Genomic DNA, 138,804 nt, shown 5'->3' on the forward strand with positions numbered 1-138,804 from the left:
CAGGGTTTTTTATTTTTTTTTGTGCCAGTTGTGGGGCCTGAACTGTGGACCTGGGCACCATCCTTTAGCTTTTCAGTTCAAGGCTAGCACTCTACCACTTGAACCACAGCACCACTTCTGGCTTTTTCTGCTTATGTGGTGCTGAGGAATCAAACTCAGGGCCTCATGCATGCAAGGCAAGCACTCTACCACTGAGCCACCTTCCCAGCCCCAAACCCAGGGTTTCATGCATGCAAGGCAAGCACTCTATCACTAAGCCACATTTCCAGCCCTGCGTGAGACTCTTAAAAAAAAAAAATCAATCAAAAAAGCCAGAAGTGGTGGTGTGGCTCAAGTGGCAGAACATTAGTGTTGAGCACAAACAGGCTTAGAGGCAGCACCCAGGCAGAGTTCAAGCTCAGAACCGGGGTGGGGGGGGGAGGGGAACGGACAGGACGACAACATCAAGAAAGTACCTAGGTATCTGTCCACATGTACTTGAGAGTGAAAGGTTTTCCTTTATTACTAGAAAAGCTTTACTACTTTATATTGATTATTCCAGGCAATCTGTCACAGCAACAGGAAGATGACTGATACCAGGAGTGTAGGAAGGAGCTCATTAACAGCATGGAGTCACATGTAGTGGTATATACCATTATCTCTGAATTTAGGAGGCTGAGGCAGAGGGATTGTGAATGTGAGGCCAGCAAAACAGAACATATGGGCGGTAGGGGTGTGTGTGTCTAAGAATATAAAGCACCCTAAAGTGGTAAGTGATGACAACAAAGGGAAATTCAAGGTAAACTTTTCTTAATGAAAACATTTCAGTGCTAATTTTTACTGGTCTGAAAGAACTTTCCTATAGGTGTATACTGTTGTAGGACAATTCCATAAAAGTCCAGGCGACACTCTGAGATTTTGTCAATCAGTTTAATATATGTCCATAGGTAGTTCATATGAACGTTTATATTACAAAATTAGCTGCCATGGTCCAAATGTGTGGGACTTTAAGAAAGTTTATATTACTCAAGAGATAGATAAGCACATCATCTTTGATTTGAAGGTTTGTAAAACAAGATTAAGTCTAAAATTATATAGCATTAATTATATTTGTGTTGTCATTTTAGTAACTTTAGATCTGTGAGCTGTTAAACATTATATCCACATTTCCCAGTTTACACACTTCTGTATGAACCTAGAGGACACTCAGGTGACACATTACCATGCAGTTACAAGGGCAGCAGCTGTTTTCATAGCAACTCACTGTTAATGCCTCAGAACAGACCTGCACATAAAGCATCAACAAAAACCCCACCACCCCACTCCCATCAAAACCCAACCCTTTCTCATTCCCACAAAAATTACCTGGTACAAGCAGTAACTTAAAAAAAAAATGCTTTCTCAGTAAGAAGCATTTATAAAATGCAGAAATCTGAACAAGCCAAATGCTTGTGCAGATATATAGGTCTCTCCCCCAAGAGTTTCTTCCTCAAAAGGCAGAACTCTCAAAAGTTTAGGAAAGCTCATTTTTTTTAAAAAAAGCAGATTTATGCATATCAATGACTATTTCTTTGAAAGAAAATACCCAGCCTCAACCGCAGAAGAAATAAAAACAGAGAGAGAAGCAAAGGTACAAGGCCATAACAGATTAGAGCCCCCAAGAACATTCAGTAAGCTGTAGCAGCTAAGAAGAAAAAATACTTCTGACCTCACAGAGACCAATGACCTGATTGCTGATATGACCTAGCTGAAGTAGTTGTTAATTGTTCATGCATTTGTTACTCAAGAAAAATAAACATACAACCACTAAAAAAAATTCAGCATTCACATTGACATCAGCTCATAGTGTCTGGTAAGGAGAAAACTTTGTTCCTATATTATCTATCCTTAGAATTTTCCACATATGTGTAAGTATCCTAATAACTCAGGTTTCCTATAATACTGTCATCAGTACATCTCTCCTATAAAACATATACTGCATTATGTTTTGAATTCTTGAAATTTCATTATCACATAGTGTTCTAAATTTTACATTTTCACACGTTTAATGTAGACACAGGAGAAAACACCAAGCAATATTTATTGTGTAATTCCAATAGTTATTTGCAAAATCTTGGTTTAGAGTCAGCCTCCATAGCTTTTCAACTGCCCAGTTTAAACACAAAGTAACAACCTAATTAGCTACCTATAAATTTCATGATAGTTTTTCAAACATCAAAGTACTAAAAGCACTGATAATTCATTTATAATTTAAAAAATATGTTAAAACTACATATATATTTATATATCATTCCTTTTATAAAATAATCAAAATAATTTGATTGCCTGAAGAAAATTACTGAAACAGAGCCCTTTCAATGTGTTTACAACCTCTGAAAAACTCCAAACCAAGAGTATAATAGTTGATGAAATAAGGATTTCTCAGTCACCAAGATTATGTCAATTTTAAGATGAGAAGTGGTCTCCTGTTTTTTGTTTCCTATGAACTCAGAGCTTAGGGGTAAGCATTAAGGACTCAGATCCCTGGGATGATTTTACATCGCTTTGACTTTGATTTGTTTCATTTTCATTTGCTTCTTCTCCAATTTCTTTTGCTCTCGTCTCAAAGCAGCTTCCTGAGAGGGGGAGGAGAGAAGAGAATCCAAACTAAGCTCTAAGCACATGTTCAAAATAAGGAGGGGACAATATGTAATAGTGATACAGGGGGCTGATTCAATCAAAATACATTATATGTACGTTGCAAAATCACAATGAAACCTCTTTTTACAATTAATAAAAAGAAAAAAACTCAAAACTTAAAACAATAATTGCCAGTATTGGTGAATAACATTTTTTTTTGGGGGGTGGGGGAGGGTCCAGTCGTGGGGCCTGAACTCTGGGCCTGGACGCTATCCCTCAGCTCTTCAGCTCAAGGCTCTACCACTTGAGCCACAGCGCCACTTCCAGCTTTTTTTCTTTTTGCTTATGTGGTGCTCAGGAATTGAACCGGCAAGTGCTCTACCACTGAGCCACCTTCCCGGCCCGTGAATAACATTTTTTAAAAAACTGTAGGACACTGTTTATAAGATGATCTACATTAAGAAAAGAGATACATTTATTTGGCATATAGACAGGTATAGACAGACAAGTAAGACAGATGCAGAACTATATAAAATGTGAACAAGTGGTCACCTTTGGTGATAAAGGACTTTGTTAGAATGACTGTTATTTTTTTACATGATAATTAACTCCTGTGTACGTATTTTCTCCTTATTTCTTCAAATTAAATATATAAGAAAGCAAACAAATAATGGCAGGGAGTTCGATCTCAATTGTATAAAAGAGCCCTTCAAGTCAGAAAATAACTTGCTTTTTTAGTTGTTGTTTTTTTTTCCCCATTTAGCTCACTGGCCTTCTCATAAGATTCCCCAGTCAGATACTATAAAGTGGTAGTTCTGAAAAGAAAGTTTACATTCACAAGATGCTCAGGCTGGGTGCTAGTGGCTCTTATCTATAACCCTAACTTTAGGAGGCTGAGATCTAAGAATCAAAGTTTAAAGCTAACCTAGGTAGACAAATCTGAAACTTGTATGCACCAGTACTGGGGCTTGAACTCAGCTTTTTCCAAAATTCAAGGCTAGCACTCTACCACTTGAGCCACAGCTCCACTTTTATCTTTTTTAGTGGACAGATGGAGTAAAGAATCTCAACTTTTTTCCTGCTCAGGCTGGCTTCAAACTGTGATACTCAGATCTCAGCCTCCTGAGTAGCAAGGATTACAGGTGTGATCCAGCAGCACCCGGTTTTTTTTTTTCCTATCATTCTACTACTAAACTTTTAGGTTATATATATTCTCAAGTAGAATCACCTTGACAGCTGATACAAAGTCATAGTGGTAAGATAAACTTTAAGTTCCATCCCAGCAGTGAGGAGTTTGTCTTACCTCCAGCCTGCGCTGTTTCTCAGGATCTTCCTCATTCATGATCCGCTCCTTCTCTGCCCTTTTCTTCTCCTCACGCCGAGACTGCGCAGCTTCCTGTCTCTGCACATGTGTCAGTTTCAAGAAGTTCTCTTCCACTCTAGCACGGTTCTTATCTGCTTTTTGTTTGCCCTTTCCCAAAGAAACAAAGTCTTTCATAAGATAACCATTGCTATCCAATACAAGAAAATTTCACTTAGCATTTTCTCACAAAACTACGCCCATCTGGTACTGTCTAGTGGTAAAGATGCCATCGCTGAAATCCTTGATAGCTGCTCCCCACTGAGAAAAAAAAAACTGTAATAAAAGGTACTAGTCTGCAATAAAGGCTTTCAGTCTTACCTCTCTGTTGAGTCGGAACTTTTTGGCTTTATCAATAGAATAAATCACCATGTTCATCAGGGGTAGCAAAGCCTCCATATCCTTTGGGTAAGTGTTACCTGAGCCAGGTACTGAAAAACAAAGCCATTTTCCCACTGAGTTCATGGCAGCATTAACACTTCTGGGTAGAAAATTTTTTAAAATGCTAATAGATTTTTTTTTTTTAACAGTCCTAGAGCTTGAACTCAGGCCTGGGCACTGTCCTGAGCTTCTTTCGCTGAAGGCTAGCACTCTACCACTTGATCCACAGTGCAACTTCCAGCTTTTTTTGTGTATGTGGTACTGAGGGATAGAACCCAGGGTTTCATGGATGCTACACAAGCACTCTACCACTAAGCCATATTCCTAGCCCAATAGATTTCTTTTTCAAAGCTCTCAAGCAGTTAAAATGTGGTAGAAATAGAAATGAAAAAATAAAAGTCTATCTCCTTGAAGACAATCAGAAATCAACAAGGTTTTATTTATTTATTTAATTTTTTTTTTTTTGGGGGGGCGTCCAGTCATGGGGCCTGAACTCTGGGCCTGGGCGCTACCCCTCAGCTCTTTGGCTCAAGGCTGGCGCTCTACCACTTGAGCCACAGTGCCACTTCCAGCTTTTTTCTTTTTGCTTTATGTGGTAATGAGGAATGGAACCCAGGGCCTCAGGCATGCAAGGCAAGCGTTCTACCACTGAGGCACCTTCCCAGCCCAAGGTATAAGGTTTTATATGCAGCATTTTTTTTTTTTTTTGTCCTGAGGGCTTTAACTCTGGACCTGGGTGCTGCCCCTCAACAATTCAGCTCAAGGCTAGCGCTCTACCACTTGAGCCACAGCACCACTTCTACTTTTCTGGTGGTTTATTGGATGTAAGAGTCTCAGGGGGCCTTTCTTGCCCAGGCTGGCTTTGAACAGCGATCCTCTGATCTCAGCCTCCTGAATACTAGGATTATAGGCATGAGCCACCAGCACCCAGCCAAGAAGGGTATAATTTCCTAACTATAAAACTGCATTAAGCCAACCCAGGCAGGAAAGATCATGAGACTTTTATCCCCAATTAACCACCTGAAAACCAGAAATGGCACTGTGGCTTTAGTGACCAGAGTTCAAGCCCCCATGACTGACAGAAAAAAAAAAAAAAAGAAGAGACTTACCATTAAATGTAAACAATAGTGTCCTCTTAGTGTCAGGTAGCTTTAAAGGCTGACCTTCCCTGTCATAAAAGAAAAATCTATAAGAAGGAACATATGCCATTTCCCACACATACAAGTTACCCAATTCACTCAAATAATCAGCATCATATGTACCCTGCCACCCCCAATCAAATACAATCTCAGCACCTACAGGAGACTTAAGGACCTTTATCCTACACCTGAAGACCTCCAGTGATGTCTCCAACAGGCAGAATACATTCCATCTCACCTGCAGAGCCAGAAACGAGACTGTATTTTAAAGTATGAGTCCCACAGATAGATAGGTGTGTGTGTGTGTGTGTTTATGGTGATTATACTCACGGCTTGGTTTACCACTTCAGCTTGCTTTTAGCTCATTTTTCAGATAGAGTCTTGTGCTAACTTTGCCAGATCTACTGTTTTACCTTTTCCAAATAGCTGAGACCACAGTCATGTATTACCATACCCAACCAAGGCCTATATTTTAACAATTTTGCTTTTTTCGACTCCTATGATATCTTCCATTAATAAAACATCTCATTTTGGGGTTAGGTTCAAAATAAATTTAAGGATGATTTCAATTTAAGGATAATTGACTCTTCATATTCAGAAGTTCTGCACCTGCCAAACCAACTATAGAAAATATTAGGGGAAAAAGCCTGTATCAATTATGAACATGTACAGTACAGATAATGTTTTTGTCTTTTTCCCTAAACGATACAGAATAACAACTACTGACATAGCATTTACCTTATCAGGTATTGTAAGTAAACACAGAGGCTTAACGAATAGAAGGAACATATTCATAGATTATATATAACCCATTTTTATACACCATTTTATATTAGGGATGCAAGCATCCTGAGATTTTGGTAATCCTGGAGCCAATTCCCCTAACCCCTCAGGGATTTGGAGGAGCAATTATTAACAGATTCCTTTGTAATCTCTGTCAATCACCCATTTCGCTTCCCAACAAAAAAAGCTTAGTGAGCTAGGTGCTGGTGGCTCACATATGGAATGCTAGCTACTCCAAAGGGTGAGAGTGGAAGGACTTGGTTCGAGGCTCAACCCAAAATAAACAGCACAAACAGGGCTGGTGGTATGGTTCAAGTAGAAAAGTCCCAGCCTCGTAAGCACAAGGAACTGAGTTGAAACCCGCCAAGGAAAAAAAATGAAAAGGAAAAAAAGGTCACTACTATACTGGGATACTTTGTCCCTAGTGTTGTTACCAACTTAAGCAAGGTAAGAATGATGTAATAACATCTAGATGGTAGGGATCAGAAACAGACAACTAAAGTCTAGAATGGATTCTTATCTTGCTGTTGTTGAGGAATGAACATAGGGCTTCCAGAATTGTATACAACTACACAGCCTATTAGAGTAACCTGTAACTAATAAGTTAGGTCATAACCAGTTCTATATCAAGAGTAAATTTAGGGGCTGGGACGGTAGTTCAGTGATAGAGTGCTTGCCTCGAATGCATGAGGCCCTGGGTTTGATTCCTTAACACCAAAAAAAACCCAGAAAAAGCTAGAAGTGGCACTGTGGCTCAAGTGGTAGAGCAATAGCCTTGAGCTGAAGAGCTGAGCGCCCAGGCCCAGAGTTTAAGCCCCACCACCGACCAAAAAAAAAAGGAGTAAATTTAATAATGTTCTCCTGAGATAAACTATGAATTCAAAGAATAAATCCAAGCCTTGAATATATACTACTGAAAAAGTATTATTATGAAGCTAGAAACCACTATCTAATAATCTGCTGAAAAAATATAATCATGTAATTATTTAGAGTCAAGCCAAAAAGGCTATAAATTATAAGCTATAAATACACAGATTTCTAGCCAAATACAAGTTCAATATGAACAGATTGAATATATATATTTATGTATGTATGTGTGTGTGTGCGTGCGTGCGTGTGAGTGTGTGTGTTGGTCATGGGTCTTGAATTCTCATGGGTCTTGAATTCTGGGCCTGGGCACTGTCCCTGAGCTCTTCAGCTCCAGGTAAGTGCCAATTCAAGATTTCTGGTAGTTAATTGGAGATAACAGTCTTACATACTTTCCTGCCAGGACTGGCTTTGAACTGCAATCCTCACATCTCAGCCTCCTGAGTAGCTAGGAAAAGAGGTGAGAGCCACCAGTGCCTGGCCAAACTGAGTATTTTTAAAATGGAAAGGGAACTAGCAGTTGCACTTTTTTAGTATGAGCCATCCTGTGAGTTTCTCATACTATGTATGATAGATATGCAGCGATACATACAAGGTAGGGTAGGCTTGCTTGTCTTCTGTAGGCTTAAAATGACCATTCATGATGTATACAAAACAAAGGAAAGCTTGGAGACTACCACCAACTTCCTTTACTTATGTGGTAAGGGAAATTGCGGAAGCATCTTGTGCTATTTCAACACAGAGCTAGTAGGGAAAAGAAATTTCAATATTTTTATCTCATACGTACTCTTGCATAATTTTTGGACCAGAGAACTGGTCTGAAAAATGAACGGATTCAATCTTGTCAGCATAGTGTGTAAGAAAATGAACCATCTGGAAAAAAAGAAAGATTTTTAAGTTTGATGCATTTTCCTTTTTTCCTAACAATATTCACCTTTTTACCCTCCTTACTTTTGTAGGATGTCATTCAGATAAAAATGTTGAAAAATTACATTTAAGAAATCTAAAATCAAACTAGTATCCTTCTTAAAACTAGTATAAGTCTTAAAACAATTCTTGAAGCCAGGCACCAGTAGGTCATACCTGTAATCATAGCTACTCAGGAGGCTGAGATCTACTAATCAACAGTATGAAGCAAGCCCAGGCATAAAGTCCATGAAACTCTTTTCTTCAATTTAAAAACCCGGAAGTGGTGCTGTGGCTCAAGTGGCAGAGTACTAGCTTTGAGCAAAAAGCTCAGGGATAACACCCAGGTTCTAAATTCAAGCCCAGGACCTGCACCAAAAAACCCCCAAAAAACAAGTAACAAAAAACTTGAAACAAGAAAAAGAATGAAAATAAAATCATTGCCAGGAATGATAGCAGAAGCTATTAATCTCAACATTCCAGGTTCTCAGATAGAAGGATTTTTTTTTTTTTTGGGGGGTCCGGTTGTGGGGCCTGAACTCTGGGCCTGGGCGCTGTCCCTCAGCTCTTCAGCTCAAGGCTAGTGCTCTACCACTTGAGCCACAGCGCCACTTCTGGCTTTTTATTTTTGCTTATGTGGTGCTGAGGAATCGAACTCAGGGACTCATGCATTGAAAGGCAAGCACTCTACCACTGGGCCACCTTCCCAGACCCAGATAGAAGGATTTTGAGGACTGAAAGTTTCAGACTAGATGGAGCTACACAGCAAGCTTTTCTCTTAAAAACAAACAAACAAACAAACAAGCAGTTTTATAGATAAGAAATTATACCCTCCCTGGCTAGGTGCTGGTGGCTCACACCTGTAATCCTAGTTATTCAGAAGGCTGAGATGTGAGGATCGTGATTCAAAGCCAGCCTGGGCAAGAAAGTCTGTGAGATTCTATTTCTAATAAACCACCAGAATATCAGAAGTGGCACTGTAGCTCAAATGGTATAGTATTCGCCTTGAGCTGAAGAGCTCAGGGACAGTGCCCAGGCCCAGAGTTCAAGCCCCACAACCACTAAAAAAAAACCCACCTACCCCCAAAGAAACCCCCAAACAAACAAAGCAGAAACCAAGCAGGTGGCTTATGCCTGTTGTAATTCTAGCTACTGGGGTGACAAATGGGATAATCAAGAATGTCAGGCCAGTCAGGTAAAAAGCAAGACCTGATCTCCAAGGACAAAATGGGTGTGCTAGTTCATGCCTATAATCCCAACGAGGTGAAAGGTGAAGGTAGGAGAATTATAGTGTGAGGCTAGTTCCCAGCAGAAACATAAGATTCTATCTGAAAAATAAAAGCAAAAAATGCTGGGAGTCATAGCTCAAATACCAGAGCATGTGCCTACCAAGTTGGAAGTCCTAAATTCAAACCCTAGTTTATTTACCCTTCCCTTGAAGACAAATCAAAACAAAACAACTAAAATAATTTCAGATTTTTGTTGCTGTTGTTGCTGCTGCTAGTACTAGAGCGTGAGCTCAGGGGTGCTTTTTGGTTCACAGCACTCCACCACTTGAGCTGTAGCTCCAGTTCTAGCTTTTTGCTATTTAATTGGAGGTAAGAGTCTCAAAAACTTTTCTACCTGGACTGGCTTCTACACTTGATTCTTAGATCTAAGTCTCTTGAGGAGCTAGGCTCCTGAATAGCTAGGATTATAGGCTTGAGTCACTGGCACCTAGCTTGTTTTTTCAAATAAAGGTTCTCTGAATTTCCCATGCTGGCTTCAAACTTGTAATCTTCCAGTCTTATCTCCTGGAGTAGCAGGGATTACAAAAACGCACCAATGCACATGATTTAAATGTAAATTTTTTGTTATTATTATTATTTTATTATTGGCTATACTGGGGTTTGAACTCAGGATGTTCTTTTTCTTTTTCTTTTTTTTGCCAGTCTTGAATTCAGGGCCTGGGCACTGTTCCTGTTTTTCCTCAAGGCTAGTACACTCTACCATTTGAGCCACAACACCACTTCTGGCTTTTTCTGTTTATGTGGTACTGAGGAATCAAACCCAGGGTTTCATGCATGCTAGGCAAGCACTCTACCACTAAGCCACATTCCCAGCCCAGGGTGTTCTTTTTCTTGTTGTTCTTTTTTTGTTTTGTTTTTGCCAGTCCTGGGGCTTGAACTCAGCCTGGCCACTGTCCCTGAGCTTCTTTTTGCTCAAGGCTAGCACTGTAGCACTTGAGCCACAATGCCATTTCTGGCCTTTTCTGTTTATGTGGTACTGAGGAATCAAAACAAGGGGTTCATGCATGCTAGGCAAGCACTCTACCACTAAGCCACATTCCTAGCCCCTGCACATGGTTATTTTTTTGTGGTACTGGATGGAGATTGAATCCAGGGCTTTCTGCCCGCTAAGCAAGCACTCTACCACTGAGCTTCCTCTCTGCCCTGGGTGTAACCTTTTTTTAAAAAACTGTATTTACCTTTGTATCCATCATTCCCTCGGTGACTTCTCCCATCTCTGACAGGATGGCCAAAGAGTCTGGAAGTCCATACTTTGCTCCAGACTTAGGCTTATCACTACAAAACTCACTCTAGAGAAAGAAGAAATGAAGAATAAGATACGGCATGACATTTTATTATGCACAAATCTTTTTCCTTGAAATAATATGTACTGACCTGTATCAAAGTAATGCTAACCAACATTTGTCAGATAGGATTGTCTTTTGCTAAGAAGTTGCATTATGTAATAAAATGGCAGTTTCTACACATATTTGAACTGAAATAACTTGACATACCAGATCCTGCATCTCTTTCTGTAGTCGTACCAAAGCTTTTCGTGTGCCAACAGCAAATACATAGGTATCCATGTCTTCATCATTCATAGTTACTTTTATTTGCTTCAAAAACAAAACAAAGATGACAAAATTTACATATTGAGTTCTGTGATAGGTAGATTTCTAAATGGCCTCCAAGGGACCTCCTCGTGTATACAATATCCCCTTGAGTAGGATTCAAGAACAAGATGGTATATCATCCCCACAATAATGTTATAAGGCAGAAGGTGGGAGGGCCTCAGATGCCAAGCTGTGAAACCTGAAAGGGTTAAAGAGCTTGGAATGCCATCTTGGAGTGATAAGGGCCAAGCTCAAGTAAGGTCAAAGGGTCTGTCGAGGCTGACAGAGCAAAAAGTTACTATCCCAAGTGTGTTTAAATTAGAACTGCTTGGACACTAAAAGCTTAAGGCCTTGGAGATAAGATGGATGTCTGTTTTACAGATGGAATGTTTTCTTGCTCTCTTCTGCTCCCTAATGATAAGGTAGTCAATTCTTTCTTTCTTTTTTTTGGTCATGGGGCTTGAACTCTGGGCCTGTGCACTGTCCCTGAGGTCTTCAGCTCAGGGCGAGTGCTCTACTACTTGAGCTATAGTGCCACTTCTGGTTTTCTGGTGATTTACTGGAGATAAGAGTTTCACAGACTTTCCTGCCCGGGCTGGCTTTGAACCATGATCCTCAGATCTCAGCCTCCTGAGTAGCTAAGATTACAGGCGTGAGCCACCAGCACCCGGCAACAAATAAGTTTGTTTTTTTTTTGGTCCGGTCGTGGGGCCTGAACTCTGGGCCTGGGCGCTGTCCCTCAGCTCTTCGGCTCAAGGCTAGTGCTCTACCACTTGAGCCACAGCGCCACTTCCGGCTTTTTTCTTTTTGCTTATGTGGTGCTGAGGAATCGAACCCAGGGCCTCAGGCATGCAAGGCAAGCGCTCTACCACTGAGCCAACTTCCCAGCCCCAACAAGTAAGTTTTTAAGAGTCTAAGCCCTACTTGAAGAAGAAAATCTACAGTGACAGGGCTTAAGAAAGTAGGACAAGTCATAAGGACCTAAGGGTAGTTTCCAGAATATGAGAATAGTTTCCAGCTGGCAGATAGCAAGAAAATGGGGACTTAAAATCACAAGGAACTGAGTTCTGCCAACAGCCTAAATGACCTTGAGAAGACTGGAAGAAGAAATTCCTAGTTTGTCTGATACCTTGATTTCAACCTCCTAAGACTGTAGGAAGAGGACTTAACTAATCCAAAAAGGATTAGTAATCCACAGAAACTGTGAGACAAAAAATGGATACCGTTTCAAGAAATTATATTTGTGATAACTTGTTATATAAAAACAGAACACTAGCCATCATGATTGCTTATGCCTGCAATCCTAGCCACTTGGCAGGCTTAGATTAGGAAGATGGAATTTCAAGGCCAGCTGAGGCAAAAAGTCTGAGACTCAGCTGGGTGCCGGTGGCTCACACCTGTAATCCTAGCTACTCAGGAAGCTGAGATCTGAGGATCATGGTTCAAAGCCAGCCTGGGCAGGAAAGTCCATGAGACTTTCCACCAGAAAACCAGAATGTGGCTCAAGTGGTAGAACTCTCATCTCGAGCTGAAGAGCTGAGGGAGAGCACGTAGACCCAGAGTTCAAGTCCCACAACTGACCAAAAAAAAGGTTTGAGACTTCATTAAAACAGAAAAATCTGAGCATGGTGGGTGCTTTTTCAAGTGGTAGAGCAATTGTTTAGCAAGTTCAAGTCTCTAAATTCAAACACTAGGACTACAACAAATAAACAGCCCCAGAATACTATTCATCTAGTACTCAAAATTTTTTTGATTTCTATTGCAACTTCTTGGCACAGAATTTCTAAAAATTTATTTTTTGGTGCTGCTACTGGGGCTTGAACTGAGGGTTAGGGTGCTGTCTCTTTAATTTTTTAGCTCAATGCTTCACTGTAACATTTGACACTGGACCTATAGCTCCACTTCCAGGGTTTGGGGGGTTAAATGGAGTCATACATACTTTTCTGCTTCGACTGGCACTGTGATCCTCAGATCTCAGCCTCCTTAGTAACTAGGATAATGGGTGTGAGTCACCAGCACTTGACTCAATTTTTTTTTTTTTTTTGGTTGGTTCTGGGGCTTCAACTCTAGGCCTGGGCACTGTCTCTCAGCTCTTCAGCTCAAGGTGAGCACTACCACTTGAGTCACAGAGCTACTTTCAGTTTTCTGGAGATAAGAATCTCACAAACTCGGGGCTGGGAAGGTGGCTCAGTGGTAGAGCGCTTGCCTTGCATGCTCAAGGCCCTGGGTTCGATTCCTCAGCACCACATAAGCAAAAAAAAAAAAAAAAAGCCGGAAGTGGCGCTGTGGCTCAAGTGGTAGAGCGCTAGCCTTGAGCTGAAGACCTGAGGGACAGCGCCCAGGCCCAGAGTTCAGGCCCCACGACCGGACCCAAAAAAAAAAAAAAAGAATCTCACAAACTTTCCTGCCTGGGCTGGTTTTGAACCTTGATCCTCAGATCTTAGCCTCCTGAGTAGTTTAGGATTACAGGCAGGAGCACCCAGCTTCAAAAAGGATTTTTAATAATAAAAATACAACGAATATGACACTGTCATAAGAGTATGTTTTAGCATATGAAATGTTTTATGTTTATAACTTTTGTTTCTCCTTAATTCTCTAATATAGAATGTTACTAATAAATATAAATATTACTTTCCCCAAGATTCAATAACCAGTTCAGAAGTCTCAAAGTACTCAGGAAAACTTTACCAACTTTTATTAGCTCATTATTAAGTACATAGTAAGAAATAACCAATAAAATATGAGACAGGGAGAAGTACATGGAGCTTCCATGCCCTCTCAGCAAGACACCCAACCTTCCAGCAAGCACATCAGTTCAAATTTGAAGCTCTCTGAATCTAGTTCAAAAGGTGTTTTCTGTTGTTGTAGTTAGTTTTGGGTGGTGCTGAGATTTGATACAAGGCCTCACGCTTATTAGGGAGGCACTCCACCACTTGAACCATACTTTGAGACCTGTTCAGGACTTTTTGTAGAAATCTTCTCTCTTTGCCCCAGGGGTGCAGAAAAGGGCTAAACTTCTCAATCCTAAAAACTGGAGTTTTCTCATGAACAGCCTCTTCCCAAAGCTATTTAAGGACTACCTTAAGACATTGCATGAGCATAAACTGAAGTTGACTGAACCGGTTTTTTTTTTGTTTTTTGTTTGCCAGTCATGAGGCCTGAACTCTAGGCCTGGAAACTGTCCCTCAGCTCTTCAGCTCAAGGCTTGCACTATACCAGGAGCCACAATGCCACTTCCGGCTTTTTTTGCTTATGTGGTGCTGAGAAATTGAACCCAGGGCCTCATGCATGCGAGGCAAGCACTCTACCACTGAGCCACCTTCCCAGTCTTAAACTGGGTTTCTTAACAAAAATAAAAACACATTCCTGACACTCAGGAAATTCTGAAAGTATTAGGAGCTGAGTGCTCTCAATCTCCAATTAACTATCAAAAAGCTGGATGGCATGGCTTAAGTGATAAAGCACAAGGCTTAAATAAAAAATGTAAGGGATAGCAGATAGCCCTCAGTTCAAGCTCCATATAGGCATGCACACACACACATAAAATCATGCTAGGCACTGGTGGCTCACACCTGTAATCCTAACTACTCAGAATGCTGAGATCTGAGGATTGAGGTTCAAAGCCAGGAGGGCAGGAAAGTCCCTAAGATTTTTATTTCCAATTAGCTTCCAGAAAAACCAGAAGCTGTGCTGTGGCTCAAAGTGGTGGAGATGTAGCCTTGAGGGGAAAAAAATCCCAGGGACAGAGCCCAGGCCCTGAGTTCAAGCCCCATGACTGATTTAAAAAAAAAAATCAAAATTATTTGAACCCAAAAAGTATCAGAGAAGAAACCCAGCTTTCTGCCAAAGATAAACCATATGTAAGGAGCAAAACAGGAGACTAAGACAAACTATCTTTCCTCTACCACGGCTAAGGCAGCTGATAATATCTCCTTCCCACCAAAAAGCATACAAAGGTCTCCTGACCTTTGCACACTGAATGGATCGATGATGATCAGTTTAAATAGAAAAGTGTCAATGTTTTGGAAAGGAATACAAATAGCCAGAGAGTCCAAACAAAATTCAAGAAGATATGAAATAAGCCCTAAGGAAAGAATTCATTTTGTACACAGAAACCAACAAGAATACATACCACTTGATCACTCACTGGCCTCATCATTCGGGCCAGGACATTCAGTAAGTCTTGTCTCTTGAGGAACTGCAAAATGAAAAAATATGAGTTAATGTAGTTGCAAGTTCTACTTATTAAAAAGAAAAGGGGACTGGGAAGGTAGCTCAGCAGGCTGGGAAGGTAGCTCAGTGGTAGAGTGCTTGCTTTTCATGCATGAGGTCCTGGGTTCGATTCCTCAGCACCATATAAGCAAAAAGAAAAAAGCTGGAAGTGGCGCTGTGGCTCAAGAGGTAGAGCGCTAGCCTTGAGCTGAAGAGCTGAAGGACAGCGCCCAGGCCCAGAATTTAGGCGTCATGACCGGACCCCCCCCACAAAAAAAAAATAAATAAAAAGAAAAGGCCCTGGAGCAGATATCACATGACTCATCAAAGATCCTGAACAATAACTTGTCAGCAGTATTTTAGACTTCATTTTAAAATCAAACAGGAAGGCTGGGAAGGTGGCTCAGTGGTAGAGCGCTTGCCTTGCATGCCTGAGGCCCTGGGTTCGATTCCTCAGCAAAAAGAAAAAAGCTGCAAGTGGCGCTGTGGCTCAAGTGGTAGAGTGCTAGCCTTGAGCTGAAGAGCTGAGGGACAGCGCCCAGGCCCAGAGTTCAGGCCCCACGACCGGACCCCCCCCCCCAAAAAAAAAAAAAGAAACAGGAAGGGGTAAGCCATTGAATTTAGGTGAGGAATCACATCTGGGAAGAAATCATTGAATCAAGGAAGACTACTTACCCTCAACTGGATAAGCATGCCCTCACAGCACACTCGACCTGAACACCATAGGTTATAAATGTGCTCATTCTCTTGGTTCAACTTTCCTGTACTTGTGGCTTCTTTATTAGTTCCATCATCACCTAGAAGTGAAACCAGTTAATGTGACTTACTGAGAATTTGGGGACCTAATCATCTACTACACCTTCTTCTGTTCTGATCCCCAAATGATCCTATCTTTAGGAGACCAGTACTAAATTTACTATCTTGCAAAAATCACTTCTGGACAGGGATTATCATTGATTAACATGAGGTAATTATTACATAAATGCAATCCACTCAGTATATAAAGTCTAAAAAACAACAACAACAAGGAATCCTTGAAGGAAAAAAAAATAGTTCTCTTTAGCAGTTCATGAAAGCTGTCACATATTCACCTGCCCACCAGGCAGTTGAACACATACTGGCCTAACTTACCTACTAAGGTAAAGTTGCTCTCCAATAGCTCTCTATGAGTGTTAAACCAGGCCTGGGCAAGGCGGCTATTTTTATTCTTTCCAATGATGTAGTTCATGATATAAGCAAGCAGACCAGTCACCATCAAAATTTCTAGATAATAACTTTCCCAACTGTTCTGAAGGTGTGCTGGAACCTAAAAAAGCAACATTATCCCATTTAATGTTGGCTGAGGCTGAATGATTGAGTCTAATGAAAAAAATGAGAAAACTGAAAGTGGATACTTTATATAACTGTCAATGGATATGGTTAATATTTGGTCTTATGTATTAAACTGATATATTCTTATTCTGAGTCCCACCGCAAATATGTCCAATGTTATCTGCTTATTTTTTGATTAATTAAAACTAGAAGGGCTAGGTGTGGATGTTTTCAATGAGAATTAATGCCTAGGCTGGGAAGGTGGCTCAGTGGCAAAGTGAGTGCTTGCCTTGCATGCATGAGGCCCTAGATTCGATTCCTCAGCACCACATACACAGAAAAAGCTGGATGCTGTGGCTCAAGTGGTAGAGCACTTGCGTTGAGCTGAAGAGCTCAGGGACAGTGCCCAGGCCCAGAGTTCAAGCTCCACGACTGACTAAAAAATTTACACTATCACATCAACATCAGCCATATGGTAGCAACTGTATTTCTGAGATTAATGACTGCAAGGTATTTTGTTGGTTAGTTTGGAGTTCAGAATTCTATATACATACATCAACAATTGTTATTGGGTCTTTATTTTTGCTAGAAGTAGTATCTGGTTTATCTTCATAACCTTCAAATTCTTCATCATCATATGGCTCACTCTCCGAATCTCCCTCCTATAAAAATGAAGTATAATTTGTTTTCCTCAACAAATAACACAAGTAGTTGTCTCATCTTATGGCTACATGTAGAAGAAAACAGAACTTGCAAGCCCCAAGTACAGAACACAAAATTATTACTTATTTTTAATAAAATATCAAAGGGTCAAAACTTCCAATTCTAAGATGAATATGCTCAGGAGACCTGGTAATGTGCAGTACAAATAGTGAGGACTAATAAAATATTGTATATTAGAAATTTGCTAAGAGAATAGACCTTAAGTATTCTTGCTACACATACAAAAAAAAAAAAGAGGGGCTGGGAAGGTGGTTCAATGGTAGAGCGCTTGCCTTGCATGCGTGAGGCCCTGGATTCGATTCCTCAGCACCACATAAACAAAAAGAAAAAAGCCGGAAGTGGCTCAAGTGGTAGAGTGCTAGCCTTGAGCTGAAGAGCTGAGGGAGGGAGAGCACCCCAGTCCCAGGCCTCACGAACACACACACACACACACACACACACACACACACACACACACACACACACACACACACACACACACACACACACACACACACACACACACACACACACACACACACACACACACACACACACACACACACACACACACACACACGGGTGTTTAATATGCTAATTAGCTTGATCATAGTAGTCACTTCACAATTCATAAACATATTAAAACATTATGCTTCTGACCTTATCTAAAAAAAAAAAACCCAACAAAAAACAGAAACAGTTCTTGTTACCTTATTTATTTACTTACTTATTTGCCAGTCCTTGGGCATTGTCCCTGAACATCTTTTTTTTTTTTTTTTTTTGGGTCCGGTAGTGGGGCCTGAACTCTGGGCCTGGGCGCTGTCCCTCAGCTCTTCAGCTCAAGGCTAGCGCTCTACCACTTGAGCCATAGCACCACTTCCAGCTTTTTTCTTTTTGCTTATGTGGTGCTGAGGAATCGAACCCAGGGGCTCAGGCATGCAAGGCAAGCGCTCTACCACTGAGCAACCTTCCCAGCCCTGTCCCTGAACTTCTTTTGCTTAAAGCTAGTACTCTTGGGCCAGAGCACCACTTCCAGCTTTTTCTGTTCATGTTGTACTATGAAATTGAACTCAAGGCGCTTCATGCATGTTAGGCAAGCACTCAGTCACTAAGTCACATTTCAAGCCTGTCACTTATACTTCAATAAAGCTGAGACAAAACCTCAAAACACTAAAAGGATGACTCACCATACTTTTCAACCCAAAGTCCCAAATGACACAATTTTATACACACATATATTATCTATTCCCTCCTTCCAGGAATGCTACAGGACAAACATACAATTCTTTATTAATGCAAAAGATGGGAACATAACACTAAACAGTCATAAGAGTGCTATCTACTATACAAACATGAAGATTCTAGAGAAAGTAAAGGTCTATTAACTGAGTCATACTTCTAATATTTTGGGGAAATTGCTAATCACAAATTTTCCCATCCTTTAAATCTCGCAAGATTTATCTCTCAATAAAAAAAGAACTCTACCTGGGTATCTGCATCTTCAAAATCACCTTCTTGGTTTTCATCCTGTCCTTCCAACTCCACGGTGGTCTCATCTTCATCATCTTCAGTGTTTATCACCCTCTGAGGAGATTCTGTGACAGAATCTTCCATGACATCCTCAAATTCAGCGAAGTCATTATCATCATATTCTACTATGTCTTCCTCATCCTCAAAATCATCAAACTTGGCTTCAGAGACACTCCCAAACACCAAAAGGGCAATACAGAAAACATGGACAGCTTTCATTGCACCTTAAAAATAAGCTTTAAAAAAAAAAGCAAGAGAACCCTAAAATGAACTGCCATTCTACATGTTTTGTAAATATTTAAAACCCTCATACTTTTACTTAATGTTTATAGATTCAGATGATATCAAATAAAAACAATCAGGTGAAATCAAGAGGTTTGGGGACAAATTCAGAGCATGTATGTATTACTTAAACTAGGCTTGAATTTAGTGCTTCCAGCTCTTGGCTTTTCACTCAAGGTTGGCACTCCACCACTTGAGCCGAACTTTCACTTCTGGCTTTGTTTGAAAATTGGGAATAAGCATCTCTTATTTGTCTGTCCACGCTGGCTTTTTGTTTGTTTGTTTGCCAGCCCTGGGGCTTGAACTCAGGTCCTGGGCACTGTCCCCGAGCTGCTTTTGCTCAAGGATAGCACTCTATCACTTTGAGCCACAGTGTCACTTCCTATTTTTTTTTTGTTTATATGGTACTGTGGTACTGAGGAATTGAACCAACAGCTTCATGCAGGTTAGGCAAGTACTTTACCACTAAGCCACATTCTCAAACCCCAATGCTGCTGGTTCTGAACCACGATCCTCACATCTCAGCCTAAGTAGCTAGGGAGACAGGTGTGTGCCTCCAGTTCCTGACTCATTCATTATCTATCTATAAAATCTTGAACAAGTCATTTTTTTTTTGGGGGGGGGGTCCGATCGTGGGGCCTGAACTCTAGGCCTGGGAGCTGTCCCTCAGCTCTTCAGCTCAAGGCTAGCGCTCTACCACTTGAGCCACAGCACCACTTCTGGCTTTTTTCTTTTTTCTTATGTGGTGCTGAGGAATCGAACCCAGGGCCTCATGCATGCAAGCACTCTACCACTGAGCCATCTTCTCAGCCCCTTGAACAAGTCATTTCAATTTCTTTAGGTTGAGTTCTCTAAAATTCTCCTTCCATTTACACTGATTATTCCATAAGCATTTTTACTTCTTTTCAGCAAGTATTTGTAAGTGCCTAATGAAACTGAAAAAGTGGTATAACATGGAACAAAAGGCAACTTTTTTTTTTGTATAAGGGGTTATAAAAATAATTCATGAGGGCTGGGAAGGTGGCTCAGTGGTAGAGCGCTTGCCTTGCATGCCTGAGGCCCTGGGTTCGATTCCTCAGCACCACATAAGCAAAAAGAAAAAAAAAGCCGGAAGTGGTGCTGTGACTCAAGTGGTAGAGCGCTGGCCTTGAGCTGAAAAGCTGAGGGACAGCGCCCAGGCCCAGAGTTCAGGCCCCACTACCGGACCCAAAAAATAAAAAAATAAAAAAATAAAAAAATAAATAATTCATGAGGGGCTGGAAAGTGGCTCAGTGGTAGAGTGCTTGCCTTGCATGCTTGAGGCCTTGGGTTCGATTCCTCAGCACCACATAAGCAGAAAAAGCCAGAACTGGCACTGTGGCTCAAGTGGTAGAGTGCTACCCTTGAGCTGAAGAGCTGAGGGACAGCACCCAGGCCCAATCCACGACCAAAATAAATAAATAAATAAATAAAATTCATGAACAAAAAAGCCATTCAGAGCTAGGGATGTAACTCAGTGTCAGAACTCTCATATAGCATTTGCCTGACATGTACAGGGGTCTTGCTTTGATCCCCAGAAGAAAAAAGTCTATTCATCTTTAAACTGGGGGGGGGAGGGGGATGTGCATGTGCACATGCAAGCACAAGTATACCGAACAGGCTGGGATGTATGTATGTGTGTGTCCCTTGCATGTACACACTTTCCCATATATTATTATCAACATCAAAAGGATGAACACTTAAAACACAGATAAGGAAAATGAGGCCCAGGGATGCAATGTAATTATCAAGGGACAGAATTGCGATTTGACCCCAGGTTTTTCCTTCAGAAGCCTGCTTTCAGCCATTTCTTTGACAGCTTCTCAAATATAAGCTGGTGGCTGTGCTTTGTATTACTTAAAGTAGTAATCTTCTACTAACGAACTGTTTCTAGAACATGATGGAACTCTATCAGTATTTCACAAGTTCCCAAGAACACCAGCTATACCAACATTTGAGTAAGTTTGTGAACAAACATAATGAAACCATACCTGTGAGAAAACTATACAGCTACTTAGAATAATGTATCACTTTACATATATACACAAAAATTTTAGCCATCAAAATCATTTAGGTTACATTTTCAGTTATGTTCTCACATCCAAACTCCTCCCTTCATTATCAGTTACCTAAAAAAATAAAATAAAGGGCTGGGAAGGTGGCTCAGTGGTAGAGCATTTGCCTTGCATGCCTGAGGCCCTGGGTTTGATTCCTCAGCACCATATAAGCAAAAAGAAAAAAGCCGAAAGTGGTGTTGTGGCTCAAGTGGTAGAGCGTTAGCCTTGAGCTGAAGAGCTGAGGGGGGGACAGTGCCCAGGCCCAGAGTTCAGGCCCCACGACCGGACTAAAAAAACCCCCAAAAAACCAAAAAAATAAAATAAAATAAAAACTGTCCATTTTGATGCCCTATAATTTACCTTTTTCTTTTTGTTGGTCAAGGGGCTTGAGCTCTGGACCTGGGCGCGGTCCCTCAGCTCTTCAGCTCAAGGCGAGTACTCTACCACTAGAGCCACAGCTCTATTTCCAGAGTAGTTTATTGCAGATCAGAGTCTCATGACTTTTCTGCCAGGGCTGGCTTTGAACCACGATCCTCAGATCTCAGCCTCCAGAGTATCTAGGATTACAGGTGAGCTACCAGCACTGCAATTATCTTTTTCTTTTGTTTAGCACCAGCACTAGGATTATCTTTTTCTTTTGTTTAGCACTCTATCACTTGAGTCACAGCACCACTTAGGAGTTTTTCAGGTAGTTAATTAGAGATAAGAATCTCCCAGCTTTTCTGGTCTGAGCTGGCTTTGAACTGTTATCTTCAGATCTCAGCTTCCCAACTAGCTAGGATTACAGGGGTGAGGAACTGGTGCCCAGCAACAAAATGCAATTTCTGATACAATGTTGCACAAGAATTTAGCTTGAAAGATATGTATTACAGCTTTACTTTAGATATATACAAATAAATATACTTTGTCAATAAATTGTTACAAGTGAAGTTAGAATGCTGTTTGAGAAACAAATGGACATTTAAAAAAAAAAGGCTTTATGCCAGGAAGCTGAGATCTGAGGATCACTTTTGAAGCCAGCCCTGGCAGGAAAGTCCAGAAAACTCTTAAAAAAGCAGAAGTAGCCCTGTGGCTCAAGTAGTAGAGCACTAGCCTTGAGCAAAAGAAGCTCAGGGAGAGGCTGGGAAGGTGGCTCAGTGGCAGAGTGCTTGCCTTGCATGCATGAGGCCCTGGGTTCGATTCCTCAGCACCACATAAGCAGAAAAAGCTTGAAGTGGAGCTGTGGCTCAAGTGGTAGAACGTTAGCACGGAGCTGAAGAGCTGAGGGACAGCGCCAGGCCCAGAGTTCAGGCCCCATGACCAAAAAAAAATTGAAAAAAAAAAGAAGCTCAGGGACTGTGCCCAGGCCCCAGGACTGGGGGGAGGGGGAGTGGAAGCCTTATAAGAACATACATCTACATATAAATAGTTAACACATATATACGTATTTCTTTTCCTACGATATACTTTTGTAATTACAACAACTTTAGCTGGGTTGGCTCATGTCTGCATCCTAGCTACTCAAGAGGCTGAGATCTGAGGATGCTAGTTAGAAGCCAGCCCAGACAGAAAATTCCAAGACATTTTTAGTTAACTACAAGAAAGTAGGAAGTAGAGGCACGGCACAAGTGGTAGTGTACTAGCCTTGAGCATAAAAGCTCCCAGACTGAGCCCAGGCTTTCAAGCACTAGGACAGACAGACACACAGACACACAGACACAGACAGACACAGACACACAGACACACAGACACAGACAGACACAGACACACACACACCCTTTCAAGCACTAGGACAGACAGACACACAGACACAGACACAGACACAGACACAGACACAGACACACACCCCTTTGGTTCCTGTATCAAAGAGGTAGGTTTGAATTTTAAATAAGAGAATTATAAAAGAAGATGAACTGAAGTACAATTGAATAAAAAAAAAACAAACAGAAAGTGATAGACATGGATAAACCAGTGGTAGAAATTGATTTGACAGATATTTAGGAATTATATTTGTCAAAATAATCTGAAATAGGTAACACCAGAAGGGAAGATCTGCAGTGATTCCAAATATTGTTAAATGAATAGATGGACAAAGTTACCCCTAATTGAGATAAAAAAATAAAGCAGGGTGAGGTAGTTTAAGCCTATATAATCTTAGCTAATTGGGATGCAGATTTCCATTCAATGCAGATTTCCATTAGCCAGGGGAAAAGAAGTTTTGAAAACTCCATCTCAACCAATGTCTGGGCACAGCAGCTAATGCTGGTCATCTTTAGAGACACAGGGAAGCATAAGTAGGAGTATCTTAGCCTAGGCTGGCCTGGGCATAAATGGAGACTTTGCTTTAAAATAACCAATTGAACTGTAAACTCCCTGTTCATCACCTTTACAATAAATTTTAAAAGGGACCAGAGGCATGGCTAGAGTGGTAGAGTATTTGCCTAGCATGCTTAAGGTCCTGAGTTTAATCCTCACTACCACCAAAAAAATATTTAAAAATAAGCAAAGTGAAAAATAGAGGAGAAAACAAATTAGATTTCATATTTACTTATAAGTTTAGGGATGTGTGCTTCAAGTGCTACATTACAGAATCTTTCAATGTCCCTAAAAGGTGTTATAACATACTTTATATAGAGAGAAATAAAGTAATTAGAAATCCAAGTGAAGACTAGGCTTGGGCTGGAGAGAAATTGTATGGAAACAGACAAGACCACCCAGGAAGTATTAAAGGGGCAAAGGATTGGAGGTGTGGCTCAAGTAGAGTGCATTCCTAACGAAAACAATACCCCACATTCACACCCTAGTTACTATCACCACCGCTCCCAAAAAAACTAGAGAAAAGAAGAGAGGTCCAAAACACAATCTTGAAACAGATGGTAACAGCTATGAGGTGGGCACAAATCTCTGGCAGCACCCATCACAGACAGGACTCAGTAAACATTGGTTCCATTCCTTCTGCTGTGCCTGATGAACATCCTCTAAAGAGTTTTGTTTATTTTAATTGTTTTAGTGCAGACTTTTTCAGAACCTAGGCTTAAGCCTTCTCAAGGAGAAGTAATTTCTTGCTAACCTTAACTTCATTTAAGGAGTGCTAAAAGGTCTGGTCATTTCAAGCAGTTTCTACTTGGAATGTTCATCCAATAAGTGAATGTCTAAGACAACTCAGCACTAATCACGCTCCTTTCAAAGTTAATTAGGTTAAAATTATCCAAGCCATTTATGCATTGGCTTCCACTCATAAATCTCTGCTGCACCTGTCAACCCACTTCTCAAATGCACAAATCCCTGTCAGGTCCCAAGGCCTCGTAAGATTCCTGAAATGGGAAACGGGAACACAGAACCAAGGTGGGGCCCCAACACTAACATGTCTGATCTGAGTACCTGCTGCAAGCTCACCCAGTAATGACTTGGGACTTAAAAGGTTAAGTAGAGCAATCATTCCTTGTCGTTTGGCATTAGGCTTTTAAGACACGAAGCTGTCTAGAAATCACGCAGACATTTCTCTGCCCCTTAACAATAATTGATTAAAAGCGTTATTTTACGTTAGGAACCAGCAGGGAAGGCTAACTACAAGAAGTAGTTGGCTGTATCAAAACATCACCAGGGAGACATCCGTTCATCTGATTGTCTACGCTTCATTCTTTCCGTTCACCTTGGAAATTTCCTCCAACTCTAACCCGGTTGCCATTCACTCACAGCTCTGCAGAAATCCCGAAAACCACTAAAATCACACCAACCTCAGGAAGGCAAAAAAAAAAAAAAAAAGACCAGTAAAGAGTGAACAGGGAGTGTTTTTTTTCTGTTCCTTTTGCTTCTTTAAGTTGGGAAGAGAAGTCGTTGCAATCGAAGTATGTCACCACCCACCGGACTTAAGGGTCAGTCGGGCAAGCAATGGGACCCGGCGATAGGCCACACAACTTAAGTCATCGCCCGGCCTGGCCCGGTCCCTCTGACTAAGGAGTCAGGGTTTCCCTACTTACCTAAGCCCGAGGCTACAAGCTGGCTCGGCGCTCTCGCCGCGGCCACCTCCACCCAGCCAGGCCACCGCCTTCACGGTCGCCAAGGTTTTAAGGGCCGCGACGCTTCTGGAGACACAGCCGGAGCAGGTAGCTCAGTCACGCCGCCCCACTCTTCACGTAGCCTCCGTCGTCCGTTACGTAGAATGCGTGCGGCTCCGTCCGCGCCTGCGTACGAAGTGGGGGGGGGAACGTAGTCTCCGAGATAGCGCGAGACCTCCTTCTGCCCCGCCCAGTTGATGCAAGATGAGGCTGCCGGGAAAATGACATAATCCCCGCCCCTGGGCCCGAGTGTGATAGCCTATGTTAGTCTCCCGTAGAGATCCGTCAGGTTGTCGTCACACTGAACTGGTGCTCCGGAAGCTATAAGTGGCCATGCTCTATGGGACCATGTGGACAGAGACATAAAGGTGAAATGTTGCTAAGGTCGATTTGCACGGAGAGTCGACATTTTTATGGAAATGTAGTTCTTGGCCAACCTCTTTTCTCTTGGACGGCTAACCTGTCAGCTCACTCAGTTCTCATCCTACAGGAGCCCAGAAACAGGTTTCCTTCAGAGAGGGATTCCGGATTTTTAAAGGCGGGCATTAGCGAGGCCTTCCGGGAACCTTACCCCCGCCCCCTCTAGGCTCCGCCCCTCGGCCCGAGATTTCCTCACTGCGCATGTCAGACGTGCTTTTTCCTCCCCCCCCCCCTCCCCCAGTCAGCAACGGGCTGTGAGGCGGCGGTGGTAGCAGCGGCGGCGGCGGCGGCAGCGAAAGGGGCGGAGAAGAAGGAGCACGGCGGGATAAGGCCTGAGCCGCGCGTAGTCGGGGGCCGTGGCATTCTCACCGCGCCAGTGGTAGTGGCAGCTACCGCTGCATCTGTAGCAGCAGGTTTGTGTGAAGGTGATGTGTAGACGCTGGGCCGCTAGCCCTTGGGGGCACTAGAGGTAACTGTGGGGCCTAGCGAGGGCCGAGGAACCTCGGTCTCGCTTAACAAAGAGTCGGAGAAGCCTCCGGGCCCAGGGAATCGGGAGTGGGACGGAAGTGTAGTCTGAAGCCTCGAGGGATGCTTCAGATCGGCGTCGCCCACCCACGGTCACCCCCCCCCCCTCGCTAGCCTTAGCGAGACCCACTTGGCTGCTTTCCGGAGGCGGCGCCTTGCTGAGCTGGGGGAAAGAATTTGCGGGACGTCGGGTTTGGAGGCAGGGACGGCCACCAGGAGGATTCTGACCCAAGTGGGCAATAGTTGGTAGTACATGTTGACAAATCAGAAGACTATAAAAAGACCATGATCTTTATAAAACCGTGAGTAGATCCCTGATTATCATCACCATAGTTACAAACTTTTTTTTTTTTGCGGCCTTCTTGAGAATCTGATTCGAACAAATAATTTATATGGATTACAAGTGCACGTTCTAAAAACTTAAGGAAAGGCTGTCATTTTGGTCAGAAAGCTCTCATCATTTACCTGAGCTTTCTCTCTTTGACCTCCCTCTTTTAGGCTACCAGGTAGTAGTTTATGGCTTCCCTGTATGTTACTTTTGGTAAAGGATATTTCTGTGTCCTCCCTCATATTCAGATTCTAACAGACAGGGACTAGATCTTAACTTACTGTAAACTTATTAGAGCTCAGTCCAGTTCTGGGAGGTAAGAATTGAGCAGTAAGTATTTAGTTCAAAACATTCTTTTTAAGACTTTCAGCGGTGAAAAAAAAGGTGTTTTCCTGTAACTCGAAGCAGCACTATATAACCTAATGCATCCAAAAAGTATGTTTATTGATGTCTACTGTGTGCTTATTCCCTAGCACTGTTTTATTTAGTATATCTAGGATAGGTGTCTGGCTGTCCTGTGCCTTCATAAAACTTAACTCTGTAAAGTGAGGTAGAGAGACAGATATATTGTTTGTTAGGTGCCTAAAGGGAGAAAAAAAATAAATTGGAAAGGAGGATCAGATGATGTTGCAATTTGCAATAGAGTGGTAAAGGAAGTCATTTTAGACAAGCTGATACTTAGACTGGAAGGAGGTGAAAAGGGACTGAGCCCTGGAAGCATGGAAGAGAGGAATGTTTCAAGCAAGCAAAAAGACCTTGAAGAGAACAAAAATGTTACAATAGGGGACCAATGTGCTTGGAGCAGAAGCAAAGGAGGACATACATAGTAGCAGATAAGATGAGGAAAGAAGAGAGATAAAGTGGTCAGCATTTAGGACACCTTTTATGCTATTATGAAGGTTTCAACTTCCAGATGTAAAAGATGAGAACCATTTGAACAGAGGGATGATAAATTTTGACTTACATTGTAATAATGTAGTGTAATTCATGGAGGAATATGGTTCTTCAGATTTGTGTCCTGTTACATTCATAGTTACCAGCCCTTAGTTCCAGTCAACTAACAGGAAATGATACTTCTACCATTACCAGCAATTATTTATATTGTTTTTGGTTTTAAAGATACTGTTTATTTATTTTTGTTCTGGTCCTGGGGCTTGAACTCAGGGCCTGGGCACTGTCTTGGCATTTTCTGCTTAAGGCTAGTGCTCCTAACACTTTAGCCACAGCTCACTTCCAGCTTTATAGTGGTTAATTGAAGATAAGAGTCTCACAGACTTTCCTGCCCAGGCTGACTGAACCAGATTACAGGCATGAGCCATCAGTGCCTGGTTCTTTTTGCCGCATTACTTTTCTTCTTTCTTTCTTTTTATTTGTACTAGTAGTGGAGCTTGAACTCAGGGCCTCACACTCTTAGTTGACTTTTTCTTTTTCTTTCTTTTTTGGTGGGGGAGGGGCTCCGGTCGTGGGGCCTGAACTCTGGGCCTGGGCACTGTCCCTCAGCTCTTCAGCTGTAGACTAGCGCTCTACCACTTGAGCCTCAGTCCCACTTCCAGCTTTTTCTGCTTATGTGGTGCTGAGGAATCGAACCCAGGGCCTCATGCATGCAAGGCAAGCACTCTACCACTGAGTCACCTTCCCAGCCCCCTAGTTGACTTTTTTGCTCAAGGCTGGGACTCTCCATACTTGTGCTTCTGGCTTTTTTTTTTTTTTTTTTTGACTGTCATAGGGCTTGAACTCTGGGCCTGGGTGCTGTCAGCTCAAGGCTCTACTACTTGAGCCACAGTACCACAGTGACAGTTTTCTGGTGGTTAATTGGAGATGAGTCTCACAGACTTTCCTGCCCAGGCTGGCTTTGAACCACAGTCCTCAGATCTCGGCCACCTGAGTAGCTGGGATTATAGGCTTGAGTCACCAACACCCACTTTGCATCTGGCTTTTTGGTGGTTAATTGGATGTGTTTTATGGATGGCTTTGAATTGTCATCCTCAGATCTCAGCCTCCTTCGTAGGTAGGATTATAGGTATAAGCTACAAATGCCCGGCGTCACTATTTTTTATTTTAGGTGCAGTGTCTACATGTATATCACACAATTTTTCCAGCACAACAAATTTTTGGAATAGTAGAGTTGTGTGGGTTGTTACCTGTCAAATGTCAAGTGGCATTCACCTCAGAGAGAGGCCTTCAGTAGCTTCTTATATGCTTGATTTCCTTTCACAGCACTTTTCTACCTGAAATTAAATGCTTTGATTGTTGTTGTTTTCTCCTCTGACCATATTGTAGCCTGAAGGTTATTATACTCCCTGAAGGCCATGTCTGATTCCATTACTATATCCTTAGAGCCAAGAACAGTCTCTTGACACAAAATAAGAACCCAGTTTAATTTAGTGATCGCTGTAGTAGTTATATAGAGGTTAGATAACTTATTAGGAAAATTATCATGGTAGTAGAGATGAAGAAGGGAAGAAGAGTATATGTGAGAGACAACTCTCATAGTACTTGACCTTCAACAGAAGAAACTGGCTATTTGTCAATATGAAACAATGGATGTTGTTACTAAAATTCCAATTATTCTCTTTAAAGCAACTGCTCATTAAAATTTATGGTTCTATATTATAGCTAATTCTTTACAAATTAAGTATATATTTATTGGTGGTACTGGAGATTGAATTAAAGCCTCACACTTGCTAGGCAGCGCTCTACCACTTTAATCATGCCCTCAGTTGAGTGCTACTTTTTAAAGAATTATTATTGGGGTTAGAGGCATGGCTCAGTTGGTAGAATACCAGCCAGTGAGCAAAATGGCAGGTATTTGAAACAAAAAAAAGAAAATTATTTGCAGTTTTGGGGACCAAATCAAGAGCCTGCACAGTTGTGCAAGTGTCCATCACTGATCTACATCCTCAGCCCTTAAAAAAGGAATCCTAAGAGAATAAAAGACCTGATTTTCCTGTGCTTGCATTTCAGAGTAGATTGAGGCCTAGGTAGACATTGTTGCTCTCATAAATTAAATAAAATATCCATCTAAAATTATATTCAAATAGAATTTTGATTTTTATGTTTTGTAGCTTTTTTTAAATTATAAAACATGCTCGGTAAAATATTAACCATTTTCAAGTATACAGGCAGTGGTATTAAGCATATACACTGTTTTCCTATTATCATTATTATCTAGCCATAGAACTGATAAAACTGAAACTCTACCTATTAAATAATATCAACCCATTAACACTTCTAGCCCCTAGCAATCACTGTTCTACCAGTTTACTTTCTGTCTTTAAATCCGGCTACCAAAGATCCCTCATATAAGTGGAATCCTATAATTTGTCCTTTTTTTGGGGGGGGGGTCCAGTCGTGGGGCCTGAACTCTAGGCCTGGGTGCTGTCCCTCAGCTCTTCAGCTCAAGGCTAGCGCTCTACCACTTGAGCCACAGCGCCACTTCCAGCTTTTTTCTTTTTGCTTATGTGGTGCTGAGGAATCGAACCCAGGACCTCAGGCATGCAAGGCAAGCGCTCTACCACTGAGCCACCTTCCCAGCCCCTAATTTGTCCTTTAGTAACTGGCTTATTTCACTAAAAGCATAATGTCCTCAAGGATCATCCATGTTGTAGCATGTTAGGATTTTCTTTTTCCTTGGGACTAACCCAGTACTTTACATATCTTAGATATAGGCACTTGACTATATCTCTCCCCACACCCCCCCCCTTTTTTTTTTTGTCTGTCATGGGGCTTGAACGCTGGGCTTCAGTACTGTCCCTGCACTCTTCAGCTCAAGGTGAGCGCTCTACCGCTTGAGCCACAGGGCCACTTCCGGTTTTCCAGTGGTTTTATTGGAGATAAGTCTCACAGACTTTGCTGCCAGGGCTGGCTTTGAACCGTGATCCTCAGATCTCAGTCTCCTGCGTAGCTAGGATTACAAGTGTGAGCCACCAGCGCCTGCCCCTCCCTTTTTAAGCTAAAATTCCATTATATGTATATTGTATTTATTTTGTTATATATGTTATACGTATCTATAGCTATGTCACTCATTGTTTAGCCATTCATCTGTCAGTGTTCTATCACATTTATCTTTTGGTTATGATGATTAATGTGTGAACAATTACCTGCTCAACTACCTACTTTCACTTTTTTGGATGTATATCCTGAAGTTGGATTGCTGCATTATATGGTAAGTAGAAATGATCTTTTGAAAACCCACTACATTATTTTCCATAGCTACTTAACTATTTTACATTCCCACCAGCAACGTGTAAGTATTCTAAATTGTCTGTTCATCTTGGCCAAAGCTATTTTTTTGGGGGGGGGGTCCGGTCGTGGGGCCTGAACTCTGGGCCTGGGCACTGTCCCTCAGCTCTTCAGCTCAAGGCTAGCGCTCTACCACATGAGCCACAGCGCCACTTCCGGCTTTTTTCTTTTTGCTTATGTGGTGCTGAGGAATCAAACCCAGGGCCTCAGGCATGCAAGGCAAGCAAGAGCTCTACCACTGAGCCACCTTCCTAGCCCCACCAAAGCTATTTTCTGTTCTTTTGTTTCTCGTGGTAAATAGACACATACGTGTCTATTTATAAAATATAAATGTAGGGCTGGGAAGATGGCTCAGTGGTAGAGCGCTTGCTTGGCATGCATGAGGCGCTGGGTTTGATTACTCATTACTACATAAGCAAAAAGAAAAAAGCCCGAAGTGGCGCTGTGGCTCAAGTGGTAGAGCGCTAGCCTTGAGCTAAAGAGCTGAGGGACAGCGCCCAGGCCCAGAGTTCAGGCCCCACGACCCGACCCAAAAAAACCCCAATATAAATGTATCTGGGCCCCGTGGCTCAAGTATATAATCGTAGCTGCTCAGGAGGTTGAGATCTGAGGATCTTGGTTCCAAGCCAGGCCTGGCAGAAAAGGCCCCATGAGACTCTTACCTCTAATTAACCACTCAAAAACCAGAAGTGGCACTGTGGCTCAAGTGGTAGAGTTCTAGCCTTAAGCACAGAGAGGCCAGAGACAGCACCAAGGCCCTGAGTTCAAGCCCCATAACCGACAAAAAAAAATTATGTGTATATATGTTTAGTTGGTCAGCTGGATTCTTGTTTTTCTTTTCATTTGGTTTTATTCTTTTCAATTGGTATTTTCATCTGGGTTCACCCAAAGCTTCACATTTATTTGTTCTACTATGGAGCTAAGTTCCTGTCTCTAGGTACTTCCCAGTTTGATAATCAGGAGCCAGTGAAACATGCCTGAAAGACATCAGACCTTGGCCACATCCCTGTCATAGAATTTCTTTTTTTTTTTTGTCGGTTGTGGGCCTGAACTCTGGGCCTGGGCACTGTCTCTCAGCTCTTCAGCTCAAGGCTAGCGCTCTACCACTTGAGCCACGACGCCACTTCCGGCTTTTTTTTTCTGCTTATGTGGTGCTGAAGAATCGAACCCAGGGTCTCATGCATGGGAGGCAAGCACTCTACCACTGAGCTACCTTCCCAGCCCCCTGTCATAGAATTTCTTTACAGTCTTGACATCTACAGTGAATACAAATAAGATGTTGTCTTCTGTGTTTCTTGTGGCAGGTTGGTCAGGGAGAACTTGGTAATGACATGTGGTCAGGCATGTTTCTCTTGTGAGTACTCTTCTGAAGATATGTGTGCTAACTCTAGAGTTTCAGTGTCTGGAGAGATGACATACAGGTGTGTGTGTGTGTGTGTATGTGTGTGTGTGTGTGTGTGTGTGTGTGTGTGTGTGTGTGTGTGTGTGTGTGTGTATTTTTGTACATACACATTTTGTGGCTCTGGATACTTTTTAACACTGCATTGTCCTTCAGAGTTTTTGCTTTGCTTCAGCTTTGGAAGGAGCAAAAGCTTCCTTCTTTGCTTTTAGGAATATTATATTAGTGGAAAGCTATTATTTGTTTTTTGTTTTTTTGTTTTTGCTCAACGCTAGCACTCTGCCACCAGGAGCCACAGCTCCACTTCTAGTTTTGGGGTAGTTAATTGGAGATAAGAATCTCTAGCTCTTCTACAGGGCTGGCACAAGTAGCTAGGATTAGCTAGGTTTTTTTTTTTTTTGGGGGGGGGTCCGGTCGTGGGGCCTGAACTCTGGGCCTGAGCGCTGTCCCTCAGCTCTTCAGCTCAAGGCTAGCACTCTACCACTTGAGCCACAGTGCCACTTCCGGCTTTTTTCTTATGTGGTGCTGAGGAATCGAACCCAGGGCCTCGAGCATGCAAGGCAAGTGCTCTACCACTGAGCCACCTTCCCAGCCCGCTAGGATTAGCTAGGATTATAGGCATGAGCTTTAGTACCTGCCTATTTGTTTGTTTTTAATAGTTGCTATCCTAATGAAAGTGAAACTGTGTCAGGTTTTTTGTTCTTTTTGTTTGTTTGTTTTCCCCCAGTCCTGGGGCTTGAACACCAGGCCTGGGTACTGTCCTTGATCTTCTTTTAGTGTAGGCTAGTGCTCTTCCACTTGAGCTATAGCACAATTTCCTGCTTTTTCTGAGTGGTTTATTGGAGTTAAGAGTCTCACAGAACAGACTTTCTTGCCCAGGCTGGCTTTGAACCTTGATCCTCAGATCTTACTTTCCTAAGTAGCTAGGATAACAGGCAAGAGCCACCAGTGCCCAGCCTCAATTTGGTTTTTATTTGTGTTTCCTTAATTATTAATGATCTAGGGCATCTTTTTTCATGTGCTTATTGGCTATTTGTATGTCTTTGGAGAAGTGTATTAGTTCTTAACCCATTTTAAACTGAACTTGTTGAGTCTGCTTTTTTTAATGAGATCTTAGAAGTTCACTAGGATATGCAGGAAATCATGTGATAAACACCTATGTCCCAAGCTATTGAGTGATTCCATTTGTCATAAGTCTGTTAAGTTTTTATGAAAGTAGAGGTGAGGTATCAAAGTTATTTAATATGAGTTTTCTAGCTTGCTAGAAAAGATGGAGTACCAGCTGTATTAATTACAATCTGAAAGAAAGCTTTCTGTTGTGTGTACCAAAAGAAAAAGTTTTGAATAGACCAACAAAAATAGTAGGACTATAGTTACCTTTTAAATATCCTTATTATATTTTGACCTACTAAGTATGTAAGGGATGTCTATTCAAACAATGCTTAGAAAATGCAAATTATTAGCCTATGAAGAGGTCTGTAGATCTTCTCTCCTTTCCTCCTTCCACTTTTCGTCATACCACCAATAGAAATTAGAGTGGTTATCTGGCTTAGTCTGTCAGCTATAATCTCTCACACTTTGGTGATTGTCAAGGTTCACCAGCCTTATACATGTTTTTGTTTTGTTTTGGTCGGTTGTGGGTCTTGAACTCTGGGCCTGGACACTTCTCTCAGCTCTTCAGCTCAAGGCTAATGCCACAGCACTGCTTCTGGCTTTTTCTGTTTATGTGGTACTGAGGAATCGAACCCTCATGCATGCAAGGCAAGCACTCTACCACTGAGCCACCTTCCCAGCCCCTTATACATTTTTTTTTTTTTTTTTTTTTTTGTCGATCATGAGGCTTGAACTCTGGGCCTGGGCGCTGTCCCTGCACTCTTCAGCTCAAGGCGAGCGCTCTACCGCTTGAGCCACAGCGCCACTTCCGGTTTTCTAGTATTTTATTGGAGATAAGAGTCTCACGGATGTTCCTGCCCAGGCTAGCTTTGAACCGTGATCCTCAGATCTCAGCCTCCTGAGTAGCTAGGATAACAGGCGTGAGCCAACCGGCGCTGGCTACATGTTTTAAAAATAGGAAAAACTAATCAAGAGAGTTAAGGGTGATCTGGCTTAGATTAAGTGTAGATAGTTCGGGAACAAGATTTATAATAATGGACAGGCTTAGTTGTTTGGATGAATATTTATTCACTCAAAAAAATGTTTTTCAAATGTTAGGGATCCATCCAAGGGTCTTGCACAGGTGCTCTACCTTGAGCTACATCCCTAGTCCCTCATTCCACATTTTTTTAGTATTACACAAGAAAACACTGGTGGATGAGATAGGGAAGTTCTTGCCTTTATGGAACTCACATTCTAATCAGTAAGCTGTATAGAATCCACTATTGTTTATTCTTGCAAGAGGCAAGTGGTTGGGGGAAATAGTATTGTGTTCTGAATCAGCTAGTAAACTGATTGCTTTTGCATGTTGCTGAATCTGAAAGGCAGTAAGCAACTTTCATCTGTAGAAAGCCAGATTACCTGCTTATTTGTAGCAAAAGTAAGTTTTTAATTTATTTAGATATATTGGGGTGGTTTGAACTTAAGGCCTCAGAAGTTTTGTTTTGTTTTCATTTTTATTTTTATTTTTGTGTGACATAGGGCTTGAACTCAGGGCCTAGATGTTACTCCTGAGCTTCTTGTACTCAGGCTTCTTTTGCTCTACCACCTGAGCCACATTAGGCTTTCTTAGTAGTTTTTTAGGGATGAGAATCTCATGGACTTAATTGCCCAGCCTGGCTTTGAACCACATCATTAGATCTCAGCCTCCATGAGCCACTGGAACCTGGCTAGAAGTTGCATTTAAAAACTTTTTATCTTCAAGAATTTGTACAACGAGGTTGCAGAAGTTGCATTTTAAAATTAAGTATATGATTTGCTTGCTGTATAGTTTGAGCTCTTTGATTATATAGTGGGACTAATTTATATCTCTATTATCTCCTTCCCACCAAGTCTGAGAAAAGAGTTATTTACTCCTCTTATTAAAAGCTTTTAGGGCTGGGAAGGTGGCTCAGTGGTAGAGCGCTTACCTTGCATGCCTGAGGCCCTGGGTTCCATTTCTTAGCACCACATAAGCAAAAAGAAAAAAAGCCAGAAGTGGCGCTGTGGCTCAAGTGGTAGAGCGCTAGCCTTGAGCTGAAGAGCTGAGGGACAGCGCCCACGCCCAGAGTTCAGGCCCCAAGACTGGACCAAAAAAATAAATAAATAAAAGCTTTTGATCTTGTCTCTTCAGGTCTCAGGAACTCATTCTTATGACTTCTTTCTCTGTACAATTTTTCCAGATCTTTTGATGTTTCTTCTTTGGCATATGAACATGTTTATATTTTTTTCCTTACAAAGTAAATACTATACTTGAGAAAATTTTCTTGATGATCAATGGAAACAGCCTACAAAATAATCTTTATTTCTCGATCCTAACCACACTTTATACCAAACTGATGACTCCTGGTTGCATTTTTTCTTTCCAAACCTTATGCATGCTAGGCACTCTGTCACTGAATTATATCCATCATCAGCCATTCTTTGCATGTTCAGTGGGGCTTTTTAGTTTTTATCTTAACCTGGCTTCTTGTTAGTTTTAGTTTTTGACATTAACATTTCTTCTTTGTCATCCTGTGTTATACTGTTCTTCCTATTCCTTTTTGGAATTTCATGTAAGTCGACACCTGTTCCCAGATATTGATATATCCTAGGATTTCTCTTGCCTCTTGTTCTCTGTGCCCTCTACAGATACTTCATTCAGCTCTCTAGCTTTGATTTAGAGAGAATAGACCATTCTCTGTAGTTCTAGACACTGTTTGACATTTCTCCTTAGCGCTCTCATAAACACATCGTGCCTCTTGCCTCCTTTACCAGACTTAGCAATTTCCATCTGTTGATCACACCATCACTGTTCACCCTGTTTTTAAAGCAGAAGTCTCTAGACATGTTGTTTACGGTCCTTCAACAATGTTCATGTAAAAGAAGTTTACTGAATTCTTTCCACTTTGGCTTGAAAGTCCGTTATAAACATTTTTGTATTTCTTCTAATAATAAACAGCACAAAAAAGAAAAAAGTGAAGACCAAGTAACTGCTATTAAAATTTTAATTGTTCTCCAACTATATATAACACTACTTGAACATACATAAAACCACCTTCTTGCTGAATGCCCTTTTTCTTTTAGTGTTTAACAGTTACTTCCAGAAATGTAAATAATAATTAAAATTTTGAAAAATTGGGTTTCATTGACTAAAAATTATATTTTAAAAATTGATAGTAGCTAGGTATTGGTGGTTCATGTCTGTGATCCTAGCTACCTACTTAGGAGAGTCAAGGTTCACAGTCAGCCTGGGCAGAAAATTCTTTGACATTCTTTTTTTTTTTTTTTTTTTTGTCATGGGGCTTGAACTCTGGGCCTGGGCGCTGTCCCTCAGCTCTTCAGCTCAAGGCGAGCGCTCTACCACTTGAGCTACAGCGCCACTTCCGTTTTTCTGGTGGTTTATTGGAGATAGGAGTCTCACGGTCTCTCCTGCCCGGGCTGGCTTTGAACCGCGATCCTCAGATCTCAGCCTCCTGAGTAGCTAGGATTACAGGCGTGAGCCACCAGCGCCCGGCAATTCTTTGACATTCTATCTCCAGTTCTTTGAGACTAGAAGCATGGCTCATGTTGTAGAATGCCAGTCATAATAAAAAGTGCCTAGCAAGTGCCATAGGCCCTCTTTTGAGATCAAGTCTCAGTTCTGGCACCAAAACAACATATATACACACACATGCACTCACATAAACCAAACAAATGATAGTAAGGAATAAAGGGTACGTACCCAGAAATAGCTTTGTAGTATTATATGAAGAAATTTGAAACTAAAATAACAGATCTTTACTGTTGTTTTTAAATATTGTGTACATATGTATACATGCATAAAAAATAACAATATACCTGGGCACTGTGGCTCATGCCTATAATCCTAGCTACTTAGGAGGATGAGATCTGAGGATTGCAGTTCAAAGCCAGCCCAGGCAGGAAATCTTTTGAGACTCCTATCTCCAATTAACCACTGGAAGTGGAGCTGTGGCTCAGAGTGGTAGAGTGCTAACCTTGAGCAGAAAAGCTCAGGGACAGCACCCAGACCCTGAGTTTAAGCCCCAGGACTGGGAATAAAAAAATAATAGTAACAGGATATAACACAACTACAGGTCACTAGATGCCAGTAGCACACACCTGTAATCCTAACTGCCTAGAAGACTAAAGGATCCAGGTTTAGAGCAAGCCTAGGCTGACACATCCAATTAACCAGGAAAAAAAAAGCTGTACATGGAGATACGTACGGCTCAAGTGCTAAAAGAAAAAAGTCAAGTGCGTACAGAACACCTGAGTTGAAACCCCAGTGCTAGTACTAACACCTATGCACAAATCAAACCAAACAGAACACATCCTGCATGTATAAGATAGGAAATTTCAGATCATTTCAAATTTTATTTCTTGTGTTTCTATAAAACTTCGGTAAATTATATTGGAAATGTTTGCTTTAAAAAAAAAAAAAGCCTGGTGCCGGTGGCTCACACCTGTAATCCTAGCTGCTCAGTAGGCTGAGATCTGAGGATCGTGGTTCAAAGCCAGCCCCAGTCCATGAGACTCTTATCTCCAATAAACCACCAGAAAACCGGAAGTGGCGCTGTGGCTTCAGTGGTACAGTGCTTGCCTTGAGCTGAAATGCTGAGGGATAGCATCCAGGCCCCAGAGTTCAAGTCCCACAACCAACAAAGGAAGCTAGGAATGTCCCTTAGTGGTAGAGTGCTTGCCTAGCATGCATGAAACCCTGGGTTCGGTTCTCAGTACCACATAAACAGAAAAAGAAGTGGTGGTGTGGCTCAAGTGGTAGAGTGCTAGCCTTGAGCAAAAGAAGCTCAGGGACAGTGTCCCTTGCCCTGAATTCAAGCCCCAGGATAGGCAGAAAAAAAGGGGGAAAGGGGGCAAAACTAATCCTTGGGATTGGTTGAAGAGGTGGCTCAGGTAATAGGGTGCTAGCCAGTTAGGGAAAACATTAGGTACTGAGTTCAAGTCCCAGTCTTGGACCTAAGAAAAAGGATACAATTTGTTAGCTGGTTTTGTTGGTATTTATAAAGAAATTTGGGGAATTTATTTATAATCCTTAATCATAAGCCAGCTGAATACTTGAACCACTGTATCACTGAATTGTTTCTTTATGGATACTCTTCTAATGGGCAGTTGCTCAATAGATGCATGGCTCATAAGTTCTCTTGAGAGACACCTACATAAATACTGTCTTTAAATAACTTGTCTTTTAACTTTAGATTTTTTGATTCTTCTATCTGTTATTACCCAGAAGGTAGTTATTTGGGATAATCTGCTAATGGCATCTCAGTCTTTGTTACAGTAAACATTATAACTCATTATAACCTCAATAAGCTGTTGGTTAGTAATCAAATCCTTTTGAAGAGGATGATATTAAATACCACATTCTTTAGTTTGAGGTAAAATTAATAAGTTTATTCAGTATTGTAGAAAACAATCATTTGGTTGAAATTATTTGATATATCTGAAGGCCAATATTATGGTTTTTTTGTTTTTGTTTGGTGGTGCTGGGTATTGTACCTTAGGTTTTGTACATACTGGGCAAATGCTTTACCAACTAAGGTAATACTTCTGGCCTTACTGTTACAGTTTTCATTGAGAAGCAGATGTTTCAAATAGAATTGTAGGTAGAGGTTGAAAGAAGCATAAAAGTCTTTATAACATTAGATTTATATTCATGCATTTTGTCCCAAACAGATCAGTTACTGGCACGATGAACTGGAATAAAGGTGGTCCAGGCACTAAACGGGGGTTTGGTTTTGGAGGTTTTGCTATCAGTGCTGGCAAGAAAGAGGAACCCAAACTCCCACAACAGTCCCACAGTGCCTTTGGGGCAACTAGCTCTTCTTCTGGATTTGGAAAGTCAGCTCCACCACAGCTTCCTTCTTTCTACAAAATTGGATCTAAGCGGGCCAACTTTGATGAAGAAAATGCGTAAGTGTAATTCCTCATGAGTTAGCAGAAGTGGACCTTTGACTTATTCAATCCATCCATTGGTGTTGAGGCAAAGAAACATGGTTTCCCAAATAATACATTGGTTTTTCTCAGTTGTGTCATTCCTAATAAGTTACTTATTTGTAAGAAATATAATAGTTATGTGCTTCTTGAACCTTTTTTCATTTCCTGAGTCATACTGAAAGTGTATGGTTGCAATATTTGCGGCCATTGATACTTTAATACTACTTTTGGTGGTCTTTGATACAGTCTTTTATTGATACCATATAATTTTTTTTTAATTTTACTTTATTTTTTGCTGTGCCTGGGGCATGAACTCAGGGCTTGGGCACTGTCCTTAGCCTCTTTGTGCTCTAGGATAGTACTCTACCACTTGAGTCACAGCACCACTTCTGACATTTTCTGAATGGCTTATTGGAGATAAGAGTCTCACAGACTTTGCTTTCCCAGGCTGACTTCAAACTGTGATACTGAGATCTCAGCTTCTGAGTACCTAGGATTACAGGTGTGGGCCACTGGCACTAGGCTCATATAATTTTTTCATAAGCATATACAACTGTCAGAATTGGTAGAAATAGTTTATCTTGACATCTACGTTTTAAAATTTATTATTTAGCTGGGAAGGTGGCTCAGTGGTAGAGTGCTTGCCTTGCATGCCTGAGGCCCTGGGTTCGATTCCTCAGCACCACATAAGAAAAAAAGAAAAAAGCCGGAAGTGGCGCTGTGGCTCAAGTGGTAGAGCACTAGCCTTGAACTGAAGAGCTGAGGGACAGCGCCCATGCCCAGAGTTCAGGCCCCATGCCCAGACCTCCCCCCCCCCCAAAAAAAAAAAAAAAGAAAATTTATTATGTTGTAACATCTTAAAAAAATTGAAAATTTGGATTTTTTTTCTGTAGTTCTCAGAAAACAGTAATTTATAATTTTTTTATTTTACTTGTCAAATAAGGTGATGCTAATAAACAGCTGGGGTTTGGTTAAGTTTAGCTCTAGGTTTTATTTATTTATTTTCTAGAACTTGATAGCCCAAGCTATCTTCAAGTCATGATCCTCCTTTACCAGCCTCTTGAGTCCTGGGATTGCCTACATGTTCAGTTATTTGTTTATTTTTGTTTTTTCCCCCCAATTTTTTTTAAAATTTTATTTTACTGTAAAGAATACTGTACAGAGGGGTTATAGTTACATGAGTAAGGTAATGAATACATTTCTTGTCTAGCATTATTAACTCAATGTTCAGTTTTGAACTCTAATTTCTTTTTTTTCTTTTTTTGGGTCCGGTCGTGGGGCCTGAACTCTGGGCCTGGGCGCTGTCCCTCAGCTCTTCAGCTCAAGGCTAGCACTCTACCACTTGAGCCACAGTGCCACTTCCGGCTTATTTTCTTTTTGCTTACGTGGTGCTGAGGAATTGAACCCAGGGCCTCAGGCATGAGCCACCTTCCCAGACCCTCTTTTTATTTTTTTTTATCAAGGTTGGGCTACACCTCCATTTCTGGCTTTTTTTTTTTTTGGGTCCGGTTGTGGGGCCTGAACTCTGGGTCTGGGCGCTGTCCCTCAGCTCTTCAGCTCAAGGCTAGCGCTTTACCACTTGAGCCACAGCGCCACTTACGGCTTTTTTCTTTTTGCTTATGTGGTGCTGAGGAATTGAACCCAGGGCCTCGAGCATACAAGGCAAGCGCTCTACCACTGAGCCACCTTCCCAGCCCTTTTTTTTTTTTTTTTTTAATGGTTAGAGATAGATAAGAGTCTCATCCACTTTTCTACCTGGGCTGGCTTCAAACTTCAACCCTAAGTCTCAGCCTCCTGAGGAACTAGAATTATAAGAATGGTGCCTGGCAAGAATTTTTTTTTTTTGGTCGGATGTGGAGCCTGAACTCTGGGCCTGGGTGTTTTCCCTCAGGTCTTCAGCTCAAGGTTAGCACTCTACCACTTGAGCCACAGTGCCACTTCCAGCTTTTTCTGCTTATGTGATGCTGAAGGACTCAAACCCAGGGCCTCATGCATGCAAGGCAAGCCCTCTACTGCTGAGCCACCTTCCCAGCCCCATAAAATAAAACTGTCCTAGAGTTTACAACTTTTCTATCTTTAGACCCAAGGTGCTGGAATTACAGACCTTGGACTCCATGCCAACTCCACAATAGCATTTTAGAAAGCCTAATACATTATTCAGAAATTAAATACAAAATTATCCTAGCAAACCTCTAACTGATTGAGGATATTTTTCATTAGTTAGACTTACTGGATAAGTGAGTGTATATTATTGTATTTGTTTATATATGATATATATTAACACGCATAGATGCCATTGTTACATGTAGTATTTATCTATCTATAAACTTGACAGTGCTGGTGTTTGAACTCAAGGCCTTGTGCTTGCTAGGTAGGAACCCTACCAGTTGACTCATGATTAGTAAGTGAGTCCTTAGCCAAAGATTTGAAAGTCTCTAATTTGACTTGCATAGTACTCTCTTAATAATAAGATATACAGGGGCTGGGAAGTTGGTCAGTGGTAGAGCGCTTGCCTTGCATGCATGAGGCCCTGGGTTTGATTCCTCAGCACCACATAAGCAGAAAAAGCCAGAAGTGTCTCTGGCTCAAGTGGTAGGGCACTAGCCTTGAGCTGAAGAGCTGAGGGAAAGCGCCCAGGCCCAGAGTTCAGGCCCCACGACTAACCAAAAAAAAAAAAAAAAAAGAGAAGAAGAAGAAGAAAATAATAAGATATACCATAATAAAAGTTTATGCTAGGGGCTAGGAAGTTGGCTCAGTGGTAGAGTGCTTGCTTGCATGCATGAGGCCCTGGGTTCGATTCCTCAGCACCACGTAAGCCGAAAAAGCCAGAAGTGGGGCTGTGGCGCAAGTGGTAGGATGCTAGCCTTGAGCTGAAGAGTTGAGGGACAGAGCCCAGGCCCAGAGTTCAAGTCCCATGACTGACAAAAAACAAAAAAAAGTTTATGCAAAATGAAGAATTCATTGTCTCTAGACTAAGTATTCACTTCACCAGTCTGCATTTTAATTTTTAGGTACTTTGAAGATGAGGAAGAAGACTCCAGTAATGTTGATTTACCTTACATTCCTGCTGAAAACTCACCTACACGCCAGCAGTTCCATTCCAAGCCAGCAGATTCTGACAGCGATGATGATCCCTTGGAAGCATTCATGGCTGAAGTGGAGGCAAGTATCAACATTTATTTCATTAAAATAGCTCAAAAATAGTGAACAATCCTTGTTCAGAATTTTTCTATTCTATTTTCTTCCCCCTTCTTGACTCCTTCATTCTTTCTCTCTCTTCCTCCTCTTCCTCATTCCTGCCATTGGTTGCCTCCTTTGCTTTTTCAGAATTTTGTTCTCTACTTCTACTTGCCCTCTTTGTGAACTGTAATCCTCGGGTCTTGGGGCTTGAACTCAGGGCCTGGGGACTGTCCCTGAGCTTCCTTTGCTTCCTTTTCTCCAGGCTAGCACTCTACCACTTGAGCCACAGCATTTCTGGCTTAAGGATTTTAACCTAGGGCTTTATGCATGCTAGGCAAGCACTCTACCACTAGGCCACATTCCCAGCTTAAGGTTTTATATTTGTGAATGAAGCATTTTTGTTAATTTCTTCATGCATGATACATGAATTGCAGGTAAAATATCTGCAATATTGTGTAGTCCACATACAGACAAGTTTCTAGAACATTTGGATATTTGCTTGAAAAAAAAGGTAAAGGTAAGTACTTTGCTTATATCAAAATTCAATCAAGGGGAAGTGGCACTGTGGCTCAAAAGGTAGAGCATTTGCCTTGAGCTGAAGAGTGCAGGGACAGCACCCAAGCCCAGAGTTCAAGCTCTACGACCGACAAAAAAAAGTACATTTGATAAAATTCAATCAAAGTGTTGGGAATGTGGCTCAAGTAGAATACTTGCTAGTAAGCAGAAGGACCTTAGTTCAAATCTCTGTTTTATCAAAATGTAGTTGTTAAGACAAACAATGAAAACTATAATGACAGATATTCCAATCTGCAAATTTTTTTCTTGAGTTTTTCCCCAGGCCAGCCTGGACTGTGATCCTCTTATTCACACCACCAACCTAGCTACAATGACAGGCACATGTCACCATGCCCAGGTTACTGGTTGAGATGGTCTTGTTAACTTTTTTTCATACTAGCCTCAAACTGCAATCTATCTACTCAGCTGTGCCTGGATTAATCTGCAGACTTCTGTTTCCTCCTTTCCTCTTTCCTTCCTCTACCTATAGTAACACATGTCTATCATTTATTTGGACAGTTCTAGGTTTTGAATTCAGGTCCTTAACACCTGCTAGTCAAACACTTTACCAATTGAAACATATCCCCAGCACTCTAATCTTCAAAGTCTTGAAAGAAATTTTGCTCTCAGTTTTTTTTAGTTCATATGATTCCATTACAGCCTTTTTGTTTCAATAGGATCAGGCAGCTAGAGATATGAAGAGGTTGGAAGACAAGGACAAGGAAAGGAAAAATGTCAAGTAAGTAATTTTCTTCTTCAGAAAAGTTACCTGAAAATTGCTAAAGTACTGCAAAGACTATGTCACCAGTGTTTATAGGAGAAAAAAAATCAAAGTATATAAAAATGTCTTAGATTTCCCTTTATCTTGATTATCTGTGTAGGTATATAGATGGCAGAAGTCTATATTTGCAATAATTAAAAGGCATATTCTATTTGGTAGAATAATATTTGGTCTTCAATTATAAACAATGGTTTGGGAAACAAAATGAGTTACAAATGTGGGTTGGGGAGAAAATTTATTAAAGTTTGAGTTCATTGTCCTATTTTTCATCCTATGATTAAAATAAAATAGATTAATATCTGTATGATTGTTTATGAGAAATAATGGTGATTATATAATATAACCTGTATTATTAGCAATAAAACTTTGTTTCATTTAAAGAATGACAACAAGCCTTAGTAACTATAGGCAGAACTTTATTGCTTTATTTCTGGGAAAGACAAGCCCTTTTCTGAGCTAAATATATATAATATATATGTTTTGTTTTGTTTTTTTCTTTTCTTTTTGATCGTGGGGCTTGAACTCTGGGCCAGGGCACTGTCCCTTAGCTCTTCAGCTCAAGGCTAGCACTCTACCTCTTGACCCACAGTGCCACTTCTGGTTTTCTGGGTGGTTTATTGGAGATAAGAGTCTCATGGACCTTCCTGCCTGGGCTGGCTTTGAACCGAGATCCTCAGATCTCAGCCTCCTGAGTAGCTAGGATTATAGACGTGAGCCACTGGTGCCCAGCTTGAGCTGAATATATTTTTAAAACTTTTCCTGACAGGCCTGGTTAGCTTTTTTCTCCCTCTGCTTGGCAGAATGAGTGCTTCAGGTTCTTCCCAAGATTCCTGTGTCATATGAAGTATCAACTTACAAACATATGCTTGTTGTATATGGGATCCTTCTTCCAGCTTCACTACATGGGTGGTGTTGCTGATGGCCTTAGAAATTGCATTTGTTCTGAGTCAGGTGGGAAGTGTTTGGAAAGAGATGCTTATAGGAGCTAAACAAGCAAATTTTGAGGAATGCAGAAGGTGACAGTATTTTTCTTCTGTGTAAACTGCTTAGGAGTCTTACTTCCAGACTCTGAAAGGTGAAAATATAATTTTCCTTTCTATCTCCCCCTTCCCTCCCCATGGCAGCTGATTTTGTCTGAGTGCAATTACTCTAGAGATAGAAACTTTGGGAAATAATAAGAACATATGTATACCAAATGCGGGGTATTTTTTTTTCTCTTTAACAATACAACTGTGTTGTCTATCTTACCTTTATGAAGCAAGTTTTTACTCTTTATACTGATGATAGTTACTAATGTTTATATAGTTACCGTATCATCCCATTAAAAAAAATGTGAAGTGTAGGTCATAGGGAAATCACACCTATATGATGAGTGTATAGTTTACAGTGTGCTTATTTGCTGCTTTGTTATTGTTAGTGTTGAGAGTTCCTGTCCTGTATGGAATTCAACACTAATCTTCTGTAAGTATGGAGCTGGGTATGTGGAACATTTGCAGGGAAGTTTGTTTCTCCGCTTGTTTTTCCAGGGGTATTCGAGATGACATTGAAGAGGAAGATGACCAAGTGAGTTCCTATGCAGTATTTCTATCTTTTATTTTTACCCCACAAAGTCTATACTAGGGACAAGGTAGAGTTTGTCTTTACTAAAATGGCCATTATTGACATTCATCAGGGAATGTCCTTTTTACCTGTGAGACCAATTGGTAATATTTTAAAGATTGATGTGGCTTCCTCTCCATGTTAAAGATAGAACCTTTGATCATCTGACATCAAAGCAAATACAGCTTTATTCCGCTTACTTTTTAAAATCCAAGAGTGTCTATTCTGAATAAATCTGTTGGTAGCCTCTAGCAGCATCGTGCTACCTCTTTCTAAGGGCTCTGTTTGTCATTCTTGTATTTCATGGTGGAATGTTAATGACTGGTAGTTAGAATTTCCTTTTGCCATTGTTCACTTGTGGGATGGTAAGAGTCAGAGTGAGCAGTGTAGCCCTTTCAAGGTTTGTGACTTAATCACTGTCAGCTTCCAAACTTGGACTGGTAAAGCCAAAGTATGTGTTCTGTAGCCCCCAACCCACCCAGAAAAACTGGAGCAGACAGCTTTGTAAATTATTTACCAAACAAGTTAAATCATTGTGTAGTACTAACTGCCTTGCTCATTTCTTCTGAGTACCATTATGGTAAAAGGAGTCTTCACTAGTGAAAGTCTTGTCTTGGTAGGTATTTATTTAAACTTATAAGGTCTTCTGGTATACTATGTGCACTAATTACAAGAAGAAAAATGTTCTTAGCTCGGCTTGGGAGTGAATGCATCCTTGTGCTTTCCTGCAGGAAGCTTACTTTCGGTACATGGCAGAAAACCCAACTGCTGGTGTGGTTCAAGAAGAGGAAGAAGACAATCTGGAATATGATAGTGATGGAAATCCAATTGCACCTTCCAAAAAAATTATCGATCCTCTTCCTCCCATTGATCATTCAGAGGTATGGTGTTTCTTGCTGAATTTGAGTCTTGTTTCCCTGAGTTTAATGTTTAGGTTTTCCCAATAGCTGAGTGCTTTTTCTACATATGTAAACTATAGAAAGTAGAGGGTTTTGTTGTGTGTTTACATACATACATACATACATACATACATACATACATACATACATACATACATACATTCATAATGTACTTTGATCATATTCACTCCCTCTCTTATTCTTCCTTATTTGCCCTTCCTCAAGTATTCTTATGCCTCAGCCTTCTAGGTTCTAGAATTATAACAGTTGTGCACCACCATGTCCAGCTCACCAAAGTATCTTTGAATGCATCTAAGATGAAAATTTTGTTCATCTGTCCTTAAATCCTTCCTGAAAAGTAAGTTTACCCAGGCAAGGTGGCTCAGGCCTGTAATTCAAAGTACTCTGGTTGAGGAGGCAAAAATCTGTAGGATTGAGATTCCAGGGCAGACATTAGAGAGACCCCCCATCTTAAGAAATAAGACAGATGTAGGGGCTGGGAAGTTGGCTCAGTGGTAGAGTGCTCGCCTTGCATGCTTAAGGCCCTGGGTTTGATTCCTCAGAACTACATAAGCAGGGAAAAAAAAAGCCGGAAGTGGCGCTGTGGCTCAAGTGGTAGAGTGCTAGCCTTGAGCTGAAGAGCTGAGAGACAGCACCCAGGCCAAGAGTTCAGGCCCCATGACCGGACCCTCCCCCCCCCCAAAAAAAAAAAGAAGACAGATGTGATGGCATGGTTTGTTGTCTCAGCTAGGTAGAAGGCATAGGTAGGAGGGTCAGTCACAGTCTGAGGCTGGCTCCAGACAAAAAGCAAGATCTTATCTGAAGAAATTACTAAAGCAGTAAGATTGAGGCTGTGGCTCAAGCTTTTGAGGGATTGTGGGCAAGCAGGAGATCCTGAGGTTAAACCCAGTACCACCAAAAAATATTTCCTTTAATAGACATTTTCATGGTATTAGAAAGATGCATTTAACCAAATTTGTATGTGGTAATGTTTTTACTGTAAGCTGTGGAACAAGCAGCAGAAATGACCACCTCTCTCTTTAGAGTTAAAAATACTTTCTCATGGTCAGATGTGGTGGTACATGGTTATAATCTCAGCACTTTTAAGAGGCTGAGGCCAGAGGATCAAGAGTTCAAGGCCAGATTAGGCTTCATTATCAACTGCTTATACAGTGTCTAAAACTGTTAGATTGGTTTTTTGTTTGTTTATTTTTGTTTTATTTTGGTTCTATGGAACAGTGTTTCACTGTGTAGCACCAGATTAGCCTCTAGCCCAGAATCCTGCCTCAGCCTCCAAAGTGCTGTGATTACAGGTATATACCACCAGATCTGTTTAGTCCCTTTTTTTAAAAAAACAAAGTACAGAAATCTCCAGATGAGATATTGGAAATGTTTTTAAAATGCTAGTGAATCACTTAATCCAAAACATATTTAAATATTATTTGGTGGAATACCTTTTGTAGGATGTATGTCCTCTGAAGTCTTTGGCATTGCAGATATTCTCTAGTCTGCTTCAAGGTTGTTAAAATCTGACCTGTCCCTGAGGGTCTTATAGGAAGTCGGTTGGTGTTTAAGTTGAAAATAGGAAGAGGTATAGGCTGTAATTTTGGGAAGATTGTCAAGAGTAAATGAATTTATTCTTTCTAGCAGAAAAGGTTTTATTTTGTAATATTTGTAAACATTTTGCATTAAAATCAAACTTACAGGATTGACTCTTGAATTCTAGACTAACTTTGAATAATTGGACCTGCAGATTGACTACCCACCATTTGAAAAAAATTTTTACAATGAACATGAGGAGATAACCAACCTCACTCCACAGCAGCTAATAGATCTTCGGCACAAGCTCAACCTACGGGTAAGAATCAATATGCAAGTGTTTGAGTATTATTAATGTTAGTCTAGGTTTATTTTTTATTGCCCTCCTAAACCTAATAACATTGGATTTCTTTTCTAATGATCCCTGAGCTATCTTTGCTAGAGTAACAATCCCTGGGGCTTATGTGTCTTTATTTGATTGTTTTTTTAGTCTTCAGGTAAGATATTTTAGACTAGGATAGTTTTTGGTTTGTGTATTGTCAGTTTTGTATATTTTATGCTTAGAGGGTAAGGAGTAAAGCATAGCAATCTCTTCAGAAAGAAGAAACAGTAGATAACATTTTTTAAATAATGTGATACTTCTCAAATTCTATGCAATGTTCTTTAAAAATAAATAATAGAAATTAATACCTTTTTTTTTTCCTGGGGCTTGCACTCAGGGCCTAGGCACTGGCCCTGAGCTGTTTTTGCTCAAGCACTCTGCCACTTTAAGTTACAGCACCACTTCCAGTTTTTGAGACAAGAAGATTTAGGTTCAAGACTAGCTTAGGCAAGGAAGTCAGCAGCACTCTTTCTTAAATACAGGCTGAGTATGGTGGTACCTGCCTGTAATTCCAGCTTCTTTTGGGAGACAAAGGTAGGAGAATCAAAATTTGAGGCCTGTGCAGGCAAAAACGTGATATTTTATTTGAGAACTGCTAACAAAGAAGCCTAGAAGCATGGCTCAAGTGCAGAGCCCTGGTACCACAAGAAAAAGGAGAGTACATTTTATTAATTTTTGTACTATCTGGTTATGCAAAGTAGAAGATCAGAACAATAGCTGATAAGTTCATCGAATAGTTCAATGGTTTTTATTTTTGTGAAAAACTTGTTTAGATTGGAGATTTTTGTAATCTTTTGAAATCAAATGACATAATTATACATGAGTTTTATAGATGAGTTGTTACACTGAAAAGTTTTGCCTTTTTAGTATATCCTTTTGGCTGCAAATGTATATTTTCACTTCATTTGAAGCTAAAATGCTAGATCTAGCAAGTATACTGTGCTTCAGATGCTGTTTATGTTGAAGTACAAGTCATACCTGGAGTTGTCTCTTCTCTAGGTCTCTGGCGCTGCACCACCTAGACCAGGAAGTAGTTTTGCTCATTTTGGTTTTGATGAACAACTTATGCACCAAATTCGGAAGTCTGAGTACACACAGCCCACTCCAATACAGTGCCAGGTAAGTAAAACATAATGAAAGTAAAGGAAAGTATCTAGTTGACAAGTCAAAGCAGTAGAACAGAATTTAATGTGAAACTTCGGCTTAGTGTTCAACTTTTCATTTAGTTAAGGTGGGATGAGGGAATACATATATGAAGTCCAAGAGTATTTTTTTAATTTAAAAATGAAAGAGCATGCCGAGCACCAGTGGTTCACGCCTGTATTCCTAGCTACTCAGGTGGCTGAGATCTGAGAATTACAGTTCAGAGCCAGCCCTGGCAGGAAAGTCCATGAAACTCCAATTAACCACTAAAAACCGGAAGTGGCGTTGTGGCTCCAGTGGTAGAGTGCTCATCTTGAGCTGAAGAGCTCAGGGACAGCACTCAGGCCCAGAGTTCAAGCCCAACAACCAACAAAATAAATAAATTAATTAAAGGGCATACATATAAATTATTTACTACTACAAGTTGCTAAATAGCTGAAAAATGTTCTTTCATATCTGCTAAGTACCTTGAAAATATGATATGAAAGTATTTTATGGCCTAAACCTAACAAAAAGATTCAGAATGCACTATATCTATGCAAGATCTTTCTTGCTGAGTGTATGGCTCAAGAAGTAGAGTACTTGCATAGCTTGTGCAAGTCCCTTGGTTCAGTCCCTAATACCACCCAAAACAAAATGACCCCCACGATTTGTACATGGTCAAATTTACCACTACCAGTGACTAGAATTTCTTTGTCTTTGACCTAAAAATTTTTGTTTATTACTGAACAAAGTGGTTTCTGATCTCCTATATTGGATTTATTTATTCCTATACAGAAAACGTGAATTTTCTTTGTATTGTCTATGCCTTCTCAAGGGGAGGACATTTAAAAATTTTGAGCAGCTCCTTTATAAATTGTTACAAATTTATAAAGTTGAAAAATGGAAATATTCATATCCTGGTCATGGTGACTGATCCACGTGAAGAGAATGGTGTTATTTCCTATAAATCAAGAAGCTATGAGAATGTCAGGTTTTCCTCCCTATTCATGGCTAGTATGTTTTTGTTCCATTGGAAGTGAATGTCATTAATAGTCATTTATACTTTCCTAGGGGGTCCTTCAGTTCATCATTAGAATTAAAATTTAAACTGTATATACTTTTTATTTTCCATTAGGGTGTGCCTGTGGCATTAAGTGGTAGAGACATGATTGGTATCGCCAAAACAGGCAGTGGAAAAACTGCAGCCTTTATCTGGCCCATGTTGATTCACATAATGGATCAGAAGGAATTGGAACCAGGTGATGGGCCAATTGCAGTTATTGTTTGCCCTACTAGGGAGCTTTGCCAGCAGGTATGTACTTTGTATGTTATATGCCCTTTTCCATATGTGGGATAGGAAGGGACTAACTGCTAGTCAAGTGGGTAGAATGACAGGGAACTTTGGGGGGAATGGGCAGAGATATTGTGGGAACTGTTTATTATATTGTATACTCACAGGAATTTTTCTCAGTGAATTCATTTTTCTTTGTAGAAAGATAATGATAAAATCATGACGAGAAGTAATAATTCCATGCAAAATTTTAACCTAATAGAATGAATAAACATGGTTTAGCCATATTTCATCTTCTGTAGTATCATACCTCATGTTCATACCTTTGGGGTATGATAAGATATTTGTTAGGTTTATACTTTGTTAATATGTTATTAACAACTTTATAGATCCATGCAGAATGCAAGAGGTTTGGGAAGGCATATAATCTTCGCTCAGTGGCAGTATATGGAGGAGGGAGCATGTGGGAACAGGCCAAGGCCCTTCAGGAAGGGGCAGAGATTGTTGTATGTACCCCGGTAAGTATGTCTTGTGTTTAAATGACTCCTTACTCTCTCAGTATGGAAAATAGTTTTGGAGAGAATCCCTTCTCCCCAAACGTAGTACATAAAACAGGGCTGGGAATACCCTAATGAATCACAGCTTCTGGTTTTGGTTTAAGAAAGATTGCTTGGCCAAAATAGCAATCCAGTAAGAGTATCTATGGTCATAGACATAGACATAACCAGCTACACTTGACCTTTATTTCAAATAGTTGGGTTTTTATTATTATTATTATTCTCCTAAAAATGGAACTGCAGTTTCTAAAGCACAAAGAATAGAAAGATGAGCCGGGCGCTGGTGGCTCACGCCTGTAATCCTAGCTAATCAGGAGGCTGAGATCTGAGGATCGCGGTTCAAAGCCAGCCCGGGCAGGAGAGACCGTGAGACTCCTATCTCCAATAAACCACCAGAAAACCGGAAGTGGCGCTGTAGCTCAAGTGGTAGAGCGCTCGCCTTGAGCTGAAGAGCTGAAGGACAGCACCCAGGCCCAGAGTTCAAGCCCCACGACCGACAAAAAAAAAAAAAAAGAATAGAAAGATATTCACAGTGTGGTTAGAACTGCCCAGAAGATTGTGTATATAAAATCCATGAGTAAGGTTTCAAACCAGATATTTCAGAATGTATTTTAAGAGTGATTCTGGCCATCGAATATAAACCACAAGTAATATAAAGGAAGAATTTAATAGAGTTTTCAAAATCTCTGTTTCTTGGACTGTGTAATATGTAAATAAAGTTTAAGGATGTCAGACCAATATCTATTACTAAGATTAAAGAATTAGCACTTTTGCCAAGAGTTCAGCTTGAGAAAGTCTCTGTAAATGCCTTTAATTTTTACTTAATATTTACTTTGTGAATCTCATAGGGTCGACTAATTGATCATGTGAAGAAGAAAGCTACCAATCTTCAAAGAGTGTCTTACCTTGTGTTTGATGAAGCAGATCGAATGTTTGACATGGGATTCGGTATGCCTTGAATACATTTCTTCTGTCGTCATGATATTACTTTTTTTTTTTTTTTCAACTGTTCTAGACTTAACCAATTTTGTCAGCATGAAAGAAGTTAAAATATCATATAGTAGAGATACTGTTATAAGAATGTAATAAATGGGGCTGGGAAGGTGGCTCAGTGGTAGAGCGCTCGCCTTGCATGCTTGAGGCCCTGGATTCAATTCCTCAGCACCACATAAGCAGAAAAAAAAAAGCCAGAAGTGGCGCTGTGGTAGAGTGCTAGCCTTGAGCTGAAGAGCTGAGGGACAGCACCCAGGCCCAGAGTTCAGGCCCCACAACCGGACCCCCGCCCCCCCCCCCCCCCAAAAAAAATGTAGTATTTTGGGGAATTATCTCAGGAAAAATATGCTAGTCTAAATGGAGTCAATTCAAAATTGGTTTTGTACAGGGAAGAGTATTTTCTCTGTTTATTCATTTTTATTTACATTAAAAAAATTGTATTCTTGGGTAGGTTAATGTCAAATCATTAAGATCTTTCCCTTCTGATTTCTTTGACTGTTATTACTACCATCAGCCCAGCTCAGCTATGTGGAGGAAATAGAGAATGATATATGTAGTAGTTTAAATTTTCCTTAACTCTTAGGACTTCTTGTGAGAATTTTACTAAAATGACTTTTTCCAAAGCTGTTAAACTTTATTATAGGGTTTGTGATGTTAATTTTACTATTCTGCTTCTTCTAGAATACCAGGTTCGGTCCATAGCAAGTCATGTTCGTCCGGACAGACAGAGTATGTATGAATGAATCAACTCTTATACAACTACATTTATACTCAAAAATGAATGCTTGCCATCCTGATTGCCCCTATAAACACTCACAGTTATGAAAAGCGACAGTGATTAATAAGTGAGGTTAACAACCACTTCTTTGGGGTAGACAGGGCCCTAGAGATAACTAGATCTGACTATTCATCTGTTTAGGTGATAAAACTAAGATTACAAATTAAATAACTTGCCCCAGTGTATACAGTTTACAGTTGTGTAGTTTACTGCATTGCACATCTGTATAGAAATCAAGACTTTTTCCTGAACCAGAGCAACAGTTCACTTTTGACTAAAAAGTATAATATACTTTGAGTAAGATAAGATCTTTTCCTTTAGCAAATCAGTTTTTAAACTAATTTTTAAAGTTAAAGTGGGTTTATGTAGAAAAAGCACATTAATTCTGAATATCAAAGAAGCTTAGTGGGTTAACTTAGTTGAAAAATCATACTGTTTGTTTAACAGAATTTACTTTGCTTTTAGCTCTCTTATTCAGTGCAACTTTTCGGAAGAAGATCGAAAAATTGGCCAGAGACATCTTGATTGACCCTATTCGAGTAGTACAAGGAGATATTGGAGAGGTAATCCCAAGCAAGGCTGGGTGGGACCTCAGTGGGTTATTCTCATATGGGGGCCTGGAATTAATTCCTTGTTATTGAGATAAAAATTAAAATATTACAAATGAAAAGGTAACATGTTTCAGATTTGCTTTAAAATGTGTAAGTTGGGCTGGGAAGGTGGCTCAGTGAAAGAGCGCTTGCCTTGCATGCCTGAGGCCCTGGGTTCGATTCCTTAGCACCACATAAGCTAAAAAAAGAAAAAAGCCGGAAGTGGCGCTGTGGCTCAAGTGGTAGAGCACTAGCCTTGAGCTGAAGAGCTGAGGGACAGCGCCCAGGCCCAGAGTTCAGGCCCCATGACCGGACCAAAAAAATAAAAAATAAAAAATAAAATGTGTAAGTTACAGGGAGATAAGTAAAACAAAATTGCCAAAATATTGATAATTGTTAAGGCTGAGTGATGGGTGAGTGTTGATTATGTTCATTTCATATTTTTTGAATAGTTAAAAATACTTTACATCGGGCACCTGTAGCTTACACCTGTAATCCTAGTTGCTGGAGAGGCTGAGATCTGAGGATCACATTTCAAAGCCAGCCTGAGCAGAAAATTCCATGATACTCTTCAGTTAACCACCAGATAACCGGAAGTGGTGCTGTGGCTCAAAATGTCTCAAAGTGGTAGAGTTCTAGAGGTCTAACCTTGAGGAAAAGAGTTCAGGAGTTTAAGTCTCATGACTGACCAAAAAATAAATCAACAAATAAAAAATCATAATTAAAAAATTATTTTATTTTTTATTTTTTTTTTTATTTTTTATTTTTTGTTGGTCGTGGGGCTTGAACTCTGGGCCTGGGCGTTGTCCCTTAGCTCTTCAGCTCAAGGCGAGCACTCTACCACTTGAGCTACAGCGCCACTTCCGGTTTTCTGGTGGTTTTATTGGAGATAGGAGTCTCACGGTCTCTACTGCCCGGGCTGGCTTTGAACCGCGATCCTCAGATCTCAGCCTCCTGAGTAGCTAGGATTACAGGCGTGAGCCACCAGCGCCCGGCTAAAAAATTATTTTAAAAACTTCTTTGTGTGGCACTGTGGCTCAAGTGGTAGAGCACTTGCCTTGAGCTGAAGAGTGCAGGGATAGTAGCCAAGCCCAGAGTTAAGCCCCACCACCAACAAAACAACAACAACAGCAACAAAAACCTTTGCCAGTCCTGGGGTTTGAACTCAGGGCCTAGGTGCTATCCTCAGCCTCTTTGTGCTCAAGGGTAGTGTTCTACCACCTGAGCCACAGCACCATTTCTGGCTTTTTCTGAGTAGTTTATTGGAGATAAGGGTCTCATGGACTTTTCTGCCTGAGTTAGCTTCTAGTGATCCTCAGATCTCAGCCTCTTGAGTAGCTAGGATCAGAGGTGTGAACCACCTGCTTTTCAAAAACTTTTAAAGAAATAAAAAACTCTTTCTGGAAGATTACCAGTGATCTGAGATGGTACTGACTCTTTTTGTGTGGGCCTAGATGTTGTTCCTGAGCTTTTGTTTTTCTCTCAAGGCTAGTGCTCTATCACTTGAACCACACCTTTACTTCTAGCTTTTTGGTGGTTGATTTGTGATAAGAGATTCAGACTTTCTGGCTCAGGCTGAATTTGAACTACTTCAGCCTCCTGAGTAGCTAGGATTACAGGTGTGAGCTACCAGCACCCAGCTTAGTTTGTTATATTTTTACTTAAAATTTTTTTTCAATTTATGACATATAATTGTAATAGCATGACATTTCAGTACACGTTTATAACATTTGATAGGGTAACAGCATGTCTGTAACCTGAAATATTAATAATTTCTTTGTTATTAAAATACTCAAAATTAGAAACATTTTTATCAACAATAACTGTTGCCATGTTTTCTATCTAGTTAGCACCTTAACGCTAACCAGTTTTCTTTTCTTTTCGGTCGGTCATGGGCCTAAGCGCTGTGCCTCAGCTCTTCAGTTTAGGGCTAGCCACTTGAGCTACAGCGCCACTTCTGGTTTTCTGGTGGTTTATTGAAAATAAGAGTTTCACGGCCTTTCCTGCCTGGGCTGGCTTTGAATTGCCATCCTCAGAGCTCAGCCTCTTGAGTAGCTAGGATTATAGGCGTGAGCCACCGGTGCCCAGCCAATTTTCTTTTTTTTTTTTTTGGTCAGTCGTGAGGCTTGAACTCTGGGCTTGGGCGCTGTCCCTCAGCTCTTCAGCTCAAGGCGAGCGCTCTACCACTTGAGCTACAGCGCCACTTCCGGTTTTCTGGTGGTTTATTGGAGATAGGAGTCTCATGGTCTCTCCTGCCCGGGCTGGCTTTGAACCGCGATCCTCAGATCTCAGCCTTCTGAGTAGCTAGGATTACAGGCGTGAGCCACCAGCGCCCGGCTCCAATTTTCATTTTTGAATGCCTTTTGTGTTCATGTTTGAATTGTGCTTGAAACAGTGATTAGAAGTTTATTCCATTAGGACTAATCTAAATAAGCATATTTAAAAAGTGTTTTGAAGTATTAGACATACAAATTAGATAGACATGTGTACCAGCCAGGGCGAGGTAGAGAGCCAGTGATTTGAGAAGAGGGATTAAGTTCTGATCTGTACTTGCCAAATTGAAGGAAGGCCCAGAGGGAACAGGAATTGTTGGAAGTTCTTCAGATGTAGACAGAAAACAATGTCTGGTCCTTCGCGTGTCCTTTGGCACCAGTATCACAATCATCTGTTTTATTTTCATTTTTTTAGGCAAACGAAGATGTGACACAGATTGTAGAGATACTCCATTCTGGGCCTAGTAAATGGAACTGGCTTACCCGGCGTCTGGTGGAGTTTACTTCCTCTGGGAGTGTTCTCCTGTTTGTTACTAAAAAAGCCAATGCTGAAGAGCTAGCCAATAACCTTAAGCAGGAGGGTCATAATCTTGGACTGCTCCATGGAGACATGGATCAAAGTGAGAGAAACAAGGTCATTTCTGATTTTAAGAAGAAAGACATCCCAGTCCTAGTGGCCACAGATGTTGCAGGTAGAGTATGAATTTCCCAATAACCTTAATCTCTGTGTATAAGGATGCATGTCTTGTAATAATACCTGTAGCATCAGAACTGGCTGAATGCATAGCTCTGCAATTCATGGCAGGTATGGCAGATTATTGTTGGCAAACAATAGAAGTTCCTAATATAAGGTAGCCTAGGATCATGGAATCTATGTTGTGCTGTTTCTTCTAGAGGCTAGCTTATGTGTCTGTATGGAGGGAAGCTCACCAAACCCATGCCCTTTGCCTAGGTTAGTTAAGGGAAATGTGGATTCTTTTTAGTTAATTTGATTTTTTGACTGTAGGTGAAAGAAAATAATTGGATTGCTTTATATTTTAGCCCGTGGTCTGGACATTCCTTCAATTAAAACTGTCATTAATTATGATGTGGCACGAGACATTGATACCCATACTCATAGAATTGGCCGCACTGGAAGAGCAGGTGAGAAGGGCGTGGCCTATACCTTACTGACCCCCAAGGACAGCAATTTTGCTGGTGACCTCGTCCGGAACTTGGAAGGGGCCAATCAACATGTTTCCAAGGAGCTCCTAGATCTGGCAATGCAGGTAAGGGGCTGAACATACTTCCGATTGTTCCTGATAATATAACAGGCAAGGAAGGGAAATAACAAGCAGGACAAGAAAGTCGGCAGAAGGAAAGGGTAGTTATGAGGTGTCCTGGGATATCTGCACTATCCTCTTGTCATGGATTGCTCTCACTTTTCAAGTGACTTGTTGAAAAGGTTCTCCTTCCTTGCTTGAGCTTAACCTTAAATTGTGTTTATTGCAGAATGCCTGGTTTCGGAAGTCACGATTCAAAGGAGGGAAAGGCAAAAAGCTGAACATTGGTGGAGGAGGCTTGGGCTATAGGGAACGGCCTGGCCTGGGCTCTGAGAATACAGTAAGTTCAAACTATCTGTGATTCAGAATTCTGGATTTAAAAGCAGCACTTTGGTGGGGGTGCTTTATAGTAGCAGGTTTAAAATCTAGGGCCTCACGTTTGATAAGCAACTACACTACTCAACTACACTACTCATCCAGCCCTTTTGCTCTATTTTTCTAAGGGTCTAGAGAGCTTTTTGTTCTGATCCAGCCTCAGAATGCTATCCTCCTACCTACATCTCCCACTTAGCTAGAATTATAAACTTGGGCACCACACCTGTTTGTTGATGGGAATCTCACTATTTGCTTGAGTTTAGTTTGCAACTGCAACCCTCCCAATCCATATTTAAATTTTCCTGATTGTCACCAAGATTTCTCTCTCTCTCTCTCTCTCTCTCTCTCTCTCTCTCTGTCTCTCTCTGTCTCTCTCTCTCTCTCTCTCTCTCTCTCTCTCTCTCTCTCTCTCTCTCTCTCTCTTTTAATATAGGTACTGGAGCTTGAACTTGGAGCCTGGGTCCTATTCCTGAACTCTTTTGCTCAAGGCTATTTATTGCTCTACCACTTGAGCCACAGTTCTACTAGGTTTTTGGGTTTTTTCTGTTTGTTTTGACTAATTGTAGATTAAATTCTCACAGATTTTCTCTGCTCTGGCTGGCTATGAAACATGATCCTAAGATCCCAGCCTCCTGAGTAGCTAGGGTTACAGTCATGAGCCACTGGGGCCCAGCTGTCCCACACTTTTCATTAGCATCAATTGTACAAAGAGATTTCATGTGCCATGTCCATAGATGCATACAATGTCAGGTTCTTCCCCTCTGTTACTCTCCTTCGTCTCTCCTCCCCCATGGCTAATTTTGTTTTAGCCTAACTTCAGCAGATTCAAAATATTTCAAAAACTTTTAAAATAACAGATCAATTTATTAATAACAAATTGGCAGTATAATATTCAAATTTTAATGGAATTCAGCCAGGCACCAATGGCTCACTCCTGTAATCCTAGCTACTCATGAGGTTGAGACCTGAGGCTCACAGTTCAGAGCCAGCCCAGGCAGAAGTCCATGAAACTCTTATCTCCAATTAACCATCAGAAAACTGGAAGTGGTGCTGTGGCTCAAATGGTAGCGCATTCGCCTTGAGCTGAAGAGCTCAGGGACAGTGCCCAGGCCCAGAATTCAAGCCCTAGGACCAATTAAAAACTAAATAAATAATAATTGGAATTCATAGCTGTGTGGTTACAAATTCCCATTTATTTACTTTTCTTAAAAGTAAGTCAGTCTTTAACCCAGTAAAAATAAGTGCAGATAGTAAAATTGAAGCGCCTAAAGTCATACACTTGGTAAAAGTTGAAGCAGAGACTCTGATCCTTAATGGTCTTGATTCACAGCCTAAGCAGTTACATAATGTGCTTATTGATTTCCTTTTCATCTTTAATGTAATTTTTACTTAACTGAATCCTTATGTAATAATACGTAACAGTGCATTATAATCTGACTGCATTTCTGATTATTAACTTTAATTCTCAGGAATATAATTAGTGGGTTTTGAGGTGTTTACATTTTTTGGGGGGGGTCTGGTCGTGGGGACTGAACTCTGGGCCTGGGTACTGTCCCTCAGCTCTTCAGCTCAAGGCTAGCACTCTACCACTTGAGCCACAGCGTCACTTCGGGCTGCTTCTGCTTATGCAGTGCTGAGGAATCAAACCCAGGGCCTCATGCATGCAAGGCAAGCACTCTACCACTCTTACCACTGAGCCACCTTCCCAGCCCTAGGTGTTTACATTTTAAAGTGACCCATCATTGCTGCACTTTTTCTCACAAAGCATAAATAATTTTCTTTAAAATACCTAGCTCCAGTTGCACTGCAGTTCTTGCCTCAGAGATCCCATCTGTATAGTTGCTTTCCCACCTATTCTTCCATCTTCATTGGTGTGTTTATTTTTTAGGACCGAGGAAATAATGTAATGAGCAATTATGAGGCGTATAAGCCCTCCACAGGAGCCATGGGAGATCGGCTAACAGCAATGAAAGCAGCTTTTCAGGTTTGAAAATTGACATTTCATTTAAAAAGCTATTAACAGTATCCTTGGGCCTTCCTGAGATGGTGTTTAGCTTGTAGACTTCATGTTAGATTTAGGATTTTTTTACTGCTTAGAGTTCCCATACAAACTTAATAGTAGCTTGCCTAGAGAACAAATGTATAGTTTGAGGAACTCTTGTGCTGATCATGTGTGAGACAGGGTTTCCACAGTCTGGTGTTGTCCCACCTCTAAGGCAATTTAATTGGCATTTTACTTGAGAGTAATTGCCTTCTTTTGGGGCTGAGATCAGTTTGATTCTGTGACCTCACAAGAACTCTGAGCCTATCTTTTTTTCCATACTACTTTTAACTAGTTGGCATTTTCACTAGGTGGGTCTTAATGCACACATTTTATGGGTCTCTATACTGATGGTTCCAAGATTTTGGGGTTTTTATTAATATAGGAATTCAGAAACCTTTTCTTAGGAATTCAGAATTTGAGTACTTATTTATATTTAGCTTATATTCATTATACAGAGAATTTCATTGTTATATTTCCACATATACGTTTCACAATCTGTTCCACTTACTCTCCTTTTAGCCACTCTTTTTCCCAAGTTTAACATGTTTTTACAAGTTGCAGTCTATTTCAACTATATTAATTCTCTTTCAAAATATATATCAAAATTGTTCACCTTTTTTCCCTTCCTCAGCTCCTTAGTAGTCATGTTCTGGGTTCACCTATATTTATACCTAAATGGATCTGTATCTTTTAGGTGTAGATTCCACATGAATTAAAACACAATATTTTGTCATTTGAGCTTGGCTTGTCACAGTATGGATATCCTCTAATTGCATCCATTTCCATTTTCCATATTTATTCACCTGGGTACCTTGGCTAAGGTTTACTTTTTAGATTTGAGAACAATAATGTGATACATGGTGTGACATATAACACCCTAGTAAAGAAAGATTATTATTAATTTTGAAACCACATGATAGCTTTTTTGTGTGTGTGTCATTGGGCTTGAATTCTGGGGCCTTCGCACTGTCTCTGAGCTCTTTGGTTCAAGGCTTGCGCTCTTCCATTTAGAGCCACAGCTCCACTTGTGTTTTTGTGTTTAGTTGGAGATAAGAGTCTCATGGACTTTCCTGCCCAGGCTGGCTTTGAACCAGTATCTTCAGATCTCATCTTCCTGAGTAGCTAGGATTACAGGTGTGAGTCACCAGCACCCTGCTGAATGATAGCCTTTAAAGTTCAAATTAGGTTTTGCTGTCAAACTCAGCCTGGAGATCAGACGCAGGGCCTTGTTACATGCTAAACAAGCATTCTACTGCTACCTCTAGCCCATTTAACATGTAATATAAAGCCCCCGTCAAACTTTTAAAATATTTTGAGTGTTCAGAACTTTTGGGGGGTTTTTAACTTTAAGTAAAAAACTATAGACCATAAATGTGTCCAACTTTTATACACAGTGGTGCTTTATTCTAGCCTATTAGGTGTAATTCTCAGTACATTGTGTCCATCTCAGTTCTTTACTGCACAAGAACAAAAGGGCTTGTATTGTAAGGCCATCAGGATACTAGTTAAAACAATACCAAGATATCATAGCTAATCTCGAGTTTCTGTATACTTTCACCATTATCAAGCTTATGTATACCCAAGTTTCTTGAACTCAGGTGTTTTTGTTTTGAATACTCATTCTTGGTGTCTCTTTTTTAGTCGCAGTACAAGAGTCACTTTGTTGCAGCCAGCTTAAGTAATCAGAAGGCTGGAAGCTCTGCTGCTGGGGCAAGTGGATGGACTAGTGCAGGAAGCTTGAATTCTGTTCCAACTAATTCAGCACAACAGGGTCCCAACAGTCCTGACAGCCCTGTCACTGGTGTCACAAAAAGCATGCCAGGCTTTAGCAATACTGGGAACATCAGCAGTGCACCAGTGACCTACCCTTCCATCGGAGCCCAAGGAGTTAACAACACAGCTTCAGGGAATAATAGTCGAGAAGGGATTGGGGGTGGCAATGGGAAAAGAGAGAGGTATACAGAGAACCGGGCTGGTGGCCGTCATAGCCATGGAGAGAGTGGCAATCGGCATGGTGATAGCCCCCGTCATGGAGATGGTGGTCGCCACGGAGATGGATACCGTTACACAGAAAGCAGCCGGCACACTGACAGCCATCGGCATGGAGAGAACAGGCACGGAGGAAATGCAGGCCGGCATGGTGAGGGCCGGGGAGCAAATGATGGCCGAAATGGAGAAAGCAGGAAAGAAGGTTGTAATCGTGAAAGCAAGGTGGACCCCAAGATGGACAACAGCAAGATAGACAGTAAGACAGATAAGACAGCTGATGGTTTCGCTGTCCCAGAACCACCCAAACGCAAGAAAAGTCGATGGGACAGTTAGAGGGTATGTGCCACAGAGTGAAATCAGTTGTCTTTCATTTTATTTTTAGAAAGATTTTGGTAACTAGGTGTCTCAGGGCTGGGTTGGGGTCTAAGGAATAAGGACCCCTTGCTCCTAATGGAGAATTGGAGTGTAGAGACATTATGCCTTCATCTGAATAACTGTTCAGATGTTTCCTTGGGAAGCTGCTTTATTTAGTTTTGGCATGCAATGAGAGCTGGGAAGCTTCTGCTGGCTCTGGGTGAGTTATTATAAGGGTTAAGTGGGAAATACTTTGGAAGAAAGAGCCTTATAGGGCACAAGACTCACTCTAGGTTTATAAGTAGCTTATATTTTTTACTAAAATGTCACCTTGTAAACATCTGTAAATCCAATTCCTTTTCTTAGTTGTTTGGCCAGGCAGTCCTCATTTTAGGAGTTGGCTTCTGCAAACCCAACCCATTGAACTGAAGGACTATTTGAGAAGCCATTTGGTGCTTTCAGATGTTTGCAGGGAAAGGAGCTACCCAATGCTCAGGTTCCCCAGCCAGGTTTGTATCCAGCCCTGAGACATGTAGGAAGAAGCCACGTTCCACAACCAGGCTTTGAGAATCTCAGAGCCAGTATGATTGAAGGGAAAAGATGATCCTGGAAAGAATTCTAGGATTGCTCCAGGTCTGAGGCATTGTTAATTAAAATGAAAAAGAGAAAACCAACAACAGCTTTTAAAGTGTCTATCTCATTGTATTTTTTTTTAACTTACCCCAATGGTAGTCTTTTGCTGAAATGATTCTGATGATTTTTGTTCTATCTTGTTTATAAAAAGAAAAGAAATATACAAACTTTGAATTTTGTGACTTTGTGAAGGTTTCTTTTAAGATGTGCATTCCTTTCCTGCTTGCTCTCTAGTAAATGTTTTACTACTGGGACCTGCGGACTGTTTGTTATTTCTACCTTATAGTAATGCATAAATTATGATTGGAACAGTGTAGCACATGGTGTGAAACGTGGGGAAGTGTTTGCTTAATTAAACTGTCAGTAAAGACATTTCTTCTAGCTTCGTTTTATTCAGCTTAAGGAAGACTTGAGGATTACATGCCCAGCCAAGAGGCTACAACAAACCAATTTCCCCTCTTTATCCAGTACCCTGTAGTTCTTCATGGAAAATTGTGGGTCTGTCAATACAAGACCAGTCTCAGTGCTGTCATGGGGAAACCATTCTTGCCGCTCAGGACCACTGTGGAACTGTAGGTATCCAAGAGCTCCAGTTTTTTCAGCTGTTATGTAATAAGCTAAGGGCAGAGCTGGTACCAGTAACGCCAGTGAACTCTATCTTCCCTTAGTCTTTAGTTGCCAGGGCCCAAGTAGCTCAGCTCATTTCCGCTTGTGTTTTTTCTTCTGTTCTTTCCGCTGCTGTGCCCTCTGATCTTTCTTCATCCTGGAGTCTACCACTTTGAAATGACCCCGGACGCCAGCTGGCCGCCGTACTTTACGGCCCACACCTTTTTTGGCTACAACATAGGTGACTTGGCGTTTCTCCTTGCCAAGTCCAGCCTTCTTATAGAGACTAAAATAGAAGAAAGCAGGTTAGAGGCCTCTTTTTTAATGCTCCTTTAAGCTAACCCCATGTGACCTGGTGTGTCTCTCTTTACCTTCGCAGCTGGGCCACCTTTTCTCGTTCTGAGATATCCACTGTATTCACCACAGCTTCTGCCTTCTTCTTGGTTTGTTCAAGCTTCTTCAGCATCTGGAAGGGAACATTAGTTAGGTGACACCTCCTGTTCCTGCATACATTTGCTTTTAACATCAGGAAGCCTGAACCAATCACTTACCCTCCGTTTCTTCCTGGCTTTGGCCTCGGCTACTTTCTTGATAGGGCGTGCATTGATTTCCCGCCAGCGTTTCCGATAATGCTCCACTTCCTTCTTATCAATAGGCAATTGCCTTACCCGGTGCTGCTTCTCTTCCTGCACAAACCACTCTGGAAGTTCTCCCTCTTCTTCATTAAATGCATACCTGGGTAGAGGGAAGAGAACACCGGTGTAAACACTAATCACTATTACCAAGTTTCCTAAGGAAGAAATCACCCACTTAATGATACTTGGGCGCCTGACCGGTTGAAGGAATTATCTATGAGGTCTCTCTTGGCCTTTTTGGAAGAGGCAATCACAGCACCGAGAGCAAGGCCTTCAGCGTCCAAAATCCGATGTTTCACTAGAGAGGAAAGGAAAAAGGCAAAAGCCTGATTCCCAACTCTAAAGTTTCCATTGGTTTTGTTGCACTGTGTACAGAGCTCTCACCTGGGTCTTCGATAGGCACTACTTCAAACCCATCATCATCTGATTTAGGCCCACGGCTACGCTTTTTACCACGCGATTGTTTCCAACTGTGGAAGAAGACAACTATGAATATTCAGCCCTCTCACCTTTCAGACCATACTTTACCTTACTAACCCTGTTTCCTACTTAAAACCACTATGGAACTTGCAGAAATCCTGCCTCTTTGGTACTTAAAGCCAAGGCTAAAAACTTAACCAAACCACTGCTTTTCTATTTTCTCTCAGCTGTGCACCCACTTACCTTGCTTCATCCTCACTGCTACTACTGTCACTGTCTGAACTGTCATGTCTGTCTTCCCCTCCAGGGCCAGTGGCAGCTTCTGTGTCCTTAGGAACTTCATCTTGACATGGGGGAGATTTCTTTTTAGTCTTCAAACTAGAAGGTGATACTGATGGTGGCGGTGGTGATGGCTGTTGCTGCCCCTTCCGACGGCTCTTGTACAGCAGCTGGGCCTGACTGATCTCCAGGGCCTCATCGGCATCATCCTCGATCCCACTGAAGCCATCCTATGATGGAGAAATCAACTGCTCTTCTTCCAAGGAATGCTCATGTCTACTTAGTCTTGCCTCAACCTCCTCTTACCTTTGAGAACCACAGGTTGGCTTGTTCTTCCTGCAGTACTGCCTTTTCTTCCAATGGTACCAGCAATGGATTCTCTTCTCCCTCCTCTTTATCATCTTCTTGAGTAAATTGCACACTGTAGATTCAAAGGAAAGTTAGGAGACCTTTAGGGCTTTTCTCACCATGCCCATCTCTGGCAGTAACCATGCTAACTGCCTCAGGAGTCATGCTGAGGGTGGCAGCACAGTCTCCTGTCTTACATACTCCTTACCATTTTTGGTTCTTGACACCCTGATGTCCTCTTAATCCTGCCAGCTCCTCTGGATCTAGGTCACTGTCCAAAGAAGAATCGTCGTCGTCGCTCTCAGCATCTGACACGTAGATGTCATCCCTTGGCAGATCAGACAGAAATGTATCTGCAGCACTCATGTCCCCTTGTGTTACTTCCTTTAGTAACTGAAGTGTAACAAAAACATTGTGGATTTAAGGGAAATAATCCTTCTTACCATGTTAGTTATCTTAGTTCATACTCAGCAAATACATCATTCTCCTTTTACAAACAAACCAGCTGCAACCCTCTAGGGTTCTAATCTGTTCCTTTCATTGGTTTAAAAATCTCTCAAAGCTGATCTAGCATTACAGATGATACCTGAGCCTCTTACTAAATTCACTCTCAGAAGGCACCTGAGTCACATGAGAATACCATTTAAAGCTCGTTTGGTTGCTCTATAACCCTAGCTTTTTTGGAAGAGGCAATCACAGCACCTAGAGCAAGGTCTTCAGGGTCTGTAATCCTAGTTTCTCAGGGGGCTGAGAATATAGGATCATGGTTCGAAGCTACCTGAGGTGGAAAGCCCATAAGACATCTCCAATTAACCACAAAAGCTGGAAGTGGAGCTGTGGTTCAAGTGGTAGAGCGCTACCCTTGAGCAAAGAAGTTCAGGGACAGTGCCCCAGGCCCAGAGTCCAAGCCTGGCAAAAACAAACAAAAACATCTATACACTGTGATGCCACTGAAAAAAGGAGCTCCTGTAACTGCAGGTAACAGAACTGACCCCCTGAATCCCAGAACTTTATCAGTATTTAGCACAACATACCAGAGATTGCAACCAACAATCTGTGTGTATGTGTGCATACACTGAGGCTTGAACTCAGGGCCTAGGCACTGTCCTTGAGCTGCCTTTTTTTTTTTTTTTTTGATTGGTGTGAGGCTTAAACTCTGGGCTTGGGCGCTGTCCCTGCGCTCTTCAGCTCAAGGCACCACTTCCAGTTTCTAGTGGTTTATTGGAGATAAGAGTCTCACAGACTTTCCTGCCCGGGCTGGCTTTGAACTGCAATCCTCAGATCTCAGCCTCCTGAGTAGCTAGAATTATAGGCTAAAGAGAAATTGTTGGGATTTTTTCCCCCCTAAGCTGCCTTTTGCTCAAGGCTAGCACTGTACCACTTCAGCCACAGCACCACTTCCCATGCTATTTTTTTAAAAAAACAAAAAATCAGGATAAGCATGTTTTGTTCAATAAAAACATCAGCCCAGAAGCCAGCTACTAGGACACAGTGAACTCAACAGTGCTTCTACAGAGAGACACCCATACTGGTAACCCAGGTGCCTGGTATTTCTTTTATAAACCAAGCCCTTGGCTAGTATCTCTTGGTTAGTCTGTACACTTGACAAATGTTCCTAATTTCATCCTTTTAGGTGTATGTTTCCTTTTTGGCCTTTAAATAATGGGCCTTTTTCCTATATCTCCCTTTGTCTCCAACTTCAGTGACTAAGTCATTTTATAGGCAAATAGCAACCATACCCACTGAGCATTAACCCAACCTCCATCCCACCTCTGGACACCTGAACTCCTTGTTTTCTAAATCCATACCTCACCAACCCACCTGGTGACCTCGGATGGTACGAAGTGAGAACATGCCAGTCTCTCCCTCATCCGCAATGGAGACCCCAGGTAGATCCATCTTCAGCTCTACACGCTCCCGCTGCTTCCTCTGTTCTCGTAGCAGCTTCTTTTTTTTCCTGAGGGGATAGTTGAGGGAATCTTCAGAGATGGTCACATTTATTCTCTCTCTGCCTTTCTTCCCCTCCCCCCTCATATTTAGGGGCTCTCTAAGCTGCTCGTCAGCTCTGCTCACCTCTTTAGTTCTGCCACTTCCTGGGCCTTCATCTCTGCCAAGGTCTGGTTCAACTGCTCCTCTTCTTCCTCCTCCTTAGAGAGCTGCCTTGTCTCAGCTGTAGATTCTTCCTCATCACCACCTTCTTCCTCTCCTGAGCTGAGGCTGAAAAAATAATCCAAGGAGTTTGGTTATTTCCCCAGACATTCCCATAATACCCAGTCATACCTGCGCTAGTTTACTTCCCTGCTCACCTGATATCCAGTGCCTTTGCTTGCTCTTTCAGCTTCTTGGCTACGTATCGGCGAAGCTTTGTTCTCCAGTTCAGTAGGGACCTACCCAGTAAATATCATTACTGATCTAAACATCTCTGTCTCTATCCTTGAGCCCTCCTGTTTTTAGCCCACTCTTCAAATTTCAGTCACAAACTTTTAGCACAAAAAAATCCTAGTCCCCAGAGATTCAACATCATGGTCTTCAAAGTCTTCCTTTGTGTCCTGGCCTCTACCCCTACACCACTTCATACCTGAGATCCTTGCGCCCCAGCACTTTAATGTCCTGACAGCAAGCCCGTATATCCTCAGTGGTAGCTGGATGCTGTGCCAACTCTTCATCATCTATTGAAATCTATTTGAGGAAAAGGAGTCAGGGGAGATTCTTAGGCCCTGTTTCTGGGGCCCCTTATCTCCCTCAAGTCTGGGAACTCACTTCGCTGGCCTTGGAGAGAAAGTCAACAGGGTTGGCAGCTCGCAGGAAGTCAGTGACAGAGGTTCGGTGATAGAGAGTAAGGTCACCCTCAGCATATCCTTCAGCCTTAAGACACGGCAAGAAAGAGAGTTGGAGTATCTGAAGGGCCCACTGGGCCCAGCTTCCCCAGAGTTTCAGTACCCAAACACACCTTTGGCTTCTTCTTAGTCACCAACTCAGTAACAGTCTTAGCCTGAACTTCAACCTCTTTAAAAGCAAACTTAGGATCAAAGAATTTACTATCAACCTTGTCAGGAGCCAGGAATCCTAAAATGACAAGATATATTTAACAGTGTGGTTTGGTAATTGAGAAGCTAAGTCAAGGAACAGAAGGAGGTAATGCTTACCCTGACAGACTACAAAGATTTCTGCTGATTCATGGCGAGAGGCTTGGGGCTTGGTGGCCTGGACACGGTGGAACAGCTGCTGGAAGATCCACAGCAGGGGCTGATAGTCACGGGATCGGAAAACCTTCGTGATAAAGCAGCCACCACGGGCCAAAAAATCACAAGCCAAACGTAGAGCCATCAGTGTCAAGTGGGCTGTGGATAAAAGACAATTGGTGAGAAACTGCAGCCTGAGGGAACAACACCTCCATGCTGACTCTTCTCAAGCTCCACATTCCCTGTACCTTGTGAGTAAGCATCATGGACCCAGCTAGCCCCGACATTGGGGGCCCCATCATTGAGCACAACATCAACCTTCCAGGTCTTCAGCTCCTTCCTCAGGGCCTAATGAGAAAGAGAAGGAATTACTTAAAGAGTCCTGGGTTCAGTCACTTAGTGAATGCCCACCAAGGGCCATGTCATGTGCCAGGTACTGGAGGTAACAACAGGAAACAAAATGAAAACATATGGCATAATGGCAAATCCATGGGTAAGGACTTCCCTGAATGTGGCTGTCCTCTCCTAAATTCCAAACTCTACCCCTGACTATAAATAAGGCTCAGGTGGACACTAGGATTGCTGTGGTCTTTGTCACAGAGATGTTATATAGGCACTGTTCTCAAAGCATGATTAAGAGAAAAAAAATTTGTCTTTAGGAGTTGAGTGTATATATTTGTCTAAAATGTGACTGGCAGAAGCCAGTGGTTCACATCTGTAATCTTAGCTACTGGAATTTGAGATATACAAAATCATGGTTCAAAGCTACCTCAGGCAGAAACTCTGTAAGATTTTACTTCCAATCAACCAGCTAAAAGCAAGGCTGAGTCATAGCTCAGCTGAGCAAGCAAGCCAGAGATCCTAATTCAAACATCAGTACCAGCCAGAAAAAAAAAAAAAAAAGGAAAAAAAGGAGAGGTTCAAATTACCTGCCTACAGTGTTCTGTTGTGATGTCTTCCTGGAGAGTCACCACATTGGGGAGAGGCTTGATTGGGACCAGGTCCACTCCTGGAAGAAATCAGATCACAGTACTTAAATGGCAGCCTCAAACAAAAAGAGAAATACACAACAAAGTACTTTATACATATACATCCTAAGGACCCAGAAAATAGGCACTCACCCACAATAAGACTGGATACGGGCATAAACTTGGCAGCCACCTGCAACCTATTAAAGAAATGAAATGTGAAGGGTAAACACAGGAGGAGGCTGCAATGCTTGGTAAGAAATGTACGCATTATCCTGCCCATGTAATTGTAACTCCTCTGTACAGTATGTTCACAAATAAAATAAAATTAAATTAAAAAAAAAGAAATGAAGATTTAAAAAACCTAGGACTGCCTCTCTCCATTGGAAATGTTCTCTCTCACTCATAACCTGTTAGGTGACATGATCAGAATACGCCATCTTTACAAAATCCAAGCCTTTTCTCCAGTCAAGTAGGCAACTGGCCTCAACATGTAGGGGAAAAAAAACCCTTGTGGTCAGCAGTATATATGTTAGTTTAAGGGTGAAATAACTACTGGGGTTGCAGGAAGAGATCCTGAATCCGTCCTCCCCAGCGCCAACTCTAAGACACCCAGGAACAGGGTGACATCAGAAGCCACCCATGCCAACTGTTACCATCCTCCTGGTGCAGCACACAAGTCCAGCAAGGCTCGAGCTTTCTGCAGGAACTGAAAGCGGCGATTGAGTTGGATCAGCTTGAAAGCAGAGCGGGAACGGTAACCTGGGAAGTGGGGGGGGGGGGGGGCCAGATCAATGTCCGCGGAGCACTTTTTCTGGCAGGGCTTCTCCCGCCTCACAACCCACCAACCCTCCTGCGGACATGGATTCCAGTATCTTGGAAGGTAAAGCGGCCCCAGACTGTTTCCTTGAACCCTCACCGGTTTCCTTAGCCAAGTGATAGAACTTGTCCCGCCGGCTCTTGCCAACTTTGCCCTTCTTGCCCATGGTGGAATGTCACTCAAACCTACGGTTAAAGTAAAAGTGAGGAATATCTCTGGTCCCGCATTTGACTCGGCCTCGGTTTCCCACTTCGCACAGCAATCACTCACCAACACCCCGCGCCCAGAGTACCACGGTCAGGGCCGCACGTGTAGACCGCTTACGTAATTCCGCTTCCGCTTCCGCTTCCGGGGGTCCTTAGCGCCCAAGTTTTTCGCCATCTTTAGTGCTGGCAGAAATTATCTTCCATCTCCACGTCTTACAAGTTCAAAATTGAGGACAGGAAAACATTGCAAAATCTAAGAATCTAGTCTCCAGGACGCAATAATTACGAGTTCTATGTTTCCGCATCTCCTCCCAGATCCTGACCTGGAGTAACCGCCCCTTCAATCATGGCCCCGGTCAATTACGGTCGACTCGCCGCATGTCCCGCCCATTGACCTGGAAGTCTTCTTTGCAGGGTCCCAGTCAGCAGAGTCCCGCCTCCGCGCATGCGCGCTAAGGCGCCGTGGATGCCGGCGGACTCTGCTGAAGAAGGAAGATGGCGCTTGATGGGCCGGAGCAGGTATGGCGGCGGCGGTGGTGGTGGCGGTGGCTGCTCAGAGGCCGGGACTGGGTGGAGAGGGGCTTTGATGCAAAGTGGGGAGCGGGCCTGGGCCAGGGGATCGGTGACGGAGATCGGTGGATCGATCGATCCAGCCTGGGCCCTGCCGGTACTGGATCTGCTGTGTCAGCGCTGCCCCCGGTGAGCCCGGGCAGGGCAGGGCAGGACAGGGCCGAGTGCACGGAGTCCCGGGAGCAAGAACCGACCGGCCAGGATGCGAGTGCCTAGGCCGGACGACTGTCTTTCGTGCCAGCTCGGTCTATAGAACACCTCGGGTTTGAGGATGCCTGCCACAGTGCAGGGGCTCCAGTGCGTGTGGACTTTGGATCCTTCTCAGTCTTCGGAAATCGACGGCATTGCATCCTTTTTTAGTCTCATTATGGAAAAAAACAGAGGGTCCTGAGGGAGGGAAGGGCTAGAACCCAAAAGTTAAGCCTCCGAAATCAACCTCTTTTCTTTTTTAACCACACAAATACTGGCAAGGTGTCAGAGGTAGCCTAGGGTCATTTGGATATGTATTCATTCATTCATTTGTTTGTTTGTTTGCCAGTCTCGGGGCTTGAACTCAGGGCCTGGACACTGTCTCTGAGGTCTTTTGCTCAAGGCTAAACTCTACCACTTGAACCACAGCACCACTTCCGGCCTTTTCTGTTTATGTGGTGCTGAGTGCTAGGCAAGCACTTTACCACTAAACCACATTCCCAGCCCTATTTGGATATTTGTAACATTACAGGCCATACAAAATTATCAGTGGGGGCAGCAGAGGAAAGCTTAGATGTCTCATATTCGGTACCAAAGCATTTTGTGGCCCTTAGTTGGAGATTCCCTTCCTTGTAAAGCCTTGTGAAGTGGCCTTACTTAGTAACCCTTGAATGCTTAGATTCTTGTTTAATTATTTCTATCTATCCTTAGATGGAGTTGGAAGAGGGGAAGGCAGGCAGCGGACTCCGCCAGTATTATCTGTCCAAGATTGAAGAACTTCAGGTGAGGACACACTCCAGAGAGAGGAAGGAGGGAATGCGGATTGATGGAAGCAGATTTCTGCAAATCCGTGTAATTCCATTAGGACATCTCCCAAACTGTTTAAAAAAAATTTTTTTCAGTACAGGGGTTTGAACTCAGGGCCTCTAATTTGCTAAACCTCCAGCCCTTTAAGTAGCAAATTTTTAATAGAATACCACTAAGTTGAGTGTGGGGGTTTGTTCATTTATTCCCAGCACTGGAGAAGCTGAGTCAGGAGGACCAGGAAAGAGTTTGAGGCCAACCTGAGTTACTTAACAAGACCCTTTCTCAAAAAGAGTGCTGGAGGCATGGCTCACAATATAGCACCTGCTTAGCAAAGTGGAAACTCTTTAAGTTCAAATCCAAGAACTCCCCCAAATACCCTCCCCCCACCAAAAAAAAAAAAAAAAAGGGAAGAAAAGGTACCACTAGGATAAGGAATAAGTGTGAATACAAGACTTTTTTTTCTTTTTTGGTGCCAGTCCCTAAGGCTTGAACTCGGGGTCTGAGCACTGTCCCTTAGCTTCTTTTGCTCAAGGTTAGCATTCTACGACTTGAGCCACAGAGCCACTTCCAGCTTTTTCTATTTATATGGTACTAAGGAATCAAACCCAGGGCTTTATTCATGTTAGGCAAGCACTTGTACTAAGCCACATTCCCAGCCAAATGGAAGACTTTCTTAACAGAAAAGACAGAGACTTAGGGAATATGATTTATTAGAACGGTGGGGGCCAGATGAAATGAATGTATTGAGTCTGGGTTATTCTGATGGTTGTGAGGACTGAATGAGAGGAACTGGACCACCCAGTGCTCTGGCTTAAAGACCCAAGCCAGAGAAGTAAAAAAAAAAAAAATGTAAGTGGGGTGAGGGGAAAGCCACAAGGAAAATGTCTGAACTCCAGGTTCATTGCATATTGGTTTGTTTTGTTTTTTTGGTCGGTCATGGGGCTTGAACTCTGGGCCTGGGTGCTGTCCCTAAGCTCTTCTGCTCAAGGCTAGTGCTCTACTACTTGAGTCACAACGCCACTTCCAGTTTTCTAGTGGTTTATTGGAGATAAGAGTCTCACGGACTTTTGTCCTGGGCTGGCTTTGAACCACTGAGATCCTCAGATCTTCTGATTTAGCTAGGATTACAGGTGTGGGCCACCAGCGCCTGGCTTGGTTTGCCATTTTTGAATGCTTTCTACATTTGATTTTATTCATGTCAGTCTTTTTTTTTTTTTTTTTTTTCACTGTCCCTGAGCTTCTTTTGCTCAAGGCTCGCGCTCTACCACCTGAGCCACAGCACCACTTCCAGCTTGTTCTGTGTATGTGGTGCTGAGGAATCGAACCCAGGGTTTTGTGCATGCGAGGCAAGCACTCTACCACTGAGCCACCTTCCCAGCCCTCATGTCAGTCTTGAAACAGGGCAGTGGATGGAGTGATCGTGTTCAGTTTGGCAGCATCTTTTAAATGCTTTGCCTTTACTTTGCCTCCATTTGAATGGGTTTTCTTTTTTTGTTTCGTTTCATGGCCTTACTCTGGAGCCCATGCTGGCCTCAAACTCTCCATTCTCCAGCTTTAACCTTCCCAGTGCTGGGATTACATGTGTTTACCACCATGACCAGCTTTTAACCATTTTTTAAGTGACAGAAGCTGGGCTAGAACTCAGGTTTTGCACCTAAAACTCTTTCCTGTATATAACATGTTGCTTCTCTGTAAGAAAGTTGCTACCTGAGCCATAATTTTTCTCCATTAGATTCTGTCATTCCTGGACTAATACTGGCAAAAGAAATTCTTTTATGATGGCTATCTTAAGATCCTAAGGGATGCTTGGAGGAAATGGTCATTAGGATCCCAAGTAGTTGCCCTGTACCCTTCCACAGTTCACCTGCCTGTTAGGGTCTTGACCAGTATCCTACTGTTTGTTGTCCTTGAGTAGTCCTCTACATCTTGTTTTCTGCAGCTGATTGTGAATGATAAAAGCCAAAACCTCCGGCGGCTACAAGCACAGAGGAATGAGTTAAATGCAAAAGGTGAGGGGGAGAAACTGGGACACTACATTCAGGCTGGGTTCTGGCTGTTCTAATTTCCCTGACCAGTGTGTGGCCTCATAGCTTTGCTTGTGCTTCCTTCTACTTGTGCTTCAAGACATGGTTCTGATGACATCTGTGTGTATGCGACCTTCCCTTTTAAACTTCAAAATGGTGCTTAGCGTGTGCATGTTGAATTGAGTACTAAAGAAAGGACATGCTGGAAGTTAAGTGACCACTGTGTCTGTCTGCCATGTAGTTCGCTTACTGCGGGAGGAGCTGCAGCTATTGCAAGAACAGGGCTCCTACGTCGGGGAAGTAGTCCGGGCCATGGATAAGAAGAAAGTTTTGGTCAAGGTAAAAACATGGCCCTAGGGACTAGCCCCTCACCCCCTGGATTCCCATTCTTTATGCAGCCTCAGAAAAAGAAGCGGTATGTCATGTTATTCCAGGACTCCCATGGATCTTCCTGGGTGAGGTGGCTATTTGGTGGCTGTCAGGGAAGATCATGAGTCTATTGTTTCAGGTGCATCCTGAGGGCAAGTTTGTAGTAGATGTGGACAAGAACATCGACATCAATGATGTGAGTGTAGCAGGTGAATGGGAGTTTGGGACCAGTTCTTTGCACACACTACTTCCTGAAACTTGACCCTATCATCCAGGTGACACCCAACTGCCGAGTGGCTCTAAGAAACGACAGCTACACTTTGCACAAGATCCTGCCCAACAAGGTGGACCCTCTTGTGTCACTGATGATGGTGGAAAAGGTGCCAGACTCAACTTATGAGATGATTGGTGGGCTGGACAAGCAGATCAAGGAAATCAAAGAAGTGATTGAGCTGCCTGTAAAGCACCCTGAGCTCTTTGAGGCTCTGGGCATTGCACAGCCCAAGGTGAGGAATCTGCTTCTCTAAGAGGTGGGCTGCACTTACTCTACTTGCCCCAGGCCAATTAAGTGCTGGGTTGGGATGGGCTGCAGTGATTGAACTGCCCCTGCTGAAGACTGGCTTCCTGGGACTAAGGTAGATGGGATACATAAGCTCCAAAAGGGATTTTGGTGTTCTATTTTTTGCATCCCTAGCCTCTTAACAAGGGATCCGGCACTTGATAAATGTTCCCTGGATGAAATGAGACTGGCTTTCTGCCCTGAATCTGCTGTTCCCCTTAGGGAGTGCTGCTGTATGGACCCCCAGGCACTGGGAAGACATTGTTGGCCCGGGCTGTGGCTCATCATACGGACTGTACCTTTATTCGTGTCTCTGGCTCTGAATTGGTACAGAAATTCATTGGGGAAGGTAACGGTGACTGAGAACAGGAGAACCAAATGGAAGGGTGTAGGGTGCTCTGCTCATTAGCTCCTAATGCCAGCATGGCCTCTGCCTGAACAGGGGCAAGAATGGTGAGAGAGCTGTTTGTTATGGCACGAGAACATGCTCCATCCATCATCTTCATGGATGAAATCGACTCCATTGGCTCCTCTCGGCTGGAAGGGGGCTCTGGGGGGGACAGTGAAGTGCAGCGCACAATGCTGGAGCTGCTCAACCAGCTGGATGGCTTTGAGGCTACTAAGAACATCAAGGTAAAGTGGTAAAGGCTTAGATCTGGGGTGACATATAAGCCAGGAAAAGCTGATCCATCCCCCTTCTCTGCTCAGGTTATCATGGCTACAAATAGGATTGATATCCTGGACTCTGCCCTGCTTCGCCCTGGACGAATCGACAGAAAAATTGAATTCCCACCCCCCAATGAGGAGGTCTGTGATGAGTAGTGCCTTGAGTGCCTTTGGCTACGGCTGTGGGGGTGGGGCATGGGACTCTGGACTTTCTTCTTTCTACAGGCACGGCTGGACATTCTGAAGATCCATTCTCGGAAAATGAACCTGACCCGAGGGATCAACCTGAGAAAAATCGCTGAGCTGATGCCAGGGGCATCGGGGGCTGAAGTGAAGGTAACTGGAGTCTCAGGTGTATGGGGCAATGGCAGGAAGCTCTGGCTTCAAGGACCAGGTCAGGGCTGAGGGGCCAAAGCACCTTGGCTTCAGCTTCCTTTTCCTACTCAGGGTGTGTGCACAGAGGCTGGCATGTATGCCCTGAGGGAACGGCGTGTCCATGTCACTCAGGAGGACTTTGAGATGGCAGTGGCCAAGGTATGTCCCTACACCTCTGCCTTTGCTGACAGGGGCTTTAAGTTTGTGTTCTTGCAGTTCATGAATTAACAATCAATGCTGTCCTTTCTCTTTCCAGGTCATGCAGAAGGATAGTGAGAAAAACATGTCCATCAAGAAACTATGGAAGTGAGGGCATGGTCTTTGTATGGATCCTTATAATAAAGGTCTGTGGAACAAGACCTTTAGGACTCATGTCTGTTAATAAGTGGCTGCAGTATTCAATGACCAGGTCTGGGCACTTCCAGTAAACAAAAGGATTTATTTGGAAATTTCCAAACCTGCCAGAAGTGGCATCTGCCAAGCCCTAGGCCCATCCTCTTTGCCAAGCTCCAAAGGGAAACATGTCTTCCCAGCCTCCCCCCTTACCTGACACTGCTCTCCACTTGTACGCTCCTCTACCACAGGCAGGTCTAGAAAACTGGCATGTCCCCTCCCTCTAGGAGGCTCCCCCCAGCCCAAGCAGCTGGCAGGGCAGCCCTCAATGTCATCCCAGGAGATGATGGCGGCTCTAGCCGCTTGCATAGATCAAGGAAAGAAAAGGAGGAGGCACCAAATAGGGCTCCCTGAAAGACCCCAGCTTACCCCTGTACAAAAAACATGGCTCCCACATAGAAAAACCTGCTCCCCAAATAGTGCAAATACCCAAAGGAAAGGAAAAACCAGCAGCGAGGCTGGACTTATAGGAATGGCAAAGAACTTTGGTTTAGAAAGGCTAAGGAAGTCTCACCCAGCTCCCAGAGCCAGTTCTGACACTGGCCCCAAGGTGGGGCCTGTAAACATGCAAACCCAGAGGCCTTTGGTTCCAAAATGTCTCACTTCAAAGTCAAAGCCCAGCCACCAGCAGTCAGTCCTACACAGGCCTACCTGCAGGGGGCAAGGCAGCCTCTTGAGAACCCAATAAAAGCCAATGCAAAAAGTAAGTAAAAGGCTTTGGAGACCAAGCAACCAGGAATCCTATCACTACACTTATGAAACTAAAGCTGGGACATATAGGGTAACAGGAGACACCCCTCACCCCATTTAGGTGTCTGCAGCCCCAGCCAGGATCCAGAGGGTGGTCCCCTGCCCAGCTCTGGGGTTGGGAAGAAAGGAAGAGATCCCTGAGCAGTTAGGTCAGGCGAATTCCCAGCACCTGTTCCAGTTCCTGCCTTCGCTGCTGCACCTGGAGAAGGGAGAGCACAGGCTCAGGCCTCTGCTACTCAATCAGAGGAGGGGGAAGAACAGGGCAAAGCCTTACCTTGGCAAAGATGTGTCTCCCCACTGCTTCCTGGGCCCAGGGCTGGTGGTAGAAAGCAGCTCGCCTCTCCTCCTCAGGATTGCCGATCACATCAGTGATAATCTGCAGAGATGGGAGGACAGCCATAGCATGATTGCCCACCCCTGAGCCCATCTGCTGTGGAAATGGAAAATTAGCACTTAAGGGTAAAAAAAAAACCACCCAAAGGTCCACATGGAAAGGGGACTGACTATACCTTGAGATCCCGACGCTGGGAACGGAGCCATTCCTGGATGAAGTCCTGTGGGTCAGTGCTAAAGCTGAGCATGAAATCCCTCTGGGTCTTCAACTGGTTAATGGACTCAATGGTCTCATGGATCTAGGGAAAGGGTGCCAGTGTCAGATGTGCATCAGCCTAGACTCAAGGAAATGAGTCAAAGGTCTCCCCCAACATGATACAAGTGTGCAAATGACAGACTCATCTGGCCCCACCCTGGCCCCAGAGGTGGCTGTAGAAGTAGAGAGCATACCTTGACATCGAGAGAGGCAATCTCCTGTTGGTTGGTGGTAGAGGCCAGAAAATTGCTCATCTGGGCCTTCAGTGGGTCATCCACCTCCACGTCAATGTCATAACAGGCCGTCTTCTTCTGGTCATTAGGGTCCACACTAAAGGTAGCACACAGAGAAGGAAATTATCTTGCCATGTCCATCCTACCAACTTAAGAGCCCAGAACCAGAAAGCAACTTGCTATTTACCTTTCAAGCTTTAGGTCAAGTCAAGGGTAAATCTGTATTTTCAAAGATGGGAGCCATCTTGTCCCCCACCTCCCATTTACCTAATGACATGGTTGATGACAATGGGATCTGGATGTTGCAGCAAGCCAGCCAACTTCATGGGAATCTCCGAGAAACGAAGTCGGCCACAACTGAAGATCTAGAAGGAACATGAAAAGCTTGAGCATTCCTAGGAACTCAAGAAAGTGGACTATTCCAAGACCACTAAGAAAACTGCCTGTAGCCAGGCGCTGGTAGCTCACACCTGTAATCCTAGCTACCCAGGAGGCTGATCACAGTTCAAAGCCAGCCCAGACAGGAAAGTCCATGAAGACTCTTATCTCCAATAAACTATCAGAAAACCAGAAGAGGTCAAGCCCCATGACCAACGAGGGGGGGGGGGGGGAAGGGGAGGAGAGAGAGAGAGAAAACTGGCTGTCTGGGCTTGCAAACCCAGCAAGGCAAGGGTGGAGAACAGGACACCTGCTAACCTGGCGGAAATAACGGTTACAATTGATGTACTCTCGTTCGTGCCCATCCTGCAGCTGGTTGTGCTTGATATAAAGCCACAGGGCTTGCATGATGGCAGCTCTTGTCTGTGTGTGCACTCCCAGCAGCCTTGCCAGTCGAGGGTCCAATTTATACTGGGGAGGCTGGGGATGGAGAGAGGAAGGTAAAAAGAGGGATTCTTGTTTAAGAAAAAACAAAAGGCAGGACAGAGCAACAACAGGAAGATTTTATAGGAACAGGTTCCCTTTCCCTGAATCTGACACCAGGTATGATCCCAGAACATCTGTCACCTGATGATCCAACATGAGTAGGAGGGTGCACTTGACATTGAGGTCTCCAGGTCGTTTCACCTGAAAGCCATCTGTCTCCTGGGTAGTGGGCATCCGGTGCCACTGAAGGGAGGAGAAGCAGAGATTGTCACCAGGGTGTACGTTCCAAGGGGACCAATGTTATTCCTCCACCCAACCAGCACCTTAGCCTGTGTGTGGTGTCCCTCACATCTTGTCCTTTACAGGTTTCAGGGCCACTCTCACCTCTACCAGATGGTTGTCAGGTCCATACAGTTCCTTGTCCAGCTCAATGACAAGACTCTTAAAGAATGAAGAAAACTTTCTTTTCTGTTTGCTAGGCTGGGAATAAAAAGGGGTATGAGATAAGGGTGCTGCTGAGCTCTTGAACCAAATGTTATATACTAAGCCCAAAAAAGAAGCAACATTTTAACCCTGGAACTCAAAGCACTGAGGAATTTTGGCCCCTGGAAGAGCAGTTAAGACTATACAAAGTGACAGAGACTGGGGGCAGGAAAATACTCCATGAAGTTCCATTGACAGCCACCGAGCCCTTGACTGCCATCTGTGGAACATTTTATTTATTTAGTTGGTCATGAGGCTTGAACTCTAGGCCTGGGTGCTGTCCCTGAGCTCTTCAGCTCAAGGTTAGCGCTCTACCACTTGAGCCACAGTGCCACTTCCAGCCTTTTCTGTTTATGTGGTGCTGAGGAATCGAACCCAGGGCCTCATGCATGCAAGGCAAGCACTCTACTACTAAGCCACCTTCCCAGCCCCTGTAGGAACATTTTAATATCCACAGAATAAACTTGGAGGAATAGCTCAATGGTAGAGTGCTTGCCTAGCACACCTTTTTTTTTTTTTTTTTTTTTTTGTCGGTCGTGGGGCTTGAACTTGGCCTGGGTACTGTCCCTCAGCTCTTCAGCTCAAGACGAATGCTCTACCACTTGAGCCACAGTACCACTTCTGGTTTTCTGGTATTTAATTGGAGATAAGAGTCTCACAGACATTCCTGCCCAGGCTGGCTTTGAACTGAGATCTTCAGATCTCAGCTTCCTGAGTGGCGTGAGCCACTGGTGCCCGGCTTGGAAAAACAACTTCTAGTTGGCTGGAGCTATGCACTCTTTTGCAGGACATCTCCAGGAGGTCATGTGTCTGGGCTCAAGCTTGAACCCAGACAAGTTTCTTCACTAACTCACATCATCCAGCAGTTTTCCCTCCACTCGGAGTTCCCAGGAAGCCACCTTGTCTGCTGCTGGGGTTCCCACAGGGGTGCCTGCAGTTCCTGCGCTATCACCATCTGCCTTGCTGGGACTGAATGTATTGGAAATGTAGATTCGAAGCTTTCGCTTTTGCTAAAGAGAGAAAAAACAGTCAGCTAAAAGTGGACCAATATATTAGAAAAAGCTACTCCATCTTCCCTATGAACTTGTACTCCATAATCAATATTGAGCATTATGAGCCAGGCATCTACCTCAGAGACACGGAATTGGAAGAAGTCCTGAAGGAACTGTATGGGGGAGATAAAGCATCACCAACAATGCCAACCCTGGGGCTGACAGTCTGACAGGTACATATGAACAGGAAGCTATCAAGCTAATCAAAAGCACTGTAGCACAGCACTTGCCTTGCACGAGGCCCTGGATTCCATCTTTCCCTGCCCCAAGCCTCTGGTTTCTATTTTAAATAAAATTTAAACACCTACCATAACCCTCAAATATCTAACATCCTAGAAAGCATTCACCACTAGGAAACTATTGTAGATACTGCCTTCTAAGAACAGAGGAGGAAAGAAAAGAAAGCTCTAAGGATGGGAAAAGAAGATCTGCCCTCTAGGATCTTTCAAATTTTTGACCTTGATCTACAAAGATTTCCATTTTAAATCACTTAGGATCTATATATATGTCATACTTCACATACATGCATATATCTGAACTACTTTTACTACTATGGTCAGTTTACTACTGTTTATACTTATATTCATTTAAAACATGACAGGCAAGGTATAGTACACAGTTGTAATGCCAACACTTGGGAAATTGAGGCACGAGGATTGTGAATTCAAGGCCAGCGGGGGCTACATATTGATTTCCAGGCTATCCTGGCCTGTACAGTAAGACCTTGTAACCAAACAAATAAAAATAAAAGTTGCTAGTTCAAGCTCTCTTACAACTGGAACAATGCCAGAGACAGGGAGGTCGGTTTGTACATACTGTTAGGGGCTTTTTGATGGCCTCCTGGATCTCCATCCGCTTGCGAGCAATGGTCTGGTCTAGCTTCCGCTCAAAAGCCAAGAGATCCATGTATGCCTGAGACTCCGGGACTAGCTCCCGAATCTGAGGAGGAAGAATTCAATGGCTTACTTCAGGCAACAGACTCTTTCCTCCCTTCCCTATCTTCCCCACACTGGGGCTGCAGGCCTCCCTCCCAACACACTCACACGCTGAGGTAGAACCTTATCTGCCATCTTCCTCCTCTTAATCCTGGGAAGGACAAAAACCCATTTAAGAGGTTAGCTAGTAGTTCCGAAGGACTCACACTCCACCCATCCTGCCAGTCTCCAGGACTCTTTCCCCAGGGAATCAGGGCACACTCTATCACCAAAGTAAGAAAAATGGGATGCGGGGGAGTGCAAAGGCAACAGAAAGAAGATGGACTTACCCACGGCGCTGGGCAGGCATTGGGGGTTGGGCCTGCGGCACAAGAAGACGTTTCCGGAATGGGTCCATCATGGTGGGTGGCATGCCAGGTCGAAGTGGAGCAGCTGTACCAAATGGGGAACCAGCAGGGGGTCCCACCTGCAAGCCAGCCATGGGCATCCGGCTCCCAGGTGACATGCCAGGCCGCTGAGGAAAGTGGGCCACAGGGGGTGCAAAGGTGAGTGGCAGGGCCCTATGCGGCCTGTAGCCCAGAACCTCCATCCCTCTGTTCCACCTGGCCCAGGCCTGAGGAGCACATGGGGAGCCTTGCTAGAGGCCTGGAACAAAGGGGAGCTAGCATGTGGGAGCACCCGGTGTAAACCACACCTGCCCCGCCCCTACTACCGCCCTACCAGCTCCTGCCAGCAAATGAGGCTGCCAGAACCCCGAGACAGGAGAGGTGCCAGCAGAGGGAAGGGCCTGAGTTAGCTTTTCGGGGCCCATTGCCACCTTCCAGCCCCAAAAGTTGTGCCCCGCTGCCTGAGACCTGAGACACTCTTGGTCCCTCGTGCTGTACTACACACTCCCCTCCTGCTTCCTCCATTATGAAGGAGAAGTCAGGCTGAAAGACAGGAGAATGTAAGCAAGCTGACGAGATAGAGCCCCAGAACCATCCCCGTTCACCAGCCTGGTGGTGTGACTGAGGGAGACAGGCAGTTGGTGGGCGGGCAAGCCATTAGGCAATAGCACCGCAGGTGAGCAACTATAACAGGACAGCGTGGACGTGTCCCAACTAGCCTCAGGCAGAGTAGAGACACCATCTGGTCACCATATGGCCCCTACTATAAGCGGAACTGGATTCTTCTCCCCTCTCTATTCTGCCATACCTCGGCACCTCTTAGGCCAGAAGACCCCCAAAGAGAAGCCATGGCTTCTGGTGACCCCTGGGTGTGAGAGCAACTGACATCCGGTCTCTGCTCATTGTGAAAGCACTACCTGGCAGCCCGGCTGCTGCTGGCTCAGCCTAACCCTAACCTCAGGGAGAAGGATGAGAAGATTATCCTGGGATTTAAGGAGTAGAGTCACAGGGTCAGCTGCACCCATCTGGGCACCATTAAGTAACTTCTTTAGAAGTCTGCAGATGTATTTCCCACCAAAAGCCAAGCTCCCCAACATTTCTGTGGGGCCTATCTGGGAGTAACTGCTACCCTCCACCCCAACCCCTTTTGCATGGCTGCAGCCTGCAAGGCTTGTTTGGCCAGCAGCTCTGCCTTGCACACACTGTCCCTGGCAGCTTCGCAGGGCTGGCCCCAGGGCCCAGATTATGCAACAAGCAAAACCAGCCAACCAGGCCAGGCTGGGTGGAGACTCCCACCAAATCAAAGAACTCTCCCCCAGTCCAGCATCCTGGAGAGTCTCCTCTACCTCTTTACCTACCATAAAATCCATGCTCCCAACACAGAGAGACGAATTCATGATCAAATGCTGAAAGGGGAAGAAAACACGATCCAGACAGAGGAAAGAGGACGGGGCAGGGTAGGAAAGTAGTGTTTGGTGAATGAGGAGTTAAAGGGGGGGGGGGGGGGCCGGGGAGAGCCCTGAGATCTCAGGAGTCCTGCCACAAATCTCTCCACATCAGGAAGAAATTCATCAGAGCTGCTGAAAGGCAAAAGACAGTGTTTTTCTCTGCCTTAATGAGCCAGAGCAAGAAAATGAAAAGGAGGGGAGGGAGGGAGGGAGGGAGGGAAGGAAGGAGGGAGGGAAGGGGGAAGGGAAGAAGGAAGGAAGGAAGGAAGGAAGGAAGGAAGGAAGGAAGGAAGGAAGGAAGGAAAACATCATCATCATCATCAACAACAAGGTGGCCCAGCTGTATGCTCCAGCAAAGACTTCAAGACTTGTCCTGCCTGAGTGAACAACTGCAAGGTATGAGCTAGGACCTGGTGGTCCCCAAGAAACTACTAGGTTTCACAAAATCGGCAGCACCAAGCAGCCTGGGCAGGTACTCATAGAAAATCCCAAAACAAGGCAGCACAGACAAAGCCTGGAATAGGCCCCACCCAGACATCTGCCCCAGACTTCTGAGACTTCAGCTTCTAAAACCCCCAGGGGGAGGCTGCTTGAAGGTCATCAAGTTCTACCTCTGCCTAGCTAAGCTCCACACCTGGGCTTTGAAATGCTGTGAACTCCTCCCTCTTAAAAAGCAACAAAAAAAGAAGTTAAATGGAACACACACACACACACACACACACACACACACACACACACACACACACACACACACACACACACGCCTCCCTGCCACACACACACACACACGCCTCCCTGCCCCCCCCCACACACACACGCCTCCCTGCCACACACACACACACACAGAGAGAGAGAGAGAGAGAGAGAGAGAGAGAGAGAGAGAGAGAGAGAGAGAGAGAGAGAGAGAGAGAGCCAGAAACTAGCCTCCCTGCCTCCATCTGGCTCAGTCCCCTGAAGCCCAAAATGCATAGAGACCTCCTCTCCCTTGGCCAAGTACTAACCATATTCCAGGCTCGATTCTAACACCATCCAGAAGAGCTAAGCAGGAGACTAGGGGCTAGTGCTATTGACCAGGGGTGAGAATCTAGAAGTCAGATAAGCATGTGCCCTGCCCTAAAGCCTGCCATCGTGGTGTTCCTTGGTGGCTGGACCTAAGTGTTCTAAGTTGAGAACATAAACCTCTGCCTATGAACATTTTTTTCTGAACTCTCTGGCATGAATTCCAGTGTGGAGTTTAGCATTCCCATTTGTTTTGTTTTCAGCTGATTTGATGTTCCTCAACTGACTACAACTAGACACTAGAACAACCTTCTGGAGAGAGATGAGACATCATTTCCATTCTTACAATAGGTTCCCCTATTTGTCCAGCTTGCAACTTCAAATCTTGGCTCTTTTTGCTCACCATTCATGAACTCAACAGTCAGAAACCTCTTTGTTTCTTAAATCCCAAGCCCTCCTGAAAGTCATAAACTTGGAAAGAGGGCAAGCAGGATCCCCTTCAACTCTGGGGAAGGGCTCTCTAGCTCTTCCCCAGATATCTCCTCGATGATGATGCGGGGGGGGGGCACCAGGGGGACCCCAGGCTCAGAACCATTTCCCACTCCCCATTTCCTTGCCTGGCTGGCCACTTTGGCTTTATGAAGAAGCTCAAGGCCAAACTCCCCACAAAACACGGTGGAATTGATCCTCCCTATAAGAAAGGAAAGATTTGAGTCTGGTCCAGGTTCCTCTGAGGCCAAAGGCCCACAAGAACCTCCTGTATGATCTCAGCAGGCCCAGGGACTGGAATGACTGATTCAGTAACACAGGAATCCCCAAGAGAAAGAGAAAGATGGGAAAAATGGACCCTAGCTGAATCCTTGGGACTAGGCCTGCCTGTTGATTCTCAGAACCTTTGTTTTCTTCTGAGGAAGAAGGGGGAAATAGGAGAAAGAAGAGGGGGGAAATAAACCCTAGTAACCTTAGTCAATCATCTTTTTAGAAAATGAGAACTTAGGGTCCTGGTAGGATATGTATATTCCATGTGAATATTTCTGGGACCTTATACCTGGAGACACAAGGAAAAGACAGTGGAAATTGCAGTTAACATCTTGGGACATTATCACGAAGCTGCATGGGCTATAAGATGATTCAGAACAGAAAGGCTAAATAAAATTTGGGGGTGGGAGGATGGGGTGTAGAAAAAGGATGGCTACAGCTTCTGAGCAATCTGAAGACAGGGATTTGGCTCTGTAGTTGAGAACTTGTCTGGCATGCACAAGGTTCTGGGTCTGATCTCCCGCACCACAAAACAAAAGGATCAATGGCCTTTGAAGCTGCAACCTGAGACCCTCTCTTCAAAGCCAGAGGGGTCAGTACTGTACTCTTTGAAGCAACTCCTTGCAGCTGTGGGCTCCTCCAGCCTCAGGCCAGCAGGGCTAGGTGGAGCCTTCTTGGCTCCTCCAGACTCAACTCCTGGATACTGACTGACACCAAGCAGCAAGCCCTGGAGAGTCTGCCTAAAATGACCTGTTAACTGGGTTGGGCCTTTCTCAGGCCTGGCCATCACTCACTGTCTCTGGTCTAACTCAGTCATCCAGGCTAAGGCTCCTGGGCCTGACCAGAGAGAGTCCAGTCTGTCCCTTCACAGGCTGGAGTCCAGGAGCCCCCTCCTAAGCCACCCATGCTGTGGGAAAACAGGCCTCCTTCTTCACTAGCAGCTGGGAGCCATCTCAGACATGCAAGAGCTCTGCCAGTTCCCAGCTACGAAAAACAGGGCACATTTGGAGTGGGACAGAGGCCAATTCAGGGGAACCCTATTTTCTCAGTGAAGGCTCTTTCCCAAAACTTTCACATCATCTCTCAGGACCCCAACCCCCCGCCCTAGGTCCTGCACTTCTAGACTTGCCAAATGATTGCCCACAATTCACTAGCATCCACGACACCCCCCTCCCCATTAATCAATTAACAATCCCTCCCTGTGCCAAGAGGCTCCGGGACGCTTTGAACTGCCTAGAAGGCTCCACCGCTGAGACTTTCTCTCCAACTCTATTGCAGCCCAAGGGTCCCAGGCCTGGCTCACCAACAGTTCCCGACTGTCCCCCCCTGCAGGGCCTCTGTGCCGTGGGTCCAGGGGTCTCCCCCAGAGCCCTCCCTCGATGCCCCCCGGGAGTCCTGCTCAGGAGCTCTCCAGGCGCCGCCCGCCCTTTAGCCTTGTCCTCCCGCTCCCCTCACCTGGTACTGTGCCGCGGGGCCCGCGGGGCCCATGGGACGGAAGGCGGCAGCCCCGGGGCCCCCCATGCCTCCAGCAGGCCCCGGGCCCCTGAGCGCCGGGTTGGGCAGCATTCCGGGTCCTGCGGGAGGAGGCGGTGCTCCCAGAGCCGCAGCAACCGCGCCGCCACTGGGACTCAGCGGGGGCAGCGGGAACCCGCCCGCGCCACGGCCGGACATCGCTCCGTCCCGTCCGGCGGTGCAGCGATCCGGTCTCCCGGCTCCTCGTCGAGTCCGCTCCGCGCACGGTGTTCCGCGATCCGGGACTTTTCGACCTTAATTCCGGGTTCCGGGGTTTGTCAATCCGGGGTCCAGGATTTCTTGTTCCAAGTTTAGGAGTTCCTCACAGACCTGCTTTGGGTCACAATCGACCCTGATTCCGCTCCCTTCCGGAAAACTCCGGATCCGGGATCTGGCGTGGGCCCGCCAGCTCCTCCTGGCCCCCAGAGTTTGGCAGCCCGGAGTCCAGTTACTCAGAGGCGGCTTCTAACTCCTAGCTCCGCCCAACAGAGCTTCGCGTCCGGCTCTCTATCTAGCCACCCAATCGTGACAGCTTCCGTAAGCCACGCCCCCTGGAGGCCCGTCCCCAGCAAGCTCCGCCTCTAACCGCCGGCCTTAGAGTCCCGCCCACTCCCCTTGGGCCAGCCCCTCGCAGGAGGGGCGGGAGCGGAAGTTGCGTCTGGAAGCGCCGAGAAACGCGTGAGGTGAAAGGTTGAAGGTCGCGTTGGGCCGCCGCCTTGGCTTGGTTAGTAGCAGTGTTTTACCTGAGGTAGCCGCTTCGCGGAGACGCTAGGTAAACGTTCAGAAAATAATCCTATCAAGCGTTAAAAAAAATTGTTATATCAAGTCTCCTTTTTTCGGTATGCAGAGCCGAACCGCTGCCGACTGGCATTGAGCCATTGAGGAGCTGAGTATTAATCGAACTCGGGACCTCAGAGCAAGCTAGGGAGCACTCCACCACTTGTACTTTGTGATTTGTTTTCGAGGTAGGGGCTCATGACTTTGCCAGCGTTTTTGTGTGTGTGTGTGTGTGTGAGTCTAACGGCCCTGGAGCTTGACTCAAGGCCTGTGTGCTCTCTCTGCCCCTAGAGCCTCACCTCTACATCCGACTTTTTGATTGTTAATGGGAGATAAGAGTCTCACAAACTTTCCTGCCCGAGTTGGCTTCGAACTGGGATTCTCAGATCTCAGCCACCTGAGTAGCTAAGATTTACAGGTGTGAGCCACCAGTGCCCAGAGTGGTGAAAGGTGAGGTGAGATTTTTAAGTAAGGCTCAGGCTCACCTTAAGAAAGCCCTGGTACTTTATACTTCATAGAAAATGCTTTTAGGTGGAAGAGATTTGTGTGATGTGAGACTTCCTTCCCTGTAATTGAGGTTTTTTTTTTTTTTTCAGTCTTTGCAGCACTTAATTTTTCAAAAATTCAGTACCATTTTAAGGAATTCACTGTCCTATTTCAAGATTCTAGCAAAATGCCTCAGCTATGATACAGTGAGATGCTCTTTGGTGTGGTGTCGGCCCCTTCTATGATGCAGAGCCAAGCTTTTTAACGCTGATGATTAAAACCAGAAATTCCCATTGAAAACGAAGCTTATGTTTAATAGCTGGGGGTAGGATCCAAAATATGTCACAAGTTGTTTCTAAGGCATGCCATGAGTAGACCACACCTGAATAGCCAGGATAAGGGCTTTTGTTTTGTTTTGTTTTTTTCCACTATAAAGATCCTCTGTTTTATGTTTTGATCCCCTGCCAAGTATTTATCTCCTTACTTGAACATGGCAACATGGATCCTACTTGTAATGCAGTCCTCCAACCATTTTTATTTTTCACCTGTTCCTCTTTGTATCTTTAGTGATAAACCTTGCTGTTAATAACTAATAAAATAGGGGCTGGGAAGGGTGGCTCAGTGGTAGCGCGCTTGCCTTGCATGCCTGAGGCCCTGGGTTCGATTCCTCAGCACCTCATAAGCAAAAAGAAAAAAGCCGGAAGTGGTGCTGTGGCTCAAGTGGTAGAGTGCTAGCCTTGAGCTGAAGAGCTGAGGGACAGTGCCCAGGCCCAGAGTTCAGGCCCCACGACCAGACCCAAAAAAATTTTAAAAAAACAACTAATAAAATATTCAGAATAACCAAGGCCAAAGGAACAAGACCCTTTGGCTCTTGCCTAGCTATTTAAACTTTTTTTTTTTTTAATATCATAAGAAAAAAAAAGTCCGGGGCTGGGAAGGTGGCTCAGTGCTAGAGCACTTGCCTTGCATACATGAGGCCCTGGGTTCGATTTCTCAGCACCACATAAGCAAAAAGAAAAAAGCTGGAAGTGGCGTGGCTCAAGTGGTAGAGCACTAGCCTTGAGCTGAAGAGCTGAGGGACAGCGCCCAGGCCCAGAGTTCAGGCCCCACAACCGGACCCCAAAAAAAAAAGCCCTGGAAGAAAGGTGGATCCATGCTTCCATTAGAGCAGGCCAGCAAAGACTCACTCCTATGTACAGACATTCCTTAGGAGGCCAGAATTTCAGAAGATGCAATATGTATACTCAGATGGTGGCATTCCTGGAGCTGTCCCATGGTCTTCCAGCTGGAGCATCTGGACAGCTGAAATCATCTCCTACATGGACATGTTGGCAAGGGCAGGTCCTGGGGCATCAGAAAGATAGAGGTGCAGAAGGACTAGATGCTTACTAAGAAAAGCAGCAGATGCTGTACTCAAAAGCATTTATCAACTATTTCCTTTGTGCCAGTCTCTGATACATGCTAGTAAAAAAGTGCATAAAAGGGGCTAGGAAGATGGCTCAGTGGTAAAGTGCTTGCCTCACATGCATGAGTCCCTGGGTTCAATTCCTCAGCACCACACAAACAGAAAAAGCCAGAAGTGGTGCTGTGGCTCAAGTGGTAGAGCACTAGCCTTGAGATGAAGAGCTGAAGGACAACACCCAGGCCCAGAGTTCAAGCCCCATGACCAACCAAAAAAAATGCAAAAAAGATCATTTTCTCATTTTTAGTTTAGATTTTTTATTTTTTTTCAGAAGGGCAGTGTTTTTATCATTGGAGCTACATCCTAACCCCTTTTGCTTCAGTTATTTTCCTGATAGGGCTTCACATTTTTGCTCAAGACTAGCTTTGGGTAGTGATCTATCTACGTATTTAAGGCATTTGAATAACTGGCATCACAGGTACTGACCACCATGCCTGCCTTATTGGTTGAGATGAGATCTTGGTAACTGTTGCTCAGGCCTGTCTCAAATAACAATCATTCCAATCTCCACTTGTTGAATAGTTAGGATTACAAGTGTTCACATCATGCCCCTATAGTTTGGATTTTAAAAGTTCCTGTGTTAAAGGCTTAGTCTCAGGGTGTTACTGTTAGGAAATGGTGGAGTTTTTAAGAGTTGAGGCCTTAGCTGGGTGCCAGTGCCTCATGCCTGTAATCCTAGCTACTTAGGAGGCTGAGATCTGAGGATTATGGTTCAAAACCAGCCCAGGCAGGAAAAGCTGTGAAACTCTTATCTCCAGTAAACCACCAGAAAACTGGAAGTGGCGCTGTGGCTCAAATGGTAGAGCGCTAGCCTTGAGCTGAAGAGCCGAGGGACAGTGGCTAGGTCCAGAGTTCAAGCCCCATGACCAGGAAAAAAAAAAAAAAAAGTTGAGGACTAGTAGGAAGGGAGATTCTTAGGTCATTGAGAACATGTCCTCAAAGGGCATTGTGGGACCTCCTAACCCCCACTTATTCTTTCATCCCTTGATTCTTATGTAAGTGCTTTACTCTGTTATATACTCCCACCATGATGTCCTGCCTTATCACAGATTCAAAACAATAAGGCCAATTCACCATGGACTAAACCTATAAAACTGTGATCCAAAATAGACCTTTTCTTGTTATAAACTGACTGAAGTATTTTGTTGTAGTGGTAGAAATCTGACTGATACATTATGTTCCATCTGTTCAGATAATGGTATTTGCAAGGAACCACAGGAAAGTAGAGGAGCCCTTTAATTGGAAAAGGAGATTAATGATGACTTCTTAGAGGAGATTCTGAGTTAGGCAAAGAGAACAGTTTAAGCAATTCAAGGTGAGGAGAGTTAGAATCAGTGATGCTGGATCACCAAGTAGAAGTTCTTTGCATTTATATTTATAATATTTTTTTCATAGTCAACACAGTCTAGCAGGTAAAACATGAAGCATAGAGACTTCTGGGGGTTAAAACAGATGCTGGTGGCTGGGAAGGTGGCTCAGTGGTAGAGCGCTTGCCTTGCATGCTCAAGGCCCTGGGTTCGATTCCTCAGCACCACATAAGCAAAAAGAAAAAAGCCGGAAGTGGCGCTGTGGCTCAAGTGGTAGAGCACTAGCCTTGAGCTGCAGAGCTGAGGGACAGTGCCCAGGCCCAGAGTTCAGGCCCCACGACCGGACCCAAAAAAAAAAAAAAAAAAAAAAAAAAAAAAAAAAAAAAAAAACAGATGCTGGTGTACAAAAAGTAAGCTTCAGCCCTGGGAGCCCAACCTCTTAACCAAGAACAAACACCCCAAGAAACGGGAATGGTTTTATTTGCTTCTGCTGCTGCTATGACAAGAAGTTGGCAAAGAGAACCCTACAAAATTTGGGAAGGCTCCTTTGGAAGGAAAAATTGACACATGTTGTTTACAGCTTTGCTTTGGTTCTTCAGTCTGAGTGAATGCCAGATGTTTTCTTCTGGTTTCTAAGCTAGCAGATCAAGCTTAAAAAGCTTCCTTCACCCAGAGAAAAATGAAAGGTAGGTTACATAACCAAGAATGAGCACACGGGCAAGTGAATCCTGTACCAGATCAGCAGTTTGGCTTATTGTATAAAGCCAAGGGTTGGTGTTACCATTCTAGTCTTTTCAAGTCATATAACAGCATCAGATAATGCAGATGAGTCAGTGTTACACAGCTATCAGAACAATGCTATACAGAGCAAAATTAAGCTGGGAATAGTGGTTCATGCTCATGATCCCAGCAACTTCGGAGGTAGAGATGGGGAGATTCATTGTTCAAGGCCAGCCAAGGGAAAAAAGTAACCAAGACTCTATCCATATCTGACCAACAAAGCCAGGTATGGTGGTGGGTGTTTGTGATTCCAGCTAGGCAGGATGCTGTAGATGAGAGCACTGGTCCAAGGCCAAAGCTACTGATAAAATGAATAAACAGACTACTACTCTAGGGAACAACAAAAGAAGGACCTCCACTTGAACCTCTGATGTATCTTTACCCTATTCTTGTTCCTAAATATCTTTGTCCTCTGGGCCTCTATCTTTAGCCGTTTTCTCTGTGTCTCATCTATGCTGACTTACTCATCTCCCATCCCTTCAATTCCTGTCTATTTTCTGATGACCCTAAATCTTTTTATCTCCATCCCCCCACCTCTCTCCTGAGCTTCAGATCCATATTTCCAGCTCTCTGCTGGATGCTCTGCAAGTCATTTAAACCCATCTGCTCAAAATCAATGCCTGTTGTCCTTCCAGTCCGTCACTCTGCAGGATCTAGCTTGGTGAAGGGCACAAAGACATGGCAAGGGGCCAAGCATGCTTTGCTGAGACATTCACATTGGTCTTTTGGGCATCCGAAAGTCAAGGAACATGGAGTAACACAGCCAGATGGCCCCAAAGCAAAGAAAACAGAACTTTCTGCTCTCATTTGAAATCATCTTTCACTCCTCTCTCTTCCTCTAAGTTACCCTTTTTTCTTGGATACATTCTTGGATACATGTCAGGTCTTCAGCATGTCTTTCCAATCCACCCAGCTGGCTTCCTTGTTAGCTGGACTATTCTGTTCTATCTTCCCCAGCAATTCTGTCCCAAGACAGCCAATCAGAACACTTTTCTCCTTCTCTATTATCCATCCTCATGTACCCTCCATTATGTTCAGTGGTAGGCTTTGAACCTTGATCCTTTTATTTTCTTAGAAGTTCCTCAGAAGATTGGTGGAGAATTGACAATTGAGCTTGAAAAGAGCTACTCCTCACCAGCCTACCCCCCATCCTTCCTTCAGACAGCTCAGCTTTGTTTTGCATGTATTGAGTAACGGTAGGAGTTCTTGTGAAGAAAGAGTTCTACAGCTCTAACATGTTATAAACCACTGGCCCACAGAAGAGTGTATGTCTAAACATCTTAGCAAGGCACACTCTCTGATGGTACCAAGTGTTTCAATTCAGGGTCTACTGCTTGCTCCACTTTCTTGCTTGCTCTGTTGGTTCTTTACCACTTGAGTCATGTCCCAGCCTGGCTTTTTGCTGGTTAATTTCGAAATGGAGTCTCACTTTCCTGCTTGGGATGGGCTTCAGCTGATCCTCTCAATCTCAAGCTGCCTGAGTAGTTAGGATAACAGATGTAAGCTATGGGGACTTGGCTCCATATTGGCTCTTTACTATCTTTCCTCACCTTATTTGCTAGCTTTAATCTTCCAACAACTACCCATATGTCTACCATCAAGACTTATGGAGCTTATCTTCCCCAAACATGCCAGGTACTTTAATAGCTGTGGTCTCCTTCACCGATTGTGTAGGTAGGAAGGCAACTCCTCAGAGGCAGGGGCTTTGCCTTAGGACTCAATGCACTTTTGTTTTGGCCTGTCTTGGGGCTTAAATTCAGGGCCTGTGCACTGTCTCTGAGCTTCTTCTTTTTTTGCTCAAGGCTAGCACTCTACCACTTGAGTCACAGTGCCACTTTCAGCTTTTTCTGCTTATGTGGTACTGAGGGATCAAACCTAGGGCTTCGTGTATGCTAGGCAAGCACTCTGCCACTAAGCTACATTCCTAGCCAGCATATTTCTTAAACAAATACTTGTTCTTCCATTTCTCTGCCAGGCCACCATCAGGAGCACGCTCATCCAGTGAATGCTCACCATACTGTGTTGTGGGATTTATTAGGGGCCCTAGCTCCATCCACAACCTCCCCACCCCTGCCCCACTCCCAAACATGAATTCCAGAGGGCCTTTCTGAATCCTGTCTGCTTAGGAAGTAACTGATAGGAGATAACTCCACTTCCAGCCCAAAACTGCATTCAAAGCCATTCCTAATGCGCTCAGTACAGTTAAAGCAAGCTTACCACCAGCACTTAGCTTGGGCTTCCAAATCCTTCCTCATTAAGCTCACTCTCTTGGACTGATTGATGTGTGACTTTCCACCTGGATGTCTAGTGTTTTCTGTTTATTCCCTTAGCTCAGACTTGATGTCTACCTCGACAATAAGGGCTGGCCAATGTTGGTTCTTTTAGCAGTAGCACCTGATTTTAACCCTTAATCTGTCTGTTTTTCTAATGCTGGTTAAGACTGTCTATACAAACAAGTGGCCACTGAGTCAGGTGCTAACAGCACTAAGTATAAAGAGGAGTAAGAAAAGAACAGAGTCTCTAGACAACAAGCAAACAGGTAAAGAAAAGATGCAACTTCAGGAAAGAAGAGATTTCTAGCTCAGTTTTTGTTACTTTCAACAGGTTTATACCAGATGCTTCTATGACCAGTGACTAATAACTTTACCAGAACAATTCTCTGTCAGAAGAAATGACTGCTCCACTTCCTTAGGAAAGTACCTGGCACTAAATAAATGGATAAGCCAAAGCAATCCCATTTCCCAAAATGCACTCAACTAACTGACCAATTTATAAAATTACCAGAACCTTTTGGAGAGGGTGGGATGGGAGAGAGGAGAGTCTTGGTTTCCCTATGTAGACCAAACCAGACAAATTCATAATCCTCTTGCATCAGTTCCTATGTGCTGGGATTATAAGTATGTACCACCATGCCTGGCCCAGAACTTCACCAAAAAAAAAACACACAAAAACCAACTACTACTGCCAGGCGCCCATGGCTCACGCATATAATCCTAGCTAGTCAGGAAGCTGAGATCTGAGGATTGTGGTTCAAAGCCAGCCTGGGCAGGATAGCTCGTGAGACTCTTATCTCCAATTAACCCCCCAAAACTGGAAGTGGATCAAATGGTAGAGCACTAGCCTTGAGCTGAAGAGCTGAGAGACGGTGCCCAAGCCCAGAGGTCAAGCCACATGACTGACCTCCCCCCCACCGAAAAAAAAAAAAACCATAAAAACAACCAACTACCTTTACATGACATGGTTATATAGTTATTTTTATGAGAGCAATTTTTATAGTCTTAAATGTCTTGACATTTAATTTTTTTCATATAAAAATGAAAGTTGGTATACTATCAAGGAAGTCCAAGAAAGATGATAACATAAGCATATGACAAAATTTCAAAAATTACATCAAAAGTAGCTGAAAACTCCTGCCAAAGGTAGAGGTAAATGTAGAAATTTGTTTAAGTTTCTAACAAGGTGTAGTTAGTATGTCCTGCCGCAGAACCATAAGGTGTACAGCACAGAGGAGGAGAACCTCTTGTTTTTGTGTTTTGTAGATTGGCTGCAACTGTTACTTCCCTTTGGTTTTCTTTTTGTTTTACACAGTGATAATTATCTAAAATCAAATCTGTACTATCCTTTCCCTTATCTTCCTTGAGCACCCCTTCTGTCATTTAAGCTTCTGCTCACCTCACTTGTCTCAGCCATATGGGGACAGGGACATTACCAGTTTTCTTGGAAGATCATGAAAATCCTCCCACTCAGCAGAGTGCCAAAGTATGCCCCATCAGACCTGTATGACCCCCAAGTCTGGAGGCTTACATGGACTTTGACCACCTGAGTGGATATGTATATCTTCCATTCGGGCATGGTGGTACACACCTTTTATCCCAACACTTGGGAGGCTGAGGCAGGAGGATCGAAAGTACAAGGTCTGCCTGGGCTGTGGAGTTAGAAGAGGAGGAAAAAAAGAAAAAGAAGAGAGTAGTTCTTTTCACTGAGGTCTTAAAGAGGTGAGGGGAAGAGGAGGAGGAAGAGAAGGAGGAAAAAGAATGAAAAAATAAAGAGATGGATTGTTCTAGAGAGATTTCGCTGTGCTCCTAAGAGATAGGCCTGTTATAACATTTCTTCCTTACATCAGGAACAAGACTTTGGTGACCATGTTCTCTAGATTCTGGGTCACCTTGTGCTGAACAGTGCCAGATAAATACTGCCAAATTTCATCTCTTTAAACTCTGTTTTCAATGTTTACGTGGAGACATCCTTCTGTGGACTTCATCTAATAAGTGGAAGCAAACTAGTAAGAGGGTAAGTACCATATAAGCATATGCAGGAATCTTCTCAATCACCAGTCACATCATTCTTTATTATATTTTCCTGATGGGCATGAGCCTAACTGAAATCAATAGATTCAAAAAGTTGTTTTTTAAAAAAGTAAATCCATACAGCTAATTGTTCTTGCTGAAATTTTTCTAGATCTCATTAGGTTACAAAAAAGGGGTTGGCTTAACTATATCAAAGAATTACAGTTTTTGTTTTTGTTTTTGTTTTTTTTTTTTTGGGTCCGGTCGTGGGGCCTGAACTCTGGGCCTGGGCGCTGTCCCTCAGCTCTTCAGCTCAAGGCTAACGCTCTACCACTTGAGCCACAGCACCACTTCCGGCTTTTTTCTTTTTGCTTATGTGGTGCTGAGGAATCGAACCCAGGGCCTCGAGCATGCAAGGCAAGCGCTCTACCACTGAGCCACCTTCCCAGCCCCCCAAAGAATTACAGTTTTTTTTAAATTTCTTTGTTCCTCTCTCTATCCTTATGGTCTCCTCTTTCCACCTTTTTTTATTTTTTGTTGGTCGCGGGGGCCTGGGTACTGCCCCTTAGTTTTTCACTCAAGGCTAGCACTCCTCTACTATGTGAACCATAGCTCTATTCCTGTTTTTTTTGTGGTTAATTGGAGATAAGATCTTTACAGAAGCCGGGCATCAGTGGCTCACACCTGAAATCCTAGCTACTCAGGAGGCTGAGATCTGAGGATTGCAGTTCAAAGTCAGCCCAGGCAGAAAAGTCTCTGAGACTCTTTTTTTTTTTTTTTTTTGGGGGGGGGGGGAGTCTGGTCGTGGGGCCTGAACTGTGAGCCTGGGCGCTGTCCCTCAGCTCTTCAGCTCAAGGCTAGCGCTCTACCACTTGAGCCACAGCACTACCTCCGGCTTTTTTCTTTTTGCTTATGTGGTGCTGAGGAATCGAACCCAGGGCTTCAGGCATGCAAGGCAAGCGCTCTACCACTGAGCCACCTTTCCAGCCCCTCTGTGAGACTCTTATCTCCAATAAACCACCAGAAACCTGGAAGTGGCACTGTGGCTCAAGTGGTAGAGTGCTTGCCTTGAGCTGAAGAGTGCAGGGACAGTGCCCAAGCCCAGGGTTCAAGCCCCACAACTGGAAAAAAAAAAGATCCTTACAGATCCTGCCTCAGCTGGCTTCCAACAACAATCCTCAAATCTTAGCCTCCTGTATAACTAGGATTAAAGGCGTGAGCCCCCAGCACCCAACTCTCTCCAGCTTCTGACATTTAGTCCAAGGATGGAAATACTTGTTTGATGGAAATACACCTGCTGTCCTGGGTCCTTTGCCCAGGTAAAGCTACTCTGAGAAAGTTTCTTTATCTAGGATGCCAGGACACGGAGGTTGGTTGGTAGGGCAGGGGATATGAAGTCCTAAGTATAGTAATACTTCAGTATTTGTTCATCTGGATCCTTGAGAGAGATTCCTGATTCTTGGGTCAAGAGGACACAGTATCGTTAGGTGTCTCTGGCTTGTAATTGGAACATCCCAAACAAACAGACCATCAGAAAGAATGTTCCCTAGGAATTATTATTCTCTGCTTGATTCTCTGGTGTCCCATGGCTACCCTTTTTCTTCTCAAAAATACCTTCCATTACTTTGTTACCACTCTTTGGGACATGACAAGCTACAATAGGACCTGTCCTATAGAATCTCAAGCTTAAAAAGGAGTGAGTTATTTCAATAGCAAGAAAGAAATTCTGGAGCTTTAGCAGATAACTTTGCTACAAAAGTTATGTGCTCCCCAAAGGGAGTGGTATTTGGTCGATTCAGTGGGTGGTGGATATGAGTCATTTCAGGCAATGTAGAGTTATACCCCTATATGTACCAAATAAATAAAATCTACCTAATTCTTCCCTCTCACTGAGATTTCCCTAAGTGGGTTAGCTTTTGTCACTGGAACAAACTACACAAGAAAACCAACTTAAAGGCTTCATTTGATTCATGATTTCAGAGATTTCAATCCAGCCTTGTTTTTAGGCCTGTGGTAAGGCAGAACATCATGGTGGGAACCTGAGATTCTCATTTCATGGTGTCTAGGAAGAAGGAAAAATCCTTTTAAGGCTATGCCCCCAGTGACCTAACTTCCCTCTACCGTCTCCCACCAATACCACATACTGGCAACCAGAGTTTTAGTATTTTGGACCTTTGAGTACCACTTAAGATCAAAACCATGGGGCTGGGAATGTGGCTTAATGGTAGAGTGCTTGCCTATCACACATGAAGCCCTGGGTTCGATTCCTTGGTACCACATAAACAGAAAAAGCCAGATGTGGAGCTGTGGCTCAAATAGTAGAGTGCTAGCTTTGAGCAAAAGAAGTTCAGGGACAGTATCAAGGCCCTGAGTTCAAGCCCCAGAACTGACAAAAAATCAAAACCAAAGTAGACCAAATGCGTGTACTCACAAATATCCTTTGCCTTAACATGCATCAAAACAAAATGAACAGTCTCACTCTGAGAAGGAGGTAGAAAGTTCCATGGGAAATACGTGACCATGAAAGCCTCCTTTAGGACCATGGCTGTCACGGTTTGATGTGTATATAAGTTCCTAGGACACTCATTCTGTTCCCTGGCATACTTCCAGATCTTCCCCAAGTTAATATCACTCAATCTGAAGGGGAGTTGACATCTGCAGGTTTTTTTCTATTTTCATGCATGCAAACAAACTATTTCAACCATATTCTTACTCATTCATCCTCCTTCTAGTACTTTCCCCCCAACAGAGCCTATTTACATTCCTATCATTGGTGCATTCATTTTTTAGTGTGTATTAGTTGCACCAAGGGGTCTCACTGTGGTATTTCAGATGGGTATGCATTATATTCACTTTCCCCATCCCCCAACCTCTTATTGATCAACAGCTTTCATTGTGCTGTCTTCATACATAGTTACAATGTATTTCAAAATGATTAACCTCCATCTTTTTTTGCCTTTCACCTTCCTCTCATTCCCCTAAATAGTTCCATAGTTAGAATCATATTCTCTCTATATAGCTATATATATATGTATATTCATGAATATGAATATATATGTCTTTTTTTGTCGGTTATGGGGCCTGAACTCTGGACCTGGGTGCTGTCCCTCAGCTCTTCAGCTCAAGGCTAGCACTCTACCACTTGAGCCATAGTGCAACTTCCAGCTTTTTCCACTTATGTGGTACTGAGGAATCAAACCCAGGGCTCGTGCATGCAAGGCAAGCACTCTACCACTGAGCCACCTTCCCAGCCCTATATATGTCTTTTAGATCTAGTTTTCCACAGAGTGAAAATAATATTTAGCTTTTTCCCCCCAGATCCTAGGGTTTGAGCTTAAAGCCTTGTGCTTGCTTGACTTGCTTGCTCAGCTAGTATCTACCACTTCAGCCATGCCTCCAGCCCAACTTTTTGCTGGTTATTTTGGAGATAGTCAAAAAGATTTTCTGCCCTGGCTGGATCTGTATTTTGGTATTCTCGATTTTAGCCTCTTGAATAGCTAGGATTATAGACATGAGTCACCCACACCCACCTCAGTATTGGGCTTTTTGAGCTTGATTTATTTCACTCAATATGATGTTCTTCAATTACATCAACTTTCCTGAGAATGACATAATTTCCATTTTTTTCTTTATAGATGAGTAATATTAATGGTATCTGTTCATGTGTTATTGGCTACCTTGGCTGATTCCATCATTTAGTTATTGTGATGAACAGAACTGCAATAAGCCTGAGGATGCAGGTATCTTTCTTGTATATTTTGCAGTGTTGGTTTAGTAGTAATGAATTCTTTTAGCATTTGTTTATCATGGAAGATTTTTGTTTCTCCTTTAACCACAAATGATAGCTTTGTTGGGTGCACTAATCCAGGTTGACAACTGCTATCTTTTAGGGCTTCCGTTGTGTCCTTCCATGTGCTCCTTCATTTTGTTTTTGCTGGTGGGGTAGTTGTGGGGCTTGAACTTAGGGCCTGGGCTCTGTCCCCGAGCTCCTTTAATCAAGGTGAGTGCTCTACCCCCTGAGCCACAATGTCATTTCCAGTTTTTGAGTGATTAATTGGAGATAAGAATCTCAAGGGGACTTTTCTGCCCAGTTTGGCTTTGAAGTCTGATCCTCAGATCTTAGCCTCCTTGAGTAGCTAGCATTACAGACATAAGCTACTGGCTCCTTGCATTTTTAGAGTTGAGAAAACTGCTGTCATTGAATAAACTTGCCACAATAACTAGTCTCTTCTTTGCAACTTTCAGTATTTTTTATTTTTTGTCAGTTTTGGGACTTGAACCTAAGGATTGGGTGTTGTCTCTGAGCTTATTTTGCTCATGGCTAGCACGATATCATTTTGAGCCACAGCTCTACTTCCAGTTTTCTGGTAGTTAATTGGAGATAAGAGTTTCATAGACTTTACTGCTGGGCTGGCTTTGAACTGTGATCCTTAGAGCTCAGCCTCCTGAGTAGCTAGGATTACAGGCATGAGCCACTAGCTCCTGGCTCCATATTCTTTTTTATTCTGTGGATTTAGTGTTTTAATTATAATGTGTCTATTAGTATTTCCTCTCTGATCTTGCTTGTGTGGTGTTCTCATGGATAATCCCACTAGGTACTACCTATTTGAAGGTTTCACCACCTCTCAACAGCACCACAGGCTAGAAGGCCCTTTAGGTACATTGGCCTTTAGCTGGCCTTTAGGGGGCTCATGCCTGTAATCCTAATTACTCAGGAATCTGAAATCTGAGGATTTCAGCCTGGGCAGGAAAATCTGTGAGACTCTTTTTTTTTTTTTTTGGTCGTGGGGCTTGAACTCTGGGCCTGGGCACTGTCCCTCAGCTCTTCAGCTCAAGGCAAGCACTCTACCATTTGAGCCACAGCACCACTTCTGGTTTTTCTGATGGTTCATTGGAGATAAGTCTTACGGACTTTCCTGCCTGGGCTGGCTTTGAACTGCGATCTCAGATCTTAACCTCCTGAGTTGCTAGGATTACAGGCCTGAGCCACCTGTGCCCGGCTCCATGAGACTATCTCCAATTAATCACCAAAAAGCTGGAAGTAGAACTTTGTCTCTAGTGGTAGAGTGCTAGCCTTGAGCAAAAGAGCTCATGAACAATGCCTGGCCCCCCTGAGTTCAAGCTTCAGGAACAGCACATAATCACATAGAGACATGGACACAAACACAGACGCACGTGTGTGCGCACACGTGCACACACACACACACATACCCACACAAGTACAAGCTAGAAGTGGAGCTATAGCCCACGTGGTAGAGTTGAAAATGCGCTCAGGCCCTAAGTTCAAGCCCCAGTACCAGCAAAAAAGAAAAAGAAAACCAACAACAAAAGAAAACATAGGCCTTTGAAGGACCTTTATCCAACTGTAGCAGGGCAATTGGGGCAAACAAAGAAATTATATTTTCACATTAAGTCCTATGATAAGAAAAGTATAGATTGCTAAAAGAAAGACTAACTCAAGATCAAGAAAGGATTCCTGGAAAGAGCTGGAAATATTTCAAGTTTACAAAAGAGGAATTTTTTTTTCTCAAAATTACCTTCTAAATTTCAATTTTCCTGCTAAATTTAGTGTGTTACTCATCTGAATTTAATCTAAATTTGTCATCTTCTCAAGTTCAGCGCTTGGAGAAATAGGAAGCAGATTCAAGGAAGGTATGTAGAACAGCCTAATCCAATTATTTATTTATTTATTTATTTATTTATTTATTTATTTATTTATTTATTTATTTATTTATTTATTTATTTATTTATTTATTTATTTATTTTGTCGGTAGTGGGGCCTGAACTCTGGGCCTGGGCGCTGCCCCTCCAGCTCTTCAGCTCAAGAGTAGTGCTCTACCACTTGAGCCATAGCGCCACTTCCGGATTTTTCTGCTTATGTGGTGCTGAGGAATCGAACCCAGGGCCTCATGCATGCAAGGCAAGCACTTTACCACTGAGCCACCTTCCCCCAATGATTCATTTAAATGTCTGGATCACTGCATTAGCCTCATAGCTGTCCCATATCTATCCCATATCTATAAATGCTACCTTGTGACTCCAGAGTCCTGAAACACAGTGATTCCATGAAGGAGGGAAGAATGATCATTAGGACTTCCTAGTTCCAGTAGGGACAGCCTGAGACCTAGCCTACTCTGTCTTTGCTTCTCATTGCCACAGGGTGTCACTGTTGATGGATGATTCTCCACAGTCCTGTGAAACCAAATGGTTCTGAAGATTCCCTTCTCTGAGTTGACTATCAGGCTTCTCTGAAAGAGGGAAGTCTGCTTCCAAGGGGCTTGGTCTAGCTGCAGGTGGTTCCTTGGTTGGGTGTCCAGGCATCCATGTCTCAGAGATCAACCTACTAGGTCAAATTCAGGGCCTTGTGCGTGCTAGGCAAATTGTCCCCCACATAGCTACACCCCTACAGCCAGTGCTTTGGATTAGCCATTCCCAAAGTCTCTTTGAATTTGGCCTAGTTTCCCTTGTAGGCTTGGATCTTCCTTTCCCCTTCATTATTCCCACTGTGGGTCAACACATCCAATGTCTAGATAGTTCTTCCTTAGTAATTCTTGAAGTGAAAAAAATTGTTATTGAGTCTTTAATATATAGTGTCTTGTTTTCCACCCAGGCGTGCCCTGAGTGGTAATCTACCTAGTTTTAGGTTTCTCATAGTTGCTGGGGTGACAGCTGTGCACTACCACATCCAGATTCCTTCCCTAGACACCGAGTCTTGTGTACATTTTCATCCCTGGGCTGGCCTGGAACTATTATCTCCAATCCAGCATCCCACCTAACTTGGGATGACAAGTACATGATACTGTGCACAGCTATGGATTGAGAAAGGGTCTCACAGCTTTTCTGCCTGGGCTGGCCTTCAATCCTTAGCCTCCCTAGTAGCTAGGATTATAGGCCTGAGACACCAGTATCCAACTTTACATCTTTTTTTTTTTCCCCAGCACAGTAGAGCAGCTGCCTTCACTATCTCCAGGAGGCTCCATATGCTAAAGATTTCAATCATTTTCTTTCTCTAAACAGTAGAACAACATGCTCATACTATTTTTTTTCTCCCGATCCTGAGACTTGAATTTAGGACCTGGGTACTATCTCTGAGCAATTCTTGCTCATGGCTAGTGCTCTACCACTTGTGCCAAAGCATCACTTCTGGCTTTTTCTGAGATAAGAGTCTTATGGACTTTTCTGCCTAGGCTGGCTTCAAACCATTATCCTCAGATCTTAGCCTCCAAAGTAGCTAGGATTAAAGGCATGGGCCATGGGCACCTGGTAGCCAGCTCAAACTTAATCCACAGCTACCCTGATTATCTACAGAAGGACAGTGACTGTTTGTACTCTAAATGTCTATCCTCTTAGAGATATTGAAGGTGACCTTTTGTTGTCCTTAAGATCTGAGGAAACAAGTTAAATCTAAAGTGGGGCGTCTTACTAAAGGGGTAATAATAGTATTTATTTATTTTAACTTTTTTAAAGCATTTAATTTATTGAAACACTCCTGTTTACATAGTTCTGCTTGTATTGTTTTGCTCTGTACTGACACATAAAGTTTTCTACATTATTTTCAGGCAGGGGTTGTGGTAAGATTTTCTTTTGTGTTTGTAGTCATATTATCATTTAGCGTTTGTCTCCTCACCATGGAAAAGAGATTTTGGGTATTGTCAGTGGTTATTTTAAGAGTGAGTACATTTAGGAGCTACTAGGCCTAGAGCAGGATATAAATAAGGTCCATTTACTTTAGGTTCAAGGAGCTTCTTTCTCAAGTTCACAAAACGAGTCCTCCACCACTGAACTCCATCTCTCTGGAGGCTCGATGAAGGCTAACCAATCTGACGCGTGTGTAGGTAACAGCCCCATGGACTGGCACTTGTAAACAGCCAGCGCCAAGCCCATCAGGTTCCCAATGAGATAAACCAGACCCTGAAGAAGCTTCTGACTTGAACTCTCTAGCATCTTGAAAGTGGCTGAAATGGCCATGAGGGCCTGGACCGGCCACCAGGCCATCATGCACACCATCATGGTAGGGAAGATAGAAATGGTATTGCCGGCCATGTACATGATGAAGAGGTTCATGGGGATCTGTTTGAGGGGGCCCAGGGCGATGTCCCAGCAGCACTTCTCTACCAGGATCCGGTCCGTCTCCTGCACGCTGGTGTCCGGCACCTGCTTGTCCAAGTACCCGACGGGGTACAGTGAGTCTCCCTGGCCGCTGCCCCGGTCACTTCGGCCCCTGCTGCCTCCACTGAGCCCGTTCAGCTCAATGGCCCATTTGAACCGCCGGCCGCAGCTGGCGACCAGGCAGCCTGGAGCCGTCATGATGGCCTCCGCTTCCAGAGCCCGCGCGCGCCCCCAGGGACCCCCGGCGCGCTGCGCTTCCGGCGCCTGGACATAGACGTCACTGTCGCTCCGGAAGTGCGATCGGATCAATAATAGTATTTAGATTATAGGATTATAGTTAGAAAAAGATGACATAGTACTCAAAAAGCACACATGTGCTGCACACATGTATTCACAGGTGCTGAGTTTTGCTGTTACTTACACTAACTCTCCCAGTGGTAACCATATCCTTCATTACAATCCCAAACTCAAGAGTTGAAATTATGACAACCACTGAGGTTCATCAAAAATCATACACCCAATACAAACCTCTCTCTTTCCAATATGCTCTCTCTCTCTGTGTCTTTTTCTCTCTCCCTCCCCCCCTCTCTCTTTGCATTGGTACTGGGGCTTGAACTGAAGCCTTCATGATCTTGCTCAATGCTCCACCACTTGAGTCCCACCTCAACTTCTGGCTTTTTGTTGGTTAATTGGAAATAAGAATCTCTTGTATTTGTCTGCCTGGGCTAGCTTTGAACCACAATCCTCAGATCTCAGCCCCTGAGTAGCTAGGATTACAGGCACCCAACTACTTTCCTAGTATTGATGTCAAAATACCAACTCTGCTTTTAGGAAATTAAAAAAAAAAAAAGGTTATTTTGTATTGCAGACTGCCACAAGAACCTTAACCTATCATGGCTGGGAGCAAGGCAGTGATGGAAACTAGACCATAAAACTGGTTTTGGGATACCAGGGGCCCTGTGCCTCTTTCCAGCAACAGACACCCCAGGTCCTGTTAGCAGGGTCTTTATTGATTATCAGACAGGGGAGTACAGTGCAGAAAGTAAGGCAGCAATCTCTTTAAAGTTACAGACACTGGCATGTGAAACAATCCTAAGATGAGTAACTTTTTTTGGGGGGGGGAGGGGTCCAGTCATGGGGCCTGAACTCTGGGCCTGGGCGCTGTCCCTCAGCTCTTCAGCTCAAGGCTAGTGCTTTACCATTAGAGCCACAGCACCACTTCCAGCTTTTTTCTTTTTGCTTATGTGGTGCTGAGGAATCGAACCCAGGGCCTCATGCATGCAAGGCAAGCGCTCTACCACTGAGCCAGCTTCCCAGCCCCAGATGAGTAACTTTCTTACCTTAGAAGTGGAGGCAAGTAGCAAACAACCACAATTTGTATAAACCTTTATCTAAGTCCAGGGTCTAAGGAAGTTAACTCACATTTAGGGTAGAATCCTGACTCTCTGTAATGCTAGGAGCGATTGATCTTTCTTGGGCCACTCACAGCTTGCTGAGAGTCAGAGAATGGCATTCCAGTTCTCTTTATTAGATCTCGTGGCTCAGCATTCACAGATTCCCACAATTCTGAGTCAAATCTGAGTGATCACAGTCTGGGAACATGAGCTATCCTAAATGATATGCCTTCAACAAGGAATGAGTCCCCCAAATTTAATTGTTCATCCTACCTGTTTCTGAGGAGGGAGATAGTTAATCCCTTCTCATCAATCAATATCAGTTCTGTTCCTGCTCTGTCTTTGTATGAAGAGGCAAAACTGAAGTCATTGTGCTTCCACTTGTACATTGATGCTCACTCTTGGGCTTCCATTCCTTCATTACCAAGTATTTGACAATTGGATAGTCCCAAAAGAGCACCATCCCTCCCTCCCTCCCTTCAGCCCCTGATCTGAATCCCTGATAAGGCAGTAGTGTGACTCCCTGCCCATTGATGTATAAGCACTGATCCTTGGCACTGAGCATGCCTGGACACCAAAGTAACCAGCCCTTGGAAAGGGATGTCCCATCCCAGGAGAAGATTGTAAAGTGTCCTTTGGAGCACCTGTTTCTTTCTCTTCTTCTCCTCTAGGTTGCTGAGATGTTTGATTCTGTCCTCAAAACTGGACTCTTAAGCCAGGTCATTCACAAACTAACATCTTTTTTCTATAATGTAGATTGGACAAGTTAGCAGATAGAGGAAAATGTCCAGAAAACAGGACTGTAAAACTACCATACTGTTTACTACCTGGGTTTCATTTGTAAAAATCAACATAAGTGGTACTAGATGAAAATGCTTCTGTCCTTCTATCAGAACCCAGATCTTCACATCTAAGTATTGATTTATAGGTCAGTAGTTAGTTAGTGAGCAAATGTTTGAGGAGCTAAAACCAATAGGCATTAACCACCACCCTTCAAGCTCATTGGAAATAAAAAAAACATATGAAAACATTATTGACAAGTGTTAGACACTCCATCAGAAAACATGAGACACCCCCAAATTTGATGCAAGCATAACACAATAAGTTGAGTTCAATAATATGTCAATCATTTCAGAAACATCATTTCACTTAATCCTCACATAAGCCTTATAAAAAGCATATTGTTATCTTTTTGTTCAAGAGCATAAATTATATGCAGTACGTGTCTTTCTGACTCTCTTCCTTATTCACTGCTCTTAGGTTTCCAAATGTGTTTGGGTTAATTTTTTCCCTTAAACTATTTTCCATACCTATTAGTTGCCAGTGTTTAAAATTTAGATTCATGTAAAAGTCTGAATGTCTTAAAGAATCAGAAGGCATGCAGACCTGCTCCTCCAGTCGTGAAGGGCGTATGCTGGATGAGCCCTGTTAGTTGACCCTACTCCTCAACACTGTAGCTTCCACAGAAGCCAGCGTATCAGCACTTCTGTAGTTATCTCAACACTTCTATAGTTATCTACCTGCCCCATGTTGGCATTGCGTTAGCAGTCCCTAATTCAGATTCCAGATGTTGGTTCTGTTTGTCCCCAACCAATCATTGGACTGGTTTTATCTCCCAAGCTGTAATGGGAACAAATGGATATTCATCTTAAAATTTAGGTGCATCTGATATTAATTACATGCTTCTTACATAGATAAAAGGCCGGGCAAAGAAAGCAATTTTATGAGTTCATCTGTGCTATCTCACTTCCAGGTACTTTTCTTCTGTATTTGATAGCTTGTGTTGTTTTCATTTCTTCCCAAGTTTGGAATTGCTGATGTTGGCAGGGGAGAAAGTGTCTTCAAGTACTTTATGGGAGTAACCTATGACCTTACTGACCTATGAGACTCTTCAGAAAGCTAGGACACCCCCCTGGAGGAAATAGACTTAGCATGTTATGGAGAGGGTGATGTGCCCACTTCATTCTGATTCAGGAAAACCAAGTATGAGATCAGGATCCCTGCAGGTTGGTTTCCCCATTCTACCCTTTTCCCATACTGTCTCCCTCCCCAGTAGAGAGACACATAGTCAGAGAATATGATGCAACTTAATTTTATTAGGTCAAGGATGATGGGCACTGGAGAGGCCCTTTCTAGGGAAAGGGGAGGGTAATAGAGACACTGTGTGATTAGAAGCCACAGCCATTCTCCACAAAGCGACGACACCTCATGAGTCGCAGGTAGGTCTCCGTCTTGTGCAGGTCCTTCTTGAAGCAAGAGAGCAGCCCATAGTTCTTGATGAGTGCATCATCACTGCGCAGATTGGCTTCAAATTTTTCATAGGTTTGTTTGAGGATCTGTCCAGTCCGGGGGCTTCCATCTTCCAGTTCCTGAAAGAGGAAAGAAAGGTAAGAGAGGCAGAGGAATCCTGAGAACTTTGTCCTCCTTCCCTGTTTATGTCATTCACTCTCCCCTCGAACCCCTCCCCCTCCCCCCAGGGCCAGAGATAGGCCGAGATGATTTAGAAGAGGAAATAGGGACTAAGCTACATTCTTTTAAATTAAGACCTAACTGGAAAAAAGAGCGTAGCAGCTCTAGCTCCCAGGTAGACCAGTATGACTTCCAAACCTAATCAGAGTGGTATGACCCCCACTGCTGGAGACCCTGGCACCATCCTCACCCGCATCAGAGCCTGGATGCCTTCCTCTAGGTCCTTCAGTTTCTCATAGACCCGGTCGGAGCTGCCAAACACCAGGCTGTTGGTTAAGACTCTGCTAAGGAACTGTGCAGGCACCAGCCAGGACTGAATGAGCAGCAGTGAGAAGTTGAGCAGCTCCAAGTCCTGTGGGCAAAGGCTGGGTGGTGGTATGTGGCCCTGTGGCTTCTGCCTGGGCCTCCTATACCTCTCCATCCTTGAGAGAGAAAATGTCCCCCAGCCTGGGGTGTGGGCAAGGCTGCCTGGAGAGAAGGGAAAACAGCAGGCAAAGAGAGCCTGGTACCACTCACGGATTTCTGCTGGGCCTCGTTTTTGCCTAAGGGAGCTGGGATGGTCTCTGAGAAGCAGAAGAACGCCTGGACATTCTGGATGGAATATCGTTGTCCCTCGGAGATGTAGGTACGTTCCTGGGAAAGCATTGCTACTTTATTGGAAACCCCCTCCGCTGATAGCACTTAGTTTGCACAAGACAACCCTGAGACCTTAGATTTCTCCCATGACTTCCCGAAGGGGAAATCGCCCCATCCTGCCACCCCAGCTGGGTGCCCATCCCTGGAGAGCTTACAAACTCTTTGTAGGAGTTGGCAGCCAGCTGATGCAGGTGCTGGGCTCGGAGCACAGCATTGGCAAACAGGCTGGACAGAGACATGGCTGGGAAGGCACCAGCCTCCTGAGACCAGGGCAGGTTGAGTAGGGTAAAGGCCAGGAGCCAGGTACTACGAAAGCCTGGAGGGAAGGACAGGAGAAATAGACAAGGCTGAAGAGCAATGGCCAGTTTCTCCCTGCCCCCAGACCAGCTCCTTCTACTTCCCTACCTTCTGAGAGTCTTCTTCTCAGAATGGCCACTGTTGGGCTTAGATGGCTCCCATCCCATTTACAGGGCCCCCATACATGGGTCCACATCATGCCCTCCCACATGAATTTTACAAGTGCTTACCTACAGCCATTGCAGTGTGGTGAGCTGACCACAGGACCCTAAGCAGTTTGGGAAGCTGGGTCCTGGGATCCTGGAGTTGTTCCCTTATGGGCCCTTTTTATATACTGGCCCTCTTTCCCCCACCTCAGGGCCCTCACTTGTTGTCCCTATAAATTTATGAATGGACCCACAGATGCCTTATGCTGATGGATAATTCAGAAGCTCCTCCCACTCATCCTGTTCCCAATCCTATCCTCTTCCCTTCAAGGGGACTACTGGGACCCTGGGGGCTGCTCTGTAGCCAGGTGGGGGAAGGGGGGAGCAGTCAGAGAGAAAATTGCCTAAGGGACAGTCTCAGGAGCCACAGAGACAGCAAGGACATCTTTCCAGTTCCACCAAAGAAAGGGGGAATCAGGTGGGAAGAAGAGGAGAGTCCCTGAGCCCATGTCTCCTTCTACCTCCCCTGACATCTTCCTCCTGTATCCCCTGGGGCACCAACATGGTGTTTCCATAACAGAGGGAGAAACTTCTGACCCTTATACTCCCTCCTGAGGAGTGAGGACAGCAGAAGTGAGAGTTGGGGACTGTCTCATAGCCAAATAAGATGGGCACAAAGTAGGTGTGGCTTGGCTCCCCATCAGACAGGTTACTTACAGAACAAGTAGAAACAGCCTGGGGAGGAGAGCATTTTTTTTTTCTCACTTCTCAGAACTAAGGTGATTCCTCTGGTTGACCCGGAGGACTTTGGAGACTCCCAGGAATGCATTTTATGGAAGGTTCCTATAGGAACCACTGGACCCAGGGAGACAAACTGCAGAAATATATATGGTAGTAGAAGTTGGTGACCTGTCCTCTATTCTGGGCCTTCTCAGGAGCAGAGACTACATCTATGATTCATTGGGAATAAAAACTAAACTTTGAACTAGTCTTAGGATTTTTTTTCTCTAATTACAGAAAATAGTCCAGTCTTGGGTCATTGCTGAGATGTCTGACTTTTCTAATTTGGAGACTGCCCAAGAGCTGTCTTTGTGGCACATGGTTCCTCTGGTGTTAGCCTCCATAGGCTCAGAATGAACCTTTCAACCATCTTTATGAAATAGTTTTTTCTAATTTGAAATCCATGGATTTCTATCAGTGGATTTGGATGTCCAGTGGATTTGGCCATCTTTGGGATTCTCTGTACTTACCATGAAAGGTTACAGATATGCTCTTGATTCTAAAGTGCTTCTTTAAGGCTTAAAGAGCCCCTCTTAGGTTCAAGTTCATGGGCTAGTGATCCATATTTCTCATCCAAGTTGTGGCCTCAGGATTGGCAGAAGCTCTTTCTATTCCTCATTGGTTGTGTGTATGTGTGTGTGTGGTATGGTGTGTGTATATGTGTGTGTGTATGTGTGTGTGTGTGTGTGTGTGTGTGTGTATTGTGTGTACTGATCCTGGGGCTTGAACCCAGGGCCTGAGCACTATTCTTGATCTTTTTGTTCAAAGCTAGGGCTCTTACTACCTGAAGGACAGTCACACTTTCAGCTTTTTGGTAGTTAATTAAGAGTCTCATGGACTTTCCTGTCTAGGTTGATTTTGAACCATGATCCTTCCAGACCTCAGCCTCCTGAGTAGTAGGATTACAGGCGTGAACCACTTGGCTGGTTCTTTAGAGCCTACTTTTAACTCTGCTCTTCTTCCCTGGAGATCAGAGGCTGGTTATTGCACTCAAGTAATGATCATCTGCCTTCTTTTAGCTTCTAGCATCCTAAGTATTTTGATTTTTTAATTTTTTAGCCAGGATCTTTCCTTGTAGTGTAGGCTGGCCTCCAACTTACAGTCCTTCTGCTCAGCCTCCCAAGTGTTGGGATTGCAAGTGTACTCCTGGCTAGTATATGTGTCTTAGCATTGATAGTCATTTAGCCAACTGGGCAAAAGTCTTTGGAGAGTGTTTTGTGGGTATTTCCACAAGCTTTCACAGGATAGGTATATTTCTGAAGGCACAACATGTGCCAGGTAATGTACTGGGTGATTAAGCATGTGAATATCTGTCTCAACCAATTGCTGGGCAAGGTGGCACATGCCTGTCATCCCCTAATTCCAGGAGCATAAAGCAAAATAACGCAGAAAGGAACTGGCAGAGTGGGTCAAGTAGTAAAGCATCTTTCTGATAGGCACAAGGCTTCAAGTTCCAACCTCAGTAAACTCCCTCTCCCACCCCCAAGCCAGATCTGTGGTGCTGTCTGGTGTAAACAGAACTTTTCTTAGTGAACAGCTTAGGAGGACAAGATAAAGCCACTGCACAGATGTTTATTGAAGGCAGGGGAATTGAGTGCAAAAACATCAGCCCCAGAATGAGGTGTCCATACACACTAAGAAAAGTGGTAGGAGGGCTGGGAAGGTGGCTCAGTGGTAGAGTGCTTGCCTTGCATGCATGAGGCCCTGGGTTCAATTCCTCAGCACCACCAAAATAGACAAAGCTGGAAGTGGTGCTGTGCCTCAAGTGGTAGAGAGCTACTGAAGAGCACAGGGAGAGCTCACCCAGGCCCAGAGTTCAAGACCCACAATCAAAAAAAAAAAAGAAAGAAAGAAAGAAAAGAAAAGTGGTAGGGAAAAAAAAACCCCAAACAACCAAATGTAGCCTGATTCAGTGAACCAAATCACATCATCCTTTATATTTGTATTGCACATTTCAGTGTACATTGTTTTCACTTCCTGTATCTCGCTGGACCCTTGAATTCACCCCCCTGTGCAGCAGAGGATTCAAGCATGGAGGAACAACCTTGGAGGGCAGCAAGGAAGGCAGGTACTCCTGTGTATTGGTAGGACTGTTGTTTATACTAAGAGTACATCTCTGAGTGATCTAGCAGTCTAAATAAATAGATTTTCTAAGTGATGTCTACTTGGGGCCTCATTCCCCAGAGAAAAAGTTCCATTGACAATGAAGTATTCTGTTCCGAAATATATCCCAGTAGCTGTAGCAAGTCTAGGTGCTTTTCCTAATGGGTGCCCTCAGCTGGAAATAACCACCTCCTTCCTCTAGCTTGTCCTGTGACTGTTTATAGTCATCATATTCCCATTACTGTACTGGAAGCTGTTATCCATCCATCCATCCATCCATCCATCCATCTGTCCATTCATTCATTCATGCATTTCCATACATACACACCTGATTTAGAGACAGAGTCCCAGTATTTAGTCATACATGGACCTTGAACTTGAGGTCCTCTTGTCTCAGCCTCCTGGTCACTAGGATTCCACAGGTACACTACCACACTTGACTTGTTTATTCTCTTATTCAGATATTAACAAGTAATTGTGGTCCATACCTTGTGCCAAATATTAGACCAGAGAAATGAGCATAATCCTCTTCTGGAGCTTATAGTCTACTAGGAAGAGAGAAAATAGCAGACAAGTAAATATGTAATAGCAAACGATAGACATTTCACGTTGGGACAACTACCATAAAGGAAATAACTGAGAGAGAGGTGAGAGAGTAAGCCAGGGGATGGAAGCAGTGAGCAAGCTAACACAGCCCCAGTCCTGAGAATTTAGATGAATGTGCTGAGGAAAGCAAAAGTATGGAAGGAAGAATACAGAGGTCTGGCTGGGATGACAAGGTTAGACATATTGTCTTTTGATGTCCTCCTATTAGCATATTTGTTTAAAAATAACAAGGACAAGAACTTGAATGATAGCTCTATATTTGTGAAAACATTAAATGAAGGAGTAGACAACAAGGCCATGAGCATTTGTGTCAATATTCTAAACATACTGAACTGGGGGGACCTGGGTCTTGGTGTTGTCTCCTTTCCCCATCTTACCATGTGGAGGAAACAAGCTTAGTTCCCTGGGGAAGGTGTATTTTATTTTTAACTTGTGTTAGGATCAGTCAAATGCATCTTAACAAACTCTGAATGAATTTAGGATTTATTATGTTTGTTTATTAATAGTTATTTTTAGTTCAAACCAGGGTTTGAATTCAGGGACTCATGCTTGCTAGGCAGTCATTCCATCACTTAATCCACGTCCCTAGTATTTTCTTCTTTTTTTAAAAATTTTTCTGTCTTTTTTTCCCCCCAGATAGGGTCTCATGCTTTTGCCTGATCCAGTGTGCACCATAATCTTGTTGCCTCTTTCATAGCTGGAATAACAGGTGTGATTCACCACATCCAACTTATTGGTTGAGATAGTCTCTTGCTAACTTTTTGCCTGGCTTGGCCTTGATGCATGATTCTGTCAATCTCAACTTCCCAAGTAGCTGGGATTATAGGTATGCAAGATCATGCTCCACACCAAGTGTCCAGTCAAGCTAGACACCTACGAGGCATGCACATTGCCTGCTGCTGCCATTCAAACAGTGGTGGGTTTTTTTTCTGCATTGTTTTTATGTTATTTCTGATTCTGCTGGAAAAACACCCAAAATCTTGGGCCAGATCACCCTACCCCAGGCAGCACCTGCAATGAGAGGGCCGGAAGTCAAGCTAGAGCAGAGGAGGAACCTTAAACCAGAGTCCCAAGGGACCCAGGTGGATTCCCCCAGTGAGCAGTGGTGCATGTGTCCACCAAGGCTCTCAGTGCTTCTTTCTGGAGAGGGGGAGGCTCAGAGGAGCTGGGCTTCTACAAGGATGGTTCAGCAGCATCTCTGGAGGGTTCTGGGAGACTGATTGAGGCCTTGCTCACAAGGGTGGAGTCTGTAGGACGTTGGGCCTTGTGATACACATGGAGAAAACCTCTTCAAAGCAGACTTATTTTTGCCAGTCCTGGGGTTTGAACTCAGAGCCTGAGCACTGACCCTGAGCTTCTTTTTGTTCAAGGCTAATGTTCTACCACTTGAGCCACAGTGCCACTTCTGGCTTTTTCTGTGTATGTGGTACTGAGGAATCGAATCCAGGGCTTCATGCATGCTAGGCAAGCATAGACTTTTTGAAGACGGTTAAGGTTGTTCCAGTGTTCCTTGCCCCTAATCTTCTTCCCATGGCTCAGACTTATAGCTGTAAAGCCTTTCAAGGAAGGCTGCTGGTTTGGGAAGAATTTTGCATTTGCATTGGAAAAGTCTTTGTTGACAGAGAATCATTTGGTTTGTTTTTTTGTTTTTTTTTTGGGTCCGGTCATGGGGCCTGAACTCTGGGCCTGGGTGCTGTCCCTCAGCTCTTCAGCTCAAGGCTAGCGCTCTACCACTTGAGCCACAACGCCACTTCTGGCTTTTTTCTTTTTGCTTATGTGGTGCTGAGGAATCGAACCCAGGGCCTCTGGCATGCAAGGCATGCGCTCTACCACTGAGCCACCTTCCCAGCCCCACAGAGAATCATTTGGGTGGGAGGTTTCATCCTCCAGCAGTCACCCTGAAAGGGCTCTAGTCTTTCTGGGTCATAATGGACCATCTTGCTGTTTTAGGAGCTTGCATTTTGAGTATGTTGTTATTTATGAGCATTAAAAAGTGCTCAATTTATGTTTGTTGGGACCCCCAACAAACTCTGTTTTCCTGATTGTGGGAGAGATTTAAGAGTCTATACATGTTTTAGAATCCATAAAACTGTACAAAGTTCTTGTGTACATAGAAAAGTAATCAAACTTAATTTTATACAGTAAATTTTTAAAAACCATCATCTAGAGCCAGGGGTGGTGCCACCTATCTGCCATTTTAGCACTGAGGAAGCTGAGGCAGGAGGATGAGTTTCAGAATGGCATACAAGTCCAGATACTCCTGCCTCAGACCCCTGAGTCACTGGAATTACATTCTATCATACCTGGCTCCAGATAGGTTTACAGATAAAGCAACCAAGACCTGGGATGCTCATCATCCCTATCCTCATGCCCCAGGTAGGTTTCTACTGCCTCAGTGAGTTCTAGGGACCAAAGCCCCACAAAACAGACACAGCATTACTCAAAATGCAAGCTCTTAAAACACTTAGACAGTCTATTATGACCCAGAAAGACTTCTTAGAGCCCCTTTAGGGTGACTGCTGGAGGATGAAATCTCCCACCCAAATGAGTCTCTGTCAACAAGTATTTCAAAGCCTCAGGGAATCCCAGCTATTGAAAGATGTTCATCTTTCAGTAAATCCAAGGCTCCCCCCCTCCTCCCTGCCCCGACTCAGGGAAGCCCCAATCAGAGGGAGACCCTGCTTCGGGGAGAAGTGAAGAGTCTCTCCTCACCCTCCACTGGCTGCCTAGGTCCCTGGTGAAGGCAGAGGACAAAATTAGTGCCATTATGCAAAATAACAGGAAAGCGAGGGCTCAGCTCAGTGGAAAAAAATGCCAAAACAAGCCAGTTTCCCCTAGGAGCCCAGACTAGGGAGGGAACAAACAGCTCCCCTCACTCAGCCCTCCTGGCCCAGAGCAGTCTGACACTCTAGGTGTGTGTGCCTTACCCATCTTGCCCATCCAGAACTCTAGGGGATATCTGCTACAAATTGGGTTTTTCTCACTAGCTCTCACACACTGTCTATGGTTCTCCAGGTAAACTAGTGGTTTCCTCTAAGTAGAGATTCCCCTGCCTGAATCTGGAGCATGAACAGCAGAGGAATGTTTCTGAATCCCCTCCAGGTAAACAGGAAGTGGGGCACAATCTGGCTTGGGAGGGAGGCCTTGCACATACAGGTTAGCTGCACTTGACCCCACCCCCACCCCCCAGCTATGAGTTGACTCAAGTTATGCTCACAGCTGATAGCTTGAGGCCTAATTTGTAGAGAGACCAAGGGAGCATATAATGAGGACAGTGGAGACCTTGCAGGGTGGGGGTGGGATGGAGGAGGGGGTCGGGGATATGACACTGTGAAAGTTTACCACACAAAGCCTTCTCTCTCTCTCTCTCTCTCTCTCTCTCTCTCTCTCTCTCTCTCTCTCTCTCTCTCTCTCTCTCTCTCTCTCTCTCCTTCTTCCTCTCTCCCTTTCTCTCTGGTGATATTGGGGCTTGCTAGGTAGATGCCCTACCACTTGAGCTACATCCCCAGTTCAAGAATCTTTTCATGGCTCTGGGTCAGATTTGTCACAGGTAGGCTGGGCACTGGGTGGCTCACGCCTGCATTCCTAACTTCTCAGGAGGCTGAGATCTGAGGGATGCAGTTTGAAGCCAATTCAGGCAGGAAAATCCATGAGACTCTTTATCTCCAGTTAACTACCAAAAGTGGAGCCACAGCTCATGCTGGCCTTAAGCAAAAATGCTCAGGGACGGCACCAAGGTCCTGAGCTCAAGCCCCAGGACACCTCCAACCCCCCCCCCCCCACACACACACAAAGTCATAGGTAGGCAGTGAGAGGTGCTGCAAAGGTAGGAAGTCCCTGCGCTGTGGAGAGAAAGCCATCTAAGGGGCCTAGACCCAGGGCCACAGCTGCACAGGCTGGGTTGGGTCCTGCAGCACTTTGGAAGAGCTTTGTTGAAACAGGTAAAATGAGCATTGGGATAGGTGGAGGAGAGCAAAGCCCCCTAAGGCTGAGCCCCCGGCTCTGTGAAGCAGCTAGGACTCAATTGCTGCTGGTTGGCTCAGGGCATCCCTGTCTAGCACCTCTTAGGTTCCCTTTCTCTAGCTGCTCTAGGCCTAGTCAGAACTAAGGGCAGAAAACTGGGCAATGTGACCACAGGCCCCATCTGAGCCTTCAGAGAGAAAGGGAGGGCGATCAGGACAGTTATCTCCTCCCACAACCCAGAGGCCCACAAGTACCACATTTAGATGCCACACCTGCATACAGGGCCACTATGTCCACCTGCCCTGTAAACCATAATTCTGTGGGGTAGTTGTCAGACATGTTTATTCCATGGGAGAATGGGTTCCAGGCTAAGTGCCCTCAGTGATGGGAGGGGATGGACATGAGGAGCAAAGTTCTCACTAACCACTTGGCTTGTGGCCCTTCCCAGCATTGTAGGTAGCCATCAGCTTTGAGTTATCTGCAGGTTCTGACAAGTCTCGTCTTGCTTTTCCTGTCCCAAACATGGGGATAGATTCCACACCGTACTCCCAGAAGGCTGGGTCCAGTCTATCACCAGAGAATTTCTTGTTCCAGGTCACTTCCCTGTTGTCCTGCTACCCCAGGCCCTTTGGCAAGAGCTGGGAACCAGGAATTTAGCGGGGAGGCAGCTCCAGCAGGTCAGCTTCGGAGGCCAACCAGAGGTTCCATAGGAGGGGATGGGCATGAGCCCGGCAGTTCTGAAGCAGTCAATGAGGCCCGGGAGCTGTGCGGGGTGTGGGGCCTGATTCCTCACTCCTGACCTGGATGCTCTCCAACAGACCACTTCACCTCCCCTGTCCGCAGAGTCACTATGTCCTCATAGGTGGTGGTTTGGTCAACATTCAGGCCCTGAAGACAGGAAATGGAGTTCAGGCTTGGGCCACATGCTGATCACAGCAACAGTGGGGCTTACTGATGATTCACTTCCAGGTCACCCTAATCCTTACCTCATAGGTGTGATCTTCCTCCATCCCAGACTTGCTGTCATCCTGTGGGACAGGTGGGGGAGAGATCCATATTAATATCCCCCCCCCCACATCTCTGTCCCCTAATGGGCTAGAATGGGAAGACCAGGGACAAAGGGATAGGTACAAAGTATCTCTAAGAACAACTAAATAAATTACTAAATGAATAAATGTTTGAAGGGTAAGTCAATGGACAGGCTCTGAGGCCAAGAAAGCAACCTCAAGGACCAGGGAGATGGAAGGCTTGCCCATGTCTGATCTGTCCTGAGGCCACCTCCCACCCCCACCCTCTGCCCCAGTTCCACCAAAGCTCCCTCACCTTGTCCAGCAACAGGAAGATGGGCACAATGATGAAGAGGATGATGAGCAGAGTCTGGATCATGATGATTCCATCCTTCAGTGTGTTGCGCCGCTTCAACTGTGCCAAGGTGCTGAACCCTGGGGAAGATAAAGTGGAGAATGAGTCTGGGGTGGGGGAGATGGCTGGATCAGAGCGCATCTATAAGCTTCTAGTGGTAACTTTCTGTGTGCCCCTCAGGGATTGCTGCCCAGCAGCTCTGTTGGGAGTTGCAGGGCTGTGGCTACCTCCCTTGGAATCTGGAATGGGGGGATGGCGGGCCTGCACACACCCATGACTCGCAGCTCTGTGCCACAGCTCTGGACATTTGGAGAGCTCCTCCCCGTGCACTCCAGCTGGCAGAAGTAGATGCCGTTGTCTTCAAACTGGACCTCTTTAATGGTGAGAGTGTAGATGGAGCCGTTCTGGGATGGCAAGATTCGGCTCTGATCTGGGAGCACCATCTGGAGGTCTGCATTCATCTCCGGCTTCCGGAACCACGTCACCATGCCAGAGCTGTCTGCATAGCAGCGTATGTTCACCTTGGAGCCCCGTTTCCTGGCCACAAACCGTGGATTCTGCCAGATTCCGGAACAGGCACTTCCTGTGGGCACCAAGGCCAAACCCCAAATCCCTCTTGGCATCTTCCTGCCAGCTAGCCTCACCCAAAGGCTCCAGCTCTGGGTGGGGCCTCAGGCTGCCTTTTTGTCCTTGTGTGGGTTGGTCAGAAGACAGGGGTATGGAGGAGCTGCTTTTTGCTGACCTTCCCCTGAGCTGCCCTGCACCTGCCTGAAATCCCCTAGGGCTCCCCACAGTCCCCAGGGGAGAAAGACAAATTTTAAGGCTTCCAATGAAGGCCCTCCCCATCTCCCCTTCTACCTATTCCTTTTTGTACTCTTGCTCAGAGCCTCAACTACTCATTCATCACTAGACAGCCAGGCCTGAGGCTTCTGTGGAATCCCCATGACTCCCCTGCTTGAGACCTGGGTTGGCCTATCTCCCAGTGTCCAGGAGCACACACACAAAAAAAAGACAGCTAGCTGGAAGTGGGGCTTCAGTGGAAGACCCTAAGGAGGCCTGGGGATGAAGGCCTGGAAAGGGAGACCCAGGGCAGGACAGGACACAGGTGTTCTGGGACAAAGACCAGTGTTCAGTGTTGAGCAGACATACTTGCCCTCAGGTAGGGTTGACAAGTGACTGACCTGGAGGATTCTGTGCTGGGTCCTTTGTTGACATTGTTGGCACTGGCCCATCTGTGGGGTGGGAGGAAGTGGGTGGGGCCAGTCAGGCTTCTCCACCCTCTGCTGGCCACCTTAGCCCTGCACACTTTACATTCCCAAGGCCACTTCCTCCTTTCAGGACTTAAGCTCCATGACCCCTTAACCCTCCATGTTCTGGAGAGGCGGGAAGCCCTCCCTCCAGCTCCCCTTCTCCACTTGACCCTTTGGGTGGCCTTGAGCAGACATTTAAATGAGACAGGAAGGAAGTCACAGCTGGGAGGGCTATACTGCCTTCCAGATGAGGAGGGGGTCTCTTTATGGAATATCTTCCTTCCAGGGACTGGCTGGGGCCACCTTTCCCCAGCCTACTCCCATGTGGTATCCTGAGGGGCCTTAGGGACAAGCCACATGTAGCTAGTTCCTCCTCCAACATTAATGGCTGCCCACCAGGCATGCCCCTGTGCCCAGAAAAACCCCACACACTCTAGTCAATGCAGACCCTGAGCCCAACACTAAGGCTGTGACCCAGGGCAGACAGAGAGAAGTGAGACATGAGAGGCAGAAAGAGATGCAGAAGGAGGTGGAGAGAGCGGGAGTCCTAAGCACAGAGTCAAGCCCGCAGGCCCATCACAGCCATACCGGAGAAGAGCAGCACCACCATCAGCCAGCAGTGGAGCATGGGAGATGGACCCAGCTTTGCCATGGTCGCCAACCTGTCTGTCTCTGATGTCTCCAACGTCCAAGCCTCCAATGTCCAGGTCCTCAGTCTGAGCTTTTTGGGGGAAAATAACATATAACTGCCTGGTGTGTAGCCTATCCCTCCCTGCTTCTCCCCCACCCTCCAGGCCCCTTCCTGCCATGCAAATTGGAACCCAGGGGAGGTACCAACTCTGAGCACCCTGGGGACTCTGGGAGAGGGCGGGCTCTTGTCCACCAGGCCTCTAAGGCTGGCAGGTTGCTGGTCTGGACAACAAAGCCGGAGTCCTCAGTAGAAGTCCTGGGAGAGAGGCTTCGGACTCTTCATCTTCAGGAACAGCCTGTGTTTTACAGCCTGCGTCCTCATCCTGCTGGTGATGCACTGCTAGCTTTCCATCTGAGCCTGCTAGCTCCTTTCCTTCTAGGCACTTAGCAAGACATATACCAGTCCTATGACTAAATCTAACTTGGCCTAACCCACTGAGGAAGGGACACTAAGGAGGAAGGCCAGTTCAGACATGAGCCAAGCCAGACATCTGGAAGGGTCCTCAGCAGAGTTTCTTGTCTAGGGCACAGACAGCTATGTCAGAAGTTGGCCTAGTGGAGGAAGGGAGCCACAGTGGTTCTTGAGCAAGAGCAAGCATAGGCCAAAAGTGGCCACCACTTAAGAAAAGTGTTCTAGGTCTTAGGGCAACTCAAGAGGCTAAACTTAGGTAGAGATGGCTTAGCAAAAACAAAGCAAAGAACCAATCAGAGGGTTCTAGGGAGATCTGTTGAACTGTGAGGGCACTGAAGTGTGGTTCAAAGCCTTAGGGGTCCAGGGCAGGGGACAAGGGCTAGTGTTGGGGAGCCTTCAGGTACTGAAACTAAAAGGCTCTCTGCTCCGTGCCTACAATCCTAACTACTTAAGAGACTGAGATCTGAAGACTGAAGGTCAAAGCAGCCTGGGCAGACAAATCCCTTGAGACTCTTTATCTCCAATGAACCAGCAAAAAGCCAGAATTAGAGGTACTGCAAGACAGGGAAGAATGCAAGGGCCTGAGTTCAAGCCCCAGTACTGGCACCCCCACCCTCCACAAAAAATCCCAACTTTTCAGTCAGCAGATGGAATTGTAACACTTGAGTTCATCTAATATCAACGTTGTGCCCCTGTCCGCCCCCACCTCAGTTCCAGACAACCTTTTCCCTTGGGGTTGCAGGATGCAACCTGCACAGCTGGGCAGAGTAAAGCTTGCACACCACAGCCTATAACGGGACTCTGAGCCCTGTCTTCAGGCAGTTCCTTTTTCTTTGTTGTCCTCTGACCTACCCCCAGGAGAAGAAGATAAAGTTTAAATCTTCAGTGTCTCTATCCCCATCTCAATCTTTATGACCCTGAGTCACAGCCTGTGTGACTGGTAGAGTTGCCTGGGTTTAGGGAAGTGAGAACTCTCCTCCCATGGGGAAGGGTCTGGGCCCCTCACCTTACCCCATCTCAGGTCATTCTTCACCTGACAGAGTGGGGGGGGGGGGGGGAGCGCCGTGGCAGCTCCTGAGAATTGCAGGCCAGGACCTGAACTGTGGAAATTGGGGCCAAGGGGGTTTTCATCCATAGAACAGCTTGTTCTGGGCCTTCCCAGATGTTTTCCATCATTTCCAGATGTTCAGATGAAAAAAACATTTCTCTGAAAAGGTGTCAGATGTTCAGCTCATGGAACAAACAGCCTAGGAATAAGAACATCACCTGAGGTCATCATGGGGATCCTGGGCCCCATTGCTGGTATTGGGGTAGCTGGAGAGAGACAAGCCAAGGGAGCGGGACAAAGTCCAGATGTCTCCTGTGCCCCTCCTGAGTCAGTTAGCTTTGGGGCTCATGTCCCCAAGAATGGGGGGAAGGCTTAGTGCACACGTGTGTGGGAGTATACACTTCCATGTGTGTTGTCTGGGCTATGTTGTCTGGTTCTGGGGTTCGGATGATGGTGGGCAGCGGCAAGGACATTGGCAGGGGGCAGTTGGCATCCTTCACACTCACTGCATTAGCATGCCCTGTGGGAGGGATGCAGATGTGCCCTTTGGACTTCATTCCCATTCATGGCAGGCCAAAGCTTTCAAGAGAGGTGAGCAGTGGGGCCCCGTGGCTTTGGGATTATTTGTCACAGTTGGGGCCAGGCTGTTCTCTTACTGGTGACAACAGTTCTGACCCCTGTCCTTGGTTTGTGATGCCCTTTTCCTTTCCAACACAGAAGGACTTATCACCACTCCTGCCCTGTCCCCAGCTGTCCTGGGCTACATCTGGTGGCTTCACCACCTTTCAGGAAGATAACACCAAAATAAGGGTGGGAGGGCAGGGAAGGAATGAGGGGCTCAGAGTTAGGGAAGCAAGAAGGCAGGGACTCCAGAAAGGATGAGAATAGAAGGGAAAGAGTCTCAAACCTCTCCCTTCCTCTGTCTGGGTCTTCTGGGCCTCCAGGTACCTTTACCAGGAGGAGCCATTGGCTAAGAAGGACCAGGTTTCAATCCTAACCCATGTACCAGTTAGAGCCTGGGATAGTTCATGTGTCCTTTTCTTGGGAGCATATGGTAATGTGCTAGGACAAGGGAGAGGGTCATACTCTATAACTCTGGCATTCAAGGGCCAAGGGCTAATGGCCCTGATGGGACAGCAGCCCACAAGGCAGAGTTTCTCTGCCTTTGGTCCAGTAGTACCCAGGAAGACAGCCCTCATGTCCCTGAACTCTTCAGCTCAAGGCGAGTACTCTACCACTTGAGCCACAGTGCCATTTCCAGTTTTCTGTTGGTTTGTTGGAAATAATAGTCTCTCAGACTTTCCTGCCCAGGCTGGCTTTGAACTGTGATCCTCAGATCTCAGCCTCCTGAGTAGCTAGGATTACAGGCATGAACCATTGACACCCAGCAAATAAAAGTAATTTCAATAATATGTTCATGTGTGTACATTCACATGTTTTTGTTTCTTGGTGGGGGGCAGTGTGCACTGGTAGTGGGGCTTGAACTCAGGGCCTGGGGCTCTCCTTTAGCCTTAGTAGTCAAGTCTGGTACTTTAACATTTGAACAATGCTTCCACTTATAGCTTTTTGCTGGTTAATTGGTGATAGTCAATTACCATGATCCTCAGATCTCAGCTTCCTGAGTAGCTAGGATTATAGGTGTGAGCCACTAGCACCCAGACCAATAACTTGTTCTTCATAGGGCTCTATGACCCAAGGCCATCTTGGGTCCTTGGAGAAGTGGAAGGGGAGCTCTGATTGTGTGTGTGTGTGTGTGTGTGTGTGTATGTGTGATTTTGAGATAGGATCTTATGATACTTGTGTCCTACCCAGTGTTTTGTCTTTTTCCTCTGCCATTCAGGGATGCAGCAGCACTAGGCCAGAGAAGAAAAGCTCAGATAAGGTCAGGAGAAATAAAGTGAGAAGAATTGATGGAGGTTGGAACCTGAGCCGGCTCAGGAAATCCTAGAGCTACGGAACACCCTCCTCAACAGGCAGAGAACTTGGGAGTAGAGCAATCAAGCAGGGACAATTGAAGGACATCTTGGGGGTAGTCTGTCTCATGGGTGCCCCTCATCTCTGTGTCTTGGAACCCTAGGCAAAGGAGTACAGAAACCCTGGAAAGGAGGAAGTCTTCACAAGCTTAGCGGAAGTCAGCCAATCTTGGGAGTCAGAAGTTGTTAAGCCACATGTCATCTGGTGGCCCTTGACCATGTTTGCTATATGAGAATGTTCTCTTACACTCAGTGCTCTGTGGCTCTGAGCTCTCTGGGGTCAGGGAAACCCTCTGAGCCTCACAGGTGCCTTGAGGTCTCTGAAGAGGCCTAGGGGAAGAGAGCTTCTGAGGGCAGGGGTTGGGACCAGTGTATTTCCTGGACACGGCCTGTTGGTGAAAGGAGTATGATAATGGGCAGGCCTTCTCTTCCTGTGGGCACAGCCTGTTTGCCAAGGCCCATGAGCCAACGCCTGTGGCCCTTTCTTCTTGCTGCTCTCAGCCCTTACCCAAAAGCACACAGGGAGTCCCAGAAAGGAGAAATCCACACATCAGAAGGACCTAGGGAAGGTTTATTGTAAGAACTGTACAAAGAAGCTTGTCTGCCAGCCTGGCGTGGGGCTGGTTCCCCCTGGGACCAAGTGGGAACAGGTGTCAGTCTACATGGGAAGGGACCAAACCCTGCTCATCACTTCTCTGCAGTTGGTTCCCAGTGTGTGAACACCCACCTGGTAGATTCCTGAGGCTGTGGGGTGTCGTGGGTTGGGGCCCAAGCAGGGAAGGCAGAGAAGGAAGGTACTGAGCAGGGGGAGCCTGGCCCTCGCTGGAGGAACTTCTGAAAGAGTCCACAAGGAAGGACCTGACATCTTCCACAGAAAAGGCTCATCAGGGGAAAAGGGATGGGACAGAAGTCATGGGTGTGAGGACAAGAAGCAGGAATCGAAGGATGCATGAGAAGGGAGGGAGATGGAAGGGAGGGGACAGCAGGGCAGACAGTAAGGGAGATGCCTATAGGCACACACAGATGTGAACACATACACACACACACGCACACACACACACACACACACACACACACACACACGTACACATTCATCTCAATTTCAAGGTTTTGCTGCTTCCTGAGTTTTAATCAAACTGATTATGTAGAACAAGAAGAAAAAGAAGAGGAACTTAGTCCAATGGGGGACTCTATGCAAACCTTACCACGTGTTTACATTCACTCCAACTCTCATAGCACACTCTTCCCTATTCAGGCACATTCACACGAACAGAGCTATACAGAAGACCAAGGACAACACTCCAGGGCACACTTGACACACACAGAAACAAAGATACTCAGACATAGCATGTATCTTTAGGCACCTCTACACAGTGGCTCACCCCCAGCTATCCACTAGACACACAGTTGCACAGGTATGCATACAGTGACTGAATCCAGAGACCCCTGAGCAGAACTTTCACATCCTCCTTTAAACCTAACCTCCATTCTCTGGGAGCCAACAAAACCTACTGTAGCCATGTCCAGATGAGCAGAGCCAACAGAACTAGCTTTCCAGGCAGTAGGAAGTTGGAAGGCTGAGCCCAAGCCAGCGGAGCCTTCTCTACTAACCGCCCCAGTGTCAACACATGAGTCCACGTGAGTTCAACTCTAACATTCTTCGGTCATAATTTGAGGAGGTGGAGAAGGATGACGAGGGAGGAAGAGTTGGGCAGGGGGTGAGATAAGAAGGGAGACATCTCTGCAGCTTGCTGGGGCTACAAGAAACCCTGGTGGTCTAATGAAGGTGTGAGGAGGGAAGAGTGGAAACGAACAGAATCTTCTGCACCCCTGACCCCACTGGCATCTTGCTGCCAAGTGTTTCAGCGGAGCTGGCTGGACGCAGCCTGTTCTACCCACCCATGATTCCTAAAAAATGGCAGTTCCTGGAATCCCTTCTTCTGCTCTTCCCCTGAAGGCCAGCCAGGGGACTTCTCCATGGCCTGGACATGGCCACAGGCAAAAGGTTTCAGAAGTCACAATCCAGCCAGATGCCTCAGGAGCCTGTGGCCAATCAGGTTCCTGTAGTAATTTCTGGACCAGTAATATTTCCAGGGTAAAACCAGGGAATTCCTGAACTGGCAGGGGAAATGTGCGCCCCAGAGTCAGGAAGGGAGAGCTGGCCGAGCCCTGGGGAAGGGCATCTCCACTCCTGAGGTTAAGACTTGTTTCTATCCAGGCTGGAGCTGAGGGACCACTTCCTGGGAAGAAGCCAGTAGTCCTTAAGACACTGGGGCAGGCGAGACAGCCATTTCCTCCCTCATAGGCTGTTTCCTCCCAACTCATGGGTATTCATTTTGCCATCCCTCAGGCAAGAGAAGTGGCAACAGAGCCCCACGGAGGTAAGATGAGGACCTCAAAGATGGAATCAAGGAGGCCCCCATCTGCAGTTCCGTTGGCCTAGGTATCAGCCCCAGCCTGACCAACTCCTGACCCCCACAAAGAAGCTGGACGCATCCCCAAACTCAAAACCCCACTCCCTTGTTCTGCACACAGGCCCCTCTGGGGGGAGCTCTGGGCCCCGTGCTTAGGCTCAGCTGGCGGTTTTCATGCTGCCTGCTAGACAAGAGACTCTTTGACCCCTGGGCGCACTGTCTGTCCTGGTGGGGGGGCAGGGGGGGCAGGGGGTGGGGCAGGATCTGAGGGGCTGACAGGTGTGAGCCCCGCGGGGGGTCCCTCAGCCCCTGTAGAGCCTTCCTCCTCCCCCTGACTGTGGACACTGAAGTGGCCTCCGTTCTCACGGCCATACATCTTGTTCATGGCACTGGCGATAAGTCCTTCCTTCTCTGGGGCCTCATCCGCACTGCCATCCTGGCTGTGGCGGTACAGGTAGGACGCCTGCTTCACAGAGCGCTGCAGCAGATGCCGGCGGTAGGCCCTCTGGATCTTGATGGCACACACCTCCTCCTGCTTCCTCTTGAGGGTGGTGGTGATGGGCTCGTAGGAGACCTTGGAAGGATTGGCCGCCATGAACTTCTCCTCCATTGTCTGCTTGAGGGCATCCATTTCCCCAGAGTCGCCCAGCACCTCTTTGGTGAGGGCAAAGAGGATGTCCAGGCAGTGGATCTTATCCCCTGGCACCATGGGCAGATCCAGTGTGATGAGCTTGATCTTGTTGGGCTTGGCAATCTTCAGTGGCTCCTGCAGGGTGTCCACGAAGTCAGAGAGGCGGTTGTAATCGATGAACTGGGTGGCATCCGGGTCAAACTTCTCCCACGTCTCATAAAACATCTCAAAGTCATCCTCACACAGGGGCTCGCTGCTCTCCTCCGTGGCCACATTGAAGTTCTCCAGGATGATGGCAATGTACATGTTGACCACGATGAGGAAGGAGATGATGATGTAGCTGCAGAAGAAGCAGATGCCGATGGATGGATTGCCACAGTCACCCTTGATATGGGTGCCTGGGTTCTCCAGGGTGGGGTCACAGTCTGGGGGCCCACTGTTGAGGATGGGGTTCAGAAGCCCATCCCAGCCAGCCGACGTGGTGATCTCAAAAAGACAGATGATGCTGTTGCCGAAGGTCTCGAAGTTGAACATGTCGTCGATGCCCGACTCTTTCTTGACATAGGCGAAGTTGGACATGCCAAAGATAGAGTAGATGAACATGACAAGGAAGAGGAGGAGGCCAATGTTGAAGAGGGCAGGCAGAGACATCATGAGGGCGAAGAGCAGCGTCCGGATGCCCTTAGCCCCACGGATCAGCCGCAGGACACGTCCAATCCGAGCCAGACGGATCACACGGAACAGCGTGGGAGACACGAAGTATTTCTGTATCAGATCGGAGAGCGCGAGGCCTACAGGGAGGAGGGGTGGAGTCAAGGGGTGGGGCACATGTTGCTCTGGGAGCCCAGCCTGTTGTGTTCTGGCTCACAGTGGGGCAGGTAGAGCCCAACCACACTGGGCTCTTCCGGAGGTCTTAGGGATCCCCGGTGGTGACTTTGTCTTGTCAGCTGGAAGTGGGATATACTCAGGGCCTGGGTTCTTGTCCTATAGCTTTTGTGCTCAAAGCAAGTGCTCTACCAATTGAGCCACAGCTCCAAATCTGGTTAACTGAAGTCTCACAGACTTCCCTGCCCTGGCTGGCTTTCAACTGCAATCCTCAGATCTCAGCCTCCTGAGTTGCTAGGCGGTAGCTCACAGGCTTAAACTACCAACACTGGGCTCTGAGGAGGGGTGGTTCTTAAGGCTGTTTACAGATGACATTAGTGAGAGGAGACGAGGTACAGAATAGCCATGTGACTCCAGGCATGCCATTTGTCACTCAGTTTCCTCCTCTGAAAAATGGGGGTAATACAGTAGCCATGTCATCACATTGTTCTGCATAACAAGTAGGACTACAGAGTATGTAGTACAGTGCCAGCCATGTGGAAAATGCTCGATATATGATGTTCAGTTACATCATGGCCCTGCTCTTCTTGGGGGGTACAGATCCTATGATATAGATCCTGGATGTGGGCACTAACATGCATCTATTGGTCAGGCCAATACATTTCTTGACATGTACTCACGTGTGCACACGTGACAGGCTGCCTGTGAGTATCGTGTACTTTTGTGTATAAAGAATGAAGGAAGCCAGGTACTAGTGGCTCACACCTGTAATCCTAGCTACTGAGGAGGCTGAGATCTGAGGACAGTGGTTCAAAACCAGCCCAGGCAGGAAAGTCCATGAGACTCTTATCTCCAAATAGCCACCAGAAAACTGGAAGTGGTGTGGTGGCTCAAAGTGGTAGAGTGCTAGCCTTGAGCATAAAAGCTCAGGGACAGCACCCAAGTTCAAGCCCCACAACTGACAAAAAAAAATGAAGAATGTTATCTGTGATCCTAGTTACTTGGGAAGCTAAGAATAAAAGGATTGCCATTCAAGGTCAGCCAAGATTTTTTTAAAAAGGCCACAAGACTCCTCAATGGAGGTAAACTGGAACATGGTGGATATGTCTGTGATCCCAGCAATTATTTTAGGGAAACCTAAAATAGTCAGATCCAAGCTTAGACACATGTCTAGATAGGAAGTGAGTCCCTGTCCTAAAAATAACTGGTGAAGAACAGGGTTAGGGGCATGGCTCAGCAGTCCAGAGTACCTGCCTAGTAAGAAAGAGGGAGGTAGAAGTAGGAGGATCAAGAGTTCAAGGCTAACTTGGGCCAAGTGAAACCCTATCTCAAAAACAAAAGATAAAACAAAAGGCATAGCTCAAGCCAGTAATCCTAGTTACTTGGGGGTGGAGATTGAGGGATCACAGTTGAACATAATGGGACTCCACCTCAACCAGTAGTAGACAGAATGGCAAGCCCTTGCTCTCCCACATTACTGGGGAAACACAATGGCTGAGCACAGTGTGTGCACCTGTCATCCCAGCAACAAAGGGAAATGCGAACAGGGGGACTGCAGTCCAGGACATCCTGGGCATCAAGCAAGACCCTATCTTGAAAACCATCAGTGCAGAAAGACAAAGTGTGGCAGGGACACCCATGAGAGTCTGTGTAGCTGAGTGTGCCAGGTGCATGCATAATGTGTGCTTGCACAGGGCCAACCTTCCTAGGGGATGAAGGGTTCATATCAGGGCTGCCTTTCCAGCTCACCTACGATGGACAGGATGACCACCACAAAGTCGAAGATGTTCCAGCCGACAGTGAAGTAGTAGTGGCGCAGCGCAAACATCTTGAGCACGCACTCCCCGGTGAAGATGATGATGAAGACCATGTTGATATTGTACAGGATGTCCACCTTGAGCTGGCTCTGGTCGTCCGTCTCGACCATCATGGTGACCATGTTGAGGCAGATGAGGATCATGATGGTGATGTCGAATACCTGCTTCGTCACAAAGTCGTACACTATGCCCTGGATTTTGTTCTGCACATGCATCAGAGCGCAGGCACACACATGAGTGGACATGAGGGTGGAGAGGAGAGGAGTGGGGAGGGGAGAGGAGAGGTGAGGAGGGGAGGGGAGGGGAAAGGATGTGGGAGGAGAGGAGGAGGAGGAAGAGAAATGACAGAGAGAGGGAGGGAGGGAGGGAGAGAGAGAGAAAGAGAGAGAGAGAGGCATCAGGGCTGGTAGTGGGATCGGCCATGCAAGGGAAGGAGCACTTCATTCTGTAGGTCTGTGGGCATTCCCTCCTCGTTCTAGAACCTTCCTTCAAGGTCCTCTAGTCCCCCTTCTCTCAAAGTCACTGCTCACTGGACATCCTCCTCCACCCCCTGTCAGGGGCCCTGCCCTAGGAGCCACCAAAAATCACACATGAAGATGTGGATGGCCACCAGGGGCTGTGCAGGGCCAGTGAGGGGGCTCTAGCAGCAGGTGCTATGTGTGCCAGCAGCGCTCCGGCTGCATTGTAACTCCCAGCAGGCCGAGGGGCCTCACCACAGGCCATATTCCACTCCCATCAGCCTCTTCAGGCAGGAGCCTACCGGGCATCGAGCAGAAGGGAACCAGAGAGCTGGTACCTGGGGCCGGGGGATTGGCTTCTGGGGCTTCTTGGAGCCAAGCTTCTTCATGGCATTATAGTATTTCTTCTGTTCTTCTGTCATGAAGATGTCTTTTCCTCCAAAGTATAGTGGGAGAGGGTCTGTAAGGCTGGGGAGAGGGTCCCCTTCTCTAGCTCCAGGACCCTTTTCCTCTGGCACCACCCATAAAACAGCCCCCACCCCCAAAGGAACTTGGTGAGAAATGGTCCCTAGAGAGGCCAGAGATGGAGAGATGAGGAAGGAAAGAGAAAATAGCTGAGAGGGGTGAAGGGTCCTGAGAAGGGAAAGGGGAATGGCAGGAGGAAGGGGACCTATTTCCCATTTCAGGTCCATTTCCACCAGTGTCTCACTGGATCCTTAGAATAATTTAGTTTGTTGTTAATTTTGAGACAGAGTCTCATTGTATAGCCAGGACTGGCTCTTCGGCCTCCCAAGTGCTGGGATTATAGATGTATACCACCACACCTGGCTCATATCCATTTCACTTTATAGACCAGCAAACCAAGTTTCAGGAAGATCAAGTCATATGTAATGTCCCTGGGTGGATTTGCATCCAGGCTCACCGTCTCAGTGACCCTTGACACAGGGCTGCTAAGAGCTGGGGCTACAGGAAGGAATGAGGGGACAAGGGGGGAGCAAGGCAGCGGGATGGGGGGAGGCTGGAGACGCAGGGAGGGTGGGCCAGATACTCATCTTCTTCTTCTGCTGGTTGAAGTTGTCGATGATGACGCCGATGAAGAGGTTGAGCGTGAAGAAGGACCCGAAGATGATGAAGATGACGAAGTAGAGGTACATGTAGAGGTTCACCTCATACTGCGGCTGCTCCTCCTTCTGCAGGGGCCGATGATGGGTCAGAGTGGGGGAGAGACACACAGCTTTCTCCCTGTTCCCCAAAGTACTGTAAGCCAGAGCCCCCTGCCTGACCCCAGGCTGTTGGGGCTCCTGAGATGACATGGTGTGGTGGAGACAGTAGGTGTGGCGGGTCTCTCCTGCCCCTCCCCAGCAGGGGCTCAGTGAGCCCGACTCACCTCTCGAGAGTCCACAGCTGCATACATGATGTCCATCCAGCCCTTGAAGGTGGCCTGAGAGAGTGCAGTGGGGGGGGGGGGTGAGAAGAGAGCAGAGGGCTGCCCCTGCGTCCACCATGCACATGTCCCTCCCCAACCCTCCCTCCTCAGAGGCGAACTGCGAGAGCCCCATGAGGCAGGTGTCAAATGGGGACCAGAGAGATCAAGACACCATCTCAGGGTCCCACAGCCACTGCAAGCAGGGTGGGGCCCTTCACAAAGCCGCAGCGGTAGAATGAGGCACAGTGAGGCACTCACCACCTGCAGGAGCGAGAGGTAGCCCAGACCCACGTTGTCGTAGTTGACCTTGACATTGAGCCAGCGGACCTGGCCTGTGTGCATGAGGCTTTCACACTGCGACTTGTTGTTGACCTCCGAGATGTCGAACCTCTCTGAGGTGGTGGTGTTGATGCAGTAGTAGAACTTTCCAGCAAACAGGTTGACGCCCATGATGCTGAAGATAAGCCAGAAGATGAGGCACACCAGCAACACGTTCATGATGGAGGGGATGGCTCCCAAGAGGGCGTTCACGACCACCTGGGGGCCAGGATGGGATGTCAGAGTCCTTCCCATGCCCCTGATCCCATCCCCCTTGGGGGGGGCCTTCAGGAAGGAGGGTCCCTCTGAGCCTAGGGGGAGAAGCCATCTGCTGGAGTGTATGTGTGTGGGGGCAGGGGCAGGGCTGGGGTGCTGCTGGTCTGGGGGTGGGGGAGGGCTCTCTGCTTGGCTGGAGCTACCAGGTAAAGTGGGGGACTCCAGGCTTCTTTGGAAATAGCCGTGTCATGGGCCACTAAGCATGACACAAACACTTCCCTCCATAGGAAACTCTGCTCACATGAGCTGTCCCCTGATGATGGGCTCATGCTCTTAGCGACAGAGAAACAGAAATGATGGAGCAAAAGAGGCCATCACAGTGCGCCAAGCATCATGAGCCCAAGCGCTGGAGCTTTGTTCTCTATTATCCCCAGCCACGTGACTCGCCAAACTGTTCTAGCCAATTGTCCTTTTTTCTTTTAAGGAGGAGTCAGATCATGACCTTCAGACAGAGCTAGTTGCTGGGGGAAGTCTCAGGTACCCAGGGGAGCTCCACTCCTGCTTAGTATTCCACCCAAGTACGTGGTTGTGAACAGGTTTTTTTTCCCCCCTTAGTGGGGATGGGTCCCCCACTCCAGGCCTGGGCCTGGTATTGGCGGGCCTCTTGCATGAACAGGAGGTCCCTGTGGAGGACGTCTTGTTCCTGACAGACCTCCCTTGGCTGGGGACATCCAGTTGTCGGTCTTGTCCCCGACCCTGTGTTCACTTGTCACTTCTGCCTCCAAGAACTTCAAGGGATTTTCTCTAAATTGTCACCCCCAAGCTCAAGGGGAGTCTCTCATCACAAACCTGAACTTGAGGAGGGGGGGCGGGGCAGGATTCTTCATGCCTGCTAATGTTTCCGGACCCTGGGGGAACCCAGTCTGAGGTGAAACCCATAACCCACAGGTCTGCGGGCCTTCTCTCAGCCTTGAAGCCTTCTGGCCTCTCAGGCAGCCTCTGCTGCCCCCCAGTGGTAGAAGAGACAAACTACTCTGCTTCCCCCCTGTGGTACCAGAATGTGCACCTCTCCTCCACTCTGTCCTAGGGACCCTTGCTCCCCAATCCAAAGCCCTTCTCAGGAGCCCTTCGGTACCCACCCTCATGCCCTCAAATCGAGACAGCGCTCTCAGGGGACGCAGGGCCCTCAGTGTGCGCAGAGATTTGATGGGTCCCAGCTCCGAATAGCCCAGCCAGTTGGCTACCAGGCTGATGATGGAGACCTGTAAAAGAAGGGATGCATGATCAGGGAGTTTGGAGTCCCGGCCTCTCTACCCACACTCAGGACACAGGTCCTGGAGACAGCCCTATTCAGGAGGGGGCTCTCATGAGTTCACAACTCCTGGTTGTCTCCTTTGGACCCTCCCTCCTTTTTTTTTTCTTTTTAGCAGTGGCCCTGGATAGTGGGAAGAGCAGCCCTGTGTCCAATCTTAGCACCCCCTAGAGCATGAGCCCACCTCAGTGAGGTCACCAGTTAATTGGAGATGATGGTAAATAGGAGGGACAGTGCCCACCTCCTTCACTAACATGTGTGCCCATCTAGGAGAATGTGAGCCGGTACCAACTGCCCACACCTATAATCCTCTCTACTCAGGAGGCTGAGACCTGCAGCTCCTGGTTTGGAGCCGGTCAGGACAAGAAAATCCATGAGACTCTTATCTCCAATTGACCACCAAAAAGTCAGAAGTGGAGTTGTGTTTCAAGTGGTAGAGCAAAAAAGCAAAGGGACAGTGCCCAGGCCCTGAGTTCAATCCTAGTACCAGTACATAAAGAAAAAAATTGGGTTGGAGGCAAGGTTCATTTGATAGAACTAGCCAATGAGCAAAAGTATCAAGTGCTGAGTTTGAGTCCTGATCTCAGACCAAAAAAAAATTTTTTTTTAAAGATGTGAAAAATCCTCCCCACATATTGGCAAGGTCACAAGGACCCCAGGCCGGCCGGCATACCCCACAGGAAAAAGGCAGGCCTCCCGCCCCCCTCTGCTGTATCTGACATGCAAGAGGCTGGTTTTTTTTGTGAAGCGCAGCACTGATTAGGGGTAGAGGTAGGGTTGTCCTTCTCTCCATGTGTTCTTGGACAGGTCCTACCTCCCAGAGCCTGGGCTTCTTAAGATTCTTAGCCATGACCAGCCTGGAGATCTGGAGGTGGCCAGGCAGACTCACATCCACGATGAGGAAGTCAAGCCAGCACCAGGCGTTGGTGAAGTACACCTTGAAGCCGTACGCCACCCACTTGAGCAGCATCTCCACAATGAAGATGTAGGTGAAGACCTTGTCCGCGTATTCCAGGATGGTGCGGATGACACGCCGCTGCTCGATATAGATGTCCTCGAAGGCCTGGAGGTACCAGCATGACCCTGCAGGTAGCCCTGGACCCAGGTGCTGGGGCACAGTTGTATCCCCTTCCCCACCTACAGCTGCTGGTTCCCAGGGCTCTGACGTGGGAGCCAGATGGGGGGCCTAGGAGATGGCTGCGTATCTCTCCCAGCCCCAGCCCCATCATAGAAGCTAGTAGCTTCACAGTGGAGCCTTGATTCTTGAGTATCTGCTTGGGTTGCACAATGATACCCTTCTGTTCCAACCTAAACCCCAAATTTCCAGCGGTCACCCACCTCCCCACTGACCAGGGGTGCATACAATGGCAGCCTAGAGAATAAGGGGTGGGGACATCTGTACTTCTAGGATCCGGTGGGTTCAGGGTTGTCCAGGCAGCATCCATGGCTGGCGTGGGAGGCAGAGATCCCTAGGGGAACCTGGCCCTTGCCCTTCCCGCCCTCCCCGCCCCTCCCCCTGGGTGTCACTTACTAGAGCCCCACTGCTGAGCAGAATCATGAAGACAATGAAGGTCTCAAACCAGTTGTGCTCAACAATCTTGAAGCAGGCCCTGCGAAGGGTCCACCACATCTTCCCACGGCCCTGGGAGATGTCCACATAGAGGCAGGGACATCGCTGCACACAAGCTGCAGGGCAGGGCATGCACCATGGTCAGGGGCCTGGGGCTGCTTCAGGATGCCCTCAGACCTGGGCCTTGCCTCTTCCCCACCCCTGGCTACACCTGGCTCACATTGGAGGCTCAAGTCCACAGTCTACCCTACCCATGTGTCAGCTGTGACCAGGGATGGACACCCAGAAGAAAGGCAACTCTGAGCCAGGAACCGGTGACTTATGCCTGTCATCCTAGCTACGCAGGGAGCTGAGATATGAAGATTGAGGTTTGAAGCCAGCCTGGACAGATACACTGGAGAGACTCTTATCTCCAATTCATCTCCAAAAGGCCAGAAGTGGAGCTATGGCTCAAGTGGTAGAGCACTAGCCTTGAGTGAAAAAGCTAAGGGATGGTGCTCAGGCTTTGAGTTCAAGCCCCGGTACCATTACAAAGAGGAAATAAAATGGGGGTACCTGCAAGTAGGGACTCAGGACACCAGCTGCCCCCATCCTCTCCCACCTCTCCCCTAAGCCGGCCTTACTCTGGGCCAGCGAGGCACCAGGCCCCGGTGGAGGCTCCAGCCTGGCAGTGCGCTCACCTTCAGTGAAGCACTCCTCAGGCTGCTCTCCCTCGGGGTTCTCCTCGGCCTGCTCCTCAGGGTCTTCCTCGGGGGGCTTGTAGTCAGCTGTGCTGCAGACGGAGGAGTTCCCATCATAGAGGGGTGGAGGCGGCTTCTGCAGGGGCCACAGAGGCATGTAAAATCCCAAGACCCAAGACTCCCTCATCCTCCTGCCAGGTGGGGCAGATGTGAGACCAGAGAGAAAGCATTCATTCACTCATTCATTCATTCGCTTAGTCCTGTGCAGAACCCACTGTGCCCTGGCCAATAGACCAGTGACAAAGATGGCCTCAGTCCTGCTCTCCTGGCACTTGTGGCCCGGAAAAGGGCAGTGAGGGCCTGAGGAGACAGACAAGGACTTCCGGTAGAGGAGGAGGCTGGGACAGGAGCTGGGGTAGGCAGGACTCATGGGGGGCTCAGCCAGCTGAGGTCCTTAGGAGTCAAGGGGACAAACAGGAAAAGCTACCAGAAGGTTCTAAGGCAGGGGCAGGGGCAAGTAGAGGGTCAGGATGGAGCTGGGCTACTGTAGCCCACAGGAAACAGGTATGTGGCACCCTCCGCATCTGCACCTTTCACCCCCAGGGTCTGTTTGGCTGAGGGATCCAAAAAGGATGGAAAAATTTCCCCAGCCAAGGCCCCAGCTGGGCGCCAAGGGAACTTGATCAGGGTGGGGGTGGGGTGGGCACGGCCGCCCCAGGCTGACCAGGCCTCCTCCCACTGACCAGTGCTGTCAGGACAGCTTTCCTATGCTGACCTCCACTCCCCAAGGGGTGTGTGTGTGTGTGTGTGTGTGTGTGTGTGTGTGTGTGTGTGTGTGTGTGTGTGTGTGTGTGTGTGTGTGTGTGTGTCTTTCATGGCTGGGGATGAGGGCCCTGAAGAGGAAGAGGAAGCAGGCAGCCTAGAGGGGGTAGGAGATGGGGGTGCAGCTCTGCCTCCAGTACCCCTGACCAGAAAATGGGGTGGGCGACTCTTGTTCCCAGTTGATAGAAATGGAAACTGAGGCACTCCGACTAGGTCAGCTAGGGCATGTGCTGAACTGTTTGTCCCACTGTGTGCTGGGTCACCCAGGATCACCCTTGGAGCTGTGTTCATCCCCCAGGGGCTCCCCTGCACTTCCTTCTGGGGCCTGGTCCTCTAGCTGAACCCCTCCCCCACCAAGTTCTTCATACCGAGGTGCAGGCTGGTGCCATATTTCCAGGGGGTATTTATAGCACGGCAGGCACTTGGCCCCCTGGTAAGCCAGCTTGCTACATATTTGGGGAGAATAAGGAGTCAAGAGATTTCAGGACAAAGGTCATTAGGCTCCAGTCCTCAGCAAGGGCCACAGTTGGCATGGTGGAATGGGCAGGGCCCTGTCCTGGCTCATGCCAGGGCTGCAAGCTGGGGAAGGGGCTCCATATCAGCTCCCCCAGGAGCCCCAGGAAGTGTCCCAGTCTCAGTTCTAGTCTCTGGGGGTGACCACTATCTGCATCTCAGTCCCCACTTACCCTCAAAAGGAAAGGGGACAAGGACGGGACATCAGCCCAGCAGCAAGGGCCCTGTGTGGCCTGGGCAGGTGAGGGCTCCTGCTTGAGTTCTCTAAGCCTCTCATCCCCAGTGTCAAAGGTCCTTTAGCTCCTGTCCCAAATTCCTAGCTGGATACAGCATCTGGTCCCATCCTGGGAGGTTGAGATCAGCCTTGGGTAGGGTGCAAATGTAGCTGACTATAACAGCTTGACAGGGGCTTCAAGCCCAGAGAGGGCATTTAAGAGAAAACCTCTGGGGTTCCAATCCTAGAGGGAGGAGCCACAGGTCAGGGCATCTTGTTCACAAGTGCCCCCTGCTGGTGAGAGCAGGCCAGGTGGAGTTTTGGTATGGCGCATCCCTAAGATCATGTTAATTACAGAACACTTCTTAACGTACTTTGCACGTAGTATGTCATATAATGCTCACTATACCCTGGGGCAGATATCATGAGCCCCATTTTACAGATGGAAGAGGGGAGTGTCGGATAGCATTTGTGCTGGTCCTAGCTCCCAACTAGAAGCTAGGTCTCTCTGGCCTCTGTCCCTCTAAGCTGGGTTCTAAGGAGGGACTCACCTTGATGTCCTCAGGCTCTGAGAATGTGTCAGTCTCCTCCTCAGTGGGCATCTCCAGATCTGACTCCTCGGAGGCAATGGGCACCTGGATAGTCAGATAAGGGTTATTGATGAAGTTGAGGTGGTCCAGCTCGATGCTGGTAGGTGTGCCGTTAGCCAGGCCCACATGGTTGAGGATGTGATTGTTCTTCTTCAGGTCCTTGTCCCCCTCATCGGGTGGCAGCTCTTTCTTCTCATCCTCAGGGGCACTGTCCCCAGCTTCTCCAGCCTCTCCAGTGCCCCCAGGCTCCCCAAGGCTCAGCATTATGTCCTTGGGGCTCAGGACCTTGCCATGCAGCAGCCCCAGGAGGAAGGCCTTGGCGAAGCCAATACCCCACTTGATGCGCCCGATGGCGATCTGTAGGTTGTTCATCTCGCCATCTTCATCCGAGGCTGCTAGGCTATCAGCGCTGAAGGAGCTCAGCAGGAGAGCCAGGAACAGGTTCAGGACCTGGGAAGCAAGAGTTGGGAGACCCTTAGGCCAACCTCTGGCCCCTTCTGCCAGTGCAAGGGGCCTCACGTATATACATCAGACCTGCTGTGTGTTGGGCATTTAAGATGCTACCTAGCCCAATGTTTATAACTGTGTCAAGAGGGCAGGACTGTTGTTATACCCACCTGGCAGATAGGGACACTGAGGCTTGAGCCTCAGGGAGAGGGCTCTACAGGGGCAGGGTTTAGAGAGTTGCCCTGAGAAAATGAGACTCTTGGCTCTGTCTTCTACTTCCTCTGAGAGGAAATAGAAAATGGGACTCAAGTCTCTATATTTCTTGAATTCATTGGGAAGCTTCATCTTTTTTTTTTTTTTTTTTGGTCATTTGCAGGGCTTGAACTGTGGGCCTGGGCACTGTCCCTCAGCTCTTCAGTTCAAGGCTAGTGCTCTACCACTTGAGCCATAGTGCTACTTCTGTTTTTTTGGTGGTTAATTGGAGATAAAAGTCTCACTGACTTTCCTGCCTGGGCTGACTTTGAACCACGATCCTCAGATCTCAGCTTCCTGAGTAGCTAGGATTACAGGAGTGAGCCACCAGTAGCCGGCAAGGGAATCTTCCAAAGTCTTCCCTTCCTCATTTGTTAGGAGGAGCCAGGGGTCCCCTGTGCTCAGCCGCCTGTCCCCTGTGGCTCTGGGGTTTCCTACCCTACCTATTCTGAGTTCCCTGCTGCCATCCCTACTTCAGGCATTTAAGAGGCTACTGGTCACCCCCGTGTCCTGCTTCATTCTCCAGGGGGAAGTTACTAAGCCCTGGCCATTGTTGGTGAGAAAGTTGTTGTCTCTAGGCCTAGAGGCAGACATCTGTATCGAATATCATACTATGGATTTAGTTGGCAATAGAGATGGAAGTGCACAATTTTGAAAATATTTTTGTGGTATTGGGGTTTTGAACTTGGGTCTTGGTGCCTGTTAGGCAAGTGCTCTTACCACTGAGCCATGCCTCCAACCTTGATTTTTTTTTGTCAATCATGGAGCTTGAACTCAGGGCCTGGGTGCTTTAGCACTCAAGGCTAGTACTCTAGCACTTTGAGCCACAGTGCACTTCTGGGTTTTCTGGTGACTAGTTGGAGATAAGAGTCTCATGGACTTTCCTCCTCAGGCTGGCTTTGAACCACAATTCTCAGATCTCAGCCTCCTAAATAACTAGGATTGCAGGCATGAGCCACTGGCACTTAGCTTTTTTTTTTAAATTTTCAGATTTAAAAAAATTCTTCTTCTTCTTCTTCTTCTTCTTCTTCTTCTTCTTCTTCTTCTTCTTCTTCTTCTTCTTCTTCTTCTTCTTCTTTTCTTCTTCTTCTTCTTCTTCTTCTTCTTCTTCTTCTTCTTCTTCTTCTTCTTCTTCTTCTTCTTCTTCTTCTTCTTCTTCTTCTTCTTCTTCTTCTTCTTCTTCTTCTTCTTTTCTTTTTCTTTTGTCAGTGGCAGGGCTTGAACTGTGGGCCTGGGCTCTGTCCCTCAGCTCTTCAGCTCAAGGCTAGCATGCTACCATTGAGTCACATTACCACTTCCAATTTTCTGGTAGTTTATTGGAGATAAGAGTCTCACGGGCTTTCCTGTCCAGGCTGACTTTGAGCCATGATCCTCAGATCTCAGAGTAGCTGGGATTACAGGTGTGAGCCACTAGTGCCTGGCTAAAAAAATATCTTTAAGTAGTTGTATGAAGGGGTTTCAATTTAACATGTCAGCTTGTGAGTACAGTACACCTTGATTAATTTCACCCCTTCCATCATTCTCCCCTATCTCTCCCAATACCACATACCCTCAAGTTTATGTTAAGCTTTTGTGGTAGCTAGGATAATAGGTATGTACCACCATTTCATTGAGAAGGTCTTACAAACTTTTTCTGTCCCTCAAATCATGATCTCAGCAATCTCAGCTCCCCACTCCCCCATCCCCAGGCCCAAGTAGCTAAGATTACAGGCATGAGCTACTGGGTGCTCAGCTTTATCTCAGCTTATCTGATATATATCCCAGGGCAAGTTACTTCCCTGTGCTATGCCTTGTGTTCTCACTTGTAAAGTAGGGATGATTATATTATTCATGCTGTCACGACTTAAAAAGATCAATGTAAAAAAAGAAAGAAAAAAAGATCAATGTATTAGGTGCTTAAAAGATATTGGCTGCTGGGTGCCGGTGGCTCACTCTTATAATCCTAGTTACTCAGGAAGCTGAAATCTGAGGATCACGGTTCAAAGCCAGCCCTGGCAAGAAAGTCTGTGAGACTCTTATCTCTTATCTTCCAGAAAACCAGAAGTGGCACTGTGGTAGTGCACTTGCCTTGAGCTGAAGAGCTGAGGGACAGCGCCCAGGCCCAGAGTTCAAGCCCCATGACAACAACAACAACAACAACAACAACAAGATATTGCCTGTTCTTACATTAGCAAGACTAGAAAATTGCACAGAGTACATGGAAGAGCCTGATTAGCAATGAGACCACCTCGGTATTTAATAGATAAAGAAACAGAAGGAAGCATTGTTCCCCTTAGGACAAGACAACATAGTCAG

General features: G+C 45.1%; 8 protein-coding genes and 1 pseudogene across 15 annotated transcripts in view; 2 read left to right on the forward strand and 7 right to left on the reverse strand.

Moving 5' to 3' along the window:
- Positions 1-895: 895 nt before the first annotated feature.
- On the reverse strand, positions 896-25,156 carry Ccdc47 (coiled-coil domain containing 47). The gene is made up of 13 exons (XM_070027746.1): positions 24,987-25,156; positions 18,626-18,906; positions 16,993-17,100; positions 16,259-16,433; positions 15,803-15,924; positions 15,048-15,113; positions 10,817-10,918; positions 10,502-10,612; positions 7,916-8,001; positions 5,449-5,507; positions 4,280-4,389; positions 3,902-4,069; positions 896-2,594 (listed from the first exon to the last, which is right to left on the reverse strand). Exons 2-13 carry the CDS (start codon positions 18,887-18,889, stop codon positions 2,514-2,516), a joined length of 1,452 nt encoding a protein of 483 aa, XP_069883847.1. The 5' UTR covers positions 18,890-18,906; positions 24,987-25,156; the 3' UTR covers positions 896-2,513.
- A 569-nt stretch (positions 25,157-25,725) lies between these two features.
- On the forward strand, positions 25,726-62,496 carry Ddx42 (DEAD-box helicase 42). Its single transcript, XM_070027747.1, has 18 exons — positions 25,726-25,897; positions 38,783-39,019; positions 42,055-42,205; positions 43,456-43,517; positions 45,086-45,122; positions 45,890-46,039; positions 47,811-47,915; positions 48,978-49,097; positions 50,239-50,415; positions 50,784-50,912; positions 51,800-51,899; positions 52,626-52,673; positions 53,188-53,285; positions 56,001-56,277; positions 56,627-56,853; positions 57,077-57,187; positions 59,111-59,206; positions 60,908-62,496. The coding sequence occupies exons 2-18, from the start codon at positions 38,799-38,801 to the stop codon at positions 61,586-61,588; spliced, it is 2,790 nt and encodes a 929-aa protein (XP_069883848.1). The 5' UTR covers positions 25,726-25,897; positions 38,783-38,798; the 3' UTR covers positions 61,589-62,496.
- Positions 62,497-62,610: 114 nt separating this feature from the next.
- Positions 62,611-70,108, reverse strand: Ftsj3 (FtsJ RNA 2'-O-methyltransferase 3). Of its 4 annotated transcripts, XM_070027749.1 has the most exons (22): positions 70,030-70,108; positions 69,771-69,918; positions 69,600-69,685; positions 69,337-69,442; positions 68,834-68,880; positions 68,642-68,721; positions 67,961-68,060; positions 67,677-67,871; positions 67,481-67,596; positions 67,291-67,395; positions 67,109-67,209; positions 66,837-66,917; positions 66,604-66,747; positions 66,352-66,487; positions 64,739-64,923; positions 64,489-64,603; positions 64,147-64,412; positions 63,868-63,953; positions 63,682-63,781; positions 63,400-63,583; positions 63,220-63,314; positions 62,611-63,134 (listed from the first exon to the last, which is right to left on the reverse strand). In XM_070027749.1, the coding sequence occupies exons 3-22, from the start codon at positions 69,664-69,666 to the stop codon at positions 62,942-62,944; spliced, it is 2,502 nt and encodes an 833-aa protein (XP_069883850.1). In that variant the 5' UTR covers positions 69,667-69,685; positions 69,771-69,918; positions 70,030-70,108; the 3' UTR covers positions 62,611-62,941. The 4 variants fall into 4 exon arrangements, with proteins under 4 accessions (XP_069883850.1, XP_069883851.1, XP_069883849.1 ...); XM_070027750.1 differs by having other exon boundaries at positions 69,825-70,097; XM_070027748.1 differs by having other exon boundaries at positions 69,771-70,097.
- A 10-nt stretch (positions 70,109-70,118) lies between these two features.
- Positions 70,119-75,624, forward strand: Psmc5 (proteasome 26S subunit, ATPase 5). Its single transcript, XM_070027757.1, has 12 exons — positions 70,119-70,225; positions 71,177-71,248; positions 73,212-73,281; positions 73,538-73,635; positions 73,805-73,861; positions 73,941-74,171; positions 74,447-74,573; positions 74,667-74,857; positions 74,933-75,031; positions 75,116-75,226; positions 75,338-75,424; positions 75,522-75,624. Exons 1-12 carry the CDS (start codon positions 70,202-70,204, stop codon positions 75,573-75,575), a joined length of 1,221 nt encoding a protein of 406 aa, XP_069883858.1. The 5' UTR covers positions 70,119-70,201; the 3' UTR covers positions 75,576-75,624.
- A 60-nt stretch (positions 75,625-75,684) lies between these two features.
- Positions 75,685-86,152, reverse strand: Smarcd2 (SWI/SNF related BAF chromatin remodeling complex subunit D2). Of its 4 annotated transcripts, none has more exons than XM_070027753.1 (13): positions 85,612-86,152; positions 80,894-81,078; positions 80,673-80,715; positions 80,446-80,568; positions 79,432-79,587; positions 78,479-78,574; positions 78,236-78,337; positions 77,927-78,088; positions 77,498-77,595; positions 77,192-77,327; positions 76,918-77,040; positions 76,683-76,784; positions 75,685-76,607 (listed from the first exon to the last, which is right to left on the reverse strand). In XM_070027753.1, exons 1-13 carry the CDS (start codon positions 85,825-85,827, stop codon positions 76,554-76,556), a joined length of 1,596 nt encoding a protein of 531 aa, XP_069883854.1. In that variant the 5' UTR covers positions 85,828-86,152; the 3' UTR covers positions 75,685-76,553. The 4 variants fall into 4 exon arrangements, with proteins under 4 accessions (XP_069883854.1, XP_069883857.1, XP_069883856.1 ...); XM_070027756.1 differs by lacking the exon at positions 85,612-86,152 and adding an exon at positions 81,759-81,815; XM_070027755.1 differs by lacking the exon at positions 85,612-86,152 and adding an exon at positions 81,419-81,490.
- Positions 86,153-102,244: 16,092 nt separating this feature from the next.
- LOC138830418 (ER membrane protein complex subunit 4 pseudogene) lies at positions 102,245-103,073 on the reverse strand (annotated as a pseudogene).
- Positions 103,074-106,437: 3,364 nt separating this feature from the next.
- LOC138830419 (somatotropin-like) lies at positions 106,438-107,962 on the reverse strand. Its single transcript, XM_070026792.1, has 5 exons — positions 107,902-107,962; positions 107,530-107,690; positions 107,255-107,371; positions 106,929-107,090; positions 106,438-106,638 (listed from the first exon to the last, which is right to left on the reverse strand). The coding sequence occupies exons 1-5, from the start codon at positions 107,909-107,911 to the stop codon at positions 106,438-106,440; spliced, it is 651 nt and encodes a 216-aa protein (XP_069882893.1). The 5' UTR covers positions 107,912-107,962.
- Positions 107,963-115,594: 7,632 nt separating this feature from the next.
- Positions 115,595-118,670, reverse strand: Cd79b (CD79b molecule). 2 transcript variants are annotated; one of them, XM_070027760.1, is made up of 6 exons: positions 118,470-118,670; positions 117,813-117,863; positions 116,903-117,130; positions 116,593-116,711; positions 116,256-116,297; positions 115,595-116,157 (listed from the first exon to the last, which is right to left on the reverse strand). In XM_070027760.1, exons 1-6 carry the CDS (start codon positions 118,621-118,623, stop codon positions 116,059-116,061), a joined length of 693 nt encoding a protein of 230 aa, XP_069883861.1. In that variant the 5' UTR covers positions 118,624-118,670; the 3' UTR covers positions 115,595-116,058. The 2 variants fall into 2 exon arrangements, with proteins under 2 accessions (XP_069883861.1, XP_069883860.1); XM_070027759.1 differs by having other exon boundaries at positions 116,903-117,214.
- Positions 118,671-124,165: 5,495 nt separating this feature from the next.
- Positions 124,166-138,804, reverse strand: part of Scn4a (sodium voltage-gated channel alpha subunit 4) — a 31,923-nt gene continuing 17,284 nt past the window's right edge. Inside the window, exons 14-24 of the mRNA XM_070027758.1 lie at positions 135,772-136,260; positions 133,672-133,807; positions 132,953-133,107; positions 132,311-132,484; positions 131,249-131,371; positions 129,834-130,112; positions 129,537-129,590; positions 129,202-129,339; positions 128,488-128,592; positions 127,624-127,894; positions 124,166-125,840 (exon numbers count right to left, since the gene is read on the reverse strand). Coding sequence (XP_069883859.1) covers positions 124,603-125,840; positions 127,624-127,894; positions 128,488-128,592; positions 129,202-129,339; positions 129,537-129,590; positions 129,834-130,112; positions 131,249-131,371; positions 132,311-132,484; positions 132,953-133,107; positions 133,672-133,807; positions 135,772-136,260 — 3,162 coding nt within the window. The 3' untranslated portion in view covers positions 124,166-124,602. The remainder of the gene's footprint in view (positions 125,841-127,623; positions 127,895-128,487; positions 128,593-129,201; positions 129,340-129,536; positions 129,591-129,833; positions 130,113-131,248; positions 131,372-132,310; positions 132,485-132,952; positions 133,108-133,671; positions 133,808-135,771; positions 136,261-138,804) is intronic.

This window comes from Dipodomys merriami, unplaced genomic scaffold (assembly GCF_024711535.1).
Source record: "Dipodomys merriami isolate MVZ:Mamm:240054 unplaced genomic scaffold, mDipMer1.0.p SCAF_19, whole genome shotgun sequence".
NCBI classification, from domain to species: domain Eukaryota; kingdom Metazoa; phylum Chordata; class Mammalia; order Rodentia; family Heteromyidae; genus Dipodomys; species Dipodomys merriami.

Bases quoted from the DNA above. Each gene is read 5' to 3' on its own strand.
- Ccdc47 (XM_070027746.1), bottom strand. From the start codon at position 18,889: ATGAAAGCTGTCCATGTTTTCTGTATTGCCCTTTTGGTGTTTGGGAGT. The intron at 4,390-5,448 runs GTAAGTCTCTTC...TTTGTTTTTCAG, and splicing joins ACTATTGTTTACATTTAATG to TACCTGGCTCAGGTAACACT. The intron at 4,070-4,279 runs GTAAGACTGAAA...TCTTTGGGAAAG, and splicing joins AGTTCCGACTCAACAGAGAG to GGCAAACAAAAAGCAGATAA.
- Ddx42 (XM_070027747.1), top strand. From the start codon at position 38,799: ATGAACTGGAATAAAGGTGGTCCAGGCACTAAACGGGGGTTTGGTTTT. The intron at 46,040-47,810 runs GTATGGTGTTTC...TTGGACCTGCAG, and splicing joins CTCCCATTGATCATTCAGAG to ATTGACTACCCACCATTTGA. The intron at 51,900-52,625 runs GTATGCCTTGAA...TGCTTCTTCTAG, and splicing joins AATGTTTGACATGGGATTCG to AATACCAGGTTCGGTCCATA.
- Ftsj3 (XM_070027749.1), bottom strand. From the start codon at position 69,666: ATGGGCAAGAAGGGCAAAGTTGGCAAGAGCCGGCGGGACAAGTTCTAT. The intron at 64,413-64,488 runs GTAAGAGGAGGT...TCTCCATCATAG, and splicing joins CCAACCTGTGGTTCTCAAAG to GATGGCTTCAGTGGGATCGA. The intron at 63,954-64,146 runs GTAAGTGGGTGC...CTTCTTCCACAG, and splicing joins AGCAGTGAGGATGAAGCAAG to TTGGAAACAATCGCGTGGTA.
- Psmc5 (XM_070027757.1), top strand. From the start codon at position 70,202: ATGGCGCTTGATGGGCCGGAGCAG. The intron at 70,226-71,176 runs GTATGGCGGCGG...ATCTATCCTTAG, and splicing joins CGCTTGATGGGCCGGAGCAG to ATGGAGTTGGAAGAGGGGAA. The intron at 75,032-75,115 runs GTCTGTGATGAG...TTCTTTCTACAG, and splicing joins TCCCACCCCCCAATGAGGAG to GCACGGCTGGACATTCTGAA.
- Smarcd2 (XM_070027753.1), bottom strand. From the start codon at position 85,827: ATGTCCGGCCGTGGCGCGGGCGGGTTCCCGCTGCCCCCGCTGAGTCCC. The intron at 80,716-80,893 runs GTAAGTCCATCT...TGTCCTTCCCAG, and splicing joins ATGCCTGCCCAGCGCCGTGG to GATTAAGAGGAGGAAGATGG. The intron at 76,608-76,682 runs GTAAGGCTTTGC...TCCCTTCTCCAG, and splicing joins GGAGACACATCTTTGCCAAG to GTGCAGCAGCGAAGGCAGGA.
- LOC138830419 (XM_070026792.1), bottom strand. The intron at 107,372-107,529 runs GTAAGCTCTCCA...ATGCTTTCCCAG, and splicing joins CCAACTCCTACAAAGAGTTT to GAACGTACCTACATCTCCGA. The intron at 107,091-107,254 runs GTGAGTGGTACC...CTTTGCCCACAG, and splicing joins ACGAGGCCCAGCAGAAATCC to GACTTGGAGCTGCTCAACTT.
- Cd79b (XM_070027759.1), bottom strand. From the start codon at position 118,623: ATGTTATTTTCCCCCAAAAAGCTCAGACTGAGGACCTGGACATTGGAG. The intron at 116,712-116,902 runs GTGTGTGCAGGC...TATCTTCCCCAG, and splicing joins CACAGAGCTGCGAGTCATGG to GGTTCAGCACCTTGGCACAG. The intron at 116,298-116,592 runs GTGAGGGAGCTT...CCTGTCCCACAG, and splicing joins TCTTCCTGTTGCTGGACAAG to GATGACAGCAAGTCTGGGAT.